The sequence below is a fragment of the Malaclemys terrapin genome, chromosome 1, assembly GCF_027887155.1.
Source record: "Malaclemys terrapin pileata isolate rMalTer1 chromosome 1, rMalTer1.hap1, whole genome shotgun sequence".
Taxonomy (NCBI): domain Eukaryota; kingdom Metazoa; phylum Chordata; order Testudines; family Emydidae; genus Malaclemys; species Malaclemys terrapin.
The window spans coordinates 121,574,178-121,682,210 of NC_071505.1; the positions used below are offsets into that span (position 1 = coordinate 121,574,178).

The 108,033-nt window shown below is 42.8% G+C and overlaps 3 protein-coding genes across 9 annotated transcripts; 1 reads left to right on the forward strand and 2 right to left on the reverse strand.

Moving 5' to 3' along the window:
• Positions 1-1,952: 1,952 nt before the first annotated feature.
• Positions 1,953-37,018, reverse strand: INTS13 (integrator complex subunit 13). 6 transcript variants are annotated; one of them, XM_054037196.1, is made up of 19 exons: positions 36,659-37,018; positions 36,092-36,194; positions 35,544-35,596; positions 32,808-33,039; positions 29,216-29,290; positions 26,029-26,231; positions 24,980-25,060; positions 22,968-23,058; positions 20,651-20,779; positions 18,787-18,871; positions 14,025-14,114; positions 13,314-13,403; positions 11,383-11,561; positions 10,321-10,491; positions 9,754-9,908; positions 8,349-8,579; positions 6,903-7,042; positions 4,422-4,557; positions 1,953-3,271 (listed from the first exon to the last, which is right to left on the reverse strand). In XM_054037196.1, exons 4-19 carry the CDS (start codon positions 33,030-33,032, stop codon positions 3,232-3,234), a joined length of 2,121 nt encoding a protein of 706 aa, XP_053893171.1. In that variant the 5' UTR covers positions 33,033-33,039; positions 35,544-35,596; positions 36,092-36,194; positions 36,659-37,018; the 3' UTR covers positions 1,953-3,231. The 6 variants fall into 6 exon arrangements, with proteins under 6 accessions (XP_053893171.1, XP_053893180.1, XP_053893197.1 ...); XM_054037205.1 differs by having other exon boundaries at positions 35,500-35,596; XM_054037222.1 differs by having other exon boundaries at positions 36,092-36,220.
• A 196-nt stretch (positions 37,019-37,214) lies between these two features.
• On the forward strand, positions 37,215-54,810 carry FGFR1OP2 (FGFR1 oncogene partner 2). Of its 2 annotated transcripts, XM_054037272.1 has the most exons (7): positions 37,215-37,365; positions 40,038-40,099; positions 41,687-41,823; positions 43,767-43,884; positions 45,426-45,568; positions 48,759-48,872; positions 52,085-54,810. In XM_054037272.1, the coding sequence occupies exons 3-7, from the start codon at positions 41,689-41,691 to the stop codon at positions 52,220-52,222; spliced, it is 648 nt and encodes a 215-aa protein (XP_053893247.1). In that variant the 5' UTR covers positions 37,215-37,365; positions 40,038-40,099; positions 41,687-41,688; the 3' UTR covers positions 52,223-54,810. The 2 variants fall into 2 exon arrangements, with proteins under 2 accessions (XP_053893247.1, XP_053893239.1); XM_054037264.1 differs by lacking the exon at positions 40,038-40,099.
• Positions 54,811-58,210: 3,400 nt separating this feature from the next.
• TM7SF3 (transmembrane 7 superfamily member 3) lies at positions 58,211-93,085 on the reverse strand. The gene is made up of 12 exons (XM_054037286.1): positions 92,743-93,085; positions 75,530-75,684; positions 73,995-74,145; positions 72,653-72,773; positions 69,874-70,045; positions 68,444-68,621; positions 67,319-67,405; positions 66,053-66,133; positions 65,139-65,291; positions 63,390-63,487; positions 61,626-61,788; positions 58,211-60,760 (listed from the first exon to the last, which is right to left on the reverse strand). The coding sequence occupies exons 1-12, from the start codon at positions 92,825-92,827 to the stop codon at positions 60,498-60,500; spliced, it is 1,707 nt and encodes a 568-aa protein (XP_053893261.1). The 5' UTR covers positions 92,828-93,085; the 3' UTR covers positions 58,211-60,497.
• Between the last annotated feature and the right edge of the window lie 14,948 nt (positions 93,086-108,033).

A 108,033-nucleotide genomic window follows, 5' to 3' on the forward strand; every position in this document is an offset into this window, starting at 1 on the left:
TGGTGAGGGGACTGTCTTCATGTGTTTCTTGTGCAGCATCAACCATGCTGTCAGCACTTAAATATAGTATTGTACCTAAAATGACAGTGTTATTTTTTTATTTAGTGAACCGCCATTAAAAGGTTAAAACGGGTTAAATTGTGGTAAAAGTTTGGACAGAAAGTCACCCGAACCTTTAATTTCTGTTAAAAGTCCAGAACGCCATCTCTGCTGAGTGCTCAGCTCTAGGAAAACATCCAGCCATTTATTTTGGTGTCCACATTTGAATATATTGACCTAAAAGACCACCTCATGCAAGTTTATTAAAACTTCTCTAGAGAGGGGGTAATGAGGCTTCAAAAGGGCTATTGCAGGGGAAAGGTGGGGTTGGGTAAGTGTCAAAAGGGCAGAACAAAGATAATTAATATAGCATATAATACATGTAACAAGCTCACTTACCTCACAGGATTGTTGTGAAGCTTAAAATGAAATTATGGCCCCAATTCAGCAGGAAATGTAAGCACATGCCTTACTTTGAAGTGTATCAATACCGTAATTAATTCAATAGGATTGCTCATGTCCTTAACATTAGGCACATGCTAAAGTGCCTTGGAGAATTGGGGCCCATTTGTTTGAGATTTTGTATGGAAGGTACTTCAGAAGAGCAAAGTATTTTTACTGAATCATGTGTAGCTATTTATTTGGGTTGTTTATGCAGTATGTTTGTTTTTAATAGAACATGCAGGGATTTCTCTTCATGTGATTAAATATTCACATAAATATTTTAAAGTGTGCAGCCTAATCTTTATGGAACATTAGGATGGGACAGGTAGAAAATGCCCAGATACAAACGATAAGCACTTCTGCTTGATGTTTCTTTACAAATAACAGCAACTAATGCTGAAGGTTGACATATAAATGCTCAGCTTCTAGACTTAAAATCTTCTTCAGTATAGACAGCAGGAAGTTCACATCAGATAGTGATCTCAGGCTGAGTAAATTTTAAGATGAGAAACTGCCATAAAATTTTAGGTGCTGCAAGAAGTGAGGATGGCAGTACAGGTCTGCTCTGGCCTAATTTTAAAACCCATCCCAAACCCAACTAACCCACAGCTGGCCCAAATTCACGTCAAGCCGCTTTCAGACATGACTAACGCTTCCCCCAAACTTGTGTTAATGTAGGCCTCATCCTTGAGGTTTGGCCTGGTGGAAGCTTCCTGCTCCCCACATCTTGTGACTGCAATCTGTCTCCAATTGTCTCCTACCTAAGAGGTTGGCAACGTGGGCCCATGTGCCCTGCTCCTGCCTTACTTTTGTGTGTGCACTGTGGAGTGAGAGGTGCTGTGACTCGCTGGCACACTCACTCTGCACAACACAGAGCAGCAGGGTGGCAGCAGTTAGTGGGAACAGGGCATGCAGCCGCTACTGAGCTGCCAACCCCAGAGGCAGCAGGAGATGATCAGAAAACCCAACCCAAGTCTGAGAGAGTCAGGTTGTCTTCACATCTGAACCTGATACTTGTAATCAGCTCCTGTCAGATTGCAAGGCTCTAGGTGGCACTTTTCTTTCTGCATCAGCACTGAATCAATGCCTCAATATGGTGCTAGGAGACCCTGTGCTGCAGGACGTGCTGGCTTTCAGATAAGAGGTGGAAACAAAGGACTTGAGCATTTGTGACCATTAAAGATTCTATAGTATTCAAGAGTAGGGAGTCTTTGCAGAGATCTTTCGGATGACCTTATAAAAGTCAGTCCTGTCTGCTCTGAGAGGACTTTCAATATCTGTAAGCCCTTTTTATAAATGCAGAGATTTGCTCCAGCATCTTTGGTCAAAGTTTTCCCTCCCCCAGCTGTTATGAAGTGCTGTGAAATGGTTGCCTTCCCATCCCAGAGGTCACTGGATTTCAGCAGTGTGACACCAAGCTTTGAGAACCTCAGCAATCTCCATATAAATGTAAAATATGACAGACAAAATATCATGCAAGTACTCTTTATTAACTGATCCTACGGATTACTTAAATAATTACACCAGGTGACTCTAAAAATAATCATCATATATCAAGAAAGAAATAAACCATGTATTTACTTAGTAATTACATTACATTATACTTGCTATGTAATCACCTTGAAGCTCTATATTTTATTTCTATTTCTATGCTGCTAAATGGTCAGCAGTTACGAATGCAAGTAAGGAGTACTCACATGATATTTGTGTTCTGATCCAGCCATCATCATCTGTGGCCTTCATGCTTTTCTTAGTTGATGAAACTTGGCTATGTGACATGCTGACTTATTTAGAAGAAAAGCCTATGTGCCAGCTACCCTTCTTACTAAAGTAAGAGCATGGTACAGCATCTTGCACTGAGGTATACCCAAGTCAGTTGTTTCTACCAGCTGCCATCAAGCAAAAGGAAGTTAATTCAGCAAAGGTTGGAGTAACTCCGCTGCGTGGCCACAGAAAGAATAATCGATTGGGCCCTGCTCTCTGAACTGGGTTTTATTTTACACCCCATAGCCTCTTTCTGTACACTCCTGTGGATGGCAAGTTGAAGGTAGCAGCCAGTTACCAGTTAAAGGTGAGGATTTTTGTTTTGTTAATTCTGGCATAAATAGCAACTAGAAAAGCTTTGCTTTCAAACTGAATAATTCTCTTGATGAAATTAATAATTAATCTTGTTTAAGAAGTTCATGACCTCACCCCAATCATTTACACTGTAGTGAAGGTTTTAAACCATTTCTCACCCCACTGTCCAACTGTTGATCTGGAACTGCACACTCTCAACGAGGAACTCCAGATTAAAGAGTCTGTACTTAATAGGTATTTTTATATTTCTCTTCTCCTAGAGCATGGCCTCTTGAGGAGTTTCATATAGATCTAAAATGTATCAATACAACAGAAAAAAGCTCAAATAAGTTTTTTTAAAATGCCTGAATATTGTGCTTTTCAATATTAAACAAGAGACCTAAAAATCAGATTGTATCATTTCACAGGTTTGCTTGTGTGTGTAGCAGGAGAAACATCCTTTCATCCTAAAATATGATTATAAGATACTTCAAGACAAATCCCATTTGCACACAATTCACTGAATGTAATATGCAAATTTTACATTTAATAGAAAAAGGATAAAATCAGAAAAATGTAAAACCAATCGAAGCAACAGATCTATACAATCTTACTGAAATGGTACCAATATTAAATCCAGCATAAAATATTCATGAAATATGGCCAAGCATAGTTCTTAAAAACCAACACTCATTGCCGGCTGGCTTTTCCATTTTCTGTTGTTTCCATTCTGAAATACAAAAATAGGTCAAGAAGACTAGTCAGTTAGAGCATATCATTTACTTGTCATGCACTCAAATGATTAAAAATAAAAGGCAAATCTGTGAATTTATATAAACATTTCTTTACACTTTTCTAGTGCCGCAACACTATTTTTTTTTAGAGACCTCTTTATACATATATAAAGTATATACTATATACACATATATAGTAAACATTAAACCGGAGGAAAGTTTGCTTTCAAGGAACTTTCTGCTTACAGCTAGGGTAAATGAGCAATAAGTTCCATACTCATGCTCCCTGGGCTACGCAAACCTGACTTATGCAAACCCGCACTTACAAAAAAAACCAAAAAAAAACAAAAAACTTAACGGAACTTTTTCTGTAATTGTCGGGTATACGTCCCTGACTTATGCAAAATTTGACTTACGCAAGGCGTTCCGAAATGGAACGCTTGCATAAGTCGGGGAGCATCTGTATATAAAAATCACAGTTAAGACTGACGTTACATTATTGACTCCAGCAGTGATTAACAAAGGCAAGACAAAACACAGACTTGTGTCTGACTGTGGAGAGTCTGCTCCTCTGAATCTCTAGAGCTATACCAGTTTCTGTCAAATCCTTAATAGTATTTAACATTTTTCCCTGTTATTTTTATCCTTTTGCTCAATTTATTGGCCACTTCCATTCTAACGATTACTTGATGGCAGTTGGATTTATGGGGATGCAGGAGATGTTATTATTCCTTTAATGTGTTGTACAAGATGCAATGGTTTTATCTCTGCCATGTTTGATTTAGCTACTTTTATGGAGATTTTGTTTTGGGGAGTTTGGGTCTTAATCTCGTCTCCTATTTGGCCCCCTACAAGCATAAGGAGGATTGTGCTGTGTAGACAGTCATTGGGATAGACGGTAAGAAACAATCCAAGACAACAGGGTGGCATTCAGCCCTGCTCAGTTAGGGGGAGGGTTGCAATGAAGTAGGGGCAAATGGATGAAAACAGATTATAAAATTTCTTTGCTGTAAAAAAAAAAAAATTAATTTTGATTAGTGCAAGAGGTAAGGAATCCTCTTAATAGATTACTACTATGACTAATTTATTCCTGTATATAGCACATTGACTGTTTATAAAACATATTATGTATTCAGCAATACTAACCCATTTTCCTCTTTAAGATGTTGATACAGCTCAGCTTTATTGTTGACAGAGTTCAGACGACCAATAAATTCTTGGTGTTTCCTAGAATTGGCTGTATTAATCCTATTGCTCCACAAAGACAGCAAGGACATTGGCCCTAGGATTAGATTTGAAAATAGAATCAAGGTGATTTGATTAATGAATTCTCAAATACTAATTCAATATAAGTTTACAGAACAAATTATACTATTTATACAGCACCAGCATAGCACATTAAAGACCAACGTAAGACACGGTCCCTACCCCAAGAAACTTACACTGTAGGTTAGATGAATAAGACAGCTGCAAACAGGTGGGAGGTTTAGAAGGTACACCTCTACCCCGATATAACGCAACCCGATATAACATGAATTTGGATATAACGTGGTAAAGCAGTGCTCCGGGGGAGGGGGGGGGGCTGCACACTCCGGCAGATCAAAGCAATATAACGCGGTAAGATTTTTTGGCTCCCGTTATAGCGGGGCAGAGGTGTATAAGGTTATGAGGTTACCTTTTCCCACATTATGTTAGTTCTATATGGTTTATTTTATGGTTTAAGTACATTTGACCAAAATGGATTCTACTATTTTGTGGGCATGAAGCTGGGCCAGGCTTTGTGCCTATGCAGAGCGGTAAATAGATCCAAAGGAGGCAGACCCCATCCCGTTCACAACCCGTAGCAGACAAGGAATTGCTCTGCATCAATCAAACCTTGTCCCAGAGGCAGAATTGAAGCTGTGGCTGCTCTACTGCAATATATGGTAGTGGGGCCATCAAAGGAGCAGTTCCTCCCCTTGATATCCCAGCCTAGGGACTGGTCTCTCCAGCTGATTGACAGTGAGATTGTCAAGTGGTCACTGTCCTTTATGCACCAACCACTGCTGACAGCTCTGAAATACAGCTGTTCAGCCAGCAAGAATGGTGGCCCACTAGCCCAGAAAAACTCCCCACCCAGAACTACCAAGGACAGTGGGTAGCAACAGAGCCCTCTGAGCTTTCCAACAGCATATGTTACATTGGATGAGGGGAATCTCAGTCTGTGAACTCCCCCATCCCACTCTTTACCTTTTGTAGACTGCTCCAGAGAGTACTCTAGCTCCAGGTCTGCATAATGCAGCTATCACTAGAACCTTCAGACCACACCACAATAGTCTATTTTATATAGTATGTCGATTATCTAATACAGTGACTTTCAACCTTTTTTTCATTTGTGGACCCCTAAAAAATTTCAAATGAAAGTGTGGACCCCTTTGGAAAATCAGCCAGCGGTCTGCAAACCTCCACCATAGAAGTCTTGGCCTGAAAACTGGTATTTTGTAAATGTCGCATATGCTCAGCATGGCATTTGATGCAACGTGAGAAAGGGCACTAAACTGTGGACGTCTATGGTAATGACAATACTTCTGGGTTTTGACCTGTAGGTGGGGGGATTCAAATACTTTTTATTGATCAGAGAAACAGAATGCCTTTTCTGGGATCTGAAACTTTATTTTCACAGTCACCTTTTGCGGACCCCTTAGACATAGCCTGTGGACCCCCAGACTATATGTTGAAAACCACTGATCAATAGATTATACACACAAAAATCAGAAGACATCTTTCAGAATTCACAATGTTCTAATTAAACTAAAACTAACTCTTCAAATCTTTCCAAGACTCAACTCTTCTGCAGTTGTCTCCTCACTCTAGGATAAAACAATTTTGTGTCCCCTGCTAAGGCTCATTCATTCTGCCTTAACTTGGCTTTTGTGGCCTTCTTTCCCATATAGGTGTACGGTGCATTGTATTCCACCTGTATGCCTTTAGCACTTTACTTGTTGAGGGTTCTTTTCTATAAAGACACACTACCCCAAAATAAATACATTTTATATTTTCTAATAACTCTTCCGCTCTCCTCTGCGTTACCCTCATGGCTTTTTATTCTACATTAGTGACATCTCTATACAAGGAAATGAATTCTGAACCCAATACATTTACTACTTAGATTAGGACAAGGCTGTGATCTTTGTGGACATTGAGAAGCTCCTACTCCAGTTGTAATTCCACCAAAATCAGTGGTACCACATACAATGTAAGGTACTAACCACATTTAAAACTATCACAATCTGGCCCTTAATGAACAGCAATCAATCAGATGGAACTCAAATCAGGAACACAGAGGCTTTGTATCAGTCCCCTGAACCTTCAACCTCACAGCTCGTTTTTCATCCCTCCACCTGGACCAAAAGTATTCAACTCATAGTAAGATTCTGCTTGACCCCCTCTCACCGACCACTTTGTGTATAAAGACTTAGCCATGACTCTCATTAGAACTGAACGATTAAATCTACACACAGGATATTCAAAAGGTGCACCTTTATCTTATTCAAGCAAATCTGAACTGCTGTGACAACCGTATACGAGCTCTTGCAATTCACACCAATTTTACCTGATTTACTATTTTTCAAAATCATTTTGACTTACCTTTTGTTTTTTCCACTGGAGGTATTTCATCCATTGTAATAAGAGGCTTTTTGTTGGGTGGTTCGGGAGAATCAGGAGAATCTTTTATAACTTCAGCTTCTGCCAGTTCCTCTTTTTCGCGATCCAATACACCTTTTAATCTTAAGTGGGGAAGGGAGGAAAAAAAGGTGAGACAGAGAGCGTCAACACCACACTTCTCATTTACAGTGCTCTTCCAAGTTTATTCATATAACATCCATCCTAGTATAACAATTGCTTTTTTTGAGAGTAATGAGATTGATGAAAATAACTAGAAAAGCCATTGGCTAAGGATTTTTTTGGATGCAGACCAAAAGGAAGTGGGAATGAGCTGAAACTCAATCTCATTTCAATTAGTTACCAATATTTATATTGCACTCATTATTGTGATAATTGGTTGTGCAAGAGATTTAAAAGTGCAATTGTTGCTAACCATCCGGACAACACAAATCTACTGCTGACTCTGGGTTTGAGCCTAAACCAGTTTGCTGCCATCTGCATCCCTACCTTTGATTTCCTTTCTTTCCTAGTGTGAGACATAGTATTGGACTTGACCACATGCACAGGTAGATCTAAGTATCATCAGCATGCTCACAACACTGCAGGACAAAACATCCATCTTCCCTAGTGGCCATGCTCGCACATAGAACAGCACATACAAGTTGAGCTTAGAGCTGATTAACCATTTTTTCTGAGTCTCAACTTTATAACTTCTTTAGAAGAGACGTTTGAAAGGGGGGGAAAAAAAGATACTCAAAGAAATTCATGACTAGACAGATTAACTGATCCTTCATGATCATTTGTCATATCAGCTAACAGGACAACTTTTTGTTTCTTAAGGCATAGAAAGCAGGTCCATAATCAATATGATGCTAATCTACACAAAACTCAGCACAGAAAAACCTGGAGCATCTAAATGTCTATGAGGACACCTAAACAGTCAATTAGCCAGAGTTCAGGATAAATGAAATTCATTTGTCTATAGTTTTCAGTCTCACTTCATATTACGGTTTGTTTATACAAAGTTATTAACAGATGTAGTATGTTACAGATGGGTATACATCTAAACAGTAGAAAGTGCTATAGATGGTGAAGTCACAAGCAAGCAACTTACTGTTATTTTGGCCATTATAACAATTGATTAAACATTTATTAAAAAACATGTATCTTTTATTATCCCCATTCTAAACTATTTATAAGTGTACCCTTAATATAAGCATGAAACTAAATGTCGTATTTGGGAAACTTATCTTAACATCAGATAATTGGGGTTTCAATACTTATACTTACATTTGTGCCTTTTATAAACAAGCTAAAATCATGTTAGTTAAATCACTTAAGCTTTTAAAAATTCTAGCGCTAGACTGTGCTGCATATGCCACATTACATACCAGTACGTGAAAGCATATATTAATTCAGAAAATTCACCTCTCTGATTCCTGCCAGGGTTTTTCCAGTTCATAATCTTTTCCTGATTTCTCTGACTTGTCTTCTTTATCTTCTCTCTTCCTCCCTCGTTTCTTGCGCTCTTCTTCTTCAGGAGGTTTGCTCCTGCAAGCCAGGAGACACTCCAAGACTCGCTGGTGTTTATCAGAGTTATTTATATGCGCTCTAACAAGGGTCTCCAATTCGTTCCACATAATCCGGTATTGTTCATCTCTATCCACAGGCACAAAATAAAATCTTCACATATTTACACATAGACACTCTCTCTCTCTCCCACTCCAGCTTGTAAGAGCCATTTATATATTAAATAATCAAGGTTCAAAACAGTTACTGTCTAGTAGATTGAGCCTAAGTTTTTAAAAATGTCTCAGTAAAGTAGGTTTTCTCCAACTCCCTTTACTGGAATTCTGATCACCCTGTATTGTTTCATTCTTGGAAGCATCGGAGCTGAATAGTATGTGGACATGCTCAGTTGTTTCCAACAAACCTGAACTTGTAATTAAATCTAATACCCAAATCTCCCCTTGAGTCATAATCATCAATTTCTCTGGGTCAAAGCAATTGTAGAGACATTGCCAAAACCTATTAATGTCACTTGAGCCAACCAACTCAAGAGGCAAAAAGAAACCCTCTTTTTCAATGCTGGGACAGGTAGAAATCCATCTGTTCATTGCCAGATTCAAATGAATTTTAATGTTTTTCTCTTACACAAAAATTAAAGACAAAATAATAGGGAATCACTGTAACATAACACTACAGAACTGAATAGTTCAAGTATTTTATGTAGCTGACTTTTTTTTCATACTCAGGAAACCATCCTGCCTAGGATTAGATTGATGTACAAGAAATGCACATCATTATTCCAATGGATGGGATATCATAGACTTCCAAATTTGTTGTAATGGAAGTTTCATCTCTTATATAAAATGTTTCAACAATGGTATGACTACTTTTAAGATAATCAAATATTAAAAATATTTTAAATATACAATAGCTTTGGAAGTGTCTGGTTTCCATGAGTCCAATGGTGACCCGCATTTCCTCTGTTCTAACCTACGTGAGGCTCAAGATGGTGTTTTCGGTGTGATTTTTTTCCCTTTAAAAAGTGTCTTAAATATAATAAAAATATTATTCTTTGTAAGATGTGATTGAATCTGTTGTTTCCAGTTACAACTGAGTTTTTTCTTTAACATGAACCAGAGGAATAGGATTACAGCTCTAAATTATGCAGCCAAATGATATACAACATTTATTTTGCACATATACGTAGTTTAGTGGACTCTAAATTACCTTTGATTGTCCAACTTAAAACACAAGGTTCATCTGGAATGTATGCAGATGTGATATAATTTTTGCAAAAGTACAACAAAATTAATAAATGTTAAACCTTTTTGGACCCTTTCCCCTGGTACCAACTGTTGAAATTGGCAGTGGATCATTTTTCCTCTCCATATCTACCAAGTTGTATATTGTTTTCTGACAATTCAGCACATCCTCATCTGTCAGAGCTTCTTTCACAATAACACTGGCTAATGGCACTACCTTCAAGACAAAACAAAACAGAACAAAATCTGCCTTTAGTTAGGGGGTGGGGATTTAGAAGCATATTTGAGCATGACATTAAAAAACAAAAATCCTTTAACCTACATTCTGAAGTGTCCCCAGCATGCATTACTACATGAAGTCTCCCCCTTAACCCAACAGCTTTGCATCCAACTCAATTCCATGTAATGAGAAGACATTTGGGTACAGAGTTATAGTTGTAAAATATACACAAAGTACTTAATCAAAAGTGAAAGCCAAAACCTTATTCTAACTGATTTTGTTTTTGTTGATTTTTCTATAGTGTGCTATGAGCTATGCAGTTTTTACTGATATTAACTCTTTCATAAGTACAGTTTTAAAAACTTACTCCAGAACAGAACAGAAAAGTTACAAATCCATGATCACTTACAGCTTGCATGTTGAAGATGGTGGTTTGCGAAATAATCATAGGCCAGTAACGAGTATGTTTCTCTAACTGATCTTTTGCTCGTTCCAAAGGAATCTCAAGACTTCCATCGATCTTATATCTGGGGTCTAGAAAAGGAGTTAATCTGTTTTCCCTCATAAATTCACCAAAATCCTAATGATAACCAAACAAGATAAAATTAGGAACTTCTCTAATAAAGTAACTTTCATTGAATGGGTCAAACATCATTACCTCCCTTATGAATAATGTAGAAAGGAAAAGGAATGTAGCCCTAAAAACTATAGGTCTGTGTTCAATATTCTTATGGGCAATTCTACTTTGAATTCATATAGAAAGCATTTAAGGAAGAGGTTTGTCAAATCTTAACTTCATGAAACCTTAACTTCAAAAAATTGTAGGATGTGGGAACAAATGCTCTGCTTTGGATTGGTAATAACAAATTACATATGTTAAAGTTTTATTCTGTTTGTTTACAGTCCACTTTTTGCTAATGTGCACTGAATGCACATAAAGTTAAAAAAGAGTAAAATGTTTTTTTTGTTTGTTTTTATGTTTGTTTGGTTTTTTTTTTAATAAAAAGAGTGCCCCCTCCACACCTGAGTCTATAAGCATCAGCTCTTTTTTATCTGTGCAGTCCAGCTATTCTCAAAGACCCTCATTATGACAATTATCCTTCTTATAGAGGGCTGGGTGCAGGGCTATCTGGATCCAGTCCACTTCAAACCTTTGTTGAGATAAACAGTGTTTAAAAAGAGTAACCAATGAGAGTATTTCAGAAAGTTTATAATGCCTACAGCATGCAAGCACAGATATGGGATAGCGACACAAGGCTTTTATAAAGTGGTCATATGTGTGTGTCAATAAATGCTGACTATCAATAACAGAATGAAGAAATAGTTGATCCAGGTGTCTTTTTTTTTTTTAAATAAGTGACCTACAATTTCTTATGGTACAAAATGTCTGTTTCAACGCACCTCACTCCTCACCCCTGAATTCTGATGAATTGTTTAGTAAAACTAAAAATAGAAAATAGTAGTATCTTACTGTAATCCTGTAGTCTGTGACTCTCCCACCACATCCTTCACTAATTGAAGGGGGATCTTCTAGAATTGATCGAGAACTGCTCAATACATGCAGGAAAATCTCTCCTCCGTGGCTACTAAGCATGTGGCTAATTACTTTAGAACCAGACTTGCGTGGTTGTTCCAACAAAACAGAACGGCCTATTAAAATTGAGATCAGTTTGATTAGCTACTGAGTACAGCAATTTACATTTAAAGGTATTCTACAGGTTTATATTTAACCACCCAACCCCCAGCGGTGTTAAGCGAATGTAGGTCTCTTACTAAACTCCAATTAGTAGATCTGCAATTGTTTCCTATGGAACTTTAATTCCTGCCTTTAGATAGGCTATTATGGAACATAGCACTCTTCTTGCTATTATATAGAAAGGGCTCAAACTATGTACATCTCTACCCCAATATAACGCGACCCGATATAACACGAATTCGGATATAACGCGGTAAAACAGCGCTCCGGGGGGGCTGGGCCAAGCACTCCGCGGATCAAAGCAAGTTCGATATAACGCGGTTTCACCTATAACGCGGTAAGATTTTTTGGCTCCCGAGGACAGAGTTATATTGGGGGTAGAGGTGTACTTTATTTGTTACCTTTTGATCATTCAGAAAATATAGTTCTTATGGTGATAAATGTTTGTAAAAAGTAATGAAAGTGCTATACTGTATTTGGCCAACTCATTATTTTCAATATAGTTTACAACATACCTTTGTCAACCAAATAGTGACCCAAACACATAACTTGTTTTCATTGAAGACTAAGGGCATGGTAAATATACAGTTAAAAAAAAAAAAAACTATCTTGTGTATTATTTGAGCACTAGGGTATCTTAAATTTCTTTGTTTCAAGGGACACTATTTCATGTTCACATAAGTCAAAAATGGCTTATTTTCTTGAAATTAAGAGTATGCATGAGAAAATTCTACTAAGTATATTCTTTTGAGGGTGAAGGTTATGGTAACAGTTGAATGATAAACTGACTAACCAAATCCTTGGTTGACCTCAATGCTAATTAGTATGTCAGTTTCAAGCAGGCAAAATGCCCTCCTAGTATATGAAAATAAATGTAGGAAGTCACATGATTACCTAATTGGATCAACTGTGGGTGGTAAAGATAGTAGTCACCAATTCTTGATTCTGTCCTGATTGCTGACAGCTGCCTATCCTCTCTATATATCATTGCTACCTTAGCTCAAAACTGGATTACACTTAAAACGAAAGTTAGCAAGTTTACAGTGTTGAATAGATGGGAAGATATTTTTTATCTCTTGAATGAGAGAGAGTGAGGGAAAGAGGAATATATTGAGAAGTTCCTATTCTGTTCTGAATCTCTGCAGCATGTTTTAGAGAAACTTGCAAATGGTTTGCAATATAGAACAATTTTCACTTAACTCATAAGAGCAAGAATACCTATTTTCCAGTTTTCTGATGGAAGAACCCTTAGTTATTACATTTCTATTCAGAAAGAATACTCAACACTATTAAGCATTGTGATCAAACATATTATCATCAGCTATATTGTAATTCAAGAACTGATGTAATATTAAAATAAATGTATATTACTAAACACAGAACCTATGTTGGGATTTAGAAAAAACAACCACCATCAGGATTCCTCTCTCTTTCCCCATCTCTTCTCCCCTTTTCTAGATTTAAAGTCAAATTGTAATTTTTATTCCATTTGCCTTCAAATATAGTTATCAGTCTAGATGCTTGTTGGACTATCTTGCTTCTGTATTACTCTCCTTTACACAGATTACGTGTTAATATGACATCGGTAATAATGTGAATATCTAACTTTTTAACATTTTGTACAATGTGGATATACCTACACACTTTAAAAAAGGGATTTGCAACATTAACAATTTTTAAAATGTTTAACCAAGAAAACAATGTACCATTGAGAAGAAAGTTGGTAAGACAGGAGGAAGGTCGGCTATTTACATCTACAGGTGAGATTCTGTATGCTCCAGTGCAATAATGCAATTCTGAAAAATAAAAATGTAGAAAGGTTTTTAGCTTAGTTCCAAAGATAGAAAAGAACACACTACACAAAGGGCCTGAAGCTACTCTCTTACAAAATACCTAAATTAGTTGAAGTGATTTGTTTGTGAAATTTCTTTGAGAGAGGGAGGGAAGAAAAAAAAGCTGCAGAGCAATGTTACTGGAGAATTATAATACATTTACAAACTGGTGATGCAAACCACAGAAAAGTAATGGAGGGGAAAATACACTGAACGCTTTTAGCTAGCGAACAAGCAGTTTGCTTGATAGAGCGAGAAAAATCCTGGTTTCCCCTCTCTCCTACATAAATAAGTCAGTGATTAGCCAGCAGCAGGAGCATTCAGTCTGACAAGATACTGACTGTATGGTATGCCAAATCACGGCAGTAGATGTTGCAGCCTCTTTGGAGGTCGGCTGGTAGAGGCTGCAACAAAGTAGAGCTGTGGTAAGAGACACTGGGTATAGGAAACAAAAAGGAGAGGAACAGTAGTGCAATCACCAGGGAATATTATTTCTGTGTTTGGATGCCGTGGGGGGGAGGAGAGGGGACCTAGTGCAGGACAGAAAGTGTTTCTCAAACATTTACAGAAAAATACAGTACCTACCAACACTGTTTGTTCGCGGCGTGCACCATTTTAATGTTACAGTTTCTTTAAATGTACCCTCTCTGCTATTGCCACCTATATGATTATCACCTGCAACATCAAGTTAGAGAAAATGTACCATAATAAATTAGTCAGTAGTCTTCAGTTCATTACATTATAGAATACAAAAATCTAGCAATCATAACCCTTATATAATATATGATGGTGCTGCACAAACCCTCCTATTATTTGAATGAGAGGGTTTAACGTACAAAATGTCTTATCTGGAATCTGAACTTGATTTTTGAGAGAGAACATGATGATTTTTTAAAAAGTAAATATTCAAAATAAGCTTAAAAACATCCCCAAACCCAGAAGTTTTCAGAAGTAACATCTACAATTTTAATTTTTTTTATTTTATTTTTTTTTAAATGAGCAAAGTTATTGCAGTACAGACAAATTTGGGTGTAAGAAACCATGCATGCAAAATACATAGGTGTTCAAGTAGGCATGTTCAACGTAACAGCTACATTGAGGCTCCTGAAAAGGTGTCCTCTAAATCTCATTTTATTATTTAAAGCAAAAATATATTTACAATACTTTTAAAGTTGTAACAGGACAAGAAGTTTATTTTAAAAATATGTCTAATATGCTCAAAGGATGGATAATGGCCTTCTGTGCAAAAATTCTGCACCTCCTAGGTGTCAGAACCTTTGTTTTGAACTGATCAGTTATAATTAAAATTTTATTTTAAACAGCACATCCCAAAAATCATAACTGAAAATATCTCAAGAGCACATTTGACAAGTTGTATTGCTTTCTTCCCATTGACAAAAAATAGTAGGTATTGTTATCGATCTCTTTATTCTTTCTTGTCCAATGCGAACACCTCTCATCATGTAGTTCTGGCCATGTATATTAAGATACATTGCTAAAACACTTCCTTTCAACCGTCTTATTTACAGCTGGTCTGACAGGAAGCAGTGAATTACAGGAAGGCAATAAAATATATAGACATATCATAATGCTTCCAAGATAATGCAGTAGATTCTTACTAATTAGTGCTTTGCTAATCTGAACTTCCAATAATCTGCACATACTAAGGAAAGATAAGTTTTACATGAAGTTTCAAATTGCTGGTGTTGCCACTTACAAAATATACTTCAAAATAGGACGCTCTAGACCAATAACTCGTGGCTGAACTAGATGCAAGAGTCAACAGGTATATATTGGGTTATGTGGGAGGTCAGACTAAGTGATAAACACAGTCCATTCTGATTATGAAATCACAGAAACATGTACTAATGGGTCTTGAATGATCTGTCCTTTACTTCTACAAGTAGTCTTTACCCACACAGAAGAAAAAAAAAAAAAAAAAAAAAACCACATTGAAGTCAACCCTGCAGGTTGCTGTTAAGGATAAGATAATGGCAATAATTTTATATACTCAAACAGAGATCTTCTAAAGAATGTCAGTCAGATCTATTTCATCTCAATTGTGGAGCAGCCACAACACCTTAAAAAAAAAAAAAAAAGTCAAACTGGTTCAAATTACCACTTTCCTGGTCAACAGAGTTAATGTTTTTAAAATTGGAAATGCTGCCTAGTCTGCTCTCTCCTGTCCAATATATTCCTATAGACGAGCTTGAAAAATTCATTTTGCTTCATAAACTTGTCCAAGTAAGCTTTCCCAGGTGAGTGTCAATTGACTTCTACAGAATCCAGGCTTCTGTTTATGGCTGCAAAGAGAGCATTCTAAATCTGGCCAGGAAGTAAACACTGCTGTCCTGCTTTTCTACAGACTACGTCTGTGATGCTTCCCACAGCTTTGTTAAACTGCAGCAGACTGAAAACTTAACAGTACTAGCAGTGTGATGGGGCAGTTGCCCCACACAGGGAGAAGAAGGGGTTAAAAGCAGCAGCAGGGAGACTGCGCAGAACCCAGGCATCAGGAAAGGGCTTACTGAGCCCATGGATAGGGGGAAGGCTTGCTGGAGCAGCCAATCAGGGCCAGCGAGAGTTGTATATAAAGGGCTGTTCAGCCGAGCAGAGGGGAGTCTCTCCCTGGAAGGCAAGGGAGGAGGACTGGCTAAGAAGCGCCATAGATAGAGCAGTGCTGGGCAGAGCAGCAGAGTGTGAGGGTGAGCTGCTGGCTGACCACTGCCAGGCTGGGCCTTGCAATAAGAGCTGAGAGCGTGCTAGGGCTACAGGGGAAGTGGCCCAGGGAAAATAGGCAGCAAATTGCAGGAGGGTAGTAGATCGCTGCCGGCTATTGGGTCCCTGGTTGGGGACCCAGAATAGCAGGCGTGCCTGGGTCCCGTCCCCCCCTTGCCAACGAGGAGGTGGCTGATATCCAGACTGCAGTTTGCCCCTGAGGCGAGGGGCTGGACCTTGGACTGCAGTTGGCCGCTGAGGCAAGTGGTGAGACTAAGGACTGCCAGTCACCCGGAAGGGGGGAGAGATACCAGAGTGGGGGCACAGCTGGAGGACCGTGCGCAGAAGAGGACGCTGCTGTCCGGGGAGTGATGCGGGTCCAAAGAGTGGAGACAGTAGAGACAGCAGGTATGACCCCACTAGCTGAAGGCAGACCATGGAAGGGCCGTGAGCTAATTCCCAGGATGGCCAGTGGGAAGCACCGTGGTGGCAAGTCCTGCCCCCTTACAAGCAGTATCACTAAATAAATTCAGAACCCTGAATTAGTTTCAGTTTCACTTTCCTGCTGGTTGGGAAGAGAACAGTGTAGGGAAGTACCTTGTCCATCTTTGCAAAAAAGGCTTTCAGATGAGAATGATCCTTCTAGAAGCCAAAGGCTTACTAAGGGCGTTTCAAATTTTTCAGACACCGGACATCTCCCAGCCACAGGAAGATATAAAAGATGGAGTCCCAAGGAGGTTTCAAAGACAGTATGCAAATAGAAAACCCTGCACTCCCACCTTTCTGAGTAGCTGGGAGGAGAGGGGGCCAAAGGGTGTAGGCCTCCATATTTATAGATTTACACAGAGAAACAAAGAAAAACCCACATTTTACTGAACGGACTGTGGATGAAAAGAAAGGGAGTGGGGGGGAGAAAAGAGGATGGAGAAGCAATTTTATTATTCATTTAAGCTGGGAAGACAAGAAAAGACACTCCCTGGCTTATAATACATGTCCAGACCAGTATAAATGCATTATTGTTAAGGATACAATTCTGTCACGGAGGCCATGGATTCTGTGACTTTCCAGGACTTCTGGGCCTGAGCGGCAGCCAGCCCTGCGGCTGTCCAAGCAGCAGCTGGGGGTTGGATCAGCCCCCCTGAGGCTGGAGCAGCAGCAGGCTGGAGCAGCTGAAAGCTCCTGACAGTGCTTTATTTGTCTATCCTACTGCCCCAGGGTGTTTTAGTAAGAGTCAGGGACAGGTTGCAGGCTTCCATGAATTTTTGTTTATTGCCTAAGAGTTGTCCCTGACTTTTACTAAATACCTGAGATAGAATCTTAACCTTAATTATTGTACATCCCATCATCTCTCTCTTCCCTCACTGCTTCAATTAAAGACAAAACTGCATAACATTTTTGATCACACATCATTCAAATTCTTTGACAGAATAATTGTAAAAGACAATTAGGTAGTTTCTCCCTCACAGTAACCCATGGTAATTCAATCTCTTTCTAAAAAAACAACACACCTCATTAAAACATGCCACCCGCTTACCCCCAGCTCAGATGGTTCTAAATAAAAAGGGTGGGATATCTGTTTCATATCTTTCAATATTTTAAGGGTGGAAGTTTGTATCTGCTCAAAGTGAGTAAAATGTTTTAGTTAAATCCAATTTTGGCCTTTCAATATTTGTACACTAAATTAGAGCTCAGACAGCCATACCCTGTTTCTAGACCACAAGTATTCTACATGGCAAAGCTGTTCAAACTAAATTTATTTCTAAATTGCACTGGAGTTGGGTTAAACTTTATCAGAGGATAGTAAGAGATGAAACCAAAAGCTAAAGATCATACTGGAAGAGAAAAAACTGTGGGAGAATAAGGTTAAATTCTCAAATAATCTCTGTCAATTTTAAGAGGAAGGAATTACTGTTCAGTCTAATATACTGCACTTGTCAGTTGTCAGTATTCTACAGGACATTTAATCTAGCATACCCAGAGGTACATCAAAGAGGATGATACTTTCATATGCACATTTGATTGTCTCAAATTTTTGGAAACAAGTTTGTGTGTCTGTCACTGAAGTAATTGGTTTCCATATTTATTTAGACACTGACATGCAGCTACCTGGATAGAGAATACTTCCTATAACATCAAAGAGAATTTGGCCTGTCACACGATCCTCTTGCTCAAAAACTCCTGGACGTTTGTTTAAGCATCTGGTCTCTTTTAACTCATGAACTGGCATTCTTACATCCAAGTGACAAATTGAAATGCCTCTGGTTCCATCAAACACACATTCTGAATGCATGTCTAATCTAGTTTGATGTTTATATGTTATTCTTTCCTTCATTATGTCTCCTCTTTTTAAAAATAATCAGTTAAATTGAATAATCCAAGACCAATTCATTTTACATTACATTACATTTTACATTACATTGTTGTAAAGAAAATTTAAAATTTCAATTAAGTCTGCTATACTTAGTTAAATCTTGTCCTTGCTGAAGAAGCTTAAAGTTTGCATCAATTTAAAGCCCAGATCCTGAGCTTTTGAATGATCTTAAAACAGTTTTTATAGAAGTGTTCTATTAGGCATTTTTAATTCTTAGATTACTCCACCACTTACTTTTTACATTTTTTCCCTACTTACCACTTTTTATAAAGTCTACATGTGCATCTTTGTGATGAAGAAGCTCCACATCATAATTGGCAGATGTGTTAGCATGTTGTTCTTCCTTTAAATAAAAAGAAAATTCAAAAAGAATCTGGTTTATTTTTTTTTAAAGGATTGTTTGTTGTTTTTATAAATGGAGAATGATATTCTACATTTTACCTTTCAGAAGAAAATAAAATTTCAAGTGAATCAGACAATAAGGGGTTGCAACGTTGTGGAAATGGTTTGCTTTCTGATCTATTTAAAGATGCAATAGCCAGCTTTTTTTTTTAAATCTATCATATTGCTATTTATATAAATGCCATAAATGTGCACAATGCCTAACACACAGATAAATGACATTGACAAATTCTAGTTTTTTTTCCTTCCTCTTCTTCTCTATATAAAGCTTAAAGATGTAATATAACAAAGATACATAGTAGCATCTTACACCCAGAGCTACAAGAAACAGATTGGGAAACTTGTAATTTCCTAACCAGCACCCAGTAATTCTAACTACTAGAGTCTGTTGGCAGAGTCACTTTTCTTTTTTTAAATCTTCTGAGAATTTCTTTTTAACCTGAACTAACGAAAGAAACCACTTACAGTAGCAGTTTATCATGTTCCTGCGATTAACAACTAGAAGCTATTCAATAGTTCTAACGGCAGGAATGACGCTAAAGACTGGATGTTTGTTAAAAGAAGGACACAGCATCTTTAAACAGCTGCATCAGCAAACACCATATACAATAAATTAGCAAAAACAGAACAGTAATCTTGGGGAATTTATTTTGAGTAAATAGTACACAGGGAACCCAACATATTCTATTCCTAAAAAAGACAAAGGTAGGAGGAAGAGGCATACCAGCAGCACACAGGGCAGTAAGTTACAAATAAGGTATTTGTGAAACTAAAAGAAAAAAAATATATCTATCTATCACATTTATACTATGATCCATGTTAAAGCTGAAAGTTGTCAAAACAAACTAAAGTATCAGTTTACTTAATTTAACACACACAATCCGCACACTACTATCATTTATTCATTTTAAAAGAAGTGAGCACTGGGTAATCACTTATTTTTCCTTTTGTGCATTCTTTAGTTTTGCTAATAAACTTCCCCCCTTTCAATATCGGTGCTCTTGGTCTGGCAGTAAAACGTAATTGAAGCTGGGGGGCTCCTACTTACTAAAAGCCAATTAGAATTTTTAATTACATTAATCTTCATTGCCACTGGGATGACAATTAATTAAAAAGAAAAATAAATGAGAAGTAGGGATGTATGTAGCTTCTATGTGGGGGAGGGGAAAGTCATTTAATATCTTCCATTACTAGAGGCAAAAGTAATTTTCTCCTCCCCCTCTTGATTAAGCAGCTCAACATCAGTTGAAAAACCATTATCCTTTGGTCAGAAACTATTAGTTACAAACACCTTTATGGTTGGGTGGGCATGAAAATGACAGAGGAAAAAAGACTCACTAAACCACTAAAATGCACAAAGGTCAAGAATATCTAATGAACACAATTATAAGAGACAAAAGAATCACAGACAAAGTAATTTGAAGTAAACAAGATTATATTTATATAAAATAATATGAAGTGGACTGAAATAACACTTGTATTGCCGAATCGAATTGCTGACATAGCAATACAGCATTTTGTTCTGTGATCCTTCCTTTTTTTCCTTCTTAAAATGTACTAACCTGGTCACAGACATTGAATGTGGGCTAATAAAAAACAGAAAATATGATATGGAGAGAAAAACAATGTAAAAATTCAATTAAAATAAATATTAAAATTTCAAAACAATTTAAAGTAAGTGATTCAGCTACTTATCATAAAGCTCTAGATACAATTTTACCTTCATAGGGATATTGGTTATTGTGGTTGAAGCCAGATCAAAGTGCTGCTGTACTAAAACGTTCAGTTTTGTAGCCAGATGCCGTCCAGCACGGACACTATGTACTTCACTGGTTAAGACTGGAGAAAGCTTTAAAAAAAAAAAAAAAAAAAAGACAGAATGTACAGTATCAATGTTTTCAATCATCAAAATTTTAAGCTTGGTGACTTGCATCACCAAGTTCAACAGAAAATGTGATGTATGGTTCTTTAGAAGGATATAAACAGTTTAAAGTCATCTTAGGTGCAGTGATGTTATATAGAACACTTTGGTTCAGTTAGTCATCATAACTTTATCAAACACCCTGAACACCAGAGAGTTGTTAAACTGTGACCCTTCCTGCCAATAAGAGGCCACCTCAGTGCATGAGACTAGAATCCAAGAACTCCTGAGTTCTAATCTCAGCTCTGCCACTGATCTGTCATAGGGCCTGAGGTAAGTCTGTCTCCCTTTCCCAATCTGTAAAGTGGGGACAGTAGTCTTTTATCCATCTACCTCATGTGTATGTTTCATAGACACTTGTATAACATTCTGAAGAGATAAAGTGCTATATGTCATGAGCTGATATAATGAGCTGCAAGGAAGTCCTGTCTAATTTTCCTTGGCCAGAGGACTGTGTTATAGAGGGGAACCTCAGAATATGGTGAAGGAGTAAGAGTACTCTCTGCTTCTCACACCCATTGCATAAATATTTAATACTCTGTACAAGGGCTTTGTGAAGTTTATAAAGCATTTGGAGGTTCTCTGGTAGAAAAGGTATTATATTTATTTTTACTCCTACAATGAAATATAGGGTTGGATTTATTTCATGTTCAGAAGGACAGTTTAAAAAATAAATCTGCAGATTTTTTTCGCACTTTCAATTAACCCAATAGTTTCACTTTAGTCTGGCCATTTTAAAGGGACGCTGTCAAACTAGAAAGCTTCCTTTAAAATATATATATATATATATATATATATACACACACACACATATATACACACACATATACATACACACACACATACTCCTTTACTTCCGTTACAGCCAACACCTTCTGATTAATAAAACAGAGCAGGACTGAAGAACAGCAGAGCACAGTGGCACGTACCAAGTGGTACATGTGTGGTTTTCGACCTACAGTCACTATAAATATACGGACTGCCCAATAACATGCACTTGTAAATAAGCAATGAAAATATCAGCATACAAAATAATTTTAACTTAATGTGTCAATATTATTTATAAAATACAATTTCTTCTTTTAGGACATTTATTTTATTGGTATGTGGATAAATACTATAGGATTTTATCAACTCCTGAGACACCACAAGCATACCTGCAAAATCACCCCCTTGGAAGTAGATTTTAATTAAATGTCAGTGGAAAGAATAAGATACAAACAAGTCCATCTGCCAAGTTTAAAATAACATATTGTGCAATACAGTTAGTCAAAGTACCGACAGGTTGGTTAGAATAACATATATGTGACATTTAACAATATTCATGCTCTGGCAGGCTATCAAGCTCAGCAGCAACAGAAATTTGTATGGGGAAGTAGAGGTTCCTGGTGGCCAGCAAAGTGTTCTTCCATGGATACAGGAAGTCCCAGTGAAGTAAATATCTCATGTAGGTCTTGTTTTTTCATTGTACTGTAATCTCCCTTCCCACAAATTAAAACTCAGTTTTCCTTTCAAGAGGTCACTAAACAGCTCAATCTGCAAAAACTATAAGATGAATGGCTTTACTGCAAGTCAGTAGTTAGCAAAAAAACTCAAGCAGGCTGACAAAAGAGATACCATAACTGCATGCCAATTGCAAAAGGAGGGGAAAATAGTTATCAGAAACAGACACTGAAAATGTCAACTTCTTCAGAAACTGTCACATATACCTCTTCCTTTACAAATAGTTTCCCAGAGACCGGATACTCAAAACATTACTGCTAAATTTTCAGCATGTATTTGTCTACCTAAGTCTGTAGTATAGACCTGGCCTTAGGTAGGTATAACTATGTTGCTCAGAGGTGTGAAAAATCCACACCCCTGAGCAACAGTTATACCAATCTTAACCCTTGCGAAGACAGCGCAATGTTGACAGGAGAGCTTCTCCCATCAACATAGCTATTGCCTCTCAGGAAGTAGGAGAGCTCTCTCCTGTCGGTGTAGGAGTGTCTTCAACTAAGCACTAAAGCAGTTCCTCTGTGCCAATGCAGGGTTTTAAGTGTAGATCTGCCCTAAGTTGGTTTGTGACATTCAGTACAGTGGTACCATTTTTTTTAAAGCAATTTAAGCTCCTTACCTCTTTTTTAAAGCGATCTGAAACAAGGCTATCTTCACCAACTGGATAGGTGTGGATTAAGACCAATTCACACTTCTGGATCTGCATGAGGCTTAGAAATCAAATGTTCTATTTAGTAGGTCAGCAATGCAGCTGTATGGCACATAATTCGTGTCAACTCTCTTCCATGCAAGACTAACTTGATTTCCTGAACACTGCACTAGTCAGAAGCACCAGAGACAAATTCTGCTTTTGAGTAAGTTTTGTCAGGACTTGGTGTTTGTTTATTCCATTTTATAAGCACACAAATCTCTGTCACTGGAGATTTTAAAGAGCAGGTTAGACAAACACCTGTCAGGGATGTCTAGATAATACTTAGTCCTGCCATGAGTGCAAAGGACTGGACTAGATGACCTCTCAAGACCCCCTTCCAGTCCTACGATTCTATGAATTTATAATTGAAAATATGGTCAGATTTCCAGCTGAGAGTTTTGAGGTGCGAAACAATACTGTACGTCTGTAGCACCTTCCATTTAAATATCAATGGGGTAGATAGATCCTCAGCTAAAGTCAGTTGTCATAGCTCCACAGAAGTCAATAAACCGATAACAATCGATACCAGCTGAGGATCTGCTCCTAAAAGTGTTTTGCAAATATCAATTAATCCCCATTAGGTACAGAAGAAAAAATGGAAATTAATAGCCTGAACGATTCTGAGCACCCTCACCTCCCAGTGGCTGGAGTTCCACACACAGCCACTATGCAACTTGCCTAACGTTTTCACAAGAAAAATTTGGCTGCTGGAAAAAGAACCCAGATCTTGTACCTCCAATCCTCCATTGTTTCCAATGTGACGTGTTTTAGTCACAAAATCTTTTCACCTTTACATAGCATTTAAATAAAAACCTGATTTCCTGGGACCCATAGTACCATTTTAACATTTATGAAATTGTAAAAATGCAAACGGTGAAATGAAAGTTAGATGTAATGTGGTGGATTATAGTAACAACATTTATTTGTATTGTGAAAATGCCTACAGCCAACCAGGATAAGGCCCCCATGTACAATGTAATAGACAGTTCCTGCCATCAAGAGCTCATAATCTAAATAGACAAGCTAGACAGAAGATGGGGAAAAGGGATTTAACATAACATTCCTTTTTTTTTCCTTCTTCAGTATTTTATTTCTCAAGTTTCAACAGAGATACCAGGCCAAAAAAAAAAAAAAAACCCCACAACCCTATTTGAAAACTAAAAGCAATTTCCAAGCACAGAAGCTTTTGCAGGCTAAAAGTAACTGGCATGTAAAACTAATTCAGTGCTACCACCAATATGCATTGCTCAAAGCATTAATCACCAGCAGTATCAGGTATTCTTCAGATAAATGATTAGTTACAGAGATGTTTTCCACAGCTGGGCTAAATTATCTTCTTTACTCTTCTCTTTTATACCTCCCTGCTTTAAGAGATACCAATCTAAAGAAGCACAGTCTTGTGCAGGGCTATGGTACAGGAAAACATAATGGCTATAACTCAAGACCTCAGACTACAGGGTTGTGTTTTAGTATCTTCCTCATCTAGTTTCCCCTCTCTGTTAAGCGTATCTTGAGGAGCCATTTGAATGTTCTCAATAAACAGCATCATATAGATCAGTGGTAGGCAACCTGCGGCCCATCAGGGTAATCTGATTGTGGGACATGTTGATCCCCCATCTCCCAGTGGCCGCGGTTCTCTGTTCCCGGCCAATGGGAGCTGCAGAAAGCGATGGGCCGCAGGGACATGCTGGCTGCCGCTTCCCACAGCTCCTGTTGGCCGGGAACAGAGAACCACAGCCACTGGAAGCTGCGGGGGCCCGTGCTTGCGGATGGTCAACATCAGCAATATGTCTCACGGCCCGCAATCAATTACCCTGTGGGCTGCATGCGGCCCGTGGGCCAGTTGCCCACCACCGATACAGATCAATATTTCGTAAAAGGCACATCAGAGTTGGCATATGCGAGATAAGAAAAACTGTGCTTGCAGATTGAACACTCACTGATCTGAATTAGCTGCAAGCTTGTTATGCTCATGAATAGTTTCCTGGACGCAGTCTTCAAGCATTCGAACGTGGCTGTCACTAAAAGAAGGGGGGGAAAAAATTACCTTAGAAAAAGAGAAAAAATTAACCCAAATACTTTAGTAAATGGCTTATTACTTTTACAGGTCAAGAGGATTTTGAAAAACTTTTGTGGCTATATTTGTTTCACTAACATATTGCTCTTACTGTTTTGGCATGTAGATGCAGCACAAATAAGAGCAAATGTCAGTTTAAAAATTTTTCAACAAAAGTATAAATAAGTTTTGCTTTGCAATATTTAAAAAAGTCAAAGTACAATTTTAATTAAATATACACAACCTTATCTTTTTTCCTAGATGCATGTACAATTGAACAAAATTTCAAATCTTATACACTAAGCCCCAATCTGCAACTTTTTATGCGTCTGTGGACTGCTCTGCCTGTGAGCAAGAGGCACAGGATAGGTAAAGGACTTGTCTACACTTGAAAATTAATTTGGATTAAAATAGGTTGTGAATTTAAAGCACACTAGCTATTCAGGAATGTACAGACACCACTCCCTCCTTACTTACTCATGAATATGAGTAACTTCTTCCAATTTAGTTTAATACACTCTGATTCCTGAATAGCTCCATGTGGAGACAAGCTTTAATTCTGTATCAAAATTACTAACCCTTCATAAACCATTAATCCCAACAGAACTACGCTACTATACTCCTTAGCCCACCAAAACTCTTTAACCAACTCTCTCCTGGAAACTCTCTACCATTAATGCTCACTTACGTAAAACAACGAACTGTTATCTTGAGTGTCTCAGCTGACCTTTCCTGGAGGAGTACGTTAGGAGAGAACTTGTCTGTAAAGTACCGGTAGCCAAAAACTAACTATTAAAGGCATTATATGTCAAAATAAAAATACTGAACTACATAAAGAAAAAAAAAAAAGAATCAGAAGACAAAGGATCTAGCCTATTTATAAAACCATTAATTTACACACACACACACAAAATTGCAAAATCCTGTAAACACCTTTTGGCATTAGTAATGCAGATTATTCTTCCTCTGTTTCCAACACGTTCAGCATTTTCCATTAGCATGGTTCGGGCCTCATGCTGGTATTCTGTGATTTTGCAGAGTGTTTCTACTGCTGCAACCAAACCATGCAGTATGCTGCAGCATTCTGGGTCCGCACGAGGATTAGGTGGTCCAACAGCTGCTAGAGCTGCCATTAACTGGTTAAAAAGAAAAAAAGTTTTGTTGTGAAGTTATGATCTTCGCTATTACAGTAAAATGATCTGTTACCAGAAGTCATTAATTACAATTTATTCTACATACAAATTAACATTGTCAGGGGGAAAAAAATTAGTGCTCTATTTTCAATATTCAATTGATTTTGACCCATAACCAACTTGCTGGGCTAAATATTTAGCCCTAAACTCTCCGCCCCCAGCAACAGTGCAGAAGTAAGGGTGGCACAATATGGTGCACTGCTACCCTTACTTCTGCACTGCCTGTGGAGCTGGGCCCCTGGCCAGCAGCCACCACTTTCCAGCCACGCAATTCTAAAAACAATGCAGAAGTAAGTGTGGCAATACTGTGATCCCCTCTATGATAGCTTTGCGCCCCCCTCATGGGTTGGGATCCCCAGGTTGAGAATGCTTACTTAAGGGCTTTACATGTTTATATTTTGCTGTCTATAAATACACATTCATGCTTTGTTATAACACTGTGAAATTTAAGATTAATATTAAAACCGTGAAATTCAAGATTTTTAAAATGTTATGAACATGAAATTTACAAAAATGGACAATGAATTTGATAAGGCCCTAGCTAGTAGCCAAGGCACAACCCCATGTTCAGAGTATCCCTAAGCCTCCAACTGCCAGAAGCTGGGACTGGACAACAGTGGATGGATCACTTGAAATTGCCCTGTTCTGTTCATTCCCTCTGAATCATCAGGCACCAGCCACTGTCAGAACTAGATGGATCACTGGCCAGACCCAGTATGGCTGTTATGTTCCTAAAGTTGCAAAGCCATTTCAATTATCTTCCTTTATTACACACTTCTAGTTTTCTGAAAGCTACTTCTTTTGGGCTGAAAACATATTTTTTATTATTTCGCTAATATAATTAGGACTAAAAAGAGGCTCATCTGAATGAAGATTTTTATGTAGGTCCTGACAAAGATATTCTTGATAGTTCTTTCTTACCAAGACTATGATCATTTGCTGTTTCTGATGGTAAAATTAGACCTTTGATAGTTTACTTCAGACGTTAAAATTAGAGCAGGCCAGGAAACAGGAAATTTTTTGGCCCAAACTGGGACAAAAAATTGAAAAACCTCAATTTTTCATGGAACCGGGAGTTTTATTTTGCTTTGGAAACCAAAATGTTCATCTCAAGGGGAACATTTTGGTGATTCCAACATGAAATATGATCCCCTAGGTCCCAGGCTCCCTGAAAGCTCTGGGACCCCCACTCTGAAGTAGCCTGCCCGGCAGGCTACCTAGAAGCCCTGGTTCCAGGGCAGCCCACTAGATAGGCTGATTTGAAGTCTTGAAGCCTTGTGAACCCCAGCCTCCCAGAGGAGGGAGGGGATAAGCTTGCAGGAAACCAGCCTGGTTTGCAGGTTTACAACCAAATTTTGACAGAATCAACTTGTTTCTGCAGATCTATCAAATTATTATTTTCCAATGAAAAACTGTTCCATCAGAAAATCTCTAACCAGCTCCAGTCAAAATGCAAACGGACTATGTGATAGCACCTATTAGGCATTCTCTGCCCCAAAGCTGGAGGTGTCAACAACCTGACAACCCGCTTCTCAAACTGGGCTACCTACAAGACTTACTCCTCCAGATGCTTAAAAGGACCAGCGGGAGACACTGACCAATTGGGAGACAGCAGGCCAGTTAAGGTGAGACTGGGAAAGAGGAGTTACTTGGTGCCCTCCCAGAATCCCAGGGCCACGTAAGGGCCTTGCTTTCAAGTGCTGCAAGTAAGTGCTTGCCTTGGCCAGAGAAATAAAAATAGACAAATTTTGAATTTGTCAACTTTTTTGAGACTGACCCTGAGCTTACGGCACAGACCTCCCTACTCCAAGCAGGTGACCACAACTTATAGACCAGTGGTTCTCAACCTTTCCAGAGTACTGTACCCCTTGCAGGAATCTGATTTGTCTTGTGTATCCCCAAGTTTCACCTCACTTAAAAACTTCTTGCTTACAAAATCAGACATACAAATACAAAAAAGTGTCATAGCACACTGTTACTGAAAAATTGCTTACATTGTCATTTTTACCATAGAATGATAAAATAAATCAATTGGAATATAAATATTGTACTTACATTTCAATGTACAGTATATAAAGCAGTATAAACAAGTCACTGTCTGTATGAAATTTTAGTTTGTACTGACTTCACTAGTACTTTTTATGTACCCTGTTATAAAATTAGGCAAATATCTGGATGAGTTGATACCCCCTGGAAGACTTCTAAGTACCCCCAAGGGTATATGTACCCCTGGTTGAGAACCACTGTTATAGACTAATGCAGGAGTGCTTACAATACCATCCCTGGCCCTGCAGGAGGTACTACAGAGAAGTCAAACCTGTGATGGAGTACCTTTTAATTTTGTCTTTAAATTACTAGCTTTTTTCCCTTTGTATTCCCACTGTGTTTTAGTGAATTTCTTTACAAGATTATTTTGGAACTTTTTGCAATAAAAGAGAATTTTACAGCTCTTGCCTATTTTCCTTTGTTATAGTTACAGGATTGTGATTTTAAAGGATGAATAATGAATTTTTATTTGGTGTTTCTTTTAAGTGAGTTTAAAAGAGGAGCTAGTTTCATCTAGATTTGTAAGAATACGCAAATAAAATTAAAATTGACACAAGAAAGCTAAAAGTTGTTGTGTCTATTTAAACCATTATCTTACGATGAAAAGTAACTGAACTGCACACACACAAAACCTTATTCTGTGAGAAACATACAATCTTGCTAAATCCAGAATTCTCCTTCAAACAAATGAATCAATTTAACACTTTCCAATTATTATTCTCAGACAAAATATACAAGACAAAAAACTAAAAACATTGATATGTCATACCATGATAAATGCTGCCTACTGAATATACTAAGAAAGCATATTATTTCACTGTAATGAATTTAAACTAGCCTCACAAAATAAATAGAGGTATCAAATACTAATCATACTATACCTCCTGCAAATTTTGGTCTTCTTGGGTCCAGGAATTTAAGATATGAGCCCCGGAATCACTCACAATGAAATTCACCTAAAAGGTTACAAAGCAAATTTTAAGGTCACAGTAATGTATTCTTTCTTCTTATACAATAATTCTCACATGCCCATAAATAGAGCCTTGCATGGATACAATTTTTTTATCTATAGACAATTCACAAAAATGGTCTGCGGATAACTGCATCCGTGGATATAATGTGGAAATCCGCAGGTTAGCAGGGCTCTACTAGCACCATGGGTCACCATGTATCAGTGATACAGGCCTGTGCCAAGCTCCCAATCGCCCCCCCACTTCTCCCCAGAGATCTCCTGCCCCACCTCCCACTCTGCCCTCGCTGCACCTCCTTCCCCAACTCCGGACAGAGAGGCTACAATCCTGGGCCCTCGTGTGTGGTGCCGCCCTCCCAGTAGGGGGCTCGGACATCGCTACGCAGCTATGTCAGCTCTAACAAATGCAGACCTGGCCAGGACAGAGGGGGCAACAATTACTCTCCTAATAGCGCCCGTCGTTGCTGCCTGCTAGTTTAAAGTACAACGACACTTCTTTCAAAATGGCACTTGGCTCACTGCGCAGGATCAACTGGTCATGCTCCCTTTTGGGAATTGTACTTTAAGCAAGTCTAAGCAAGCCAGGCACTACAACCACCAGAATGCTCAACGGGCTATTGCGACATATCGCAGCCCCCTGCTGCAGGATTCAAAGAGCTGAGCGGGAGCCTGAGGGCTGGATGACAGGCGCTCCATTTGGAAGAGTGTGTGCTGCAGTCAGAGCTCCATTCCCACCTCCTCCACCCCATACCTGCTGATGGGGCCAGAGCGCCTGCCTTGCCCCCATCCCATCTGTTACAGCATCACCCTGACTTCTGTGGGGAGATTGCTAGAGCCCTGCATCCAAGCCATGAGCTGCTAAAAATGGTCCATGGATATAAAGTGCATATCCACGGATTTGCAGGGCTCTACCTATAAAAGGCCAGAGTGCCGGAGTATTATCTTTATAGGTCACTCAAACCTCATGTTATTTTTACAGCAAACTAACTTGTGCCCACAGGTTATAACAATTGTGCTAAATCCAGACTAACATAATATCGCCTTTTTATTTTAAGCGAAGATCAAGCATTTAGAAGTGCTGTGATGACAGAAAAAATGTTCATGTACACTTAATTATCATTATTAAAACTGACTTCATCTCTTGTGTGTTAGTAGAGTATAAACAACAAGTGGATTTTGACTGTTAACACTGCCGTTACCATTGCAAGACTAACAGGAGAAAAAAATGGAGCAACTCCCTTAGTATCTCAGTTATATTTTCATTAGCAATAGTTATCACTGAGCACAGATGTATTTATTTTGTTATTTAATTAAACACGGCACTTAATCATTGAGTAGAATTTGCTATCAAAGGAGATCATTGAGGTAAATACCCTAGTGAGAGATGAAGATAACTTTATCTAATCTATGAGTATGAACATTTGCAGTGAAGGGTCATAAAGCATTTAAGCATGTACTTAAGTCCCATTGACTTCAATGTAATCTCCATCATGGGACTTAAGTACATGCTTAAATGCTTTGCTGAATTGGTGCAAATTACAATTTACTCTTAATAGCAGAACTGCCACTCCATTAAATTGGCACTGCAAAGAGCTACAAAAGAATTCAACACATTTAGGACAGAAAGGAGTGGAACAACATTACAACAACAGTTAAAAGGGTCACAAATGGGCCCAATGACAAATCTGGCATTCTAAATCTTATAATTAATTGTGATGTGTTAATTAAGAGGCACAGTGCTTACTCTACAAAACAAAAAGGATAAAAAAATTGCGCTCTGTAAAATCTTTCACTTTTAATTTCTTTAATAACTTACTTTAAACTTATTTTTCTTACAAATATACATTGCCTGTGTTATGTTAAAAAAAGTTCCTATATTTATAATGTTTTCAAGTAAGTTATCTTTGATTGCAATTCACAGTTCCTTTTCTCATTAACACAGTGATTCTCTTTCATTTATGTACCAAAGTGTAGGCACCTAAAAAACCCAAGTCTCAGAATTTGTTAAATATACTCCAAGATACAAATGAGAGTCATGCTGGGCACAGTGGATTATGGCAGCTAGATGTGATGCCAAGCATGCACCAAGGAGCGCCCTTAGGATTTCTGATTTCCAGGTTAGTGAAGAAAAGGAACCATAAATCACAGGTGTGACTTGTTTGGTCTCAAAGGGATGGAGAGGTCTCAAATGCATGCCAAAAGAAAAACAGACTAAGTGATCCACTATGTACTCCTTAGTTTTGTCCAAAACATATCAGTTTAACTCCAAAACAAAATAAACGAGTTTGAGAACAAAAAGGCTGCTCCAATTCTGTGTTTGATGTACTTTGTATTATTTAAAAAGACTCTGAATGAAGACTAACTTTTTACAGCAAGATAAATGGATCATAACACATTATCAATCCCTCAGCAAGACTGCATTTTTCTCTGTCCCCAAAAGTGGAAGACCAGCATTACAGAAAGCAGGGCTAAAGCATGAAGCCACAGGGAACTGTCTCCTATAATACACCTCTACTCCGATAGAACGCGACCCGATATAACAAGAATATGGATATAACGTGGTAAAGCAGTGTGGGGCCCCGGGGCTCCGGCAGCCGGGCTCGGGTGCTGATTTAAAGGGCCAGAGGCTCCAGCCACTGCGGGGTGCCCCGGGCCCTTTAAATCCCCGCCCGAGCCCCGCTGCTGGAGCTCCGCCGGGGATTTAAAGGGCTCGGGGCTCCCCGCAGCAGCTGGAGCCCTGGGCCCTTTAAATCACAGCCGGGGAAGCCGGTCCAGTCCAGCACGGCGTACCGGCTCTTGCCGGTATGCCGCACTGGACCCGATATAACGCGTTTTATCGGGGTAGAGGTGTACCAATCAATCCTGCATACGAACAATAGACCGAGAGGGCAGTACATTTTACTGTCATTTCAGCAACAGAGTCAGATATGCCTTGCTTTTACCATTATCCCATAAGTACCACTCCATACTAACTTGGAGACATCTGTGACTAATTATGTGAATGATTAAATAAAAGAGGAAAGTGAGTTTCTCTTCTAAGATGACATTTTCCTAGTAATACCAAGTATTTTATGTTTTTCTTATTTTTTCATCAAATTTTACAAAAGTTATATCCAAGTCTGTGTAGCGTTAAAATCTGGATTACATAAAAACCGAGATCAAAAGAAATGATTTAATGTTTAAATGTATGTCAAATAATAATTATTAATATTATTATAGTTGGTATAGATTTAAAAACTCACCCACAGGGTTTGCAACCAAAGCAATGAGATAACCAGAAAGTGAAAATGCTCATAAACTAAAATGAAACTATTTTCATTGCTCAACTAAGTGAAAAGGGTAATGCAACAGCTTAAACGGTGAAAAATTCAATTTTTAAAGGTTCCACTGTTTTTAATCTAAGATGTCTACTTTTCTATCTGACAGCATCCAAAAATAATTTTAAAAGAGTACCCATTAAAATGAGAATATCTACAATAAGCAGTACTCTTAGAAGCACTTACCAGTTTTTTGAAAGGAAAAATATCATACATTATTCTACAATATTCCATAGATGATTCCACCGAGCAGGTCCACAGTGATTTTGATATGGGTGCCAGGGGTATGATTCCTTGGGTTCGATTCTTTACTAACATGTCAAACTCAACATGTTGTCTACATGATTCTGCCATATACGGGCAGTGATCCACAACAAAAACAGTTTTATGGGACTCCGAGAAAATTTTCATTTTCCTCCTGAAATGAATAAATCCTGAAATTAGACAAAAAACTTACAAAGCAACAAGAAAAGACCACTATATGAACTTTAAACCTCTGAAAATGTTTAGTGTTATTTTATTTAAATTTGTACTACAAATATTAACTTTATTAGAGAGCTGCTCTTGGTAAGATTTTAGTTAAAGATGCACAAATATTTCCACCATAAATACATATTTTCATTGTTTGTTTGTCTTACTTATGGTTGGTATTTAAAAAGAAAATCCTTCTGAACTAAAAACTAGTAATGCACAATCCCTGCCCAGGAAGAAGCTACTTTTCCCAGAAAGGGAAAAAACTGAAGTGAATGTGATAGAGAAAGCAAATAATAAATAGGTATTACTTTTTTGCAGTTCATCCTCACATAAGGATTAAAAATGAAATTAGTAAGCAGTCAGGTTTTTTGCTTGTATATTTAAAAATATACCTTAAAATATTATTTCTGAAAATAAAAATTACAGAGCAGTAAGCAATTTTTCAGCAGCCAAAGTAGTTCATTGCAGTGACCTGAAGAAGAGCTCTGTGTAGCTTGAAAGTTTGTCTCTCTTTTACCAACAGAAGTTGGTCAAATAAAAGATATGATCTTTCCCACCTTGTCTCTCTAAAGTAGTTCATGGTATTTGTATGCACAGCGCTCAGCACACATAAAGCAAATTCAGTCAACCAAATTTAGCTTTCTCAATACATGATTTTCACACCAGAAATTATGCTAACTTGTGCTAGCTATTTCAACTTTGAAAAAACCACTCATCTGTATGGTCTTTTGTGTTTTGTTTTTTTAAACCACTTATAGTAAGTAATCTTGGGTGGTGGTACTTAAGACAAACAGTTTTTAAGAGCAAAGAAACTTTTCTTTTACAGTTTGTTAGTTTGTGCATTTGCAACATTTTGTGGATTGTCAGTTTCTCTTCCACCTCTACAGACAGAGATTTCTCTTTTGTTCGTATGGATCTTTCACACAGCAATAGGAAAGAAAAGCATTTTAAAGAATAGAAAAATGCGATTGCAAAGTTAAAAATTGGCATGGAAACTTGGGGGCACAAATCTATTACCTGAAACTATTTTAAACTCATTATTTGAAATTAGAGATTAAGTTACCGGTGTCCTTTCAAAACTGTCATGCATCAAAATGTTATTTCCCTGTTCAACATGGAGAACTATTTAAACAAAACATTGCTAGCAGAAACCCTACTGTAGTCTCCCCAACGTCAGCATCAGAATTTTTGGACAGTTTCTAAACACAGCTAAGACACCATTTGTAACTAGGTTGAATGTGGATGCAAACAGTATTATAGCTGTGCTTCCAAACGAATTTCAAACATTAAAAGGAACACAATTGTCTAAAGTTGCTATTCTATAAGTCAGGGGTCGGCAAAGTTTGGCACGCGGCTCGCCAGGGTAAGCACCCTGGCGGGCCGGGCCAGTTTTATTTACCTACTGATGCGGCAGGTTTGGCTGATCACGGCCCCCACTGGCCGCGGTTCGCTGTCTCGGGCCAATGGGGGCGTCGGGAAGTGGCGATGGTGAGTGATGTGCTGGCCGCGGCTTCTTGCCGCCCCCATTGGCCTGGGACGGCGAACCGCGGCCAGTGGGGGCCGCGATCGGCCAAACCTGCCACGTCAGCAGGTAAATAGAACTGGCCCGGCCTGCCAGGGTGCTTACCCTGGCGAGCCGCGTGCCAAACGTTGCTATAAGTAAACCAAAGAATTCAGTCCCCAGACTATGACCTATTTAAGACTACCAAGCTTTTGTATCTGTCCTTACATACAGTTATGTTTTTCAGACCCTCCTATTATGAACCATTCCAAATGAGTTAAAAGTATTCTTGATCGATGCTGACCAGACAGGAGAAGAGGTCTTTTAAAAACTAACAAAACTCTGAATTCAACTGTACAGTCCCCTGTGATTTTACTACCACAGTTCTCACACCATTTGGATGTGACACAATCTCCTTCACAAACACAGATTTAAGGTAGAAATCAAGATGTTCAACTTTTAAGTGCCAGAAGAGAAGGAACTCAAGATTATGTTCTACCAACCATGTTTCTTCATATTCTGGGCTCAACCTAGGATCTCTGTATTTGGGAGTAAGTCATGCCAGTTAAGTAATGGAAAGGTTTCACAGACTCTGAATCATTTTTAAGTTTTCTCTTCAGAATTAAGCCAATGTTAAAGACCTGGTGAAATGCCGTGATATGCTCAGTGTTGAAGATGGCATTTTTCAGAACCATCCATGCTGTCAGTGTTCTGTTTTTCCACTAGAATTTTTTTGTTGTTGTTCAATAGCGCATTTGAGCTTGGAGATCTAAAAGAAACTCACTTTCTGCATTTTTTAGAATGAGCACAAATCATTCTACTTAAAATAAAATGTAAACATTGTTTTAAACTACTGACAATCTGTTTTCATAACTTCAGTCCACTGAATCACTTATTTCTTACCATTTTCTTCAATTCTAGGTACACTAAGTCAGAAAAATTCATACCCTGATGTTCGGTGGCAGTTTAATAATCACCATTCATTATGCGCAGCACCGACCTGCAGAATTCAAATATACTACGCTTACAATGAAAAACAAGCAACCACTTATTGAATTCAGCACTTATGACTTAAAAATATCAACTAGCCAATGTTATATAGAACAAAGTTATCAGATGCATTCCCCACCTAACAGAAATTTTTGTATTCCAGCAAACCAAGCCTCACTAAAAGTTAGCAAATCCCTATCCAATTTACAATAGCTGGTCCCACACACTATCCATGTCACACTCCAAATATTCCTTCCAATCCTATTCCCCTCAAGCCTTCTAAATTTTAGAGCTTTCCTGTTACACCCATTAGGAACACTGATGTTCTTATTGTATCCCTTTTAAAAACAGGAAACATTTTCATTCACTGTTTGACGTTAGAATGTTTTTAGAATTAAAATCATTCAAATATGTTTATGTAAAAACTTCAGAATGGTAGGTGGTCAAAGTAATATCTTTGTCAGACCAACTTCTGTTGATGAAAGTGACACGCTTTTGAGCTTACCTAGAGCTCTTCTTGCCAGACCTGAAGTTTGAAGCTTGTCTTGCTCACCAACAGAAATCAGTCCCATAAAAGATATTATCTCAGCCACCGTGTCTTTCATAACCTGGAACCAACACGACTATATCACCACTGCAAACAGAGTTTGAATGACAATGCAGTTTAAAAATAAATAAATAAATAATAAAGGAACCAAGCAAACTACACACACGCTGGGTTTGTTTCCCCCTAGACATAAACAAGCATGTTTTTCGGCCTAGTGTGGACAGGGTCATACCGTGCTCCACCTTCACGTGAGATTTTCTTCTTTCAGCCTCTAAAGGCTCATTCACACGAGCGAGCTCGGGAGATGATCTCAGCAACAGGCGCACTATCCGGATGTTATGAACAGGTTAAATACGAGCACAGACAGACCGTAACCTCTTCCAGCGCCGTGCGAAGAAGACTTGGGCCCAGCATTAGTGGAGGGAGCCGGAAGAGCCAGTGGCAGAGCCGGGAACAGAACCCACGAGTCCCACTTCCTGGGAGACACACACAGGGCGCGGGGGAAGGGGGGGGGGTGTCTCTTACTTTTGCCTGATCCTCTGCCGGAGAAGCGCCGTCTGGGGCGGCCTCTGCCCTCCCAGGGAGCGCGCAGGCGCACTTGGGCTTTACACCGGGACGAGAGGGCGGCGCGGCGGCCTGGTTCCCTCCATCCCCCTCCTGCCGCTGCTGCCCCACAGCCCGCCCCTCACGCTGGCCGCGCTTCGGCCCCGGCACCCGCGGGGAGCAGCCGGGCTCCCCGCTCCGCTCACCCCTCAGGCTCCGATACCCTGAAGCTGCCGCTTAAGCCAGTAGCCCGGGGCCCGTCGCCGCTGCCCCGGGCCTGGCCACAGAGATCCCCCCGGCCCGGGTCATTCACTCCCCATGGCCGTGCCTGGCTACCGTAACCACAGTGATCTCGCGAGACTCGGACACCACCCACCCACCGCCCGTAGAGCCTCTCGCGGCACTTCCCAAGGGGTTCGCAAGAGAAACTGACACTCTCGCGATATTTGGCTGTGGCACTTTACCACAAGCCCAGCAGGTGGAACGGGCTGGCAGTCTCGCGATATCTGGTCTCTGTTCCCACCAGCCTCTTCTCCCCGGCGGGTAGCTGCGGTTGTGGAGTGTCTCGCTCCCCCGCCCCTCATGGGGTCTCTCCTCGGCCTGGCGCCTCCCCCCGCACTCGCCGCGATTTGAAGCGGCGGCCTCCGCCCGCTCCCGGCGCCTAGCGCTGCCGGAGCCACCGGCTATGAGTGAGTCGGGGCCCCCCTGACGCAGGGGGAGGGCTCCAGGGAGCGGGGCTGGGGGCGCTGTGCTCTGCCGGGGGAGGAGGCGTTTGTGCCGTTCGGGCGCCTGTGGCCGTGCCCGCGGAACGTTAGCCAGAGAGGGCCTCGTCCACCCGCGAGCGCCCTTGCTATCGCGATACGTGCCGCTGCCGTGAGGTAACACTATCGGGCGCTGCCGCCCGGCGCGCGCCGCTGCGGCACCCAAACAGCCCTGTCGGGCACGCGCCTGTGTGGCAACTGGAGCCGTTCTCCTGCCGACGTCAGGCTGGGGCAGCCCGCCCTGGCCAAGCACCCCTGCACCCCCCCCCCCCCCCCCGCGGCTACGGCTGCGGTCCCAAACACACCGCGGCATCGCTTAAATATTTTGCCGTGAGGCGCGGAGGGATTTGCGTGATAAATGTACAATGGGGGATGGATGGATGCTGCTCGCTCTGTGTTTTACATGAGAGGTTGCGTGCAGTGCTCGCCCAGACGTGCCTTTGCCTCTTTGCCCAAGCTCCGTGTGGTAAAACTGTTCCGTGTTAGAAAATTAATCATCAAAAGGGAGAGAAATTAAGAGAAACAAACCGGGCAGAGCGGTTTTTAGCAGAGATGGAGAAAGGCAGAAAGACACAGGAAGGTTGTGTGTGTGTGTGTGGTGGGGGGGGGGGGGTTTAGTATGTTTTTAAGGCAACTGAGTTTGATAAGATTCAAAGTAATTAGTTAACGACAGGAAGTGGCAAGAAGTGAGCATGTAGGTGGCTGTATTGCTGTGCTGTCAGAGCTGTTGATCTTGCTCTGTGCTAACCCTGACATTTCTGAAATCCGTGAAAAGGCCTGGTTTGACATATCCACTTGCCATTTAGATGCATTTCCTTGGGGGAGGAGGGAGGCTACAGTTGTTATAGAATCTAAGATTGTAAGTGTTAAGTTTATTGCCCTAATGGTTGCAAAGAAAACCTTCCAGATATATAGATTCAGTGATGTATTCCCAACTCTGTAGATAGACTGGTCACATCTCTGCTCAAGTTAAAAATGATTTTTCCAAAGCACAACCCAAACTGCTGAGTAGAAAGTCTCATAAACTCTCTGGTGTAGGGATTATCCTTTTTTTTATGATTGTACAGTACCCAGCCTAGTTGGTTCCTGGCTTATGGTTCCAAGAATGTCCGTCTGTGTGTCATTCTGAAAACTAAAATGAATGTACAGTCAGTGTGACGTGATGGAAGCAGCTACAAGTATAGTTGAAAGTTCACTATGTTTGGAATCTGATCCAGGTTCATTCTGTTACTGTCCAATTTTTACTTTCTCAGGCACTTTCAGCTGTTTTACACACGTGGCATTACAAATTGCTCCCACTAACATCAGAACTGGGAGTATCTTCTGCACCACCTGGGCTCCCACTATTTTTGGTGGGATATATGTTGCTGTATTTCTCCTGGACTTGCCCCTAAATGTCAGCTGTGCACAAGAAGTGCCCCAGAGCTATGTTTATGCAGGATGTGTGGTTTCATTTCATAGGCTTTCTTGAGTCATTCACTGTAATTCAGAATCTTGCTGGTTCTGCTACAAAGAGGCTTTTTACTGCAATGTAGGAAGGGCAAAATTGATTATTTGCCTAGAAAGGTGCGTCAGCACTGAAAAGTCCAGTAATGGTGTAGACGAATCAAGTTAAGGATATATAAGCTCCAATATAGACTGCAAAAAATGTTTCTACTGTAAGGTGTGAGGCTCCATTCACACCTGGGCTGGAAAATAAATTAAAGAACAATTTTTAAACTATCTAAATACGGTTCTGGCTAACCTTGCTTCTATCACAGTTTTGCCAGCCTGTGTGGCCAAACTTTTTGTGTTTGTTGTTGTAAGTGTTCTCACCTAGAAAGAACAAGAACACAGATTGGAAGTGGGGGGAAAAACATATTAGCCAACTCTCCATTAATATTCATAAAAAAACCCCTAATATCAGCCCGATTAAGACAAAACAAATCAATCTGATTGTATCTGGTAACACACACAATTCTGAAGAATTTGGCTAGGTACTGTAAATGAAAAAGATTAACCCACAAGATTAACTGTTAAAGATGCACTCATTTCCTGTAAATGTTCGTAGTGTTAAAAGCCATTTACAGCCAGCCTGCATCTGCCAGTTTTTAAGTGAAGCTTACTTGCTGAATAAACAAGCTTTTTTCCATTCTCTACCAATGGGATCCCTGAAAAGGCACCTGGCTACCTTTACATAAATACAAAAGTAAACATGTTTGTATATTACATGTTGTATTCAGGGCAGAGAGGGAGTCTCCGGTCAGATTAATCAAATTAAAACTGCTGTGTAATTTAAATAGATATCAAAATCTTTGCAGAATTAGATTTGCATCATATTCTTAAAATGCTGGAACACTGTTGAGCAATCATAAAATTATTCTCTCTTTTTTTCTCCCTCCTGATCGTAGTAAGGCAGGAACGGGGATGATTTTGCTTCACGTGTAAATTATTGATTCATTGAACCATTCTCCCTCTTAACCAGCACACCCTGGACTAATCTGTCACAATAATCGGTAGTGAAATAGGGGCTTCATTAGGATCTCCTTAAAATCTTGGCTGTGATTTTTTTCAAAGGGGCTTAAGGGAGTTAAGCTCCCAACTCTTATTGACTTTTTCAGGGAAGTTTGGCACCTAAATGATCTCTTGTGCTTTTGAAAATCTCCACCTTGGCAAGTGTTCGGTAAGCATGCTCAGAAGTTATTATTTTAATAGTTTATAATTTTCCCCAAGGCAAATAAAAACCCTACTCTTCATTGAGGGCTACTATTATGCCGAGTTTCAAACTCTTGCTGTCTTTTTACTGTAGCTCTTTTTACTGCTCAAAAGCATGAGCAGTTTTTTTTAATGGAAGAAGTGTGTGGGTTTTCCTCCATACTCTGAACTCAAAAATGACTGAAGAGATTGCATCAAAATCTCCAAATAAGAAACCAAATATAATCTGAGTACCAAGACTAAGGGTATAAAATCTCATAAAGGCCAATGTTTTTCAAATTTGAATATATACAGTTTTGCTACCTTAGCCATAGCGAGGGCCTGGTCACAATGGCTGTAATGTTAGATCATGAAGTTTTAATTGATTTCCGTATGTTCATTTTGTGTTCTAAATTGATGTTACTCAGTTCAGTTAAAAAGTCCATATTTTGACGTGAGGAAAGTATACTGCATGCAGTGGTAGCTAAAAATAATCTATTCTGGACCTCAGAATTTTTCCCTGGGTGATTTCCTCTTGCCCAGTTAGTGGTCACCTCTACACTCAAGATTCATAAAAATGTACCTTTATTCCTAGCCTTTCAGCATCAGTTCTAGATTTCCCCTCTCTCAAATACATCACTGGGACCTTAAAATATATGGGGGGAATGACACAACTTTTATTTATTTATTTATTTTAGCTTCAATACCATGATCTCTTCAGTAACCAAATTTAGAAATAATTTTTGATTTTCCTTTTTTCATATACACTTCCCAAAAAGGCTATAGCAAGTCACACTACTGTCTCTTCAACTCCTCCAGAATTCTATCCTTCCTGCTTATCCTTCTTTGCAAGAAGTTGGTCCTCATGTCTCACATTGACTGCTGTAATACCTTCTGGAGGAACAAGCCAAAACAATAGTCCAAATGAAGGTGGCAGCATCACCTTTCCCCTTATGCTCTGAACACATCTGCCCCTCTTTTCTTTGCTCTAGTTTTCCTTCTCATTCCATATTAAATTCCAGCTATTCCACTTTCAGAATAGTGAATAACCTATGGTTCCATCTCTGCCCTGTCTTACTGAATTTTATGGGATACATTTAAGTCTCAGAAACAGAACTCTCTGGATGTCCTTTGAACATATTGTTCCAATATTAAGATTGCCAGGAAATTAGCTGCAGTAATCTGGTTGAAGTGTAAATAAAGGGGAAAAGTGCTATTCCTGTATTTTTGATAGCCTTTAATTAGGTGTCTTTAATTTCAGTTAATGTGACATAACTTTTTGTAATTGCAAAAGTTTCAGCTCTTGGCTGTAGTGAATTTGGGGGATTAAAGGTGGTGAAGGAAATGGGGGGCCTCAGGGTTCCATGAGGGATGCAGAGTTTCCTTGTTCCCCAGGAGAAAATAGTTCCTGCAATGTGAAGATGTTTCTCCTTATTTGGGGATGAGGGAAAGACTGTATCTGACTGCTTCTGAGTTAATGAAAACACATTTGATGTGTTTGAGGTATGACATGGTGGTGATACAGATGCATGATAAATTGTCCTTGTCTTGGAAATAATTAAATTTATTTTTTTAGAAATGAGTTGCACAATTGAGAAAGCCCTTGCTGATGCTAAAGCACTAGTAGAGCGACTAAGAGAACATGACAACGCAGCAGAAGCTCTTATTGAACAGACTACAGCTCTCAACAAGCGGGTGGAAGCGATGAAGCAGGTTTGTTTTCCCATTTTGCTTACTCACTTAAAAAGACACTTCAAAAACCCTTCAGACATCGCTATTTAAAACTGGTTTAAATATTCTCGACTCCTACAGTATAGTGCATTATCTGTTTAATATCCAGGACCTCCTCTGGTGATCTCATGGGGATTGGGATGAAATCTATGATCCAATAGGTCTCTTGTCTCTAGTAATTATGATTCTACAAACAAATTACTTGTCGGTTACTATGACCCCCTCCTGCAAACATGTACATGCTTAAAGTTAAGCATGGTCCGGTGTCTGTAGGATTGGGTTTTATGATTTATTATGGCACTTTCAGTGTCCATGTGCTGTTCTTCTATGAAGTAATTAAAAGTAGCTTAATATTTTTGCTTAATTTTGCACATCTCAGCTAATTTTTGTATAGAGACTTACATAAGAACAATCTCTTGTTTTCCCTTGCATGAGTATTCTCATCTCATCTTTAGCTTTTCTTCTGTGACAAAGTAGCCTGTTCAGCTTATTTTGAGTGGGTAAAAATTTCCTTTCTGCTGTTATATTAACCAATCGATATTACTAGATTCTGTGGGTGGGTCAGTGGTGATAAAGGCTCTGGTATCCATGTTTGGGAGACCCATCCTGTCATGTTAACAATTTCAGTAAAGTAGAAAAACTAATAAATGTGTTATCTTTATTTAAAGTTGTGAAGTAAATGTTGCATCTCAGGGGAATTATAATGGTCAGCAGAAACTTCAGACATAAGATTCTTTGTTAAGTTAGCTCTTGTTAATTAGGGTTACCATATTTGCACAATCAAAAAAGAGGACACAGCGGGGGGGGAGGGGAGCCCTGCCCCTGCCCTGCCCCCATCCACTCCCTCCCACTTCCCACCCCCTGACTGCCCCCCTCAGAACCCCCAACCCCCCCCGCTCCTTGTCCCCTGACTACCCCTTCCTGGGACCCCTGCCACTAATTGCCCCCTAGAACCCCACCCCCTATCTAAGCCTCCCTGCTTCTTGTCCCCTGACTACCCCTTCCTGGGACCCCTGCCACTAATTGCCCCCTAGAACCCCACCCCCTATCTAAGCCTCCCTGCTTCTTGTCCCCTGACTGCCCCCTCCTGAGAACCCCGCACCCTAACTGCTCCCCTAGGACCCTACCTGTCCCCTGACTGCCCTGACCCTTATCCACACCCTTGCCCCCAGACAGACCCCCGGGACTCCCATGCCCCCTGACAGGACCCGCTGGGGTCAGGGCCGGCGCGCTCGGCCGGAACCGGAGCTGCTGGGGCCGGGGGTGCTCGGCCGGTGCCGCTCGGCCAGAACTGGGGCCAGTGCCCCGGGGCCCAAGCCGGGTCGGGCCGGAGCTGCTGGGGCCGGCCGGGGCCGGAGGTGCTCGGCCAGGGCTGGACTGGGCTGTGCCGTGCCTCCCTGGAGCCCTCCTCCTCGCGTCCCTCCCACCCCAGCTTACCTGCTGCTGCCTGCCTGCCCCTGCTTCTTTTCAGACTTCCTGCGAAGATCTGATTAGCGGGAAGCAGGTGAGGGGGAGGAACAGGAGGGCGGAGCATTCAGAGGAGGGGGAAGACAGCTGCGGGGCCGGGGGTGTGCTAAGGCTGCAGGGGATGGAGGGAGCCAAGAAGGGGCTTTGGCTGCTGAGCGGCGCCACTTTTCGATCTATAAATAGCCAACCGGGGGGAAATCCCAGACACTTTTAGAAATCCCCCCGGACGGCTATTTATAGATCGAAAAGCCAGACATATCTGGGGAAATCCGGACATATGGTAGCCCTATTGTTAATGGTCTTTAAATGATTGTTGATTAATAATACGTAGTGTATCAAAAGGGCTATTTAATATTGGTCAGATTCTAACTTTGAAACTAGTCAGTCAGGACTAATACACCTGCTTGCCTTCATTTACACAAGTTTTTTTTTTTTTTAAATCTGTTTAATTCTACTAGTACCAAGAAGAAATTCAAGAGCTTAATGAGGTAGCAAGACATCGGCCTCGATCTACATTAGTAATGGGTATCCAGCAGGAAAACAGGCAGATCAGAGAACTGCAACAGGAAAATAAAGGTGAAGCTTAATATTTTCTTCTTTAAAGATCTTATCCTGCTCCATTGAAATTAGTGGGAGTTTTGCCATTGACTTCAATGGATGTAGGATCATATCCTAAGAAATTTTTCTTCTAATCTTAAATTCTTCTAGTACAGGGGTTCTCAAACTTCATTGCACCACGACCCCCTTCCGACAACAAAAATTACTACACGGCCTGAGGAGGGGGGACCGAAGCCCGAGCCCCATTGCTCCAGGCAGGAGGATCAAAGCTGAAGCCCAAGGGATTCAGCCCTGGGGCAGGGGCCTGTAACCTGAGCCCCACCACGCAGGCTAAAGCCCTCAGGCTTTGGCTTCAGTCCCGGGTCCCAGCGAGTCTAAGCCAGCCCTGGTGACACCATTAAAATGGGGTCGTGACCCACTTTGGGGTCATGACCCACAGTTTGATTATACTAGAACAGCAGTTCTCAGTCATATACACTGGTTGTGTAGACATTTGGAGATTTGGCATCTTTATTACAATGGTGAACAAAAAAACAATTCAGGCATACTATTTTTCCTTTGAGATTTTTAAAATGTAGTTTTGCTGGTAATTTTCTATAGGTCTTATAGCTCTTATTTATCCTGTGACTTGACTATTCTTCACTGTTACTATACAGAATATGTCTATCTGTATATAACAGGTTTCAGAGCAGCAGCCGTGTTAGTCTGTATCTGCAAAAAGAACAGGAGTACTTGTGGCATCTTAGAGACTAACAAATTTATTAGAGCATAAGCTTTCGTGGACTGAAGAAGTGGGCTGTAGTCCACGAAAGCTTATGCTCTAATAAATTTGTTAGTCTCTAAGGTGCCACAAGTACTCCTGTTCTTGTTATCTGTATATGTTAACTGTTAAGAAAATAACTTATTTATGTACAGGGGAGGCTTCTATTTCTTTTAAAAAAATTAGTCTAATGAAATATCTTCTGACTTGAAGGTTTTGGGGTACTCTAAACAAGGGGGCACTTACAGATTCATATTCACCATTCTCTTGTCTCACATAGGAAGTTATCTACCCTTCTGTACGGCACTAGAAACTCAAAGATCAGCCCTGCTTACTAAGTACAATTGCACTCCCTTTATTAATTTTGTAATGGTTAATTGCTTTGAGCCTTTGGTGCAGAAAAGCTTTGTTTTGGGAAAATTAACTGCTGGTGCTATATACTGAAGAATCACAAAATATTGTATCTCAAAACAAAGTTTTGCTCATGTTTAAAGTCAGACAAACTCTGCAGAGTTACAGATCAAAACAGTAACCTAAGTAACTTCCAGATGGACTCTGCACTGGGTGTTTTAAGTGGAGCACTAGGAGCGAGATCCTCACTCTTTTCTCTGACCACTTGACTCCAGTTAAAAGAGCTGGAGTAGCATAAAGGGACTCTATAGGTTCTGGCTGTGGACGAATTTCTCAGCGCAAGCGCTAGGCAGACTTTGTTTGGTGGTGTCTAAGAGCTTGTATTAGTTTTCTCAAATGAAGTATTTTTGCATGCAAGTCTTGAAGCAATTTTTAATTGTTTTGGTAGAACTACGTACATCTCTCGAAGAACATCAGTCTGCTTTGGAACTCATAATGAGCAAATACAGAGAGCAGATGTTTAGGCTGCTCATGGCCAGCAAAAAGGACGATCCAGGTATAATAACGAAGTTAAAAGAGCAACATTCCAAGGTAACTTTTTTTTTTTTTAAATTCTAACTTGTAGTCATGTGTCAATATAATAAGATAATTGAGCAAATGTCATTTTATATTAGAAAGTGCATTAGCAATTCCCAAGTTTTATAGCATAGCCTACTTAAACATGGACAGGAAGCTTGTTCAGACTAACAGATCAATCTTACTAGATGCTTGTGATGTGTGTTTAGGCATTTATCAAAGAGCATTTCATTACTACATTTCCATAATTCTCTTTTTCCTCTTGTAGACCTGGGGTGGGGGGAAAGGGAGAGGCAGCTGTGCCATATTGGACTTTTGGCTATCATAGTCTCCAGTAATAATTTAGATCAGTTCAGTGTTCCAGCATGCACTTGTGACTTTAATGGCTTCTGTGATCAGTGCTGGGTCAATAAGGTAAGCCTTGTTTTATTCAATATTCAACCGCTTTTCTGAAGGTATTAAACTAGTTTTGAAAAAACTCGAGAGAACCTTCTGAATATTGAATAACCAGGCTTATATTTCTTCTCTTCTCCCACCCCTTCAGGCAGGCTTCCTGTTTCAGCACTAATCAGAGATGCTATGGAGTAACCAGTGCATTATAGGATGTCTGAGTGGATCTGGAAGTTGTCCATATTGGGTGAGCTGCTTGATGATCCTGGAAAGCTAGAAGAGTAAAGGGTTACTAAAAGGCAATGTTTTTCTAACCTGCCATCAGTGGGATATATATGTAAGTGTGAGGCTATTCAGCTCCTAGTTAAAGCTAACCGATGTTATTTTGGTTTTTCACTTTTTTAATAGGCTTTGCCAGAAGGTGACAATGTTCAATTCATCTTTTTAAAGTAATTAATACATGTATTTATTGTGCCATCTTACAAAGGTACAATTTAAACTAAGTAACTTCACAGATAAATGCTGAGAATAAAACAGTGGGATATTCCCTCAGTTCACTTCTACTTGGAGTTTCCTGTTAACATTTTGGGTTAAAAATCAGAAAAACTCCCTCAGTGGAAGAGAGAATTTCAAATAAAACGTACAATGATAGATACATTAGGAGTTAAAAAAATGTAGGTACTATAAAGTGAGTTTGTGTCTAGAAAAGTATGAAGAAGCATTTAAAGAAACTGCCTTTGTTTCAGTAACAGTTTAAGTCCTAAGCAAGGAAACTATACATCTCCCTCTGATTTATCCCAAGAGTATTTTGTTTGGGGAAAGTATTATTTTAGCAGAGACCTTTCAGGGCCCTTTTGATCTTTTTGGTCCAACTCAATCCCATTTGGTATGTCTGTTGGGGAGACTTTAATGTGTCTAGATACCTGGAATTTCACCCATTTGTACTTCTTACTAGTCTGTATAGTCAGTAATGTTGGATAATCTTGAAGTGCAGTCTAAAAGCGTCTATCTCTTATGGGCATTAAGAATATAATTACTCCAAATTTTGTGTCCAAGGAATTAATCTTGCTTTACCAGTGAGCGCTGTTCTACCAAGTGGCAACTGTTGGTGCTTGTCTACTGAAGTTTTCCACATTGCTTTCTGCAATTGAATTTTTTTTTTTTCAAACAGAAATTTGAAAATATTTATACCAGTATCATATATACCAGAAAAATATCTGTATAGTGTTAAGTAGTGAAAACTGGTCTAAATATGCTTTAGAAATATGCTCTGAACTTAAACTTGTCATGCAGTTTCCTGCTATGAACAGTTTAATCTTAAACTTCCTAAAAACTGGTTTGACAATTTAAAAAAAAAAAAAAAAATTATTTTGCAGGCACTTGATCCTTACTGTGGATAGTGCCATATATGGTAACTTTTAAAACAACCAAGTACTTCAAACAACAGAGCTATTGCAACTCAAACACTGGTTACAGCACACCTTTTAACTTTTTTTGTAATACTTTAATTTTAAAGTTTACATCCATATTAACATTGTAATGACTCTAAACTAGAGATTGAAATGTGTCCTTGTAACAACCCTGAAGGACTCCTTTTCATCAGTGCAGCTCAACGTGTCCATGAAGCACTTAATTATGGACTGGAGAGGAGGCAGTTGGCAGCAAATCAGAATGTACATTTTAAAATTGGGTTTTCCCCCTTCCCCCTCCCCCCCCCAGATCTCATTTAGTTTTACTTTACCTTTTTGAAAATAGTAAACAATAGAAGAATATTATTGTTGTGACCACCACCAAAAAAAGAAAATTCCAAATCTCTTGTAGCAGATGTCCTGAAGCTCAGGCATATTTAGCAAGATCATGGGCTTTTTCAAGCCTCTGCAATATGTAGGCACAATGGGGCAAGCTAAAGATGGAATTAACTTTGTAACTTACTTATTAAAGCCTAAACATTATTTTAACTTCTTAAATAGTTACAGCGCTTTTGATTTCACCTTTATTTTAATATAAACCCTCCTGGGATATACAAGGAATTCCTTTGTTTTGGGGATTCGTTTGAGCTTTGTTGTTTAACTAATATTTGGCTTTCAGATGCTATTGAATGATTTTAGTGTAGCCATACTGTTGTGATGTCAGCAGATACACTAAGCAAAGCAGAGTTTAAATGGAATACGTCAAAATCAATAGATGCAGAAAATGGTGTAGGTATAGGGTGACATGCATTCCTCTGGCTTGGTGCAGAATCAATTCCCCAGCATGGTGGGGGGAGATGACAATGGGGGACTAATCTTCCAGGTGAGGTGTAAAATAGAAAATTTTGACCAAAGAACAGATGTGTCTTTTAGTGGGCAGGCAAGATAACAAAGATTGATTAAAGTGCAAACATAGATGAAGGACACTTCATAAAAACTACAAGTTGTCTGGACCATCCCACAAACAGAGATGGAAGTAGTAGTACTTCAAGGACTGTCAGGGATGAACAAGAGCAAAGAAATCATTATTACCTCTGTAGGGATTATGTGGTCAGTTTTGGTGATACTGTAGCAAGCTTGATCCAGACTTCCACAGGCATGAGACTGAAGAAGAAGCCTTTTGCTAAGATAATTTATCCAGTAAACTTTTAAAAGAAGAAAGTTATGTCACAGTAAAATTAGTTAACGTTGGAACATTGTGGGGCTTTTTTTACTGCTAGATCTAAATTATTGTAGAATTCAAACTTCTGATAGCTGGCACAGTAGTTAAAATGCAGTTAATGCTCACTTTTATTAATGTAGGAAAGAATATATTGGTAAAGCTTTTTATTTCACTTATGGTTTAGGAGCTACAAGTACATGTGGACCAAATTACAGAAATGGCAGCAGTAATGAGAAGAGCCATTGAAATTGATGAGCAGCAGGGTTGCAAAGAGCAGGAGCGTATTTTTCAGCTTGAAGTAAGTATTCCATCAAAGAAGCTATGGCAGCCACAAGGTTTTCTCTTCCCACCTCCACCGCTAAAGTGTTATCACATTTTGAAATAAAATTACAATGTAGCATGTATTTTTAAAGCAGAGGAACTTTCTAGCTTTGAAATGCTCTCTTGCTCAACTTTACAAGGGTTTGCTCAAACTTAAAGCTATCTCTTTATTTGACCACCTATTATATATCTATTTTTTTTAATCTACATCCCTTTTTTGGCATTAAACATATTTATTTTGCTTGGCCCATCTCCTCTCTCTATTCACTTTTAGTCATGGTGACAGAAGCAAATACTTGAAGTGCAGAGTTGCTGAAATAAGTGTTTATATGAGAATTGGGCTACATACTATCTACATATTATGCCTAGGCTTAATTGAGTGCATTTGGACCATGCTCTTATGTCAGTGGAATTAGCCTTTAATACGTTATTTCCTTTTCCTTGCCCCCTCCCCTCCCTTTTCCCCCTCTATTTATTCTTCTAGTTGCACTACTTGGCCACTGTGAAATTCCTTGTTGCTATCGTGGTATGATAAATTGGGAATATGCCTGTTCGGTTTATGAATTGTCTGAGATTATGAAGCCTATATTTGTGTCAGGCTGCAAACTCTCTATTTTGAAAATGCAGCCTTTTGCTTTCTCTGTGGTCTGTCTGCCTCCATGTAGGGTTGCAAATTCCAAAGGCTGGTGGCAAAACAAAAATAGAGAGTAGTTGTCTCAAGTACCCACTCACTGGAAATCTAGTCACTCTAGACAAGAGACTGGTCCCTGCCCTGAAGAACTGCTTTAGCAGGTGGGAAGTGACTTTGTGCTCATATAGGGAAGCTGGCATGAGTGTCACCTGACAGATGGTGAAGGTTTTAAAAGACCACAGGCTAGTCTCTGCTTGGGGGCTGTTTTCTGCAGTCTTCCCTTGTAACAGCATGCATGAGGCAGGGGATACCCTGCCCACCTTGCAGAACACAGAATATTCTTTAACCACTTCCAACAGAAAGGTGAGCTAGTGAGAGAGATTGTTAAGATGTTTTATTATTTTCCATGGTCTGTTTTCTCCTGTGCTTTACAGGATTAAGTATGAAAGAGGATAAAGGTGTTGGACAAGGGGTGGGCAAAATACGGCCCGTGGGCCAGATCCGGCCCATCTAACATTACTTTCCAGCTCGCCATGACTAACATTTCTGTCCGGCCTCCTCGCGATCTCTGAGTCCGGGCCGCTAAAAGTCCCGCGGCGCAGTGGGGAGCTCAGGCAGGCTGCATGCCTGCCGTGGCCCCATGCCAATCCTGGAAGCAGCTGGCTGCTGCTGGCATATCTCTGTGCGCTGCCCCCACCCCCAAGGCCGTCCTCACAGCTCCCATTGGCTGGAAACTGGTCAATGGGAGCTGTAGGGGTGCTGCTTGCGAGTGTGGGCAGTGCATGGAAATGTGCCAGCAGCAGCTGGCCGCTGCCGCTTCCGGGAGCGGCGTGGGGCCATGGCATGTGGACAGCCTGCCTGAGTCCTGCTGCGCCACCGGCCGGGAGCCACCTGTGGTAAGCGTCTCCTGGCCAGAGCCTGAACCTCATACCCTCTCCTGCATTCCAACCCCCTGTCCCAGGTCCTACAACCAAACTCCCTCCCAGACCCCGCACTCCCTCCATTAATATAGTAGAAACGTGTGGCCTGTGACGACTTACCAAAATTAGTGAAGTGGCCCTCCTGCGAAAATTATTGCCCACTCCTGTGTTAGACTGTACAAAGTGTAAACTGTAAGTGTGTATGCATCACAACTGCTGCACTGTAAACTGGAGGCTTCACACCTTTTGGGTGGCATTCTGGGAAAGGGGTGGGTTTAAGTGCAGGGGAGTCAGTGCTGAGCTAAGAAGGGGTAAGTGGCTGGATAGTGGGTTCACACTCAGAAGGGGTGTCAGAAGAGAGATGCCCTGAAATTGGGGCAATGGCTGAACTCCACTCAGGCTCCAGAAGCTTAACACACCCCAGGGGATCCAGAGCATAAAGTTCTGGGCATTCACTAGATTCTGAGAGACACTTGTCCAAATATTTTCCTTGGCTCCAGTTGCCTACCTTGACTTCTAATCTGTCTCCTTAGATGCTATATTCTCTGCAACAGTGTCCAGACTAGAGAGAGCCTTATCAGTGGCGCCTCTTTGTGCCCTTTACAGAATGCTGTGCTAGTCAGCTTAATTAAAGATCTGTATGAACCATTCAAATAACTATTTTCAACATTCATCACCTCTAACCATAAAGTCTGCAAAGCCAGTAATTTTGAAGAAGAAAGCTTAATCTTCTCTACTCTTATTGCCATTTTTATCCCACATGGCAAAGGATGCTTTGCATTCTTGGTTTTCAGTCTCCGCTTCTGTTCTATGTAAATTTTCCGATCCTGTTGTTCCCATCATATTAGTGCCACCCAAAACAACCTCATCTCATGACAAAATTATCAAAATGTAATGTTATTGAATTAGCTTGATCTAATTTATTTTTATGTGCCTGTTTGCATTATACTCTATTTGGACAATAAGACTAGTCAGTTTTGCTCTGTTTCCAACTCTTGTGATTTTTTTTCCATGAGTCCTGCAATAGGATGTTTTATGTAAAGTTCCAGCTCCTAGAGAAATGATTGAGGGTTTCAGCTTTCATTTTTAAACAATTAAATTTTTAGCCCTCATGGTTGTAGACAAAAGCTTTAAAAAGTGACAGGAGTGTATCCTGAAGGTTCAGAAACGAGAAGGCAAATAGCCTCCAACCCACATGCATGTCTTTGTCTTAAAAAAGATTTTTTTAAAATATTTTTGGGATCGCTTTTTGAATGTTTAGGGTAGGCAGTGCAGCTTTCTGGTTATGTGCTTGCACAATGCTTTGCCACAGAGAAATGTTTTAAATAAGTGTTTTGCCATTGGGGATGAGGGGGGAAAAAAATCTTAGCTTAAATTTAAGCTTTGTTTAAAAAAATAAGTTATCTTCTTCCTTTGAACGCTTTTCTTGATACTGAAGATATCTGTTCAGTACAACAAAAAATAGAACTCTAAATACTCCCTCCCTCTTAAATCACAGGTTAATGTAAGACTACTTTCTTCCTCTTCCATCCCAAACAATTCATCTCCTCTCCAAATAGATCTTATTTTCATTTTCTTTGTCCTGATTTCCACTGGGAATTATTTTAAGTGTCTTTTTTTTATTTTGGCACGTTCTAGCAAGAAAACAACGGCCTGAGGGAAATCCTTCAGATCACCAGAGAATCATTCCTGAATCTCAAGAAAGATGATGTATCGGAGAGTACATCTCTGTCAGCATTAGTAACGAGCAGTGATCTGAGCCTGAGGAAGAGCTGAAGATTCTGTGAAGTCAGCAAACTTTGTTGCACATTTAACAGCTTAGGGTATCAGGGTTCACTTGTCAAGCATTTGTTACTGAATAGGGCACCAGAAAGCTCCTGTATCTTAAATCAGACTTCAGGTTAATGCTTTATACAGTGTACAGTATATCAAGGTTTTTAGCACCAGATTAGTTGATTGCCATAGACCTAACTCTTGTAGGAAATTGCTTCTCAATGCAGTTGTGGAATTGGAGATTTTGTATTAATCCATTCAAAACAAATGACAAGCTAAACATTCACATATAGAAAATGTGTATAAGCTACTGATCATAAAAAGGACACCTTCCTAAATAACATGACACTTGAAATCAGTCTCCTTGGCCAAGAGTAGTTAAAGTTACAGGTAGACCCTATGTACTATCCATGTTGCGGTTTTTCTTTTAACAAATTTTATAGTCAAAACTACCTTTCACAACAGGAATTGGTAATACTAAGGGCCTAATCCAATTCCTGGTTGAAGTCTGTGGAAACACAGACCTCCTGAAGAATCCCTGTTCAAAATATGATCATCACTTGCATTTGGTATGACAGGAAATAGCTAATTTAAAATGACACGTCTTGTTATTCCTAATGCTGTTAATCTTTATCAGCACTCAGCTGTAAACCAACTTGTAAATAATATTTAATATTAGAAGGTACTTTCTGTAGGTATCCACAGTATGTTCTGCTCATATGTATGTGCAGTTCTAAATATTCTGTTAAAGTATTTTGCAGATACTGAATCTATTTTTAAATTGTTTCAGTAACATTAAAAGAGCTGCTCCCATCTTGCTCAGTTCTTTATGTAGCCAGTCACCTTTAGAGAGGGGAAAGGGTTCAGACTTTTGTTTCAAAATTGTAGAGGACTAGGTTGGTCTGTTTCTAGTCTGTAGTTCGATGTTTGTTCATCACAACTTGGGAAGCTGCAGTTGGGAGACACCCAAACTCAAGTAGCTGAAATAAGGTATACTGAAAGAACTATTAGAGGAAGTTGGCACTATAGCAGGCTCTAAGAGTGCTATTAATCCCTCACTTTCATGAGGTACTAAAAATGTTTTTAAAGTTTGCTTCAACTCCATTTATAGATTGAGTTGTGCTTTTAACATGCTTCACTGAGCAAAATAGGGCCAGTTCTTTAAGTCCTGAGGCAAATGCAGAAATGAAAAGTTGGCACTTCTCAATTAAACTGTTGGAATCAGACTAGATGGGCTACATGTGCTGCAATATATGTGTGAAGTGAAAAGCTGAGGAAATAACTCTTGCATTGCTTTTTGTCCTTTTTGAGTGTAAATTTGACAAATTGCTTCCCTGAATAAGAAAAGGAGGTTAAAAACCCTCAATTGATGTGTGTGGCTTGCCAGACAAAATAATATGTAAAGGATCTAAAAATTCATAATTTAAAGTAAATCTTCAAATATGTATAGTAAAAGCCTTCACCAAAAATTGTTATACACACAAGCACTAGCCAAATCTGAATCCTTTGGCAGCTCAAACTTTCACATAGCAAAAGTTGTTTGAATCCTATTGCTCTGCTCCTCAAGCTTCATTTGATAAATCAGATTAAATACTGTAAATGTAAACCAATATTTTTTTCAAATTAAAAAAACCCAAAACTCTGAGCCCTTGTAGGCTAAAACGTATCATGGTATAAATGTCTAAGACTGAATTATTAGCCTGTGGAAGAACTTGGGTTTATAAAGTTACTGATTGAACCATTGGTAGAGAGATGCTACTAATTCCCACTATAATTCACATAGTAACTTCCCCTCCCTTGAAGCAAAAGATTACTTTTAATATTTGACTTAATCTGTATGAACTTGCTTGGTGAAGATTGTAAATATGCAAGTTAGTCATTGGAATAACTGAACTGCTCCTATGGAAGTGATAAAAGGCATTGTAATGATGAGAACTCAGACAACTGTGGATCAAGTTCTCCAAACTTTCCAAGGAATCTTGCTTTTTACAAAATAAGTTCATAAAAATTATTAAAGATCACTTGTTCTGTTTCTTGACAGTGACTAACAATCAGCATCCTATCTTTTGGTTTAGGAACTTAGAAAAAACTGCATGTTATAGAATGCCTCTCTATTGCATCAGCCTTGGAAAGATTTTATTTCCATTTGAGAGCTGTAAAAATGACAATTTCCCTTTAGCCATTACTGACTGGTGTCCAAAGACATCTTAAATTTTATCTTGAACACATTTTATATTTTTTAAAATGTAATTTCCTAGCTTGTATAACAGAGGAAGCTGTTAAGTCTGTGGCAATTCCTTAAGGTTGCTCTATTATGAAACAATGCTTGATTAGTGCTTCTTTGTAAATACAAAATGCGATTTTAATTTATCTATTCCTAGTTTTCACCTACATGTATTGATATTTCTCCCCATCCATCCCCAAAACAAACTCAATTTTAGGGTTTTAAATATATTTCACGTTGTGTGGAGTGACTACTTTGCATCACATACCCACTATTTTTGTAATGCAGATGCTTGAAGTGAACATATGGCTGGGAATGTGTATTGTACAGTAAATTTATTTTATGAATAAAGATGACTGAAAATGTAGATGGCTTAATGATTAAAGCAACATTCTTGAATGGTACATTTTACTAGTTAGCATGCTTAGTATTTTATATTTGTAGGAAAGACGTCCAATTGGAGGGGTCGTAGCCTTCCCTGAACTTCCTTGAAATGTTAAGGAGGCATGTTTTCTTGTAAAGTGACAAGGAACTAAAATTTGAAAATCAAATGTACTTTTCACTTAATCTCTGTAGATTCTGGTCAGTTTGGACAAGTAACTGCCTAGTCACTTTTAAAGGTTGTCATGCAGCTTTCAAACCAAGTATTACAGCACTTTGCTAATACAGAACACTTTACAAAAACTACATTCTTAAATTTTGAAAACACTTTCCTAAAATCTGACTTTTCCTTCAGGGTTTAAAAATAAATTTAAAGCAGCATTCAGGTTGCTACTTCTATGAATATTAACTCACATATATAATAGAAAGTTGGGTGATTACTAGAGCTGTTGATTAATTGCAGTTAATTCACACAACAAATGTAATTGATTAAAAAAATTGGTTTTAATCAGTGTTAGAGTGGATGTTTTCTACATTTTCAAATATTGACTTCAGTTACAACACAAGTGTACAGTACTCAAATACTATTTATTTTTACAAGTGCAAGTATTTCAATTCATCTCATACAAGTTACATAACTGCACTCAAAGATGTAAAACTTCAGAGCTGACAAGTCCAATCAGTCCTACTTCTTGTTCAGCCAATCACTAAGACAAATGCATTTGTTTACATTTACAGGAGACAATGCTGCCTGCTTCTTATTTACAATGTCAGCTGAAAGTGAGAGCAGGTGTTTGCATAGCACTTTTGTAGCCACAATTGCAAGGTATGTGTGTGCCAGATATGCTGAACATTCATATGCCCCTTCATGCTTCAGCCCCCATTCCAGAGGTCATGCTTCCATGCTGATGACATTAATTTAAAAAAAAAAACAAACAAACCAACCACACATTAAATAATTGGTGACCGAACTCCCTGGAGGAGAACTGTATGTCTCTGTTTTACTCACATTCTGCTATATATTTCATGTAGAGCAGTCTCAGATGATGACCTAGCACATATTCATTTTAAGAATACTTTCACAGCAGATTTGACAAAATACAAAGAAGGTACCAATGTGAGATTTCTAAAGATAGCTATAGGACTTGACCCAAGGTTTAAGAATCTGAAGTGCCTTCCAAAGTCTGAGCAGGAAAAGGTGTAGAACATGCTTTCAGAAGTCTTAAAAGAGCAACACACTAATGTGGAAACTACAGAACACCAAAAGAGAAAATCAACTTTCTGCTGGTGGCATCTGAGTCAAATGATGAAAATTGACATGCATCAGGCCTCACTGCTTTAGATTATCAGGAAGAAATCATCATCAGCAAGGACACATGTCCTCTGGAATGGTGGTTCAAGCATGAAGAGACATGGGAATCTTTAGTGCATCTGGGATATAAATATCTTGACACTGGCTACAACAGTGCCATGTGAATGCCTGTTCTCACTTTCAGGTGATATTGTAAACAAGAAGCAGGCAGCATTATCTTCTGCAAATGTAAACAAACATGTTTGAGCAATTGGCTGAACAAGAAGTAGGTCTGAGTGGACTTGTAGGCTGTAAAGTTTTACATTCAAATATAAAACCATGCTTTTTTTTTGTACAAAGTTCTACATTTGTAAATTCAATTTTCATGATAGAGATTGCACTGCTGTACTTCTATTAGGTGAATTGAAAAATACTTGTTTTACACAGTAAATATTTAATCAAAAATATGAAGTGAGCACTGTACACTTTGTATTGTGTTATAATTGAAATCAATATATTTGAAAATGTAGAAAACATCCAAAAATATTTAAATGGTATTTTATTAACAGTACAATTAATTTTTTTAATTGCTTGACCATGTCCTTTACTGGATTTAAGTTCTAAAACTTATTTCAAGCAGTTTTAGAACTTGGAGGTGTTATTGAACTAAATATGGAGTTGGTCAGTACAGTAGCCTCTCTTTAGTTTCAAATTCAATCTCATGCTGTCTCCATCTTGTCTTCACTATATTGTAGATTTTGCATTGATAATACCTAAATGCATTAGGGGTGGCAGTAGGAAATTGGAGGGCCTGAGAGCTGCAACGGGGGGGGGAGGAGGCTGTGATAGATAGATAGCTACATGTTTTTTTGAAAATGATGCATGAAATAGTTCTGAAACCTGTCACTTAACCATTTAAAAAAAATAGGCTAATTCATGTCTGAGCTTTTGTTTCAGGTTGACTGTATACACTAATTGAGTTTACATTCTGTTCATGCTTTCAGCATTAGCCCACAGCTATAAGAACTAAAGATTCTTGAATAAAAACAGATTCTGGAACAATTCCGCAGCCCCAGGGCCCTGAATACAACCATCCCCACAACAATCAGTACTGTTCCCACTGGCTGACATTTATAACTATCTTAGAGTGCTTTACAAACCGATGTGCATTATAGTGATCCTCTCACATTAAATTGACAAAGAGCCTACTCCATGGAGAATTTGACCCTTGCTCTCTGGCCCACATTGTGGAAAATGGACAGGGCTCATTTTCTCTCATCCAAAACTAGTAGTCCTAATGATTAAAGGAGGTAGGATACTGGCCATGCCACAGCTATCCCTTAAAAAGGGAGAGTCAGACAAGAAACCTTCTTGGTTTGAGGGAGGAAGTAACTAACGTCCTGGTTGCTAAAAAGTTCTGTCATAGCACAGTAAGCGTTTGGTGCTGGTAATTGACTACACTAATGTTGTTACAGCTGCAGTGCTTCATTAAGTGTCTAGGGTCAGGGCATGTGGGCTTTGTTTTAGAAGGGAAGCTTGGTGTCATGTTCATCTTTCACAAGTCATGACATGAATTCATAAGTAGGCATAGGGATCAATGCTGGAAAACATGGAGCAGTGCTGAGGGTAGAGTTACAAAAACCACTGCAAAAGGACGTTTCTCAGAGCACTCAAGTGGATTAGAAAAAGCTTTGTTCAAAATTCAAGAGGATGGTCACAGTTAAGGCTGTGACTGGGACACAGGAGATCTGATTTTCATTCCCATCCCTGCCAATATTTTCCTGTGTGACCTTGGGCAAGTTGCTTAATCAATTTCCTCAATGTGTAAAATATGGTTATAGTTTTCTCTCTCCAAATCTTTGATTATGGTGTAAGCTCTTTGGGACAGGGACTCTGAGCACAGTGTGGCCCAGATCTCAGATGGGAACTCAAGATTTTACTGTACAAAAGATAAAATGAAGTCTCCATACTCACCTTTTGAATGTCTCCACAAGAGACTTACAGAACAGAAAAGGTGTTTCCGCAGATTGGTTTTGATCATGTTTGTACAAAAGGTGGTAAAACCCTCTACAAGAGCAGACTTCAATTCCATGTACTCTTTTAAAAAAATCTTTATTATAAAAGATAGGAACAAATGCAACTCATATTTTCTCTTTCACAATGTTAATCATGGCAATTATAAAAACAAGGTAAACATATATAAGGGTAGTTTCATATCCAAGTTAAGTGTTTGCTACTGTGGCCATCGGATGTGGCAAAGTTACTCAGTATCATCAGTGCTATAAAAGATAGTCAGTGAGCATCAGTCCAGTAGATGATGAGAAACAGGTTTTCCTTGAGACACTTGAAAGACAGCATGTTCAGGACCATATCTTCAACTGGTGTAAGTCAACATAGTTCTATTGATTTCATTTGAGCTATGCTATAATCTGGCCCTTGTGTTTTAGCTCCCACAATGAATGACTGATTTAAGATTAAGTTAAATCAGCCTTTGAAGAAACTGTGAAACTATGCCACATCTTTACTAATTTTCACCCCATAATGAACATTTTAAAAATTAGCTTAAGTAGTATTAAAATGGTCTGAAGTATCAAGATTTCAAGGGAAGGCTTCTTCTTGTTGTTAAGGTTGTGGTCCACTCATGCCATCAGATGTTTTGCAGCTTTCAAAAGCTATAGTTAAAAAACCTCGATTCTTTTATCACTTTGTAATTCAAGGTGGTATCCCATATTGAAAGAATTTCAGTTTAGCCATCAAGTTGCACTGGTAAGTTTAGTATTTTACTATTTGTTAGTGGTTGTTCTAATACAAAGTTGAAGAGCATTACAACAAAGCAAGAGAGGTCAATGCTGTTTGCTGCCTAGGAGTTAGATGTATACAAGTGGGGGTGATGAGGGAAGAGGAAGGAGGTACAACTGCCTGAATAAGCTAGATCAGGACTTGGGAGGTATGGACTTTATCACCATATACACACGCAAGGGAAAGGACTGCATTTGGAGGCCGGGGAGAAGGAGCTGGAGGAAAGCTTGGATTTGTGGTTTTACTGAGTGATCCAAACTAAGCCACTCTTGTTCACTTCTCCAGCAGTGATTAAAAAGAAAAGGACACTAGCTCTCGGGAATATGAAGGGTGGTCTGGTAACTCCTTTCACACACAGTGTGCTAACTGGAGTGTCAGAGAAGTGTATGTATTATCAACCACCAAGGCTTCAGGTTGATGCTTTACCTGCAGTATACTCTTCCCATCCTCAACCCAAAAGGGGAGGGGAGGGAAAAGCACAGATTAAGAGGCAGGGTTAGTGTTTTGAGCAAGCTCAAAAAAAATCTGAATTTAAATACAGAAGTGCTGAATTTGAGGTTATTCTTCTACGAAGAGCTAACAATCAATTCTCAGGAACCAAAGTTATTACAAAGTACAGTAGCCGAAACAAGGAGGCCATTAGCCCTTAGGTGTTCCTAGCTCAAAAAAGCAATTAGGGAAGCTAAAGCAAGGGAGGGGACTCTCTTGTGTTCGATCATCTCTTACAATTTACAACTCCAGCTTTGCCTCACTGCTTCTTGTAGTTCTCAGGGCAACTCTTCAAGCAGAGACCAGACAAGCAGCTTGGTACCGAAAGGACATCATCCCACCCCACAGATAGTTTAAAAGGGAGGGGGAAAAGGAGCCTTCTTATTCTATCTCTGAGGCAGAGTCCAGTTGCTGAACACACAGGAATACAAATATTAATCCAGTGCAATTAAAACACAAGTACAGTTTGTGATGGTTCAGTAATAGACCTATTAAAAACCATTACTGTGTTCAGAGATGTAGGTTTCGTACCAATATTGAAGGTTTAATAGTTGTGAAGACACTGCAGTTAGGATACTTCAATATCTAGTCTGTCTTTAGTATTTCTTCCCTTGTATGTTCAGCATAGGATGCTCATGTCTGGTGAGAATCAAGGTGGTCTCTTGAAAATCCGTTACAAGATACAAGGGAAGAGTTTTGACATTGCACATATTTAAATCACAAGTTACCGTCTCAGGCTTTTGTTTTTAGACTTCACATACCTAAACATTTCCAACAAACACAAGACTCACAAAGAGAAACACCTTAGTCATTGCACTCAAATATACTCCACCCTTAGTGCAAGGTCTCTGCAGGAACCAGAAGTTTTTACAGCAGGACAAATGGGCCACTGAGAAAGAGCACAGGACAGCATTCAGCGTATCAGCTAGATAAAGGTTTGTCTTCAACGTCCGGCATACACTGTAGCTTTGTTAAGCGGGATTAGGTCATAAGAACACCACGTCAGCATTGCTGGACAGATGCTGGTCATCACCACCTCAGTTTAGATACTTAGAGCCCTTTTGAGTAGCTATCAATGTGCACCATTTGGTTAATTACAGAAGCAATGGAGTTCTTTCCCCAGCTGGCTGCTCTTTTCGGAAGAGCTCCTTGATCTGCGACAGTTTGTTATGGATCCTCTCTCTCAGAGGAGGGATGTGGTGGCTAGGATCCAGGATGTTAGTAATCCTGCGCTCCCTTTCTCGCTTCCAGATACGATAAGGGTGTGGTGGGAAGGGTATCTCACGTCTCTCTCGGCGAAGCTGCACCATTATTCCACCGACTGCCAGCATCCCCCATACTGCCAAGATGATTATATCTATAGGGGAATAGGAAGCCATTCATTCAAACAGTATCAGAAGGAAGGGATTTTCCCACTCCAGCGACGTTGCTTTTCTGGGGGGAAGGTCAGGCTCAGATTTAGATGTTGATTTGCATACTGGCATGGCTTGGAGCAAACTGTCAGAGGGGAATGGAAAATACAGGGCTGGATACCTACTACAACAGTATGTTTGTAGAGGGAGAAGGGGCTCGTCGTTGAAGTACAGGACTGAGTTAAAAACTTACAACTCCAGCTTTGCCTCACTATTTTTTAAATACAACTCTGGGCAACTCACTTAAACTCCGTTTCTACATCTATAAATGGGGGATCATTTGTCTCAAGCATGTTGTGGTGATTAAGATTTTTTTTTTTTTTTTTTAAAGTGAAGATTAGCATGTGGGGAGAAAGTTTCCAAAACCAGTTCTTAATCATTAAATGGACACCTTCGCCTTGGCACGATCCAGGCATTTGTTACAGGATTCACACTGGGTAAAAGTTAGCCTCTCTTAAAATCGGATTGGAATTTGGGATTTTACAGAAGCCCAGAGCTTTTAGTTGCATCTGGAAGCCATGTACTTCAGCCTATCCTTGCCAAGTAGCCTGGAGCTGCTCTAAAGAAAGTTGCTAAACCCACCTCCTCACCCATTAATTTACATTCAAGAAAAGCCTCAAAAAATCCCTCAGTAGAAAGGAAGAGAGAGAACACAGTCATCTTAATGCATGGGAGGTGCTCACATACCACAAGGCAGAAGCCATGGAAGTACCAGATAGCTATGGCTCTGGAACAAGTAGCTCTTCTCAGTAAGAGCTTCAGAGTCATTTTACTTAGTGGTTTGTGAAGAGACAAAACCTAATTACTCACCATTTGTTTGGAAGGGCACATTGGTGTAAGCTTGGCTGAAATCATCATTCAGAACCCTCCTGAGTAGGTCCAATGTGATGTAAGCGAGGCTTGTGTACAGGTAACAAGCAATAGCTAAGATGACTGAATAAGAGCCTATTATGCCACAGGCCAATATGTTCAGCTACAAAGACAGAAAGGTCAGATCTTTCAGGAGCCAGCTAAAGAACATCCTCTTTTTACTTTTTTCCATACCGACAGCACAGGGAGAATTCTTTTTTTAACCTTGTCTTCCCTCCTGCGTTCCCCATTTTTATTTGTTTCAAAACACTTGTTGCAGCTTGTTTCAGTGTACGTCTACACTGTGGCAGGGCAATTGCAGCACGTGTAGACATACCCGAGTTTGTTATTAAGTTTGCTAGATCAGAGCTGTAAAGCAACAGCAGCTTGAGCTGTACAAGCCCGAGCAGGACCCTAGATGTGTACTCTAATGCAGTGTTTTTCAAAGTTTGGGTGGGTCATGGCATGTTAGGCAGTGGGTCGCACAGGGACCCTAGCGGCTCTGGTCAGCACCTACCTGTTCTGACACCATACTGCGCCCCGGAAGTGGCCAGCAGAGGGTCTGGCTTCTAGGCAGGGGGGCGACAGGGCTCCGCACACTGCTCCGGCCCCGAGCACTGGCGCCGCACTCCCAGCCAATGGGAGCTGGGGGAGGCGGTGCCCTTGGGCAAGAGCTGCCCAGAGCTGCTTGCATGCCTCTACCTAGGAGCCAGACCTTCTGCTGCCCATTTCTGGGGCACAGCACGGTCTGTGGTGCCAGGACAGGCGGGAAGTCTGCCTCTGCACCCCGGCTGTGCCGCTGACTGGGAGCCACTAGCGGTAAGTCCACGCCTTAACCCCACGTCCTAACCCCTGCCCCAGCCCTGAGCCCACCCCCAAACCCAGAACCCCTTCCTGCACCCCAAGCCCCTCATCCTCAGCCCCATCCCAGAGCCTGCACCTCCAGCCCAGAGTCCTAACCCCCTCCCGCACCCCAACTGAAGTGGGTCATGACACCGTTTTAATGGGGTCCCCAGGACTGGCTTACACTTGCTTCCAAAGTCCGAGCCTAACGGCCCCGGGCTGAAGCTGAAGCCCGAGGGCTTCGGCCCTGGGTGACGGGGCTCAGATTGCAAGCCCCCTCTTGGGGCTGAAGTGCTTGGGCTTAGATTTTGGGCCCCCGCCCCCACCCGGTGGTGATTGGGCTTTGACTTTGGCCCTGGCCCTCTACCTGGGGCAGCAGGGCTCAAGCTCAGGCTTTGGTCCTCCTTCCAGGGGTCGTGTAGTACTAAGGGATCATAGTGCAATGAAGTTTGAGAACCTTTGCTCTAGGGATTAGCCCATGCTGCCATGGCTTCATTGCTATTATCTGAGCTAGTCGAATCAAAGCTAATTTGGGTATGCCCACATGTGCTGCAGTGACACCTCCGATTGCAGTGTAGACATACCCTTAAAGATTATAGTCTCTTCAGGACTGTTTTTTGTGTGTCTGTACTGTACCCAGCACAACAGGGTCCCAATGCAAACAAAATATGCCACAAATTATGTATTTAACACACAAGAGAGGAGCAGGCTCTAAAGGTTTCAGAGAGTCAGGACTCTTTGGAGAGCTGCACAAGGCTCTTTGATTACATCCCTGGGCAAACCTCTTCCTCTACCAAAAATTTTAGAGGAGTATGTTGTTTTCAGAGATACACATATGCTCAACCGTTGTAGAAAGTGAAGCCAGGTAGTGCAAATACTTACAATTCTTGGACAGCCAACAAAGACTATTGGCACCATCAATGCCATGCAGGAAAAGGTCACCCAAAACACAGCATCGTCACGAAAAACCTTGTAGTCTCCTGTGGAGAGACACCACATTGTGAATCAGCCACAAGTAAGACTTCATGTGTAAATGGAGTTGATTTTGCAAAGTAAAGGACCACAACACTTGATAATATTATCAAGACTAGAGACTCATTCCAATATACAGGGAGTTCTGGGACTACGTTCCCAAAGTACTGTGAGGTGAAATCGTGTAGTTACATATGGGCAGCAGGACAGATCAGCCACTGAATTCCTTCCTTTCCATTTCTGTCCATTGTTTTATACAAAATCAACATCTTCATCATTTGTGGTGCATCACAACAGTCAGTGACCAGTCTGCTGGGTTTACTATAACTACTGTACCATAAATGTAGACAGTAGAACTGATCAAAAAGTGAAAGAGTTGATGAAAAAATTTGCAAAAAATCATGTTACTATCTGAAATGTCAACAAGAGATTTAGAAAAAATTCTTAAGATTCCAAGCGGTTCTCGAGCACAGTTTTACACACAAATGAGAGACTGTCTTACTCGCTAGATGGGCTTACAATCCAAGGCCCCAATCTCACAAGCTCTGCATGGGCAGATCCCTGTACCAGTTTGGAATGCCACTAGACTTCAACAGAGGTCTGCATACAGACACTGATCCTGCAATAATCTCCAAGTCACGCACTAGTGAACTCTTTCATACAGTTCATTTAACCCAACTGAAAACCTACAGCTTGGAGCTGTCCCTTCTCCCAGTCTGATCTTTGGCTTGAGAGTTTATGCTAGCTGGAGAGAGAGAGAAAAAAAAAGAGCCGATCAATTTTGAGTTCAGTATTGCCATGGCACAGTAAGATGAATGCAGTCTCTGGAGATAGAGAAGGAAGCAGTTTTGCTGACACCACTGTCCCAGAAGTACTTGAGTTCAATAGCCTAGCTGTACAAACAGCCTTTTAAGTAGTGTCTTCTTTAAGATGCCCTAGGGGGAACAGCAGCCGCACCTGTTAGTGAAGTCAGAATAGACACTGAAGAGCACATTGGTACAGCTAGGAGTAAAACTCCTCCCTCCAGGACATGACTGTGCACAAGGCTTTTTGTTTGTATTTTAATCTCCCAACACTCAAACTGGACAAGGAGCAGCTCTCACAACATCTTCAAGCACAGTCCCTTCCCCAAGTTACAGGCTTGTAGACTCTTCATTGGTGCAACCTGAATCAGTTTGGGGGGAGAGGGGGGTGGGGGGAAGAGGGAGAAGCAAGAATGGATCTACGTGCACAGGGACAGAAATCTAATTTAAATACCAAGCACTCTGGGGGAGCCCCAACATATTCAAATACAAAAAGTCATTTGCGGTCTGCCACATCTTAGGGGATTTGTTTTTTTTAAAAGCTCCTATTATAAACAGCATTCTGTCCATGTGCAACGGCACTCATTGCTTCAAAAGTGCTGCAGACACACTACATAATCCTCCCAACATTTTGGAAGTACATAATTAGTTAACACCCATTTTAATGCTCCAGTCACTTGCCACAGACCAGTCAGCACGTGGCATCCTCTCCAGAAGCCCAGTCTCAAGCTGCACAGGTAGCAAGACATCAGAATCTACTTCAGAAGCCAGCCCCCACCCCAGTAGTTTGGTGTCACTGCAGCAGTAGTCTCTGAATGACTATTCAGACAGTAACAGAAAATGCTACAAGGCATACCTAGTGGAGTGAAGAAGATCACGGATGAGAAGAAGAATCCCAGCACAAGTCCAACAATCAACATACAGAGAAGGACAAAGCCAAATCTCCACCAATAAGCAACCAAGAGAAGCCCTCCAACGAGTCCAGCTACTGCTGTCAGAATCAGACAAACTGTAAAAGAGAATGGGGGGACAGGGTGTGTGGTAAGAAAGCGTGTCCAAGATGTCAAATTCCTGTAAAAACCAGTTTTGGTAAGGTCCTAAAAGATCGCAGTTGTTGAGCTGGTATGCAATGCTACTTCAATTACATAAGTTTATTAAGTCTACCCTTATCGGATGAAACCCAAATGTTAATGAAGCCATTAAAATTGGCTATAGCCATGTGTACCTGTTGAAATGCCTCCTGACACTGATCAGAATACCAGAGAGTCAATATGAGACAACAGAAGTATTTCTGGATTTTGTACGGTCATTGCAATAAGAGTGCCAAGCTCGTGCCTTAAACACAAGACCATCCCTTCTTACTGCAATGACAGTGGAGGAAGAAGCACAATACAACTTCACTGCTTTTTAAAATAATGGCCTTCCTCTAGTATCCAAATCCAACCAGTTTAACCTCTGCCATCCTACAGCTCACCCTAAATCAAAAGTAGTAGATCATGAGCCAGCAGTTACTCTGGGCTTTTGGATACTATTGGGACAATCTGGATTATGGCTCAGGAAAGTGATCCAGCTTTTTAATTTTAAGGATGGCACAGTCACACGTTAATTTATCGTAACAGAATCTTGTTGGCCTTGTTTGTGTCCGGACAACTTTTATTTCTATCAAAGAGCCATGATCCAGTTCCAACGGATTGCAATGGGATATTGTCATTGACCCCAATCTTACACACACACACACACACACACACACACACGTTTGTCCTTACTTACCATCATAGCTAAGGGAGGTTATTCTAGCAAATAATACAAAGAAAATGAATCCCATGACGATGAAGCCCATGTAGAACAAATCTAAAAAAAAATAAAGAGAAAAAAATAGTTTGATATGCTCTCTGACAATTTTCCATTCTAAGCCTACTTTTATATACAGTGTGACAAAGTTCCTCCTCTATCTTGGTGGGTCCTGCGCTTATTGGCGGATTTTCCTGCCTCAGAGATTCACCATGTGGGTTGGGGAATAGCCCAGAGACCTTCCCCTCTGGAAGAACCCACAGTCCAGGTCAATTGGGAGGTTTGGGGGGAACCAGAGCCACCCTCTACTCCGGGTTCCAGCCCAGGGCACTGTGGACTGCAGCTGTCTATAGTGCCTCCTGTAACAGCTGCATGACAGCTACAACTCCCTGGGCTACTTCCCCATGGCCTCCTCCAAACACCTTCCTTATTCTCACCACAGGACCTTCCTCCTGGTGTCTGATAACGCTTGTGCTCCTCAGTCCTCCAGCAGCACACCCTCTCACTCTCAGCTCCTTGTGCCTCTTGCTCCCCAGCTCCTCACACTCGCCCCACAAACTGAAGTGAGCTCCTTTTAAAACCCAGGTGCCCTGATTAGCCTGCCTTAATTGATTCTAGCAGCTTCTTAATTGGCTCCAGGTGTCCTAATTAGCCTACCTGCCTTAACTGGTTCTAGCAGGTTCCTGATTACTCTAGTGCAGCCCCTGCTCTGGTCACTCAGGGAACAGAAAACTACTCATCCAGTGACCAGTATATTTGCCCTCTACCAGACTCCTGTACCCCACTGGTCTGGGTGTGGCACAATAGTTAAAAAGACATCTACTCTCCAGGAAATGAGAGTTTCTTTATAAAAATGTAGTTTGCATAGAGTAAATAACCAAACAGCACAAGCCCACCCAAATGTCTGGCCTGGTAAATAAAGTTAACTCACTTCAAAACTCGGCCAGTCTACGATAAGACTGCCCTGCCCCCTCCAGTTAGCTAGTTTTAGCTTCCTGTTCTGTGATATCTATAACCAGTTTCTCACCAACTGCAGATACAAGTTTTCAGTCCATTATAAAATTGTGGGATCAAGAACAGGGGATCCCCTCCCATAACACTTACAGCAAACCTCATTAAACAGGAGATACATGTGGGATCAAGAGTGAGGATTATGCAGATTATGCTTTTTCAATCTACAGCCAGGAAGCCCTATTACATTCAAAACAAAGACAGCCACACCTCAGCCCCCACAATATGCAGTACCTGTTTTCCAGAACCTGTGACCAAAGAAGCAAATAAAGAGACCAAGAACAGCAAAAGTGGTGAAGAATATTTTGGTGGAGAGTTTTCCTATAAGGAAACAAAAAATAAAGTTGGGCGTGCATATACACACACGGATGTGAACAAGGTAATGCGCCATGGCCACATATGCTTTCACTGTGGACACTATGGGTATTGACAGCTCCTACGCATGAGTACTGCATGAGCTGAAGGAGCATCTCCTTTAACAGAACAGGGTCTGGAACTACTGGACAGTTTCAATTCCATCCCACAGAGGGTAGTAGTTCCTTCCCATTCTAATATCAATGCAGGAGTGGGGCTCCGAAGAGTAGAGCCTGAAGTAGAGCCAGATTTTCCTGTTCCCACACATCAGGCAGGCGTAACATGCTATAAGCATTGGAATGACAGCTTGGCTTCCCTCCCTCACAATAATCCCCCATGCCTCCCATTCACTTCGTACAGGTGTAAGCAACTTCGTGAGCTGCAAGGAAGCAGCGAATCAGGCACTACACTTTCCTGCTGTCGACACTCACTTGTGCAGTTATTGTCAGAAAGGCAGTTATGTAAAAAATAATGTCACCTTCTTACTCAAGAGATTAATTCACTGCATGCAGAGTCATATTTCAACAGCTTGGTGACAGATACACTTCATACTTCTTTTATTCCCTTTTGCACTACCATGTTAACACAACTATTGGAGAGAGCTGGGTCCTATTCTAATCCATATGCCATATTCATTAGCCAATGAATTTCATTTGCTGCATCCTTCTTACTGGTGGTGCACGAGATTGAGAATACAGCTTGGGTAAGCAGTTAAAAAGTGTCAATGCTATACCTGCACTTACATACTTGACAAGCTAGATCTGGGGTCACTGAAAGAAGCTAGGGAAACTCCCCATCATAGAATCAGTTCTCATGCTAGTAACACACTAAAATGCCATAAAGTTGGCAGTTTCTTGCTCTGCGTTAGATATTCTCCAAAGCTGCTGACAAATGCAGAAGTCCAAACCCAGGTTTGAGCACGTTAAATAGAACAACTCACACTGAAAGCACAAGTGCATATTAAACACACAAAAAAAAAAAGCCATACAGGTCTACCGGACTTACTGAGAGAGAAACAATTATCCACAAGGGCAGTGAGGCTACAGGCATAGGTATGAACAGGTACATATGCAGCAGAGGTATTCCAAAGTGGATCCCACACAATGACATTATAGATCACTCCTTGTCCAGGGAGTGAGGAGAAGTGGACATTGGTCTTTTCGTCAGTTGTTAAGGAAACCAGCTGAAAAAACAAAAAATTTGTCACTGTTGATAAATACTCGTCATCTTACAAAGGGCTTTGCCCCTTTCCTCCTTTGCATCACGCCTGGGGCGCATGCCATCCAACCAGGATGCCTTGGTAAGCCTATCTAAGAAAGTTCCAAGGTTAATCATGTTGGGTATGGACTCTGGGACAGTGTTTAAAGATCTTGAGGCAGAGTTAAGTAAATGTGGGATGTAATCCAAGAGTCATCTGTGTGCCAAAGCCTCATTGACTTCAGTGGGAATTCTGCTTATTAAGAGCCAGTTCACACAAGCCGTCGCTCAGTATTGCCAATCCAACCCAAAATTCATGGATCAGACTCTACATCTACCCCTCAGGCCAAAAATATCCCCCCTCCCATGAGATTTTTAACACCAAATCATGAATTGCATTTTTTTGGCCTGCATTTGATCCCCCTTCTGCAATTTTAGTAGGAAGCGACCCGCTCCCAATTTGGGAGAGAGCTAAGGGTCAAAAATTCAGCCTTGAATAAATATGAAAGTGCAGGCACACTGTTCACAGGGAGCTCTACTTCCCCGTCTTGTCCCCTGCGACGTGGAGAGCTGCCATTCTATCCCGCTCAAATCCTCTCCCTAGCTAGACAGGAGAAGTAGTGTGCTAGTCACGTTCTCCCTCTGTGCTCCCCAGTCTCCTGCAAGCCCCCTACATTCACTTGCTCCCACCCTACATTTCCTCCTCAGCCGAGGGATAGAGTGGCCATGTTGCTGGAGCCAGCCTGTGGCCTCAGCACCATTGCTAAAAAGGAGACATGGTGGCCATATTGGCTAAGGCTAAACTTCAAGACTGAAGGCAGAAATCAGATTTTTGATCATTCTTGACTCACAATAAAAGTTAAATAAATAAATAAAGTCACAAGGCAAATATAATCAAACTCCACAGGAAGTTAGAACCCAATTTCCAGGTAGCTCCCTACACCAAAGCTCTCTAACACAGCATCAGTTTAGAAGTTTTCCCATTATCAGAATGGGCCAGCTAGCTGATCATAACCCTGAAGGCAAGGCATATATACCGCAATTTCTGACAGTTAATAGCTCTACAAGATACCCATTTCATAGATGTCACACTCCACAAGTAGAGGTCAATAGTTGTGGTGTTATGACATGGAACAGAACCCAGAGGGAACATAGCATCCTGGTGTTACAACACCGCAACTGTTTCACTCCTTCCCCCCCCACATTCCTTTGTTGGCAATCCAAAAGGCCAAACTTACTCTAATGCCATTAGCTCGGACACTTTGCACGTCAGACATCTTTCGCAGGTGGTTCAGGAGTGCAGTTTCCGAGAGATCATTCTCTGGTAAGAAATACTGATAGATGTCATAGCGCAGTCGCCATCTAGAGTTCTGGCCTGTCCCTGAATCACACGAGGGAGGGTTGGCACCTCTGGAATTAGACAAACCAAAGTTTATACTAGCCACATGCCCAGACCAAGAGTCCTGATCTTAGATTTGTATCGATAATTGGCAGAAGCAGAACTCCAGATCTGAACACTGATATTTCAACATCCAGATCCAAGTCTGGGCTTCAGGATTTGGCTCTTTCTAAAGAAATTCAGACTCAGAGTTTAGATTTCAATCGGTCTTCAAGCTATACATGCAGGTTGTAAAATCTTCTGGGAAAGAGATAATGTTTTACTTTGCATTTCTACAGCACATACAACAGATCTTGCCATTACAGCTAATGCTTAACATAAGCCATTGCAAGGAACAGGGCCGGCTCTGGCTTTTTTGCCGCCCAAGGCAAAAAAGCCTCCCGCCGCCGCCCCCTCCCCCCCAGCGCGGCAGGGGAGGGCGCCGAGCCCGGCCGCGCGCCGCTCTCCCCGACCGGCCGGAGCGCTGGGGGGACGGCGGCGAGCCCGCCACGGCTCCGCTGGCAGCCGGAGCCCCAGAGGGGAGGGCAACGAGCCCGGCCGGGGCTCCGCTCTCCCCGGCGGCCAGAGCGCCGGGGGGAGGGCGGCGAGCCCGCCACGGCTCCGCTGGCGGCCGGAGCCCTGGGAGGAGGGCGGCGAGCCCGGCCGAGGCTCCGCTTTCCCCGGCGGCCAGAGCCAGAGTACCGCGCCGCCCCCCTCCAGGTGCCACCCCAAGCACAAGCTGGTGGGCTGGTGCCTGGAGCCGGCCCTGGCAAGGAAACATAACACAGATTTTCCAAGTTGTCATTTAAATTGTCGCAAAAGCCAGACAGACATTAGGAAAGAATTCACATTTTTTCCCCTCAAGTAGGTTAAAATGCAGAAGAAACAGATCTACCTTAGAATCCATCCAACAACATAGAGCTTTAGGGCTTGTCTACACTGACACTTTACAGCGCTGCAACTTTCTCGCTCAGGGGTGTGAAAAAAAAAAAACACACCCCTGAGTGCTGCAAGTTTCAGTGCTGTAAAGCACCAGTGTAGACAGTGCACCAGTGCTGGGAGCCGCGTTCCCAGTGCTGGTAGCTACTTTTAACGTTGCCACTGAAGACTTGCCCTTAGAAAAGCCCTTCCTTAGAAAGAGTTTCTGCTTTGACAAAGGCACAAATTCCATCTGGCCTTATATCCTTCCCCACCCTCTGCCAACAGCCATCTATCATGATGCATTACACTATGCAGAAGATTAGGACTGCAGCTGATAAGCAGTAAGATTAGATAAGACTTCCAGACAAGGATCCTGCTATCATGGTAATAGAACAGGGGTGGGCAAACTTCTTGGCCTGAGGGCCACATCGGGGAATAGAAATTGTATGGCGGGCCATGAATGCTCACAAAATTGAGGCTGGGGTGCAGGAGGAGGTGAGGGCTCTGGGGTGTATGCTCTGGAGTGGTGATGAGGAGTTTGGGGTATAGGAGGGTGCTCTGGACTGGCACCGAGGGGTTCGGAGGATGGGAGAGGGATCAGGGCTGGGGTAGAGGTGTGGAAATGGGTGCAGATTCCAGCTGGGAATGTGGGCTCTGGGGTGGGGCTGGGGATGAGAGGTTTGGGGTGCAGGAGGGTGGTCCAAGCTGGGATCGAGGGGTTCGGTGGGCAGAAGAGGAAGCTGGGGTAGGGGGTTGTGACACGGGGAGAGGCTCAGGGGTGCAGGCTCCATGCAGAGCTTACCTCAAGCAGCTCCCAGAAGCAGTGGCATGTCCCTGCTCTGGCTCCTATGCAGAGGCGCAGCCAGGCAGCTCTGCACGCTGCCCCATCTGCAGGCACAGCTCCCATTGGAGCACGTAGGAGCCAGAGCGGGGCCATGCCACAGCTTCCGGGAGCTGTGCAGTGCTGCCCCCGGCCCTGCATCCCAGCTGGAGTGCCGGAGCAGGGCCGAGCTGCGTGGTGCAGCCCCTGAGCCAGCGCCCTGGCTGGAGCGCAGCAAGCCCCAAACCCCACTCCCCAGCGGGAGCTCGCGGCCTGGCTTAAAACGGCTCGCAGGTCAGATCCGGCCTGTGGGCCATAGTTGCCTACCCCTGTAATAGAATGAAGGGGGGAAAACAAACAAACAAACAAACAAACAAACAAACAAACAAACAAACAAACAAACAAACAAACAAACAAACAAACAAACAAACAAACAAACAAACAAACAAACAAACAAACAAACAAACAAACAAACAAACAAACAAACAAACAAACAAACAAACAAACAAACAAACAAACAAACAAACAAACAAACAAAACCAGTAGTACGGAATGGTTTCTAGAACAGAACAGAAGTTTTCTGATGAAGAATCATTAGTCCCAATAACTGTGTATTCTTCACCAGGGTAAACATCAGAAATGTTAGGTAGTATAGTTTCTATCACAATCTATGGATAGTCTCCTCACCCCATTTCCTCTCTCCCTCACAAAATAAACCTATTTTGAGGATCAGCTATGCATCTCCCCTCATTTGCTGTCTAGTTCTTGTGCTATATGCAAAATTCTCTCTTGCTAAGAGAGAGAAACAACCTTTCCAGCAGTATAATATTGTTTATTAAGCATTTCCAGCTCTGCACAAATGCAATACAAGGAAGGCTATTTGTTAAGTTACACACACCTGGCATATCCCAAGTTTGCAGGGGCAAACTTGATGCGTGTGTCAATTAAGTTATACTCTAAATAAATATTGGGATCAACTTCCAAGTTAAATTCCAGATTGCAGCCTCCAGGGATAGGATCTAAAAACATAAAGTAAGACAGTTAGATGTAGTAAATCTTCCTCTCTCTCATGCAGCATTCTCAGCAGTGCAATGGAATGAAGCTATAGTTCGCTTTTGTTGTATTTATTATTAGGGCCTCATTTGGTATGTACTAGGGTTACCATACGTCTGGATTTTCCCGGACATGTCCGGCTTTTTGGGCCTCAAATCCCCGTCTGGAAGGAAATCCCAAAAAGCCGGACATGTCCGGGAAAATAGGGAGGGAGGGGCCGGCGGTGCTCGGCCGGGGCCGCTGGGGCAGGCGGTGCGGGGCCAAGCGCCCCAGGGCCCGAGCCGAGCCGGGCGCGAGACGCCAGGGCCAGAGCCTCTTGGCCTGGGCCGGCCAGCCGCCGGAGGGAGCCACTCAGCCGGGGGGGGGCTGGACTGGGCCCCGCCGTGCCCCGCCCCAGCCCCAGTTTAGCTGCTGCCTCCCTGTTCAGGCTTCCCGCGAACATTTGATTTGCAGGAAGCAGGGGAGGGGGAGGAGCAGGGGGCGGAAGACTTTGGGGAAGGGGCGGAGTTGGGGCAGGGTCAGGGCCCCGTGGAGTGACCTCTTTTTAAATTAAAATATGGTAACCCTAGTATGTACCAACAGGCATAGTCCATTCTCCAAAGATCTTGAAATCTAGAGTCCTAATCCTACAGGTACATGCAAGTCAGTCACATGGACTCACCTTAACTGATTACTCTCGTTACAGTTGGTATGGCAACACCCGTTTTTTCACAGAGTGTGTGTGTGTGTGTGTGTGTGTGTGTGTGTGTGTGTGTGTCTTCCTACTGTTATTTTCCACTGCATGCATCCAATGAAGTGAGTTTTAGCCCACGAAAGCTTAAGCTCAAATAAATTTGTTAGTTTTTAAGGTGCCACAAGTACTCCTCGTTCTTTTTGGACTTCAGTGAAACTCTGACTAGTCTTAAACATGGGAATAAATGTTTGCAGGACTGGGGCTCTAGACTAGCAAAGCCTGTACAGCCAGCTCCAAGATAGCAATTGCTTTAATGTTAGATCTCAGTACAATCAATCAGTTGATTAAATGCTGAATCCAGATTTGGCATCCATTCCCCAGTAAGTGTCAGGACTTCTGGTGTGTTTAGTGCAAGCTCTATATATTACTGGGCAACAAATATGGCCCTCCAGAGAAAAGATCTGTAGTTTAACTCTGTTAACCCAGAACAGAATGAGAGGGAAAGAAAATTTACCTCTCTCAGAATAAGCAAAAGAAACGGCTGTGCTCAACACTTGGCTGGCATCCGGAGACTGCAGGTACCATGTACACACACTCTGCTGAGGCCGAAGGATGGAAACTAACCCTTTGTCCACTCCAGTTCCTGAGCTATTTGCAGAGGAATTCTGAAAACAAACAGATAAAACCCAAGCACACTTCAGCAAAGCAGTAGGTTTTTGCAGTGACAGACACACAGAGAGCTTGTTCCTGAAGGCACACATTACCTGGGGCATGCATCCCATTGCCAGCTATTAGATCATTGCATACTCCAGACAAGTCAGCCAGCCACAGGCTTTTTTATTTTATCTTTATTCCTTTAAGAGGCAATATCATTTAGTTTGGGCTCAAAATAGGACACTGGGAGTGATTAGTCTGAGGCAACGTTCTCAGTTTTCTAAGTCCCTATGTTGCATTTGTGATGGTTTTACATTCATCATTCTGTTGGGTTGTTTTTTTTTTAATTATTATTATTTAGGATCTACACAAAAAGCAATGCTTTATGCAGTTACCTCTGCAGCAATAGTTTAGTACTACTGAATATTCCAGAAAAGCGAGTGGGTTAAAGCGTTCGGAGAAGAAACTTGCACAGCCACCACCTCCACCAATCACAAGTTCCCAATTTTGTCCCAAATACCCTGTGAGTGAGTCCTTGCTGAAATGCCCATGAAAGTTTTGCTTAGGAGAATGGGGTCAGTCACAGGAAAGCTACCTAATGGTACAGAGATTATACTGAAGAAGGTACATTTTGTCTCACAAACTAATTACATCCTCGTTGCAACAGAATTAGATTACACTGTCCATTGCTACTGTTGCTGAACTGAGCCTAGAGTTCAGCAGCAAGAATGTTTATGCTTCATTAGAAGGGGGGGGAGGGGGGAGAATCATGTTTGTGAAAGAAAAATGGAGAATGAATGAGAGCTTTTAAGAGCATTTCTCCCCCTCATCCCACACACTAGAGTTAAACAAAAATAAATCCAGAAGCGGCAATTAGGGGAACAAAACAAAAAAGCCATACACAACATTTTAAGAAGGGCCCTATAACATCCACACCTATAAATATGAATTGCAACAGCCAAAGGTTTGTACCCTAGTGGAGACCACTCAGTGGGGAACTGGTATATTGATGTCAGTCCTAGGTCAAATATGAGATGTTGCAGCATGTTTCAAAGGTCATGTGACAGAACCACAATTAAAGCTTCAGAGCAGTTTGCAGCCAACTGCTCATTCATTCAGAATCCCAATATACAAAATGGCTCCATGTTTTTTTGTGAGACATAAGCTACAAGAAAGTTGAGTAGACATGAGAAAGATTCTTAGAACTAAAGTCTGGGAGCTAGACTAAAACATTAAGAACATATGCATGGTTCATGCAGTTTCATTCCCCCCTGCCCCTCCAACATAAATGTATCCTTACCACAGAGTGTTTTTCTAATCTTCCTCTTCTAAAGGTGAGTACCATTAGTTAATGTGAACACAATGGAGGAATTTGGATTCCAACTTCATACATACCTTATCAAAAGAGATGGTTACATTTTTTTGGTGGGAATGTACTTGAAAAATAATGACAGTCACGTTGCTTGCAATATTCCTTATTACAGCTTCCACTGGGATGGTCTTGTTAAGTAGCACATTTCTGAACTTGTCCAAAGAGAGTTCAAGAAGACCTGTATTAAATAAATATCCAACAATCAAAAAAGTTATGTTGGTATCTTTGAAAGGGAGGGGAGGAAGGAGATAGATGTAATGAGTTTAAAGATTTACGGGGGTCCAAAATTAATTATCTGGAGACAAAGCAGAATTTGGTACAAAAAAAAAAAAAAAAAAAAAAAAAAAAATGAAATTCACATCAGACCACCACAGACCATAAAAAGATCTGCTTCTCCAGAAGAAAGCCATAACGAGCGTTTAAGCCTGGGACCCACAAGTGTACATCAGAGGGGCTGTCCTCACTAAAATCTTATGTTGTGCAGAACTGAGTTAGCCAACAATGCTGCCCATGCCTGAACTGACTGCAAACAAGGCAAACGGCATTCGGTATGGAATAAATATGATCAGTTGAGTTAGCTGACATGATGCTGAATGCCACTTTCCCTTGTCTACTGGCATAATTGACTGGTCAGTGCACTATCCTCACAATATAGTCTTTAGACATATCAAGAGGAATCCAGAGCCTGCTGAACTCAATGGCAAAACTTCCAGAATTCACCCAAAATTTCCTAGTGAAGACACGCCCAGCCACTTTAGAGAAGTTGAACATTTTTCCTTGGTGCACGTTGATCTCTGAATTCTGCATTGATGGCACAATAAGTCTCTAAGTGAGGAGATCTGATAAAAGTTAATTCGTTCAAAGAGAATTTTGGGGGCTGAAGCCAGGGCAGTTTCCCTTAAATAAGGCAGTCTTGCTGGAGTATGATCTTAAACACCCTCTGCATTAGTTTAAGAGCCACACTGTGTGACCCAGCATACAGATAATGAGAATTAACATATTAACTAGTTATTCAGGATCTGCAAGAAAGCCTAATTAGTGCCAGTAGCTGAGAGGAAAAACAAAAACAAAAACAAACAAAATCTACATAAAAGACCTCAAAATCCATTTGGCACGTAGTTAAAGAAGCTCATTTTTTGTAATCAGTGGGTCTTCTGTTTTTGTTTTTAATAGATTCTTTCAGATATAGGATTAGGTCTCTATCAGCCCCAGTCTACTCTACAAGCTTATGCCAGTATAACTACATTGCTCAGGGGTGTGGATTTTCTATACCCCGAGTGATGTAGTTACACCGACCTAACTCCCGGTGTAGACACCTCTATGTCGATGGGAGGGCTTCTCCCGCTGACACAGCTACTGCCTCTTGAGGAGGTAGAGTACTTACACCAAGAAATTCTCCCATCGGCGTAGTGAGCGTCTTCACTAAGCACTACAGCAGTGCAGCAAGTGTAGACAAGCCTTCCGTTTTAAACCAAGAGGCACAATTCATGCTAAGTTCTCCCTGCCCCCAACCAGTAGTCTAGCTAGCAGAGAACTTACCAGGCATAAAAACATACGTGAGCTAATTCCTCAACAGAACAACTCTTATCATGGAGTAAATGCTGACACAGATGTTGCCTATTATTCCATGCCTCTGTTAGATGGACTGGACTTGCTTTGAGGACAATCAGTGTTGCTGCTTCCCTTCTCCAATCCCCTCACAGAATATGCAGCAGTCAGGTGCCCTTTTAAACCCTCAAGAGGATACTGTAAAGTTAGCCACACTAAAGGTATGAGACTTGGGAGGACTGCAGTAGCAGCAACCACAGCCAGACTGGATTACATGCACAGGAATTCAGAACTATCAAAAGAAAACTTTATCCTTACACAAAATTTACATGTTACATCACTGGCTTCTAAGGCCTGGTCTATGGGAGAAGTGGGGGGGACGATCTAAGTTATGCAACTTCAGCTACGTGAATAACGTAGCTGAAGTTGATGTACTTAGATCTACTTACCGCGGTGTCTTCACTGTGGTAAGTCGACGGCTGACACTCTCCCGTCGACTTCGCCTGTGCCTCTCACTCCGAGTACTGGAGTCGACGGGAGAGCGCTCGGCGGTCAATTTATCACATCTAGTCTAGACGTGATAAATCGACCCCCGCTGGATTGATCGCTACTCGTGGATCCGGCAGGTAATGTAGACATGCCCTAAAAAGCAGCTGTCTCTATAGCAGGGGTGGGCAACCTTTCAGAAGTGGTGTGCCGAGTCTTCATTTATTCACTCTAATTTAAGGTTTCATGTGCCAATAATACATTTTAAACGTTTTTAGGTTGTCTCTTTCTATAAGTCTATAATATATAAATAAACTATTGTTGTAAAATCAATAAGGTTTTTTAAATGTTTAAGAAGCTTCATTTAAAATTAAATTAAAATGCAGAGCCCCCCGGACTGGTGGCCAGGACCCGGGCAGTGTGTGTCACTGAAATTGGTACGTGTGCCGCCTTTGGTACGCGTGCCATAGGTTGCCTACCCCTGCTCTATAGTATGCTTTCAGATGGTCCTGTTCATTGCAACAATAGCACCATCTACGGTTTTAGTTTTCACTTCATACAACACAGGCTTTGCACCAAGACTGCAAGGAATGCATTTTCTCCCCCCCCATCTCAACCTTCACGAAGACCTTGTCTACACTAAAGTGTTTTGTTTACAAAAGTCAGCTTTCGTTGACAAAACAGTGGAGGTGTACACACTACAATACTCCTCCCGCTGATTTAACTCTCCTGCTATGCCAACAAAATAAAGCCACCTCGAGGAGAGGCGTAGGGCTTTTTGCAGCAAAAGTTAGATTGACACAGTGTCAGTGTAGACACTGCACTTGGTTATGTTGCCATAAATAGCCTTTGGGAGGTGTCTCACAATGCCCATCCTGACCGCTCTGGTCTGCAGATCAAACTCCACTGCCCTATACCCAGGTACACAGGCATCCACTCCTCCCGCTTTAAAGGGACAGGAATTTTTGAAATTCCACTTCCTGTTTGCTCGACATGGAGAGCTCACATTGCCTCTTTCCAGCTGACCATAGCAGCTCCACACACTAAATGATCTCCCGCATGGAGTACACTAGAGTAGCTGGATCTGCTGGCTCTGTAGGGAGAGGAGGTTGTACAGTCCCAGCTCCACGCCAGTCATAAAAACTTCTACACCTATGGGCAGATTTCCATGGCATGTTGGATAAGGGCTATGGACGGGACATGCATCAGTGCTGTGCGAAGATAAAGAAGCTGAGGCAAGCATACCAGAAAGCAAGGGAGTCAAACTGTCACTGGTGCTACACTGAAGACCTGCCGCTTCTACAAGGAGCTGGATGCTATCCTTGGTGGTGACCCCATCTCCACCACCAAGAGCCCCATGGATACTTCAGGGGGGTTGGAGATAGCGGCCAGCGGACTCAACCCTGAGGACGAAGTGGTGGACAAAGAAGTGGAGTTGGAGGATGAGATAGGACAAGCAATAGGGTCACCTGGTAGCGTGTCAAGCCAGGAACACTTCTTAACCCCAGAAGGTTTGAGCCAGTCCCAGCACTCTGGCGCGCTTGATGCAGGAGAGGGGAGCTCTGGTAAGTGTTCATTTTGAGTGGATACTGCTCAGTTACATGAGGCAGAGCTGTCCTTTATTTTGTTATATGCTAGAAGTGAGTTAAGGGATAGAAATGTCCAAAACGAGCTGTGTTTGTGTCTGCTTCACATTCCCTTGTGCAGCTTCGCAGTGGAGACCCTGCGGAACACACAGATTTCACGGGAATCCTTCAGAGAGGTATCTAGGAAACTTTCCTGGAGGTACTGGCCAATCCTCTGCCAAAGGTTCCTTGGCAGAGCTGCTTTGTTCCTTCCCCCATTGTAGGTAACTTTTTCTCGCTAATCAGTAATCACATAGGGACCAGGTCTGAAGCCGCACACATGCAGGAGATACATCCTTGCTTACCCTCAGGAGTGAGATATCAGTTTCAATTACCCCTGCCTGTGCAAAATGGTGGCAGAATTTACAATATTTTCCATAGTCACTTGCAGTGGTCCCTTTAAAGTCACCTAGACCTTTTGCCCCATCTTGAAACCAAACCCCCCCCCCCCCAGCCAAACTCACCACATTTAGGGTGTTCGCCGAGCTGTGGACTTGCCAAGGGACAGTGAGAAAGAGGTGTATTTTACTATTATGATTCAATGCTGTAAATGCTCGAACAATCATGCCTCTGTTTACTGTTTCTTGCGCTTCTGTAGATGTGGCCTTCAGGGGAAACCCCTACACACCGGCGGAGTGCCTCTGCCAGATAAGGAAGTGACCCAGGAGGAGCAAGGATGACAAGTTTTGGGGAGGTGCTCCAGTCCTCTGATGCCACAAATCAAGAACACAGGTTGGGGAGACAATTAATGAATGATTAAGATAGATAGCCAGGACAGGAAGCTGGGCCAGGAGGGAATTTTAGTGGGCCAGGAATGGATGATAAAAGTGATAGAGGGCCAGAGATGTTGAAGTCCCTAACTGTGCTGCAGGCAGAAAACCTGTGTGCTCCCCCACCCCACCCCACAGCCCATACAGAACAGCTTGCCATGCCCTCCCCAAACTCCTCCCACACATTCCTTGCATCTTCCTGGTCCATCGCAGTACCCTGTTCACTCTACCCCTTCCAAAAAGAAAAGCTGGATTTACCTACAGCTACGAGAGCCTCCATCACGAGAGTGTTCCTCTCAGTGGTAGGTCCCTTTCAACTAAGCGTTTTCTGTGCATTATTTATTGCTGTTTAATAAAAAAAAAATACTCAAAGATAATCAATTTTTTTTTTGGTCTCCTACACACAGTGGTTGCTGCAGGAATTAATACACTGGCACATTTACAGACTACAAATCACAGCTAGGAAGCAACCCCCCATTGTGGACTTCCCGACTCCAAACTGATTCACGACCAGCCGGTAGCAGTCTGGAGCTGTCAGCTTCCACACAGCAATCGCCATGCGCTTCTCCACCAAGAGGGCAGCTCTCATTTTGGTGTCCTTGTGCCACAGTGCTAGGGCATGCTCTACACACAGTTCCAGGAAGGTGTCTTTGCGGATCCAAGAGTTCTGCAGCCACTGCTCATCATCCCAGGTGTGAATAAAGATGCGATCGCACCACCGTGTGCAGCTGCTCCATGAATGCCAAAAGTAATCTGGTATGGTTTCTTTCCATGGCACACAGCAGGGCAGGCATGACAGATTCCTGTTCAGATTTGAAGCTCATAAGATACTGCATGATCAGCTGTATTGTCCTTTATAACACTGACCACAACAGTAGAGAGCAATGCAGGATCCATGCTTTCAGGTGGAGATGGTGGGCACAGAGTAACCAGGGACTGTTGAAAAATGGCACAAAATGTAGTCGGAAGCCCATGGAATGATGGGACAGAAAAAGCTGCATCATGGGATGTTGAGCCTGAACCTATGATGCACTGTGATCCACTTTGCCTTCCCACAACTCCTAGCTGCAGAAAGTGCAGTGTAGCACAGACTGATAGTTACCCACAGTCCACTGCTCTCTCTGTTGATGTTAGAGCAGAAACTGAACAGGCTCTGCTGACAAAAGGAGTGTTGTGTGAACATGCACAAGCAACATAATTAGAGCAGTTTATGATAATCAGCGTAACTTGTGTCAACTTATCTCTGTAATGGAGACAGAGTCTAAGGAGTTGCAACTTTAAAGTAACTACCATTTACCATAACAGACCTAAAACAACAAATAATAAAACAACAGACCTAAAAGTGGCAATTCTTCAACTAAAAGACTTCAAAAACAGACCAACGTGAAGTTGGAGAACTGGAATTAATTAGCAAACTGGATACCATCAGATTAGGCCTGAATAAAGACTGGGATTAGTTGGGTCATTACAAAACCTAAACTTAATTTCCCCAATACTAATTTTTCCCTACTGTTACTCACACCTTCTTGTCAACTGTCTGTAATAGGCCACTCTCTTACCACTTCAAAAGTTATTTTTCCGCCCTTGGTATCCTGCTATTACTTGATTTCATCTTGTTAGATGGACCTCACACTTGGTAAAGCAACCCCCATACTTTCATGTATTAATACCTGCTCCTGTATTTTTCACTTCATGCATCTGATGAAGTGGGTTTTAGCCCACGAAAGTTTATGCCCAAATAAATTTGTTAGTCTCTAAGGTGCCACAAGGACTCCTCGTTGTTTTTGCTGATACAGACTAACACAGCTACCGCTCTGAAAACTGTTACCATAGGTGTTTTTTTTGTTTGTGTGTTTTTTTAAAAACACTCATTAACACTTTTAATGCATAAAAAATAGAGATAAGTTTCGGGGGGGGGGGGGGGAGGTGAGGGTGAATTTTTTTCATATTTTTTTTCCTCTTTGTGTGTGGGGGGAAGGGGGCGCGCGCGGAGAAGAAAGAATAGAACTAACCCTGACAGGGGGTGGAGGTGGGGATCTGTGCATCGCACCATAGTTAACAGTTAGCAACAAAACCCACAGTGCTTAAAGTAACAGCTCAATATGCTGACTGCTCAAAACGGCTCACGACTCATAATGCCTACTCAGCTGTTTTTTCACATCAGCTGAATATTAATCAGTGTGACCATGTGAGGATTCTTTCCTCAAATGTCTGCAGGTTAGACTGGTTTAACTACTCTCTGGTGTGGATTACCTTGAGAGGTAGCTATGCTGATGTAACTTTTCAGTATAGACCAGCCCTTATTCTCGAAACAAGTGTTTTTTTTCCAGTTTAGCTTAATCCACAATAAGAGTGTACACACTTGGAGTTATTTCAGAATAACCCATGTGTATATATGCCCTTATATACAGTTAGTGTTTGTTAAATGATTTTGCCAGTCTTATTCTGTGGCCTCAAGCTGGCTCCAAATCACTTCCACCTGAATGGATCATCCAGAAAAAATAAGGTCAGCGCACAAACAGCAGTTCTTTTAGAGTCAATTTCAAAACACATTCGGTGGAGAGGTCTGAAGTCCAGTTCTAATTATTGTTCATGGGCCATAATTACAGATTTAGTACTCCATATTTCCTTCAGTCCATAGGGATAATTCCCATTTATGTCAACAAGAAGTTTATACAAAGAGCCAGGGCAGAGTTATAACTAGGGTGACCAGATCACCCAAGTCAAATATCGGGACGTGGGGGTTGGGGGGGGGGGGGGGGAGGGGGCGTGGCAAAAAAACAAAAACAAACAAAAAAACACACCCTTCCTCCACAAGCGCTGGAGGGAGGCCCGGGAGACGCAGGGGGAAGCGCAGGGCCAGGGTGAGTGAGAGTCCGGCCTGGCCCCGAGCAGGCAGGACTCAGTTGGGTGGTAGGGAGAGGAGGGGGCAGCCCGCGGTGCCAGGCGGCGGCTGTTCTCCTCCCCGGCCAGCGGGACTCGGGAGCAGCCGCTGCTGCAGCTCCCACTGCCGCGGCAGGGAGGAAGCGGCCGATGGCCAAGCTCGGCGGCTGCGGCTCTGGCGCCCGGGCCCGAACCCCCCGAGCCAGGGCCTACTGCGGGGACCCAGCAGCGCGCACGCTGCGCCCAGCCCAGCCCCTGGCCAGTCATGTCTGGGCTGCTGCCCAGCTGGTGCTATCCCGTGGCGGCCCCGGAGTGGGGGCAGCAGGCCCCAGCCCCCCCGTCCCGCTTGGGTCCCGCAGGGGAACGAACGGGGCTGGGCTGCTGATGCCTCCGCCCCGGGGCCGCCGCGGGATTGCGCCACCTGGGCAGCAGCCCAGACGCGACTGGCCAGGGACTGGGCGCAGCGTGCGTGCTGCTGGGTCCCCGCAGCAGGCCCAGGCTCGGGCCCAGGCGCCAGAGCCGCAGCCGCCAAGCGCCATGGCTGCTTCCTCCCCCCGCAGCAGTGGGAGCTGCAGCAGCGGCTGCTCCCGAGTCCCGCTGCCCAGGGGGGAGAACAGCCACCGCCTGGCCCCGCGGGCCGCCCCCCTACTCTCCCTACCACCCAACTGAGTCCTGCCTGCTTGGGGCCAGGCTGGACTCTCACTCACCCCAGCCCCGCGCTTCCCCTGCGTCTCCTGGGCCTCCCTCCAGCGCTTGTGGAGGGAGGAGGAATGGTGAGCCTGGGGAAGAGGGGATTTGGGGAGGGAGCCAATCGGGGGAGGAGGGGGTGGAGTCGGGGCGGGGGGGTGTGTGCGAGCACTTCTGGGCTCCAGGCTCCGGCGCATTTCCTTGTTTGTCCAGTGTCCCGACCGCACGTCGGTTGGGACGCGGGACAAACAAGGAAATATCGGGACAGTCCCGATAAAATCGGGACGTCTGGTCACCCTAGTTATAACTCAAAACTTAGCTTTTGTTTTGTAGTACCTTGATGCTGCATTCAGCATCATTCACTGGGAAATAAGCTCACTTTTAGGATCCCTGTTATTATTTCTCTTCTTTCATCATCCGTCTGTTTCTTTTCTTTGAATGTCTCTCTTCCATAGTTTCTTCCCTGCAACAACTTCCAGTCCCTTCCACCTTATCAGCAATCAAACAGTCACAGTTTGCCACCATTGTTTCAGGTTGTCTGCAGATTCAAGAAGACAACACAGCCACCACCCCTCTGTTCACATTCTGATAGTTACCTTCCTGGGTGCTAAAAGATTTCATATTAAAAGTGTTTACAGATTCTGCAGAACTAATATGCCATGCAGGCCACATAAACACCACTTGATAACATGCCTACTTTTGAGTCATCTGTCACATATTAGGCTTCCCCTCAGTGCAGCCTCTGAGCATACTATTTCAGACATTGATCTTCCTTAAATCTAATTTATAAACACAATACAGAACATAGCAAAGAATGCCACAATTAAAGCAGTAGCCTGATCTATTAATGAAAGTGAACTTATTTCTTACTCCAAAAGGAAAAGAAAATGGATTCTTGGTGTTTGGCTTTTAACTACAACAAAAAAAGCTGCCTTCTAGAATCGAGCAGTTTCAACAGCTAGAATCAAAGAGGAATTTTTCACAGGCACTAAATTCACACAAAAGAGAAAAAGGTTATGGAAAATTAACTCTTGTTTAGCCAGAGTACAGACACAGTATGGCCAGTGAAAGGTTTTCCCCACTGCCTCAGCCCCAAACTACAGGAACAAGCAGTGCTTAATTTGTGCCAGGGCTTGCCAGTGCTGAGCCCCGGCACCTCATAGCCCTGGCATCTCTGGGCTGGGCGCATTAGTTATTAATATAAAAACAATTGCTTGAGTCCCGGCAACTCTTTCATTACAAATTAAGCCCTGGGAATAAGGGTTCAATTCATCTTGGTTCTCATTAAGCAAGCTCAGAGGGCAGTTCAGTCTCCATGCCTATGCAAAAAGCCCCCAAAGGGTGCCAACGGAGGTGTTTGTTCTGCAGTGTCCAAGATCAGTCTGTCCATCGAAACCTGATCAACTTGTTTCTACAGAGGCCTGTAAACAACCAAAGGTAACACCTACAAATGAAATGCATCATTTATTAAGAGTTTAGGAGAACCAAGATAGAGGCTTTCCCTCCCATTCAGTTATATCAAGTTGGAAGATTCCTTACTCTGAGGTTTACTATTAAAAGTTTCCTATTAAAAGTCTCTAGTTATTTTGGCATCCCAAGCAGACATGTGTTCTGCTTGTACAGCATTACTGGTTGCGTCAACAAGCGATGAATGGAAAAGAAACTGCCTACTTAGGAGTCCCTCACCATTATATGACAAGTTCTCAGTTACATGTCAGGGTGTATAAAGGCATAAAAATACATGTTTAAGCCATGGGCAGTTTAATACACAATTGTTACAAGTTCAGGGAAGCTTCAGTCTACTGCTGCAAATCCTACCTTGACGCCTCAATGTGGCGCAGCGGTGACCCTGGCTGTTCGACAGCGATGGTAGTGGAGTGTATTCTCCGGCAGGTCTAACCATGCTATCAAGGTGTCGGACTGTCAGCCCAGCGAGAGGTTTGCTTCCTCTGCGGAGGGGCGTATAATCCCTCTTTCTGAGGTTGTAAGCTAGCTAAATTGAGGAGGTAAACGCGCCACTGACAGCCCCGCCAGCGGGTGGCTGAAAATAATGGCTAAAACAACACGGAAAACCAAGTCTCAGTTCTCTGCACATCCCTTGATCCCCACTCTGGAGGCAGTGAGGCATTCGATCGATGAGAGGCTGAAAAGAATCTCAGGTGCCAGGTTGCCAAAAGGAAACCTGACAACTCTCTCAGTGTGCACTTATAACTGCAGAACACTGACAAGGGCAGTGACAACAGATGGACTGCAGCTATATCTGAGTGGTATTGGCAAGAACTGAAACGGCCACACAGTCGGCCTCCAAAGAGATGGGATGATTTCTTAACAAGGAGATATGGACAAGCATGGCGATGGATGGCCAGAGTGAGAGAAGATTGGAAGACGTGTTGTAATAATAATAATTAATGGAGATATCCCAGGCCAATACTCAAACCACTGAGCTATCCGATTGGCTCAGTCTTAACTGATGAAGGACCGACAGTCTACGCAGCAGGGAAGCTTAATACTGGTGAAAAGCGTCATATTGAACAAAATCCTCCACCCACAGATCACTACATAGCCTGCACTACCACTTCACTGTGTTGCTGCAGCCTTCTCTGCATTGAATATAGTTATCACAGTAGCACTTAGGGGGCTCAGCTGAGTTTGAGGCCCCATTGCGCTAGAGAGCTTTCTGTTTAAGTAGACAAAAGTGGGAGGGAAACAGAGAGGTGACGTTATCTGCCCAAATTCACATAGCAGGTCAGTGGCAGAGCCAGAAATAGAATCCAGGTCCTCCAAGACCATACCTTAGTCACTGGACAAAAAAAGTGGGATCAGGAAACCCAAACCTGAATGATCACCTCTAGGGGATATTAGCTTAGTTTAGTCTACAGGTCTATTCCATTCTTTGCCTCCCTTCTAGAAGGTTAACAAACAGCCAGATGGTGATGACTTTTGGTTGCTACCAAACCTGGCTGGATTTGAACTTGTGACCTAGAGATAACAAGGAATTTTGTTTGCTGGAACTGGAATTAAAAGCAAAATATAAGTAGAGGCAGCAGCATTTGGCAAATATTACTTAGTGTTTGCTTACTGGATATTCATTAACAATAAGATCAGAGCACAATGATTTTAATGTAGAACAGAAAAACTGTAGAACTAAGTAAGTAGGTGCATCTCAAAACCCACTGCTCCATCACTTTGTATTGTATTCCATCCTCTCTCTGGAGGATGCTAGTTTTGACCCTCCTCCTGGACTGATGAGGCAGGGATTCACCTGCATCAAGCTCAGTACAGCATCATGGCCTTTGATATTCACCCTTTTGGGGGCCAGGGATCTTGCATTTTTGGAGAGTGCTTAACAGCCCTGGAACATGCATGTCCCATTACCACTCTAGTCCAGCAGCCAGTCCAGTCAGCCTTGCTTTAGGGTCCATACAAGGTTTTTTGTGAATTTTGTATCTCAAGACTACACATTTTAAAGGTCTGCCTGATGATTATCACTGTTGAACATTTGGAACTATCAACATTTCATCCCTGCCTTGCCACCCCACCCATCATCAAGTGTTCACACAAAAAACAAGGCACAAGAGTTAATACATGCATTTCATGTATTAATATTTGCAATATCATTAATATGTATATGAATAATTCAAGTATATGAGACAGGAGGTGCAGGGTACAGTATGAACCTTAATTTTCAATTCATATGTTGAACACTTTTTAATGTGAAAAAATTCAAAATATCTATTTGTTAAAGTTATAGTAATATTTTAACCAAATACTCCAAAGTACTTTTCCCACACTTGTGCCTGAAGATGTGGTCATTTTCTACAAAATGCTTCAGTTGGTGGTGGTAGGGAGCTGAGCTTTGGTGTTGATGTGGTACCTTTACCAATTTTCACTGCACGTTATTTCTCCCATGCTTCTGACATGGTGGCACAGTTTGTTTGCCAGTTCAAAGCCATCAGGCACTGCTGCACTGATGTCAACCAGCTCACAGAATCTTCAACACAGTGGCAAGGCCAAAATAGGATGCTACTGCATCACTGCCCAAGGGTGCAAGGGCAACTAACAGTCCAGGCACAATGTTCTAGTATTGCTCTGCAGTAGCATGAATGTCTATTACAGCTCTCTCTTGTACTAGAGATTCCATAATCACTTAAGAAATTAGGCCCTGTTCAAGGTGATGATGCAAGAGTAAGACAAACATCAGTGTTATCTGATAATTCCCACAGGATTCTCTTTCACAACCATCACCATTTGTTGTACAAGGAGGTTGTCTGACTCCTCAGGCGGCCATATCTTCCCTGTTGATCACCACACCTCCTTCTTTACTTCAACTGGGGTGTGGTCTCTACCTGCAATGACTAGCTTGTGCTCTAATAGGTTCTCTTGGTCAAAATTCTGGTCTTGAATGAGATCTGTACAAATGATGTTCAACAGTTTCTTGTTTCCAGTTACTGTCAAAACAACTTTCTGTGGCAGTAGCTCCGTACTTGCACTCAGCTGATGCACCCTGCTTGCTTCTGTAGCTCTGCTAGATCTTGTGACACTCTTTGTGATGAGGTCTTTGCACTTTTCAAAGACAAGGTGTACATCACCTACAGCTAGCTTGTGTTCAGTGAAGTCTTAGAAATTGGACACAGAGTCCTTGAATATCACTTGCTGGCCAGCATACCACTGAAAGAATGACTTTACAGGTGATGTCTTGTTAAGTATGTCTAGTTAACACCTATCTGCAGCTGGTTCTTTAGCTTAAGCTTAGTCTTGGAAAGCCTCATGTCACCAGCATCAGAGAACATTGATATTGGTACAGGAACCAACTCATGTGACAAAATATTCTTCATGGCAACCTCTCGTGAACTTGCTTGTAGGCAAGTGTCAAATGCCTTAGTTGGACAAACCTGTACATGCTTTGCCCATGCTAGTGGCTCTGCTATCCTTGGTATTGTGTTACAGAACCCTCTGGGCCAGCTACGTTCAAATTCTTACATTTGGTGAATTCCAATTGTGTCATCTACACTGATGGATAGCGATGCCACTCTACCACTGACAATGTTTATTATTTCCTCTGGGTGCTTAGTGGGGTTTAAGGGATCAATACACAGCTCTAGCTTCTTATTAATGCTTTCGCCGTCTCTTGCAACTGCAGGAATACTTGACTTGATTTCTTCTTTGTGGATCTCTTGTATTTCTGCCTCATGAAGGTGGTTTTGAAGTACATGCCCTTGCATATACCTTTCCATATTCCTGGAACATGGTCAGCTGTTTTCCTGCACCAAGTGTTTGCTTATAATCTGTTAATTTTGAAATATTGGACAGTTATAAACATTATTTCTCAGGAGTGAGTATGTCTGACGAGATATATCCATCCCCGATACATTGATCGCAGTCTGGACATACCGTAAGTGAGCATGTTCAGAGAACAATAGATTGCCTTGTGTCTCTGGGAGAGAAGGGAACATACTAGTAAGGTATATTCTTAATACAGACACTAATACGGAGATAACATATGTACCCTTCTAGCTAACTTACGTTCCATAACAAAATATTAGTGTGAAGTTTATTAAAAAAATGAAATTCATTGAGAGGGGGTTTCACTGTCACCTCACTTGTGAATCAGGAGCAGTGTGGAATTAAGTGCTAAGCAGTGACAAGGGGTCATCAGGCAGTTTTTTTTAGAATTTAGGGTTTTTCCAATTCGGAATCCACAAAAAAAAAAAAAAAAAAAATACACACACACAAACCAACACTGTATGGACACTAAAACAAGGTATTCCCAAAAACTTGCATTTGGCTACCAGACTACTCCCCCAAGCCATTCAATTTTCCCACTAGGCAAAAATCACCTTGAGTCGTTTCTATGTTTGTCTCAATGATTCCATACAAACTCTCTCAATCAAGGACCCACATTCACAGCGGAACCAAATTAACTCAGCAAATAAAAGGGTAGGGGAAACCCAACCACTCCTCTATAGTCCCTCCTTTTACTCTTAAAATGTCACAAGGGACTCCAAGTCTTTAAGATTGTCTAGAGGGCCCTTTTATATGTTGGTATTTTATGTGCAGGAACTATCAGCATAAGGAAGGGCCACTGACAAGCCCCCAAACACACTGCAACTATAGCAGACCCTGGAAAGGGAGTCAAGTCAGTTAAGTTCCACCTGTGCTAGGTCTCTTAACTGGCTCCCTGAAACTAGAGGACAGCATAGACTACACAAAGCTTTCACTTTGTTACAAAGGCATTGTTACCCTATCTGCACTATAAACACGACTGTTGTAGTGCTGTGCCATTATGTGACAGGCAAATACAACTCTTTTCTTCCATTTGAGGGAAGAGAAAGAATCCCTGTGAAATAGGATAGCCTAAGTCTCCTGTACCAACCTGGGGTTGATCACCCAGTAGTACTGCTGTGCATAATTAGAATTTCAGCAGAGATTACAAGGGGAGTATTAGAAACTAGATAGTCACACACATCCTGTAATGCATTTGCAAGGACACCGATCGGACACACCTAACTTCTTTCATACACCAATATACATTTGAAAGAGTTAATTAGAGAGCTAGCAAAGAAAACCCAGCCACTTCCTCCAAACTCAGAAGATATATTGTTAATACAAAGCACATGAACAATAACTGGATACTCCTAGCCAAATGGATTATTAATTTATATTTCAGGTTTATTTTAAAAAGTGTTTGGTCATAGATGTGTTAAATATGTTTTTTTAATCTAAAGCTGGTTGAGTGCGTTTCCTACATTTTTTGACCAGCTTTATAAAAATGTAGGTCTGCCTTGCAACAGTAGCCAGGCATCCTCCAAGGGGAAGTGGGTTATCTCAGTATCACTTTGCCATTTCCCCATTTAAATGTACTGCGGAAACCAACAACACATAACCATAAAAAGTGTGAAAAACGACTTCTTCCTTTGGTCTCGTTTGGGTGAGAAAGGAAGTCATTACCAGCATTTTACAAACACAGGGATTCAATCCACTTCAACCCAGGTTTTCATAAGTGCTCACTAATTTTAGGTGCCCAATTTGAGATATTCAGGGCCTGATTTTCAGAAGCACACCCCCAATTAACTTCAGCTCAGCATCTCCAAGGGGAGGGAGAAAAGGAGACTCAATGTGTCTCTAGTTGTGTACCAAATTAGCAACATATAAGATTTTATGCCAACATTTAAAAAAATTATTATATATGACAAGGGCTGTAAGTACCTTGTTACCAAATATTTTCTATGCTTTACAAAACGATATTAAAATTAAAGCAAAGTTGTAAAAATCAAATCAAAGTTCCCCCAAACTGATGTGGTGAAGGCAAGTCAATTCCATAGCCAACAGTACACAAGGGAGAGAGATGTGGACAGTGTCACATCAGACTACCTTTGACTATCCCTAACCCCATGGACCAGGTATCCATTTTGCAGCTGGATGAACTGGAGGTGGCCTTCCAGTGCAAGATGGAACACCACTTGAACTCATGAGCTTCAGGATTGTAGTCGAGTGCCTTAACCACTGTCAGAGACCAGCTAAAAAGGAAATTCAGAGTTCATGAATGGCAACTTGATGGAGTTTTGGCCTGGAGACACTAAAGCTTGGTCTACACTACAAACTTATATCAATATAATGGCACTGCACTGCTGAACTATTTTGGAATCATCAGATTCAAGAACCAGGCTTTTAGAACAATTTGCTTCATAGTCATGGCTATTTCTTGGATCATTAGCCAAGAGATGATCAACACTTTGCAAGCTTTAATAAAAAATCCACACACAGGTCTACTAGACTATTCAGTTTCTCTAAACCTTTACTGCCTATTGACTCAACATGGTGATACACTGATCCAAAAGAGTCCATGTGCTTGAATTAACCATGATATCTGTAGTACTAAAATTCAGGTATGTTGCTTAACACTTTTTTTGCACAACTTAGTGCTTTTGAAAGAGAAATGTCAAGTTAAAACACAAGCCACACTGTTTACGAGTTGTCAGCAAAATGAGATTAAAATCAATTTCTGCAATTCTTAAAACAGATCGATATCATCAGAAGTTTGGAACCAACCAAAAAACCATTTCTGCATTAAGATCTTGCATGGCAAGTTTCAATCCAGTGTATCCAGACTGTCATTCAGTTTATGAACCAGGGAGAAGAAGGATAATTATGGCAATGCTAATACAGCCTCAAACTATAGTGCTGTGAACAACACATCTATAATCTCTTCATACTGAAAATGTGGTTACAACTAGAACGTCAAAAGATTTCAGAGATATCTGTGCATAAAACAGATTGCTTCCACCTGATAGACCTTTATTTTCCACATATATTATTCAAATACACACTGTCCAACCTTCATTGTGCATCACAATCCAACAGTTTGAATGAAACTGTACATATTTCAAGGAGGAGGGCATACCAGTAGTTGTTCAATTTCTTATTTTTGTTTTAACCAGTCTTGAGACTGTTCTGTTTTACCATTCAATGAAGTAATGCCCTCCAGGAGAAGTACATTACTGTTGCTTACAGGCTAGCCATAGTGCTATTAAAATTCTCTCTTCGATAATGAAATGCTTGTTCACGGCAGGAAAAAAGCATCACTGTTGCCGAAACATATGACTGCGCCCTGACCCACGAAACACATGACATGCTCCTTTAAAGCCTATAGTGCTCATGATCACTTTGCTGCTTATGCAAACCACCTGATTTTGATAACCATCCCAACTCATGCCAATTCCCCACTGTGCAGAATGCATTCTAGTGTGCAAAGTACTTTGACAGCTATTCAAACGTTATTTGCAAATAAATAAAGATCCCAAGAAGGAACCCGGCTACCCCAGGACTGAGACATTATTAGGAATTTTGACAAACTATTCTAGGCCACCCCTTATTTTCAGCTCATTGAAGCCTCTAGCAGCTGTGATCCAGGATCATCTTCGCAGCCTGAGAGATTATCCCCGGCTATTAATTATCTCTGTGGGGCAAACAATCCCGAGGTGTCCACCTGCTTATGAAAGTATCTTTTGCAAACACAGTTCAAAAATATCCAAAGAGGGCAACGAAGCTGCCAGCGATCTGTTTTTAAAACACATGCATGCTTGTTTTGACCGTGCAGAAGTGAAAGAGGAGCCAGCTTTCTATTTCAAGCCACAGATTGCCTCTGCTGTGGGCGGGGGAGGGGGCGGCTATTCGGATAGTCCAGGCCAGAGGGGACCCTTTCTTTCCTTCCCTATCCCACCCCCCTTCATATCTTACCCGCGCTGGAGTTGACCAAGGCTTCACTCCTGCAAACGAGCCCCAAGACCAGCAAGGCGCTGGGGAAGAAGCGCGGGAGCCACATTGCGCCTGAAAAATCCCCCGCCAAGCCCGAGGTGAGGCGGGGGAAGGACTCCCCGAGAGGGCGGCTCGCGAGACGCTAACTCCGCGGCGCGGGCGGCTCTAACCCGGGCAGGCAGCAGGCACTGCCCCTCATCGCAGCCCGGCCACCAGCCCCATGCACACTAACGCCAGCCCGAGCCGGCCTCGCCTCCGCTCGGCCCCATTTCTAACCGGCAGGCTCAGCGAAGGCTCCCACTTCCGGCGATCAGCCCTTTGCTTTGCTTCAGCGGCGAGCGCCTCTCTCGCTCTCGCTGGTTCGCTTGCAGAACAACAGCTGGGGCTGGAGAGCAGGAGATGCCAAGTTCCCAGGAAAGTGTGGGCGCCGCGGAGCTACGCAAGGGCCTCGAGAGTGGCTGACAGTAGTTGCGCAAGGGACAAAAACTAATCATCCAGAACTAATGGAGGAAGGGCTCCCGTTTTGTATTGCTTATGCATCTCATTGGCAGTGATTTTCAAGTCTCATCATTAGGGTTTGAAGTGGGCTGTAGTCCACGAAAGCTTATGCTTTAATAAATTTGTTAGTCTCTAAGGTGCCACAAGTACTCCTGTTCTTCTTTTTATTAGGGTTTGTGTTAAGGTAAATGTTAGCACTAGGGAATGTCTGACTGTCTCCGGAATGTCTGGCTGTCACAGATGTTATTGGTCCTGGCAGAAGTCACCAGAGTCGGACACCACCTGGACTATGACCATGGACTTGGAGACTGGGTGGATCCCCTGACGCTTGCTCAGTGCATGGGGCTCTCTGCCCTTCATACTCCCTGGCGCATACTTCAGGAGGTGAGGGCAGCTTACTGCCCACTGCTCAGGTTTACCTCGACTGGGTCCTGCGGGAGGGTGTTCCTCGCCCACCCTGCACCCCAGGCCCTCCGGACCTTTTCATCAGGCCACTGCCCCATGAGCCTCCCCGTCTGTCCCACCTAGGGTGACCAGACAGCAAATGTGAAAAATCAGGACAGGGTGGGAGGTAATAGGAGCCTATATAAGAAAAAGCCCCCAAATATCAGGACCATCCCTATAAAATCAGGACATCTGGCCACCCTAGTCCCACCCATACACTACAAGCTGGCTCCACGATTTGAAGCCAGTTCGCTTCTGAAACACACCAAGGAAACACCTGTACATGCTTGTGCTTTACATCCTCCATTTCCTCACCCTCATGTCCCACCCCGATATGAAGTGGCGGGACCTATTGCCACCTGTTGAGAGTGAAGAACCCCAGTGGGCCAGCCTATATTCCACCCTAGTCCTAAGGCCCACCGGGATATTAGTTGGCAGCTCCTCCACGGAGCCGTGAGCACGGGCATGTACTTGGCGCGCCTCACCCCTGTCCCTGACGCCTGCCCCTTTTGCAGCATGAGGAAGACCCTGGCACATGTATACCTGGACTGCACCAGGTTGCAGCCCCTGTTTCGGCTCCTCATGAACATCCTTTTACGTTTCTGGCTGCACTTTCCCCCTCACCTTTTCCTATACTCACACCCTATCCATGGCCCCACAAAGTTGCGGAACCTCCTTGTCAACTTCCTCCTGGCGATGGCCAAAGCGGCCATCTACAACACCAGGGAGAGGATGTTGGCTGAGGGAGTTCTTTGCTATTGTGGGGCCTATTTCCGGTCAGCCCTCCATTCACGCATCTGGGCAGAGTTCCTCTGGGTGGCATCTGCTGGCTCCCTTGACACCTTCGAGAAGCAGTGGGCACTGTCCGGCATTCTCTGCTTGGTGTCCCCTTCGGGCTCCCTTTGTTTGACCCTTTGACCTTCACACCTGCCCGTGTTATATTTTTGGTTGTCCCCCGTCATTATTTGAGTTCCTGGACCTTGTGGATCCTCCCCGAAGGCTGGGGGAAGGTCCTTGAGCAATGGGTGGGCTTGCGCCTGCCCACTTCCCAGAATCCAATAGGACCAGTGCCTAGAGGCCTGTTGAGATCAGGGCTCTGTTGTGCTAGGTGCTGTATGCACATAGTAACAGCTGCTGTGACAAGGTTCCAATCTAAAGCGTGGCCAGCATGGGAAAGTTGCACCAGTTTGTAACTTACCTTGGTTTTGAAATGACATTGCAGTGTCGTCAACTTTCATGATTTTATTGCAAGTCTCATATATTTTGTGTTTTTCTTCAAACTCCAGAACCTATGTTATTATGTGGGAATCTCAGACTTCATCTAAAACATAAATGTTTCTAGCCCTCATGGTTGTGGAGAAAAGTCTGAAAATGTGACTGAAGTACACGCTAAAGGCTCAGGGAACAGATTATGGGTTAAAAGATCACTACATTTATTATTTTTAAATTCTAGTCATTTTTAAGCCAAGCTCATGATTATTTGTGTTTGAATGTTTTGAGGTTGGGAGTACTATTATAACTAAAGCAATACAAATCTCTGGATGGATACTTTTATTTTAGTTTGAGTGTCTTGTTTTGGCTTAATTTAACTGGTTCCCAATCAACTCAAGCTAAACAAAAGAAAAAAAGCACTCAAACTGAAATAACACAGGAGTTTGCACTGTGTTAACTATAACAGTTTACATTTACACTTTAGGGGTGCAACTTTCTTGTATAGACAAGTCCTATATAAGTGTTTGGAGGATTGACGTCTTTGTCAGTAGGGATGGCTGTTTATTGTGATTTGTCTCTGCCCATGACACTGTCTCTGTTAGCCAAATTCTACTATATTAACATGCTAAGGTAAGGATCCATCATGATTGTGACAGGATCCCCGGGGTGCAGCCTGGGACTGTGGGACTGCTGTGCCCCCTTAACTCTCCAGCCTGGGCTGTCTCTCACAATGCTTTGCTAGTGACAAGCAGCAAACCCCTCCAGGTGCTGTTATCACTCAGCACAACCACATGTGGAGCCCCACACTTAGATAGATTGCACAAATGCTCCCAGAGCCACTCATGAATCACACAGAGAAAGGTACCAGCCAAATCCTCCCAGCTCCCAGCCTTGTACCTCAGGAATATACCATACTGCACTGCTCAAGATGAGCAGTGCAAGTTTATTAATTGGTTCACCACTTCATCAATGGAAAGTGGATATATACCAGTCTTTGTAAACCTGAGCAGATTTACCAAACACTTCAGGCAAACTCACTGGTAAACATAAACAGTAAAACAAGTTTATTGATTACAAAAAATAGTTTTTAAGTGATTATAAGTGATAGACAAAAAGTCAGAGTGGTTACCAAAAGAAAAGAAAATATAAGCACTCAGTCTAAACTCTCAACCCTATTAGACTGGGCAACATCTATATTAAGCAGTTTTTCTCACCCCACTGGATATTGCAGTTCGAGGGATGTGCTGGCCGCTGCTTCCTGCAGTCCCCATTGGCCTGGAGTGGTGAACCGCAGCCAGTGGGAGCCGCAATCGGCTGAACCTGCGGATGCAGCAGGTAAACAAACTGGCCCGGCCCGCAAGGGGGCTTACCCTGGCGGGCTGCATGCCAAAGATTGCCGATCCCTGGTATAACTTATCTCGCTCAGGGGTGTGACTATGCTACCTGCCTAACCGACCTAAGTTACACCAACCTAAGCGCTGGTGTGTACAGTGCTATATCAGTGGGAGAGCTTCTACCGCTGACATAGCTACCGCTGCTCATTGGGGGTTGATTAATTAAGTTGACGGGAGAGCTCTCTCCTGTTGGCATAGAGCGGCTACATTAGAGAGCTTAAAGTGGCGCAGCACAGCTGTAAGCTCTCTAGTGTAGCCATAGCCTGAGTAATTTCTTATTCATAGCTCAGTACTCAAACCCACTAGCCCACATCTGTCAGTGTTCAGACAACATTTGCTCCTTAGTGTGCTTAAGTCCCACTGACTTTTAATGGCAGTTGGATCTGGCATGGCCAAGACAAAGTTAAAGTACAAATATGAATTGATTTGCACAACTTTGGTATCTTTTATCTGCTAACCTGACTTAAAATAAGAGAGCCATCAGTGTATGCTTGCTTTTCCTTGACAGCCCTTTCTCAGAACTGATAGAATCGTAGAAGCGTAGGGCAGGAAGGGACCTCAAGCGGTCCTCTACTTCCTGCACTGAGGCAGAATTAAGTATACCTAGGCCATCCCTGAGAAATGTTTGTCTAACCTGTACTTATGTACATTAACTAAAAGAACTACTCTGTAATATCAGTGTTTTGTTTTGATAGTTTTTCCCATTCAAAGCACATGGTGTGTGGAAATTATTAGCATTTCTATTTAACAATGGTGTATGTGAAAGGAGGATCAGGCCCATCTTTTTTACAGAAGTAAAGCCTAGATCCTCAAAGGTATTTAGGCGCCTAACTCCCATTGACTTCAATACCTCTGAGGAGCTGGGCCTAAGTCACACGTAAGTCAGTAGCAATTTGCTTTATTTCACTGTCAAGAAAGTAATAGATTTTTTAAAAGATATCTAGAATCCAGATATTTTTCATCACAGTAGCAGTGTTAAAAAAAGATCAAAATTTAAATAAAAACAGGTTACCAGATTCTTTTGAAACATAACAAATGCAACATTTTTCTATATTGTGGAACCCAACATTTCTTTTTCTCATGTGCTGTATTTATTTTTTTCCTTTATTGAAAAATGAACTTTAATACAAATACGATAAAAAGTCTGGACAGGAATCCTAACTTCAATCATCCTTGCTTTAAACCAAATTCATTTAAAGTCAGATAATATATTAATAAGACATACCACTTAATTAATCCTCATAATCCCCCTGTGAGTTAGGCATTATCATCCCCATTTCAAAGAGGCTGAAATTTAGGGAAACAGATTAAGTCCGTGATCCAGCAAAGCACTTAAGCATGCTCACATGGTTAAAGCTAAGCATGGCTTAACTACTTTGCTGGGTCAGGGCCTATGGAAGAGGTTTTGAAACTAGGGGGGCATGGAGAAATGTTCAGGGTGGGGGAGCGGCAACACCAGCCCTGTGCTGTGGGGCTTGGGCCAGCCCCACGCAGTGGGGGTTTGGGGCGGGAGGACCATCTCCCCCCTCTGACTCACCTCAGTAGGGCACCCAACCTTGAATGTGTCTATTTTTGTGTGGGTTGGGGGGGGCGCAGCCAAAAATTGTAACTGATTTTATGTTGAAATTGTGTTGCTTGAGTGACAACTAAGGAGGATTTGTGATAGCAGTCTACAAATATTTGAAGGGAGTAAGCTCCAAGGCTGGTAAAGAATTGTTTATAATAGTGCAAGGGAGTAAAAGTGGGAGTATGAGAAGAAATTAAGATAGATAAAATGTAAACTGAATATCAAGAAAAGTTTCTTATTTAGTAAAATGTATAGGCTGTGGAATCATCTCCCAAGGAAAGAAGTGGAAACCACATTACATGAGACCTCTGAAACTAGACTGGAAAACACACAAGTAATTATACACTAGAAACTTAGCTACACTTGCGAGTTAGAGCGCATTAAAGCAGCCCCGGGCACCCTAACTCACGACTCGTCCACACTGGCGAGGCACGTAGAGCGCCCAGACTCCGTGGCTGGAGCGCTCCTGGTAATCCACCTCCATGAGAACCATAACGCTTGCTGCACCCCGGCTGGAGCACCATGGCATCAGTGTGGACGCCCTGGTCTATTAATGCACTCTGATAGGCCTCCACAATGCCTGTTCTAGCCACTTTGGTCATCACTTTGAACTCTACTGCCCTGCCCTCAGGTGACCAACCATCAGACCCGCCCTTTAAATTCTCTGGGAATTTTGAAAATCCACTTCCTGTTTGCTCAGCAAGGCGTGGAGTGCTCTCAGCGAATCTTTCCAGGTGACCATGCCTCCACGCACCAGGCGATCCCCAGTATGGAGCAATGGCGAGGTGCTGGACCTCATCAGTGTTTGAGGGGAGGAAGCTGTCCAGTCCCAGCTGTGCTCCAGCCGTAGAAATTACGATACCTTCGGGCAGATATCAAGGGACATGATGGAAAGGGGCCATGACCAGGACGCACTGCAGTGCAGGGTTAAAGTGAAGGAGCTGCAGAATGCCTACCGCAAAGCCCATGAGGCAAACCGCCGGTCTGGTGCTGCCCCCGCAATCTGCCATTTCTACAAAGAGCAGGACACAATACTTGGGGGCTACCCCACCTCCATTCTGAAGACCACCATGGACACTTCAGAGCCCAGTTCAACAAGGCAGAGGAGCAGGAAAGCGGGAGCGAGGGTGCTGAGGAGGAGGGAGACAGCCCGGCATCCCTAGATGCATGCAGCCAGGAGCTGTTTTCAAGCCAGGAGGAAGGTAGCCAGTTGCAGTGGACAATGCTTGGGGAAGAACAAACACCAGAGGAGGTGCCCGATAAGTGGCTTTTATTTTGGGAAGGAAGTTGTTCGGTGCGGGCTCTTGGGACGAGGCGGGTTAGGGCTGCATGCATACCTAGATGCAGAATAGGGTGGTGATGTGCTCTCTCACATTGCGGTAATCGGCCTCAGTGATCTCTTCAAAGGTCTCATGCAGAAGCTGGGCAATCTGCTTGCTCAAGTTCCTTGGCAGAGCTACTGTGCTCCTTGTCCCAGTAAGGCTAACATATCCACGCCACTGTGCTGTGACGGGCAGGGGGACCATTGCTGCACACAGGCAAGCTGCATATGGGCCAGGGTGGAAGCCGCATTATAGTAGAAGACCCTCCCTTGCTTCCCAGGTCACCCTCAGCAGCGAGATAACTTCCAGGACGAACTCATCCTGTGGAAAATGTGGCAACAGTGTTCAGAATAGGGGCCCCCTGCAGCTGTTGGCTCTCCCCAAGGCACAGAACCCCAGAGGACAGTATGGCCATGAAACAATCAGTCCCTCTTGCCCCTGTGTCTGCTCACCATTTTGGGGCTCCTGCGGGTTATGTGCACTCGCTTTGGGATGGGCAATTTCTGCTATTGTGTACACTGTGCTTGTCTTTAAGGCCTGGTCTACACTACGGGTTTAGGTCGACTTTAGCAGCGTTAAACCGAATTAAGCCTGGACACGTCCACACAACGAGGCCCTTTCTTTCGAATTAAAGGGCCCTTTAAACCGGTTTCTTTACACCACCTCCGACAAGGGGATTAGCGATAAAACCGGCCTTTGCGGGTCGGAATTGGGGTAGTGTGGACGGAATTCGATGTTATTGGCCTCCGGGAGCTATCCCACAGTGCTTCATTGTGACCGCTCTGGACAGCGCTCTCAACTCAGATGCACTGACCAGGTAGACAGGAAAAGACCCGCGAAGGTTTGAATTTCATTTCCTGTTTGCCCAGCGTGGAGAGCACAGGTGACCACGCAGAGCTCATCAGCACAGGTAACCGTCATGGAGTCCTCCCAGGATCGCAAAAGAGCTCCAGCATGGACCGAACGGGAGGTACGAGATCTGCTCGCCATATGGGGAGATGAAGCAGTGATAGCTGAACTCCGTAGCAGTAAAAGAAATGGAAAAGTATTAGAAAAGATCTCCAAGGCCATGAAGGACCGAGGCCATAACAGGGACACACAGCAGTGCCGCGTGAAAATTAAGGAGCTAAGGCAAGCCTACCACAAAGCCAGAGAAGCAAACGGAAGGTCCGGGGCAGAGCCGCAAACTTGCCGCTACTACGCGGAGCTGCATGCGGTCCTAGGGGGTGCAGCCACCACTACCCCAACCGTGTGCTATGACTCTCTCACTGGAGAAACACACAGGGAAGACGGTTCGGGGAACGAGGAAGATGACGATGGAGGTACTGTAGGTAGCTCACAGCAGCAAGGAAGCGGAGAAACCGGTTTCCCCAACAGCCAGGATATGTTTGTGACCCTGGACCTGGAACCAGTAACCCCCGAACTCACCCAAGACCCTCAGGGCACACAGGAGACCTCTGGTGAGTGTAACTTTGTAAATATTTGTAAACATTACAAAAAAAAAGCAAGCAAGTCTGTTAACGTGTATGGGGATGGAGCGGAAATCCTCCAGGGACATCTCCAGAAAGCTCTCCTGGTTGAAATGGGGTGATTTTATTAAGGGGGACATTCAGAGGCGCCCGTTCCTGCTCTTCTGACCAGAAATGTTCCCCGCTGTTAACCACGCGGTGGGGGGGAGGGGTGAAGTGATCATCCCAGAGAATCGTGTGTGTGTGTGGGGGGGGGTGGTTTACTTGTGTTTGTGCCGCATGTTAACCGGGAAACCGCAGCCCCCTCCTTTTACATTGAAACCCCATTTTAAATGGACAACCCAATTCATCCTTGATATGGGAAATGCGCTGCTGTTTGCAACCTTTCCCGCATGTTAAGAAGGTTAAAAAAGCCAAAACTCTGTGGCCTACGATGGCTGCCTGCAAGCCGAAATATGCGACCTTGTAATGAAAGAGTGTACCCATTGTTCCCTAAAATGTGTCTTTTTTAACCACCTCTCCCTTCTCCTCCACCAGCTGCAAATGTTTCTCCTTCGCAGAGGCTCGTGAACATTAGAAAGAGAAAACGTAAGACGAGGGACGAGATGTTCACGGAGCTGCAGATGTCCGCCCAGGCTGATAGAGCACAGCAGAATGCGTGGAGGCAGTCAATGACGGAGATGAGAAAAGCCCAATATGAACGAGAGGAGAGGTGGCGGGCTGAATCGCGGGAAGAACAGAGCAAGTGGCGGGCTGAAGACGATAGGTGGCGTCAGCTTGCAGACAGACGGCAAGAGGCAATGCTCCGTCTGCTGGAGCATCAAAGTGATATGCTCGAGCGTATGGTTGAGTTGCAGGAAAGGCAGCAGGAGCAGAGACCGCCGCTACAGCCCCTGTGTAACCAACAGCCCTCCTCCCCAAGTTCCATAGCCTCCTCACCCAGACGCCCAAGAACACGGTGGGGGGGCCTCCGTCCACCCAGTCACTCCACCCCAGATGATCGCCAAAGCATCAGAAGGCTGGCCTTCAATAAGAGTTAAAGTTTTAAAATGCAGTGTGTCCTTTTCCATCCCTCCTCCCCCACCCATCCCAGGCTACCTTGGCAATTATCCCCCTACCTCTGTAAGGAACTAATAAAGAATGCATGAATGTGAAAAAACAATGACTTTATTGCCTCTGCAAGGGGGAGGGGAGGGTGGGGTGGGGTGGTTGGTTTACAGGGAAGTAGAGTGAACCGGGTCGGGGGGGGGGGGGGGTTGCAGGGTTCATCAAGGAGAAACAAACAGAAGTTTCACACAGTAGCCTGGCCAGTCACAAAACTCGTTTTCAAAGCTTCTCTGATGCGCACCGCGCCCTGCTGTGCTCCTCTAACCGCCCTGGTGTCTGGCTGCGCGTAATCAGCGGCCAGGCGAGTTGCCTCAACCTCCCACCCCGCCATAAAGGTCTCCCCCTTACTCTCACAGATATTGTGGAGCGCACAGCAAGCAGCAATAACAATAGGGATATTCTTTTCGCTGAGGTCTGAGCGAGTCAGTAAGCTGCGCCAGCGCGCTTTTAAACGTCCAAATGCACATTCCACCACCATTCGGCACTTGCTCAGCCTGTAGTTGAACAGGTCCTGACTCCTGTCCAGGCTGCCTGTGTACGGCTTCATGAGCCATGGCATTAAGGGGTAGGCTGGGTCCCCAAGGATCACGATAGGCATTTCAACATCCCCAACGGTCACTTTCTGGTCCGGGAAGAAAGTCCCTTCCTCCAGCTTTCGAAACAGAGCAGAGTTCCTGAAGACGCGAGCATCATGTACCTTTCCCGGCCATCCCACGTTGATGTTGGTGAAACGTCCCTTGTGATCCACCAGGGCTTGCAGCAGCATTGAAAAGTACCCCTTGCGGTTTACGTAGTCGGTGGCTTGGTGCTCCGGTGACAAGATAGGGATATGGGTTCCGTCTATGGCCCCGCCACAGTTTGGGAATCCCATTTCAGCAAAACCATCCACTATTGACTGCACGTTGCCCAGAGTCACTACCCTTGCTATCACCAGGTCTTTCATTGCCCTGGCAAATTGGATCACAGCAGCCCCCACCGTAGATTTGCCCACTCCAAATTGATTCCCGACTGACCGGTAGCTGTCTGGCGTTGCAAGCTTCCACAGGGCTATCGCCACTCGCTTCTCAACTGTGAGGGCTGCTCTCATCTTGGTATTCTGGCGCTTCAGGGCAGGGGAAAGCAAGTCACAAAGTTCCATGAAAGTGGCCTTACGCATGCGAAAGTTTCGCAGCCACTGGGAATCGTCCCATACCTGCAGCACGATGCGATCCCACCAGTCTGTGCTTGTTTCCCGGGCCCAGAATCGGCGTTCCACGGTATCAACCTGCCCCAGTGACACCATGATTTCCACATTGCTGGGGCCTGTGCCTTGTGAGAGGTCTATGGCCATGTCAATTTCCTCATCACTCTCGTCGCCGTGCTGCAATCGCCTCCTCGCTTGGTCCGGGTTTCGCCTTGGCATGTTCTGGCTCTGCATATACTCCAGGACAATGCGCGTGGTGTTCATAGTGCTCATAATTGCCGCGGTGATCTGAGCGGGCTCCATGATCCCAGTGCTAGCTATGGCGCCTGGTCAGAAAAAAGGCGCGAAAGTAGTATCTGATGGACCAGGAGAAGGAGGGCGGGAGGGAGGGAGGGCCGAGTGACGACATGGCGTACAGGTACAGGAACAGGGAGAAACACAAACAACTGTCACACAGAATGGTCCCCCCAAAGATTAAACTGGAAACCCTGGGCTTAGCAGGCCGTTGATTTCACGGAGGAAGGGGAAGCAAATGAACACAGAACAAATCTATTTTTTACATCTTAAGGTGGCAGCCGACGCTGCAGCATGAGTGACAGCCATACCAGTACGATGATGATGGGTACCAATCATAATATACCATCATCTGCCAAAAGGCAAGGGGCTGCTGCTGTGTAGCAATGCAGCCCCACGTCTGCCAGCCCCACGTCCGCCAGCACCCAGCATCGCCCTCGGCCTCTTCTGGGTGCTTAGCAGACAATATTGGGCAATTGGCAGAAAATAGTATATTATGACTGGTAACCGTCATCATCGAGACAGTAGCATGTCTGCCCAGGTGGCCATGATTGACAGCCACTCCAGTACGATGACGACGGGTACCAGTCATAATATACCATCGCCTGGAAGGGGCTGGTGCAATGCAGCCCTACGGCTGCCAGCCCCACGGCTATCACTCATGCTACACCGTCTACCGCCAAAAGGCAGTTAGCAGCTGCTGCTGTGTAGCAATGCAGTCCCACGTCTGCCGGCACCCAGAGGACATATGGTGACGGTGAGCTCAGCTGTGCTGAGCGGGCTCCATGTTGTCTGCACAGGTAACCCAGGTAACCCAGGTAAAAAGGCGCGAATCTATTGTCTGCCGTTGCTGTGACGGGGGAGGGAGGGGCCTGACGACATGTACCCAGAACCGCCCGCGACACTGTTTTGCATCATCCGGGCATTGGGATCTCAACCCAGAATTCCAAGGGGCGGCGGAGACTGCGGGAACTGTGGGATAGCTGTGGGATAGCTACCCATAGTGCAATGCTCCGGAAGTCGACGCTAGCCTCGTACTGTGGACGCGGTCTGCCGACTAGAGCACCTAGAGCATTTTATTGTGTGGACATACACAATCGGCTGTATACAACCGATTTCAATAAAACCGGCTTCTATAAATTCGAACTAATTTCGTAGTGTAGACATACCCTTAGTATGGCCGAGGCATTGCTCTGTCTGGTGTGAACAATGCTGCCTCTGTTAAGTGTTGCATTTTGGCTTTACAGATGCAATCTTGAGATCCCAGTCATCCTTGTTATCAACGGCCACAAGACTCCATAGAATCAGGAAGCGGCCGCGAAGAAGCAAAGAGGACATGCTGTATGAAGTAATGCAGCAGTCCCTTAACGAAAATCAAAAAGTGCAGGAGTAGCAGGAGAGTGAAAGGAGGGTCCGCCAGCAGAATGCAGATCGCTTGCACCAAAGCACGGAGCGGACTCGATACAGGCGCTCGTAGCAATGCAGGCGGAGCACTTCCGTGCCTGCCCCCCCTCCCCGCAGCCTTTGTCCCCAAACTCTTTCCCTTGTGTCCCCATGTCACCGCCAACCCACTTTCCCCAACATCCGGGTTCTTATTACCACCAGCTGCCTCCAACATCTGTAGCTTTACCACCCAGCCCTGTAAACTACGACTCTTACCACTGCACTCAACCCCCATCACCATCCATTCTAGCCAGCCTGAAGTGCAGCACTCATTGCACAGCACTCCAGAGAAGAAGGCTGAGTATGATAACAGGACATACGCAAATCTGTGATTGTCCCATTCCCCACCCCACCCCACCCCTTTCCCTCACCCCAAATAGCATGGATGAGTCATGCCCTTTCTGTTTCCCAAGCAGTTGTGTTTCTTTTCAATAAATTATTTTTTTGGCTTTGAAAACATTCTTTATCATTGCATTAAGTAAAAGATACCATAGCCTAGGAAAGCAACAGGCACTGCAAGTCAGTGCATCATATGTAGTAAACACAGATTCCTACTAACATTGGAACCACTGCACTTCACTCCCATGCAGGGCACCAAACATTACTGGTGGCTTTCAGCCTCAGATTGCTCCCTCAAAGCATGCCTAATCCTTGCAGCCTCATGCTGGGCCCCTCTAATAGCCCTGCTCTCTGGCTATTCAAATTCAGCCTCCAGGTGTTGAACCTCCGAGGTCCATGCCTGAGTGAATCTTTCACCCTTCCCTTCACAAATGTTATGGAGGGTACAGCATGCGGATATAACTGTGGGGGTGTTGTCATCGGCCAGGTCCAGCTTCCCATACAGACAACGTCAGCGGCCCTTTAAATGGCCAAAAGCACACTCCACAGTCATTCTGCACTGACTCAGCCTGTTTTTGAACCATTCCTTGCTGCTGTCAAGGCTCCTTGTGTAGGAGCCTTGGCATTAAAGGGTAAGCGGGGTCTCCAAGGATCACTATGGGCATTTCGACTTCCCCTATGGTGATCTGGTCTAGGAAGAAAGTCCCGGCTTGCAGCTTCCTGAACAGGCCCGTGTTTTGAAAGATGCGCGCATCATGAACCTTTCCAGACCAGCCTGCGTTAATATCAATGAAACATCCACCGTGATCCACAAGCGCCTGGAGAACCACAGAGAAATACCCCTTCCGATTTATGTACTTGGAGGCTAGGTGGGCTGGTGCCAGAATTGGAATATGCATCCCATCTATTGCCCCTCCGCAGTTAGGGAAACCCAATTGTGCAAAGCCAGCCACAATGTCATTCACATTACCCAGAGTCATGGTTCTTCTGAGCAGGATGCGATTAATGGTCCTGCAAACTTGTATCAACATGATTCCAACGGTTGACTTTCCCATTCCAAACTGGTTAGCGACTGATCGGTAGCTGTCTGGAGTGGCCAGCTTCCAGACTGCAATAGCCACCCGCTTCTCCACCAGTAGGGCAGCTCTCAATCTCGTGTCCTTGCGCCACAGGGTGGGGGTTAGCTCAGCCTACAGTCCCATGAAAGTGGCTTTTCTCATCCGAAAGTTCTTCAGCCACTGCTCGTCATCCCAGACTTCCACGACGATGTGATCCCACCACTCAGTGCTTGTTTCCTGAGCCCAAAAGTGGCGTTCCACCATTGTGAGCATGTCCGTGAATGCCATAAGCAATCTCATGTTGTATGCGTTATGCGAGTCAACATCATCGTCGGACTCCTTGCTGTCAGTTTGTAGCTTAAGGAGTAACTTGACTGCAATTTGTGACGTGCTGGCAAGATTCGTCAGCATATTCCTCAGCAGTTCGGGATCCATTCCCACAGACCGAAAGGGAAGACAGAGTGCGCAGTACAAAAAATGTTGAAAGATGGCGTCAAATGTGGACGGAAGCACAGGGATTGCTGAGATGCGAACCGATGGATCACAGGGCATTGGGACAGGACCCAGAATGCCCCACACCTGCACGCCCCCTTCCCACAAGCCACAGTGCCAGAATGGGAGGAGGTGCTCTGTGGGATAGCTGCCCATAATGCACCACTCCCAATGCCGCTGCAAGTGCCGTAAATGTGTCCACGCCAATGTGCTTGCAGCTGACAGTGTGAACACACTGCAGCGCTTTTTCTGCTGCAGTCTCCGAGGGCTGGTTTAACTCACAGCGCTCTACATCTAGAGTGTAGCCATGCCTTTGGAAACAATCTTACATTGGCCCTAACATGTCTCTTCCATCCCCAACTTCTAAGGGCTTGTGTACACTTAAATAAATGCTACAGCTGTGCCGCTGTAGTGCTTCAGTGTAGACACTACCTACACCAATGGGAGGGATTCTCCCATGGACGTAAGCAATCCACCTCCCTAAGAAGTGGTAATTAGGTTGATGAAAGAATTCTTTGCTTGACCTAGCGCTGGCTATAGGAGGACTTATGTTGACTTAATTATGCTGCTCAGAGGTGTGGATTTTTCACACCCCTGATCCATGCTGTTAAACTAATCTAATTTTCTTGTGTAGACCAGGCCTAAAATTTTGTACCTACTTGCACAACTATGATTGCCCTAGTTGACTGAGAGTTTATCAACAACATGCTCAAGCAGTTTTGTCAATCCCAAAAATACAAAAATCATGAGATTGTCATAAAAATCGTGAGATTATTTTTAAAATAATGAATACAGAGTTCTTTTTATTTGCCTTGTGCTTTCTGAGTCATTAGGGTATCCCGTGGGCACGTTTTCCAACTTTTCTCTGGGCGTATGAAGGGTAGAAACTTGTTTTTTTAATCTGAGATTCTGGTATGTTCACTGGACTACTGGAGCCTGAGTTGGTAACACTGCAAATTAATGACAAATCTGTGTATCGATGGACGAGCTACAATTTAGCTTCCATCCTAGCTCAAGGCTGTTGCTAAGACAGCAGGATGGGCCAAATTGTGCCATCACAAAGCACTGCATTTGTCACCAAAAGAATCGGGACCTGAGAGCAGGGCCGGCTTTAGGCCGATTCCCGATTCTGCGGAATCAGGCCATGCGGGTAAGAGGGCCCCGCGCCTAAGAGGGCCCCACACCTTAGGCTCCCCCGGCGCCGGTCCGCTCCGGCAGCATTTCAGCGGCGGGGGTGGTGGGTCCTCTCCGGGGTCTTCAGTGGCGAGGGGTCCTTCAGTGCCGCGGAAGACGCGGAGCTGACCCCCCGCCACCGAAGTGCCGACGATGACCCAGACCACCGCTGTGTATTCGAATGGGGCCCCACAGGTCCTAAAGCCGGCCCTGCCTGAGAGCCTTGCTTGTGTCCAAACTCAACTCAGTCAAGAAAAAGGTTGTGATCATGATTCCTG

Coding starts and splice junctions, on each gene's coding strand:
- INTS13 (XM_054037214.1), bottom strand. CDS start 33,032: ATGAAAATTTTCTCGGAGTCCCATAAAACTGTTTTTGTTGTGGATCAC. Junction 20,780..22,967: donor CAGATCGCTTTAAAAAAGAG/GTAAGGAGCTTA, acceptor TTTTTTTTAAAG/CTTTCTCCAGTCTTAACCAG. Junction 4,558..6,902: donor TCCAGTGGAAAAAACAAAAG/GTAAGTCAAAAT, acceptor ATCTAATCCTAG/GGCCAATGTCCTTGCTGTCT.
- TM7SF3 (XM_054037286.1), bottom strand. CDS start 92,827: ATGTGGCTCCCGCGCTTCTTCCCCAGCGCCTTGCTGGTCTTGGGGCTC. Junction 74,146..75,529: donor TAACCATCTCTTTTGATAAG/GTATGTATGAAG, acceptor GTTTGTTTTCAG/AATTCCTCTGCAAATAGCTC. Junction 70,046..72,652: donor GCAAACTTGGGATATGCCAG/GTGTGTGTAACT, acceptor GTCTAATTCCAG/AGGTGCCAACCCTCCCTCGT.
- FGFR1OP2 (XM_054037264.1), top strand. Junction 45,569..48,758: donor TAAAAGAGCAACATTCCAAG/GTAACTTTTTTT, acceptor CTTATGGTTTAG/GAGCTACAAGTACATGTGGA. Junction 48,873..52,084: donor AGCGTATTTTTCAGCTTGAA/GTAAGTATTCCA, acceptor GGCACGTTCTAG/CAAGAAAACAACGGCCTGAG.